The 142,301-nt window shown below is 43.8% G+C and overlaps 5 protein-coding genes across 18 annotated transcripts; 4 read left to right on the top strand and 1 right to left on the bottom strand.

Annotated features, from left to right (window-relative positions):
• Window positions 1–24,258: 24,258 nt before the first annotated feature.
• Window positions 24,259–33,908, bottom strand: DYDC2 (DPY30 domain containing 2). 6 transcript variants are annotated; one of them, XM_061405492.1, is made up of 7 exons: window positions 33,818–33,908; window positions 33,118–33,228; window positions 31,639–31,807; window positions 29,088–29,224; window positions 28,415–28,570; window positions 28,097–28,267; window positions 24,259–24,792 (listed from the first exon to the last, which is right to left on the bottom strand). In XM_061405492.1, exons 5-7 carry the CDS (start codon window positions 28,559–28,561, stop codon window positions 24,526–24,528), a joined length of 585 nt encoding a protein of 194 aa, XP_061261476.1. In that variant the 5' UTR covers window positions 28,562–28,570; window positions 29,088–29,224; window positions 31,639–31,807; window positions 33,118–33,228; window positions 33,818–33,908; the 3' UTR covers window positions 24,259–24,525. The 6 variants fall into 6 exon arrangements, with proteins under 6 accessions (XP_061261476.1, XP_061261475.1, XP_061261472.1 ...); XM_061405491.1 differs by having other exon boundaries at window positions 33,118–33,236; window positions 33,818–33,907; XM_061405488.1 differs by lacking the exon at window positions 33,118–33,228 and having other exon boundaries at window positions 33,818–33,896.
• A 99-nt stretch (window positions 33,909–34,007) lies between these two features.
• On the top strand, window positions 34,008–98,848 carry DYDC1 (DPY30 domain containing 1). Of its 8 annotated transcripts, none has more exons than XM_061405498.1 (10): window positions 34,008–34,121; window positions 36,747–37,221; window positions 37,315–37,452; window positions 37,541–37,710; window positions 41,545–41,646; window positions 49,276–49,368; window positions 53,135–53,188; window positions 54,014–54,115; window positions 67,558–67,650; window positions 98,771–98,848. In XM_061405498.1, exons 4-9 carry the CDS (start codon window positions 37,564–37,566, stop codon window positions 67,642–67,644), a joined length of 585 nt encoding a protein of 194 aa, XP_061261482.1. In that variant the 5' UTR covers window positions 34,008–34,121; window positions 36,747–37,221; window positions 37,315–37,452; window positions 37,541–37,563; the 3' UTR covers window positions 67,645–67,650; window positions 98,771–98,848. The 8 variants fall into 8 exon arrangements, with proteins under 8 accessions (XP_061261482.1, XP_061261479.1, XP_061261484.1 ...); XM_061405497.1 differs by lacking the exon at window positions 34,008–34,121 and adding an exon at window positions 35,323–35,487; XM_061405495.1 differs by lacking the exon at window positions 36,747–37,221.
• On the top strand, window positions 93,756–111,785 carry MAT1A (methionine adenosyltransferase 1A). Its single transcript, XM_061405487.1, has 9 exons — window positions 93,756–95,118; window positions 98,771–98,848; window positions 99,663–99,785; window positions 102,582–102,694; window positions 103,033–103,176; window positions 107,157–107,375; window positions 108,407–108,589; window positions 108,924–109,057; window positions 109,696–111,785. The coding sequence occupies exons 1-9, from the start codon at window positions 95,025–95,027 to the stop codon at window positions 109,796–109,798; spliced, it is 1,191 nt and encodes a 396-aa protein (XP_061261471.1). The 5' UTR covers window positions 93,756–95,024; the 3' UTR covers window positions 109,799–111,785.
• A 15,733-nt stretch (window positions 111,786–127,518) lies between these two features.
• LOC133240519 (pulmonary surfactant-associated protein A) lies at window positions 127,519–131,723 on the top strand. Its single transcript, XM_061405486.1, has 5 exons — window positions 127,519–127,643; window positions 128,455–128,649; window positions 128,900–129,019; window positions 129,756–129,833; window positions 130,283–131,723. Exons 1-5 carry the CDS (start codon window positions 127,556–127,558, stop codon window positions 130,657–130,659), a joined length of 858 nt encoding a protein of 285 aa, XP_061261470.1. The 5' UTR covers window positions 127,519–127,555; the 3' UTR covers window positions 130,660–131,723.
• Window positions 131,724–136,203: 4,480 nt separating this feature from the next.
• LOC133240518 (mannose-binding protein A-like) lies at window positions 136,204–141,564 on the top strand. Of its 2 annotated transcripts, XM_061405484.1 has the most exons (6): window positions 136,204–136,468; window positions 138,255–138,338; window positions 138,776–138,965; window positions 139,353–139,469; window positions 140,415–140,489; window positions 141,120–141,564. In XM_061405484.1, exons 3-6 carry the CDS (start codon window positions 138,785–138,787, stop codon window positions 141,491–141,493), a joined length of 747 nt encoding a protein of 248 aa, XP_061261468.1. In that variant the 5' UTR covers window positions 136,204–136,468; window positions 138,255–138,338; window positions 138,776–138,784; the 3' UTR covers window positions 141,494–141,564. The 2 variants fall into 2 exon arrangements, with proteins under 2 accessions (XP_061261468.1, XP_061261467.1); XM_061405483.1 differs by lacking the exon at window positions 138,255–138,338 and having other exon boundaries at window positions 136,207–136,468.
• The last annotated feature ends 737 nt before the right edge of the window (window positions 141,565–142,301 follow it).

Below are 142,301 nucleotides of genomic sequence, written 5' to 3'. Positions count from 1 at the left end.
AAGAAGAGAGTGAAAAAGTTGGCTTAAAGCTCAACATTCAGAAAACTAAGACCATGCCATCCAGCCCCATCACTTTATGGCAAATAGATGAGGAAACAATGGAAACAGTGACAGACTTTATTTTCTTGGGCTTCAAAATCATTGCAGATGGTGACTGCAGCCATGAAATTAAAAGACACTTGCTACTTGGAAGAAAAGCTATGATAAGTCTAGACAGCATATTAAAAAGCAGAGACATCACTTTGCCAACAAAGGTCCATATAGTCAAAGTTATGGCTTTTTCAGTAGTCATGTACAGATGTGAGAGCTGGACGATAAAGAAAGCTGAGTGCCTAAGAATTGATGCTTTTGAACTGTAGTGTTGGAGAAAACTCTTGAGAGTCCCTTAGATGGTGAGGAGCTCAAACCAGTCAATCCTAAAGGAAATCAATCCTGAATATTCATTGGAAGGACTTATGATGAAGCTGAAACTCCAATACTTTGGTCATCTGATGTGAAAATCTGACTCATTAGGAAAGACCCTGATGCTGGGGAAGACTGAAGGCAGGAGAAGGGGTTGACAGAGGATAAGATGGTTGGATGGTATCACCGACTCAATGGACATGAGTTTGAGCAAGCTCTGGGAGAAGGTTGAAGGACAGGGAAGCCTGGCATGCTGCAATCCATGGAGTTGCAGAGTCGGACCTGACTGAGCGACTGAGCAACAACTATGTATCAGCAGGTCCATGATCATAATTCTTCTGAAATTAACCACCAGCCACTTCAGATGAACTTTTGTGAGGTGCTGGTGACACCATGTGGCTGTGAGATGAAACACAGTCTGGGCTTTTGTCAAGGTAGAAAAGAAATTGTGGAGGTGGTGCGGAGGTGGGGGAAACCATCAACAGTAACACAACTGCAAGTTTAGAATTACGTGGTTCTAGCACAACCACAACCATAGTGACAACAACATCACCAACTGATGTTATTGAGGATTTCCTGTGTTCCAGGCAAACCACTCTAAGAGCTCATTTAAGAGTCACAGGGGATACAGAGTCACAGGTGGATGTTCACAGGTGGAATAACCAGAGGCTGACTTTGTTTTAAAAATGCATTTCACTGAATTATAGTTGATTTGCAATGTTGTGTTAGTTTCTGGTGCACAGCAAAGTGATTCGGTTATATATATATGGATATACATATATTTATCCTTTTTCGTATTCTTTTCCATTATGGTTTATTACAGGCTACTGGATATAGTTGCCTGCTATGCAGTAGGACTTTGTTGTTTATCCACCCTATATGTATTGGTTTGTGTTTGCTAACACCGAAATCCCAAGCCATTCCTCCCCAGTGCTTCTCTTTCTTGCAACCACAACTCTGTTCTCTATGTCTGTGAGCCTGTTTCTGCTTCATAGATATGTTTATTTGTGTTGTACTTTAGATTCCACTTATAAGTGATATCTTATGATATTTGTCTTTGTCTTACTTACTTCACTTAGTATTATAATCTTCTCTAGTTCATCCATGTTGCTGGCAAATGGCATTGTTTTATTCTTTCTTATGACTGAGTAGTATTCCATTATCTATGGATATATATTGATATATATATACCATGTCGGCTTTATCTATTCATCTGTGGGTGGACAGTTAGGGTGTTTCCGTGGCTTGATTATTGTAAATAGTGCTGCTATGAACATTGGGGTGTCTGCATCTTTTCGAATTAGAGTTTTCTCTGTATATATGCCCAGAAATGGGATTTCTGGATCGTATGGCAACTTCATTTTTACTTTTTCTTAAGGAACCTCCATACTGTTTTCCATAGTGGCTGCGCCAACTTACTTTCCCACCAATGGTATAGAAGAGTTCCCTTTTCTCCATACCCTCTCCAGCATGTGTTATCTGTAGACCTTCTAATGAAGGCCATTTTGACCAACGTGATGTGATATCTCATTATCATTTTGATTTTCATTTCTCTAATAATTAGCAATGTTGAGCATTTTTCATGTGCCTAGTGGCCATCTTCATATCTTCTTTGGAGAAATGTTGATTTCACAAAGACTGACTTCTTGAACGTGAGACTCTGAAGGACTATGCCTGGTAGGAAAGAGTTAGAAGCAGTTAGCTAATCATGGTTATATTAGTGATCTTTATACTAGCCATGAGCAATGAATAATAGCAACTGCAAAGGTCATAATAATAGTGATAATCTGAAGGGCAGCATTATGACAAGAGAACAGTTTCAGTGGGTTCTCCTTGCGTTTCAGTGGAGCAATAGATTCCTTAAGATTGTGTTCAGAGAGACAGGAGAGCAGCTAAGTGAAGTGGCAGTGTCTCACATCTGCCTCCGCAAGTCTAATTTTCCCACCAAATTGTAGGTACAGAAGCTGAAACCAAGAGTGTGAAGATGTGCTGAGCCCCTGATAAGTACCCAGCAGATTCGAGAAAGAAAAATCCCAAGTAGTGTGACATTTAATACATTGCCTCAGCCTAGCAGAGAAATGCAAAACCATGACTAGCAGACCCTAACAACCTCTACAAACAGAGAGGTCAGTTCTCCACGAGAGACAGGACTGGTGGAGCAAGTAACCAGAACTCACTCCATTACTGGCCCATCTGGAGGCTGATCTAGAAGAATTCTGTGGCAACACAAAGACTGGGAAGTAAGCATCCCATCTCACAGAGAAAGATCGTGTTTAAGTGTGCAGTTCATACTTTTAAAAGCTGAGCTTCTTGGGTTCATATTGATAAATTTTACTTTAAAAAACAACATTTATTCCTCCAATGGAGAGAATAGCTTTATTTCATTTTAACTTTATAAAAGATTTATGATCATTATAAAGAAGCTTAAGTGCAGAAAAGTAATACAAAATATAAATTCAGCAGTGTTCCTGTCACTTGACCATCATCCCGTGTATTTCTCTATGCATAGACATACACGCATGGTCTAAGAAAATACATTTATTGTGTTAAAACATATCTTTCTACATTATTGTTTTTAGTGGCTGTCTAATAATCATAGTCATAAGCTGAAATCAAGATTGCTGGGAGAAATATCAATAACCTCAGATATGCAGATGACACCATGCTAATGGCAGAAAGTGAAGAAGAACTAAAAAGCCTCTTGATGAAAGTGAAAGAGGAGAGTGGAGAAGTTGGCTTAAAACTCGACATTCAGAAAACTAAGACCATGGCGTCCGGTCCCATCACTTTATGGCAAACAGATGGGGAAACAATGGAAACAGTGACAGACTTTATTTTTTTGGACTCCAAAATCACTGCAAATGGTGACCGCAGCCATGAAATTAAGGCACTTGCTTCTTGGAAGAAAAGCTATGACCAATCTAGACAGCATATTAAAAAGCAGAGACGTTACTTTACCAACAAAGGTCCATCTAGTCAAGGCTATGGTTTTTCCAGTAGTCATGTATGGATGTGAGAGTTGGACTATAAAGAAGGCTGAGCGCCAAAGAATTGTTGCTTTTGAACTGTGGTGTTGGAGAAGACTCTTGAGAGTCCTTTGGACTGCAGGGAGATCCAACCAGTCCATCCTAAAGGAAATCAGTCCTGAATATTCTTTGGAAGGACTGATGCTGAAGCTGAAACTCCAATACTTTGGCCACCTGATGTGAAGAATTGACTCATTGGAAAAGACCCTGATGCTGGGAAAGATTGAAGGTGGGAGAAGAAGGGGACGACAGAGGATGAGATGGTTGGATGGCATCACCAACTGGATGGACATGAGTTTGAGTAGGCTCCGGGAGTTGGTGATTGACAGGGAAGCCTGGCGTGCTGCAGTCCATGGGGTCGCAAAGAGTCGGATGCAACTGAGCGACTGAAATGAACTGAACTGAATAGTCATAGGGGGTTTCCCTGATGCCTCAGCAGTAAAGAATCCACCTGCAATTCAGGAGCCACAGTAGACACGGATTCAGTCCCTGGGTCAGGAAGATTCCCTGAAGGATGGCATGGCAAACCATTCCAGTGTTCTTGCCTGGAGCTGGGAAGCTACATTCCATAGGGTTGCAACGAGACATGACTGAAGTGACTGAGCACACACACATGCAGCAGTAGTCATAGGGGAATGTTTTCACAATGAATTCCAGAAATGTCTTTTGTCCTGCCTATCTATCTATCTCTGAAGTATTTGAGAAATTAAATATTGGATCAAAGTACCCTTTTTGTAGCTGGCTCTTAAAATTGTCAGCCTATGCTTGTGTGTTATTGCTTTCGTACTGTGAAGTTCTTTGAGAAATGTTCAAATCTTTGTTTTAAGGAAAGGTTAGATGCTAAGCAGATTGGAACATGGGATAGAATAACACAAGATTTTGGAGTTCATTTGGCCACTTAAGTAAATACACGGAAAGGTAGGCATGCTGCTGCTGCTGCTGCTAAGTCGCTTCAGTCGTGTCCAGCTCTGTGCGACCCCATAGACGGCAGCCCACCAGGCTCCCCCGTCCCTGGGACTCTCCAGGCAAGAACACTGGAGTGGGTTGCCATTTCCTGCTCCAATGCATGAAAGTGAAAGTGAAAGTGAAGTCGCTCAGTCGTGTTCGACTCTAGGGACCCCATGGACTACAGCCTACCAGGTTCCTCCGTCCATGGGATTTTCTAGGCAAAAGTACTGGAGTGGGGTGCCATTGCCTTCTCCGAAAGGTAGGCATACCGCACTTGAAATCAAGTTCGGAAACCTGTAGCTGCTCCCAGGCCCACCTGCGCTTGTCTCTCTGGTGCTGCCCTCTGGTGGTGGTGAGCTGTCAAGGTTGCACCCTGCCCCCTGTAGTCTTGTCTACCTTTTCCTTTTCCCCTTCCCTTGGGTTCTTTAAGGGCATTACTAAAGCAGGAGGAAGAAATATTAAAAGGGAGAGAAGCCTTCTTTTTAGTCATGTAGATTCTGAGTCTAATAAAATAGTTTTTAATAAGGAGAAGAAATCCACCCCTTTTTACAGCATCCTTTCAAACCCCTCTTCTTTTTCCCACATCTCTCTCTCTCTCTCCCCATGCCCCACCGCACACCGCCCCCCGCAACACACATTCGCACATACATACCAAAATCATATCATTAGTTGTAGCACATTCTCCCTGTTGGTGACATTCTGATTGCTCCGAGTTTTTCATTTTTATGAACTTATTTTGATGAACAACTCTGTATGTATATCTTTACATAGCTTGCTAAATTTAAAAGCTCTTTTTTACTTTGTTGAGAGCAGAGAGGCTGCTATTAGAAGCTGGAAGAGCTATTCCCAAGGAGAATTCGTCCAGACTGAGGGCAACAATAACCTGCTCTCATGACTAGGTGAAGACAGGGTCGCACAAAGTGGCAAAAGGTTCACTCCTGCCAGAATGCCCGCAGCCCAGGGCTCTGCCTCTGGGGGCACGGTGCCCCTTTAGCCCTTTGAGGGTGAGCAGTGTGGCAGAGGGCCATGGCACTGGGAGACGAGAGCACCTGCTTGGCGGCCGAAACCTTCAGAATACTCCTCAGAGAGCAGAGGCACGGGGAGCAAACTCACTGAGTGGGAGACACATTACATGGTACTGTGTGAGAGCTCTCATGGTGGACCCACTAGGGATGACAAAAATAATCTAGGGAAGAATCTGAATAGGTGGAATTCTTGTTCGGTCACTAAGTCATGTCCAGCTCTTTGCAACCCCATGGATTGCAGCATGCCAAGCTTCCCTGTCCTTTACTATCTCCTGAAGTTTGCTCAAACTCATGTCCATTGAATCAATCATACTATCTAACCATCTCATCCTCTGCTACCCCCTTCTCTTTTGTCCTCAATCTTTCCCAGCATCAGGGTCTTTTCCAATGAGTTGGCTCTTTGCATCAGGTGGTCAAAGTACTGGAGCTTCAGCTTCAGCATCAGTCCTTCCAGTGAATATTCAGGGTTGGTTTCCTTTAGAATTGACTTGTTCGGTCTCCTTACTGTCCACCACTGAAATAAAATATGCATAATCACTTTTAATGTAATGGTTTTCAGAAGTCAGTGTTTAGCTACAGAAACATGGCCCGTAGCTATTGTTTATTATATATACTGCCTCATGGAAACCCCAAAACAACGTTACATAGTGAAGCATATTAGTATTTTAATCCTAGGGAGGACAGGCATGTGGGGCATGGAACAGTTAAGTAACCTGTTCATAGCCAAACAGCTAGTAAGTGCCAGGGTGTGGATTTGCAACTAGTCTTGTGGAGGTCAAAATTCTTGCTCTTATCTTTAGGTTATACTGCTTGCTTTCCAGTTAAATAACAATTCACTTGAGGTGAAAATCAAGTAGAAATTGATCAATTTTATCATCAGTTCTTTTTTTTTTTCTAATTTTATTTTATTTTTAAACTTTACATAATTGTATTAGTTTTGCCAAATATCAAAATGAATCCGCCACAGGTATACATGTGTTCCCCATCCCGAACCTTTATTTTTTTTGGTTTGTTTTATCTCTGTTATTCGTTGAGTGAAGAGGATATACTGTTTTCGTTTATACATTAGGTACCCATACAGTCATTTGCTTTTTCTTCTTGAGTTTCTGAAATATTTGATGAATCTTTAGACCTGATATTTTGTTATATTTTTAGTTAATAATCTCTTAAGAAATAGCTTCTTAGATAATTTCGCCATCATCTTTCATCTCTAAGGAATAACACTGAACCCTAGTGGGAAAGTTACAGTTACCCATAAAATAACACTTTCAAGAAGAAATTTGACTCAGATTGGTGGCTATCAGGAGCAATTCAGTTCTGATGAACAGCCTCCAGGGTACTCATCTCTTGTGATGAAACTTCCTCGTGAAGTACAGCTGGATTCTTTCATCTCTTCTCCATGGTGTCCGTTCACCATTCACCAGTATCCACCTCGCCCTAGTGGCAATTTGGTAAATACCTCCTCTCAGTTGCTGTCTTGTCTCTGAAGGAAGAAACACTGGGGAATTTCAAGGAAAGTCTTTGGAAATTATTCCTTGGGTAACTTCATCCTGACTGAACTCATTCTCTGATGCTGTGGCTTTCAATTCTGTTTGCTGAAATCTATCATCTTTGTTAACTTTAGTCTGGAGTTATCATTCATGAAAACTTCTGAAAAGATTCTTTAATTTTTTTAGCCAAGTAGCATGTGGGATCCTAGTTCCTCAACCAGGGATTGAATCCATTTCCCTTGCATTGGAAGTGCAGAGTCTCAACCACTGGATGACCAGGGAAGCCCCTGAAAAGATTTTTTTGAATCACTGAAGGCAAGCAAATTAAACTTGAAGTGGTGAAAATCTTCATGCTTTCGTGGCTAACTAAATGTGGGTCACAGAATACAGAAAGAAGACCTAAAGTTTAGTTTGGGTGGCACTGACTACAGGGCTTGCGCCACAAGATGACATCTGTGGGACTACTTGGCCTGGATTTAGTTTACGGTGGCTATCTGTTTTTCCTGAAAAGAAATGAATTGAGATAATGGAGTTTACCTCAGGCGAGAATGTGCAGAGCACATCTTTCTGATGGGCTACAGATATTACGACATCACGAGCTGTCAGGTCAAGTTTGCTCCAAATGGCTCACGATTCCTAAGACCTTTTGTCTTGGCTAGCTTTTTCTAAAGATGTTCTTTGAATAGTGTTTGCCACAGAGCCACACTGAGCTGGATCCTCTCCATAGATTTCCTGACAACATTCACGGAGTAGAATTTCATGGCTCAGAGTATGCATTACTTGTTCCTCTCCTAGAGAACTGTTTGCAAGACTTTTATCCTGACTAATCGAATGCTTGAAACTTTTTATTTCCAGATGGCATTATTTAACTAGACTTACCTACTATTATTTGTGATGACATTTCCTGAGAAATTTGTTATTTGTTTAAAGTTCCTTATTCGGTTTGGGAGCTTTAGCCATGACAATGACAGTTGCTTTTGGTATTTTGAAGGGATCTAGTGACAAATGCTAATGTGCCCCAAGGCATGTTCTCCAGGAATACTACCCTGCAGAAACTCTTCAGTAAATCTGACTACTCATGAGAAATACACCTAACAACCTCTGCCCTAGAGCTTGCCATTATGCAATGGTTATATTTTCCAGATATGAAGATTTGCTTAGTTTTATCATTTCTCATTGAGTCAATAAACTACTCTTTGGATTCTGCCTCTTTTGGGAGTTTTCCTCTAAACATCTTGACCTTTGGGCATTATTTTTCTAAATGAACTCTCTGAACATCTCTTCTCTGGCCAATCCCATTGATGGAAGCTTCCCTTTCTAAGGCTTTCTCTTGGTAACTATTGCTGCTGCTGCTGCTGCTATTAAGTTGCTTCAGTCGTGTCCAACTCTGTGTGACCCCATAGATGGAAGCCCACCAGGCTCCCCTGTCCCTGGGATTCTCCAGGCAAGAACACTGGAGTGGGTTTCCATTTCCTTCTCCAATGCATGAAAGTGAAAAGTGAAAGGGAAGTCGCTCCGTTGTGTCTGACTCTAGCGACTCCATGGACTGCAGCCTGCAGGGAGCTGCCCGTGAGAACGGGGTCCTTTGTCCAAAGGACACAACTCTGGGAGCTGCCTCAGTCCTTGAGGGTTTGCTTGCAAACATAGCTTTCTGTCCCGCCACCTCAGAGATTAGGCGCTTATTTACTGCAGACACCTGGAGTTCTGTGTAAACTTCTCACGCACAGAGAAATGTTATCTGGTGTAAAAAATAATAACAGGGTGCCATTCCCATGCTCTCAAGATTTCTTGTGACTGTTTGTAAGATGTATAGGCCAACCAAGAAAAAATGTCTACTGTCTTGTCTTTCTCACGCTTTTCTGTATAAATAGAAGATGCTGAATAAAGTTGGTGTCAGACTGCGTCCCTTCGTGGAGACATGTCTGAACCTCTCGACCCCACCTTTGTTGTAGTCTCTTGCTTTAATTTCTTTCTTAGCCCCGCCGTGCACGTTCTCGGGACCTGATCGACTTTGCCGGCTGGCACCGGCAGCAGCCTACCAGGCTCCTCCGTCCATGGGATTCTCCAGGCAAGAACACTGGAGTGGGTTTCCATTTCCTTCTCCAATGCATGAAAGTGAAAAGTGAAAGGGAAGTCGCTCAGTTGTGTCTGACTCTAGCGACCCCATGGACTGCAGCCTACCAGGCTCCTCTGTCCATGGGATTTTCCAGGCAAAATTACTGGAGTGGGGTGCCATTGCCTCTAAATGTATCATTGGAAGTACTTCTTTCAGATCAAAGCTATTTGGGAATTTCCCTCTTGATTTCTGTCAATTTGACTCTGATGCTCCTTAATAGACTTGAGGAATAATGTCTTGGTCAACCTCTTTTCTACATGGTAATCCCCCTGAAGGAGCTGCCTGGGAAATTGGGCCCCATTTACATTTGTTTGTTGATGAAATATCTATTGATATCACTTGAGGAAATGTGTCTTAATTATTCTTTATAAAATCATATATATATTAATTAAATTAAATCTATTATATGTACATATTTTAAGCATTGCTTTTTGAAGACCAATTTCATAAATAGCCTTACCTGAGGATCTCAGAGCTCTTGGCCTAATTATTTTGTGGCTAATTTTATTCATAGAATCTTTCAAGTCAGCAACTGATTTTTGAGGCATCTCATAAACACCAGTTTTATGCACTGATTGTGACAGTGATGAATATTGAGGAATTTTTTTCCCCCTGGCTAACTTTTCTCATGAAATTGCTTTCTATTGGCCATTACTCATGAGCATTTTCCCTAGCCAGGCTCATCTGCAGAATTTATCTCCCCAGTGATAATTCTTGCATAGTCTCTCCTCAGCTAGTTGCATCCATGTAGTTCATTTTTCAGATAAATGACCTGGAGGTAATTCATTCTGGCCCATTATGGTCTTGGAAAAGTCCAGTGGTGACTTTTTTGGGGTAGTAGGGAATAATTGCAGTCTGACTGAAAACAGACATGTGTTTCATCACAGGGGCAATGATTTCTGATCAGCTTCTCCCTTCTTGGCATTATGTATGCAAACTTTTCTTTTACGGTACCTCTTGTGGGGCAATTTTTGCCCCAATAACTGGTATCTGGGAACTATATTTCCTCATGAAATATTTGATTATTCCATTTCACTTAGGCTAAACTTATCTACAAGTGTAATATTTTTTATACATTATCTTTGGATGCTATCATTTTCATCAGGGAGGTCATCCTTTTTGACGATGGCAACCAGAAAAAATTTTTTTTTCCTTTCTAATAATTTATTTGAGGAGGAAAGACCTAAGAAATTCCATCCAGTGTCAGGATAACTTCTGACCATATCTTCCAAAAGTCCACTTTCTGGGAACACTTAATAGGATTTTCTTTCATCTGTGACATCCAGACTTGCCTTTTGTTGAAAGTTATCAGAAGGAGTTTCTTCTTGTCAAATAGAACTTGAACATGGACATAGAAAGACCCAGAGAACCTCCCCTGCGCCAACATCAGACATGCAACAGGGCTCAACTGTGAGCCATCCTTGGGGAACTGTTGGCGCATGCATTGAACTCTCTGCATACAAATCATAACTTTAATCCTGCCCAGAAAAGTCACTCACTGGTGTTTCTTTGCCGACAGGAATCCTCTTATAGCCACATTATTAGCTGATTTAAGCCATTTCATTCTCATATTCTGAAAATATGTGGTTGTGACATCACAGCTGTTGCATTTGTTCCCCCAAAGTCATTCTTCATGTTGTCTTTCCAAAGATAGAAAAGGGGGATCTATTCTGCCCTACAGAATACTATTCAACCTTTTGAAAAATATTTACAATCTACATAAAAATATAACAATGATGTTACTAGGTACTGATTATTCAAAAGAATATTTTCACTGGAAAATGTTACTCTGTCACTAAGAAGAGCTTTAGTGATGGACTTTATCACTTATATCACTTATAACAGTGTCTCTAAAGGATCTAACATGAATTTTTGAAGTATCCTGTTTGGATTGTAAATGCCTAGAGTGTCAATTAATTTTGGTTGATAATCAAGACAATAAAATATGCATGAGTGAGCTTAAATGCTTCTGTATAACAATGATCACTGGAAAGCTCTTTGAAGATTTCATTTCCTATCTGAGAGGTAAGAAAAAGACTGCAATTGATTTGGAACAAAATATCCAAAGACTAATGGCACCCCACTCCAGTACTCTCACCTGGAAACTCCCACAGATGGAGGAGCCTGGTGGGCTGTAGTCCATGGGGTCGGTAAGAGTCGGACATGACTGAGCGACTTTCCTTTCACTTTTCACTTTCATGCTTTGGAGAAGGAAATGGCAACCCACTCCAGTGTTCTTGCCTGGAGAATCCCAGGGATGGGGGAGCCTGGTGGGCTTCCATCTATGGGGTCTCACAAAGTCGGATATGACTGAAGCGACTTAGCAGCAGCAGCAGCAGCAGCAGCAGAGATCTTTTCAAGAAAATTAGAGATACCAAGGCAACACTTCTTGCAAAGATAGGTGCAATTAAGGACAGAAATGGTATGGACCTAACAGAAGCAGAAGATATTAAGAAGAGGTGGCAAGAATACACTGAAGAACTATACAAAAAAGCTATTAATGACCCAGATAACCAGTATAGTATGATCACTCACCTAGAGCCAGACATCCTGGAGTGTGAAGTCAAGTGAGCCTTAGGAAGCATCACTGTGAGCAAAGCTAGTGGAGGTGATGGAATTCCAGCTGAGCTATTTCAAATCCTAAAAGATGATTCTGTGAAAGTACTGCACTCAATATGCCAGAAAATTTAGAAAACTCAGCAGTGGCCACAGGACTGGATAAGGTCAGTTTCCACTCCAATCCTAAAGAAAGGCAATGCCAAAGAGTGCTCAAAGTACCGCACAGTTGCACTCATCTCACACACTAGCTAAGTAATGCTCAAAATTCTCAAGCCAGTCTTCAGCAGTATGTGAATCATGAACTTCCAGTTGTTCAAGCTGGATTTTGAAAAGGCAGAGGAACCAGAGATCAAATTGCCAACATCCATTGGATCATATAAAGAGTGAGAGAGTTCCAGAAAAACATCTACTTCTGCTTTATTGACTACACAAAAGCCTTTGACTGTGTGGATCACAACAAACTGTGGAAAATTCTTCCAGAGATGGGAATACCAGACTGCTTTACCTGCCTCCTGAGAAATCTGTATGCAGGTCAAGAAGCAACAGTTAAAACTGGACATGGAACAACAGACTGGTTCCAAATCAGGAAAGGAGTACGTCAAGGTTGTATATTGTCACCCTGCTTATTTAACTTATATGTAGAGTATATCATGTAAAATGGACTGGAATGAGCAAATTTAACTCAGTTGACCATTATATCTACTACTGTGGGCAAGAATCCCTCAGAACAAATGGAGTAGCCATCATAGTCAACAACAGAGTCCGAAATGCAGTTCAGTTCAGTTCAGTTCATTCCCTCAGTTGTGTTTGACTGTTTGTGACCCCATGGACTGCAACACACCAGGCCTCCCTGTCCATCACCAACTCCCACAGTTTACTCAAACTCATGTCCATTGAGTCGGTTATGCCATCCAACCATTTAATCTTCTGTCGTCACCTTCTCCTCCTGTCTTCAATCTTTCCCAGGATCAAGATATTTTCCAATGAGTCAGTTCTTTGCATGAGGTGGCCAAAGTATTGGAGTTTCAGCTTGAGCATCAGTCCTTCCAATGAATATTCAGGACTGATTTCCTTTGGGATAGACCAGTTGGATCTCCTTGCAGTCCAAGGGACTCTCAAGAGTCTTCTCTAACACTACAGTTCATAAGCATCAATTCTTTGGCACTCAGCTTTCTTTATGGTCCAACTCTCACATCCATACATGACTACTGGAAAAACCATAGCCTTGACTAGATGAACCTTTTTTGGCAAAGTAATGTCTCTGCTTTTTAATATGCTGTCTAGGTTGGTCATAACTTTTCTTCCAAGGTGCAAGTGTCTTTTAATTTCATGGCTGCAATCACCATCTGCAGTGATTTTGGAGCCCCCAAAATAAAGTCTGTCACTGTTTCCATTATTTCCCCATCTATTTGCCATGAAGTGATGGGACCAAATGCCATGATCTTAGTATTCTGAATGCTGAATTTTAAGCCAACATTTTCACTCTCCTCTTTCACTTTCATTATGAGACTCTTTAGCTCTTCTTCACTTTCTGCCATAAGGGTGGTGTCATCTGCATATCTGAGGTTATTGATATTTCTCCTGGCATTCTTGATCCCAGCTTGTGCTTCATCCAGCCCAGTGTTTCTCGTGATGTACTCTGCATATAAGTTAAATAAGCAGGGTGACAATATACAGTCTTGAAATGCAGTACTTGCATGCAATCTCAAAAATGACAGAATGATCTCTGTTAGTTTCCAAGGCAAACCATTGAATATCACAGTAATCCAAGTCTATGCCCCGACCAGTAATGCTGAAGAAGCTGAAGTTGAACAGTTCTATGAAGACCTACAAGACCTTTTACAACTAACACACAAAAAAGATGTCCTTTTCATTATATGGGACTGAAATGCAAAAGTAGGAAGTCAAGAGACACCTGGAGTAATAGGCAAATTTAGCCTTGGAGTACAAAACAAAGCAGGTCAAAGGCTAACAGAGTTTTGCCAAGAGAACTCACTGGTCATAGCAAACTCCCTCTTTCAACAACACAAGAGCAGACTAAACATGGACATCACCAAGTGGTCAATATTGAAATCAGATTGATTATATTCTTTGCAGCCAAAGATGTAGAAGCTCTATAGTTATCAAAAACAAGACCAGGAGCTGACTGTGGCTCAGATCGTGAACTCCTTATTGCCAAGTTCAGACTTAAATTGAAGAAAGTAGGGAAAACCACTAGACCGTTCAGGTATGACCTAAATCAAATCCCTTACAATTGTACAGTGGAAGTGAGAAATAGATTCAAGGGATTAGATTGAGAGACAGAGTGCCTGAAGAACTATGGCTAGAGGTTTGTGACATTGTACAGGAGGCAGTGATGAAGACCATCCCCAAGAAAAAGAAATGCCAAAAGGCAAAATGGTTGTCCGAGGAGGCCTTACAAATAGCTGAGAAAAGAAAAGACATGAAAGGCAAAGGCGAAAAGGAAAGATATGCAGGGTATATCATGCAAAATGCCAGGCTGGATAAAACACAAGCTGGAAATCAAGATTTCTGGGAGAAATACCGATAACCTCAGATAAGCAGATGACACCACCCTTATGGCAGAAAGTGAAGAACTAAGAGCCTCTTGATGAAAGTGAAAGAGGAGAGTGAAAAAGTTGGCTTAAAGCTCAACATTCAGAAAATGAAGATCATGGTATCCAGTCCCATCACTTCATGGCAAATAGATGGGGAAACAATGGAAACAGTGACAGACTTTATTTTCTTGGGCTTCAAAATCACTGCAGATGGTGACTGCAGCCATGAAATTAAAAGATGTTTGCTCCTTGGAAGAAAAGCTATGACAAATCTAGACAGCATATTAAAAAGCAGGTATGTTACTTTGCCAAAAAAGATCCATCTAGTCAAGGCTATGGTTTTTCCAGTAGTCATGTATAAATGTGAGAGTTGGACTGTAAAGAAAGCTGAGCGCCAAATAATTAATGCTTTTGAAATGTGGTGTTGGAGAAGACTCTTGAGAGTCCCTTGGACTGCAAGGAGATCCAGCCAGTCCACCCTAAAGGAAATCAGTTCTGAATATTCATTGGAAGGACTGATGCTGAAGCTAAAGCTCCAAATCTTCGGCCACCTGATGCGAAGAACTGACTCATTGGAAAAGACCCTCATGCTGGGAAAGATTGAAGTCGAGAGGAGAAGGGGGTGACAGACGAGGAGATGGTTGGATGGCATCACCAATTCAATGGACATGAGTTTAAGCAAGCTCCAGGAGTTGGTGATGGACAGGGAAGCCTAGAGTGCTGCAGATCATGGGGTCACAAAGAGTCGGACATGACTAAGCGACTGAACTGAACTGATCCACAGAGAGGAGAACCGAACTTTCTTTATTGGACAGCATCAGGCAGCGCTGCCTGGCAGGCGTGTGGGTTCCTGACAGACAGACTCGAGCGCCACCTCCTGGCCCTCTGACCTTGGGACAGTCATCAACTTCTGAACCTTAGTCGTTTTCTCATCCACAACATGGCAATTGTTTAAATCTCCATCTCATGGAGTGTTGTAAGAAATAAATGAGATAATGCAGTTAAGCACTTAGCATAGGGCCTGGCTCATAGTCAACATCCAACAATAGAAGTCAGATACTATTCTTGACAATGATGATCATGCTTTTAAAGTATGTCCTTTTAAACATGTGTGGAGGAATGAACTCGAGTGGGAAGTGGGAATTTCCGTGTTCCCATTCGAAAGGTATGAGAAATTTGATGACCATATACCCTTTGAGTGTGAGTAAGCTCCGGGCATTGGTGAGGGACAGGGAAGTCTGATGTGCTACAGTCCATGGGGTTGCAAAGAGTGGGACATGGTAAAACAACTCAGCATGCGTGCACGTGCTCCATCCTAGATTTTAGCTCTTTGGGAGAGGTCCTGATTTTAAAGTCCCTTCAAAAGTATGCATAATATTTTGGGGTGAATTTGCTCAACCTCTTAATTTCTCGTGAACAAATAAAAGTTGGAAGCCGTATTAGATTTCTCTGTTCCATTCACTGTGGCTCCCTCCCAGATCTAGCCCTTCCCCTGCACCCTGAGCCCCTCTGGCAGCATCTCACACACATCTCCTTTGTTTCAGAAGTTTTCACTCCTGTCTCCGTGCCGTTCCACAGGCCCCTTTGTCTGAAATGCTCTCTATAGTGTCATTCAGCTGCCTTTGTTTATGTTGACATCTCTCCCTGCACTGGACCCTTCTGTGGTCACTGAACACCTCCTGTGCACTTGATGCTGAATTCCTTACTGTTCTTGTCCAACAAGCAGCCCTTTATCAGTAAACAGGACAGGTGAAGAGAGCTGCCAACCACAAGAACCAAAGGGTAAGGAAAATAAGAGTCTGTCTCCAGTTGCTTGTCAGCTGTTCAGGACGAGTAAAGCAAGCCTGGTCAGAGGTGAGACACACAATCTTAGAGAGGTGAGAAAGACTATAAGCTGAGTGAAGGCATTCAGCTCCATTTAGAAAGAATGTGTTTGTCTGAAGGGGGGCAGCATGAGCACTGTCTGTGACTTCTAGGCACTCTCTCAGTGGGAGAAGACATTTCACTTAGCCATCCATCTTCAATCCCTGGCCAAGGCTAGCTGCAGAAAAGCTTATGCATATGGGAACCAGTCACAGCTTGGTCTGTCCTGGACTGCAGCATAAAGCCTTCTCAGCTGGGAGAGGGATGGGGCTTCTGAGCTGAGTGCCCTTAGCCCTATGCTTCCAAGGCTGCTCCTCTGAGGACAGTGCTGGTGAGTAAGTTCAAGCCCTCCCATTGGGATTTGAGCACTGGCTCTCCCTCTTCTAGCTCCATGGGCTCAGGCAGGCTACCTAATGTCCTTGTGTCTCAGTTTCTTCACTGCTAAACTGGGGAAAAAACAGTATGTATTTGCAAAACATGTATCTGTGGGTTTAGTATCCATACATAAAGGGGCTTCCCAGGTGGCGCTAGTGGTAAAGAACCCACCTGTCAATGCAGGAGACACAAGTTTGATCCTTGGGTCTGGAAGATCCCCTGGGCAAAGGTATGGCAACCCACTCCAGTGTTCTTGCCTGGAGAATCCCATGGACAGAGGAGCCTAGTGGGCTACAGTCCGTAGGGTTACACAGTTGGCCACAACTAAAGCGACTTAGCATGCACATCTACATAAGGAACTTTACTATTTTTCATGCATGATTGGAAGAAAATAAAAGTAAAATAATTCAGTGTAGCAAGAGTATAAAGAAATGACCATTTTCATGTAGGAGTGTAAATTAGTCTATACTTTGCAGGTGACAGCTTGGCAAAATTGATTGCAATTAAAATCAATGTTTATTTTTAAAATAATAAATAAACAAAAGTTAAAATATAAGGACACTGAGGAGGTTTAAAACTGGACTATAGATAAGGTAAGAATTTTACAACTTTAACATTTTAAAACTTTTAATAACTAATTTTGAGATAGTTGTAGATTTACACGCAGTTCTATGAAATACTATAGAGAGATCCCATGTACAAATGGTAACATTTTGTACAATTATGGGCTTCCCAAGAGGTGCTAAGTGATTCTTTACCACTCCCAAGTGGTAAAGAACCCACTTGCTAGTACAGGAGACATAAGGAACACAAGTTCGATCCCTGGGTTGGGAAGATCCCCTGGGGTAGGGCATGGCAACCCATTCCAGTATTCTTGCCTGGAGAATCCCATGGACAGAGGAGCCTGGAAGGCTACAGTCCATGGGGTCTCATAGAATTGAACACAACTGAAGCAACTTGGCATGCATACTGTATAATATTGACATTGGTACAATCTACCAATCTGGTTCAGACTTCTTCAGTCAACTTGTACTTATTTGTATATGAGTATGGGTGCATGTGTGTGTTTAATTCTAAGCAATTTCTTTCATATGTGTGGCTTTGTGTATCCACCACCACAATTGAAATATGTAACAGTTCTATCACCACAAAAATTCTTCTTCTTGTCCTTTTATAACCACATCCACCTGCCACTTTCCCTAACCCCTGACCTAAGCCTTGGCAATCACTAACCTAGTCTGTGTCTCTGTAATTTTGTCATTTCAAGAATGTTATATAAGTGGGCTGATTTAGCATGTATAAACACTTGGCCTAATTTCCTTCAGATTCATCTAAGTGTTCGTGTATCAACTGTTCATTCCTCTTTATTTTTTTTTTGTTCATTCCTCTTTATTGCTGAGTAATATTCTATGACATTCTACCACAGTTTATTCACCCACTGAAGAATAAGTAACTGGGTTATTTTCAATTTTTCCTATTATGAATAAAACTTTTATAAACATTCACATAAGATTTGTGTGTGAACATAAGTGTTAATTTTTCTGGAATATGTGCCCAAGAGTACACTTGTTGGGTTGTATAGCAGTTAATTATATGCTTGGTTTCATAAGAAACTACTCAACTGTTTCCCAGAGTAACTGTACCACTTTACATTCCCACCAGCATTAAGCCATTTTCAAACCAGCTTGGGAAGACTGAAACCTTCATTATGTGAGTAATAAATCTTTTCATACCTCCTTGCTATGTGGCCGCAACACCCTGAAGTTCTAAGTCCATGCCTGAGGCCCTTTTCCTATAACCCATAACTGAGATCTATTCCTATAACCCATCCTTGACCTAGGACTTAATACTTTTTCACTAGGAGCTAATATGTCCAATCTTTAAAAAAAAAATCTTAAATAATATGTTTTTGCTTCTCAGGTAGAAAACAAAATAAATTGCCTTTTCATTACCATGGGGACTACCTGAAGTAAATGAGGAGTTGATTACACAAATCACAATATTTCACATTTCTTTGCCCACAAATGGTTTGTTTCTCCCAACCCCACCCCACCACTTTCTATAAAAGGAAATGGCCACCTTAACCTATGTTAGAAAAATTTCACTTTCATCTAGAATAGTGCTTCTCAAACAGAGGCGATGTTGTCTCCCTGGTGGGGTGACCAGTAGTTCAAATTTGCCCAGGTCTTTCCTGATTTTGAGCTTCCCAGTTGACACAAAGTTAAAGAATCCACCTGCCAATGCAGGAAATGCAAGAGACATCTTCCTGGGTCAGGAAGATCCTCTGGAGTAGGAAATGCTACTCTACTCCAGTATTCTTGCCTGGAAAATTCCATGGACAGAGGACCCTGGTGTCTACAGTCCATGGGGTCACAAAGAGTGACCTGACCGGACATGACTGAGCACACACACACATATTTCCTGATTTTAGCACTGAAATTCTGTGTCCTAGGTAACTTTTCAAAGTAAACTAGGACCATGGGTCACCCTTCCCCCAGGGGACATTTGACAGTGTATAGCAGACATTTGGGAGAAGGCAATGGCACCCCACTCCAGTACTCTTGCCTGGCAAATCCCATGGATGGAGGAGCCTGGTAGGCTGCAGTCCAAGGGGTCGCTAGGAGTCGGACATGACTGAACGACTTCACTTTCATTTTTCACTTTCATTCATTGGAAGAGGAAATGGCAACCCACTCCAATGTTCTTGCCTGGAGAATCCCAGGGACGGGGGAGCCTGGTGAGCTGCCGTCTATGGGGTTGCACAGAGTCGGACACGACTGAAGCGACTTAGCAGCAGCAGCAGCAGACATTTGACATCTGGAAACATTTTTGATTTTTAAACTAGGGTATATGGGTGTGTATTACTGACATCTATTTTTTTCATTGAAGTATAGTTGATTTACAATCTTGTGTTAGTTTCTGATGCAAAGTGGTTCAGATATATACATACATCTGAATCTTCTTCATTTTAGATTATTACACAATATTGAATTTAGTTCCCTGTGCTATACAGTAGGACCTTGTTATTTGTCTGTTTTATGTATAGTAGTGTGTATCTGTTAATCCCAAACTCCTAATTTATCCCTCCCCTCACCTTTCCCTTTTGGTAACCATATGTTTGTTTTCTATGTCTGTGAGTCTATTTCTGTTTTGTAAATAAGCTCATTTGTATCATTTTCTAGATTTCACATTTAACTGATACTGTATGATATTTTTCTCTATCTGACTTACTTCACTTTGTGTGATAATTTCTAGATCCATCCGTGTTGCTGCAACCGTCATTATTCCATTCTTTTTTTTTTTATTTTTTTTAAATTTTATTTTTAAACTTTACAGTATTGTTTTGGTTTTGCCAAATATCAAAATGAATCCACCACAGGTATACATGTGTTCCCCATCCTGAACCCTCCTCCCCCACCATACCATCCCTCTGGGTCGTCCCAGTGCACCAGCCCCAAGCATCCAGTATTGTGCATCGAACCTGAACTGGCGACTCGTTTCATACATGATATTCTACATGTTTCAATGCCATTCTCCCAAATCATCCCACCCTCTCCCTCTCCCACAGAGTCCATAAGACTGTTCTATACATCAGTGTCTCTTTTGCTGTCTCGTATACAGGGTTATTGTTACCATCTTTCTAAATTCCATATATATGTGTTAGTATACTGTATTGGTGTTTTTCTTTCTGGCTTACTTCACTCTTTATAATAGGCTCCAGTTTCATCCACCTCATTAGAACTGATTCAAATGTATTCTTTTTAATGGCTGAGTAATACTCCATTGTGTATATGTACCACTGCTTTCTTATCCATTCATCTGCTGATGGACATCTAGGTTGCTTCCATGTCCTGGCTATTATAAACAGTGCTGCGATGAACATTGGGGTACATGTGTCTCTTTCCCTTTTGGTTTCCTCAGTGTGTATGCCCAGCAGTGGGATTGCTGGGTAATAAGGCAGTTCTATTTCCAGTTTTTTAAGGAATCTCCACTCTGTTCTCCATAGTGCTGTACTAGTTTGCATTCCCACCAAGAGTGTAAGAGGGTTCCCTTTTCTCCACACTCTCTCCAGCATTTATTGCTTGTAGACTTTTGGATCGCAGCCATTCTCACTGGTCATTCTTTATGACTGAGTAAGGCTATGGTTTTTCCAGTAGTCATGTATGGATGTAAGAGTTGGACTGTGAAGAAAGATGAGTGCTTTCATCATAGATGTTCAATGTAGGCGGAAGCTCTGGCTTCAGCAGGGATGACTTCATGAGAGTGCAACCTGTACAGTTACACAGGACCAAATTTGGAAAGGCTGCACACTTGGTTTAATGCTCTGCTGTTGTCATCTTGAAGTACATAACTTTGATCAAGGCAGCCCTTATTTTCCTTTTGCACTAGGTTCTGCATATTATGTAGCCAATTCGGGGCCTAGAGGAAGGGGTCGACAATCTGAAATTGCAACCTAATCCTTGTACCAGTCAAAACTGGCTAGCTTGCCCTTTTCACATGTCTGCCATGAGTTGCCAGCCCTTATGTACTTTGATTCATTTACTTATTCAGCATATATTTACTGGCCACTTTTTGCACATTGGGCACTCTTTTAGGTGATGGATATATCAAAGTACACTTGATCTTAGCCAAAAGGCCGAGAAGCAATGGAAATATCAAAGTAAACAGACAAAATCCATGCTTTCTTGGAGCTCACACTCTCTTGAGGGAGACTCACAGAGGAGACTGTGTGAAATGTTGTGGGTGGTAGTATAAACAGGATGTAGCTATAGGAAGCATGGACTTTCCTGGTGGATCAGTGATAAAGAATCTGCCTGCAATGCAGGGGATGCAGGAGACCATGAGTTCAGTCCCTGGGTTGGGAAGATCTCCTGGAGGAGGGCATGTCAATCCACTCCAGTATTCTTGCCTGGAGAATCCCATGGACAGAGGAGCCTGGCGGGCTACAGTCTATAGGGTTGCACAGAGTTGGACACGACTGAACACACAACAAACTGTGGAAGATTCTGAAAGAGATGGGAATACCAGACCACCTGACCTGCCTCTTGAGAAACCTGTATGCGGGTCAGGAAGCAAAGTTAGAACTGGACATGGAACAACAGACTGGTTCCAAATAGGACAAGGAGTATGTCAAGGCTGCATATTGTCATCCTGCTTATTTAACTTCTATGCAGAGTACATCATGAGAAATGCTGGGCTAGAAGAAACACAAGCTGGAATCAAGATTGCCGGGAGAAATATCAATAACCTCAGATATGCAGATGACACCACCGTTATGGCAGAAAGTGAAGAGGAACTCAAAAGCCTCTTGATGAAAGTGAAAGAGGAGAGTGAGAAAGTTGGCTTAAAGCTCAACATTCAGAAAACGAAGATCATGGCATCTGGTTCCATCACTTCATGGCAAATAGATGGGGAAACAGTGGAAACAGTGTCAGACTTTATTTTGGGGGGCTCCCAAATCACTGCAGATGGTGATTGCAGCCATGAAATTAAAAGACACTTACTCCTTGGAAGGAAAGTTATGACCAACCTAGATAGCATATTGAAAAGCAGAGACATTACTTTGCCAACAAAGGTCTGTCTAGTCAAGGCTATGGTTTTTCCAGTGGTCATGTATGGATGTGAGAGTTGGACTGTGAAGACAGCTGAGTGCTGAAGAATTGATGCTTTTGAACTGTGGTGTTGGAGAAGCCTCTTGAGAGTCCCTTGGACTGCAAGGATATCCAACCAGTCCATTCTAAAGGAGATCAGTCCTGGGTGTTCTTTGGAAGGAATAATACTAAAGCTGAAACTCCAGTCCTTTGGCCACCTCATGCGAAGAGTTGACTCATTGGAAAAGACTCTGATGCTGGGAGGGATTGGGGACAGGAGGAGAAGGGGACGACAGAGGATGAGATGGCTGGATGGCATCACCGACTCGATGGATGTGAGTTTGAGTGAACTCTGGGTGTTGGTGATGGACAGGGAGGCCTGGTGTGCTGCGATTCATGGGGTCGCAAAGAGTCGGACACGACTGAGTGACTGAACTGAACTGAACTGAAGAGATTGAGCACGCACACATGCACGCACATAGGAAGCATTGATAGGATGGCTGAAAAGACCTCATTGCAAAGGCAACTTTTGAATGAAGATGTAAAGGAAGAGAGTGTCCACTTTAATAACAGAATAGCCAATTATTTTACCAGCTACAGTGTTTATTAGGGAAGAGCAGAGGAATTTCAATTCAGACCATAAGCAAATCCAGAGAAGGAGGAAAAGGAACTTGCTTTTATAGAGAAAAGGGGGGAATTGGGAGGGGCTGCAGTAATCAAAGAGCTTACTGGAAGAAGCTGGGAGCCCCAACTATGGATGCTTCTTATTGGTTGTTCTACTACAGTCTCTTACTGGCTGGAACCCGGGGTGGAGGGAATTTTATTCCTTATGTGTGTGTGTGTGTGTACACTTGGCGCTCAATCATATCTTAACTCTTTGCAACCCCATGGACTGTAGCCTGCAAGGATCCTCTGTCCATGGAATTTTCTGTCCGTGGAGTGGGTTGCCATTTCCTACTCCAGGGGATCTTCCCGACTCAGGGATCAAACTTGCATCCCTTGTACCTCCTGCATTGGCATGTGAATTCTTTTCCACTGTGCCACCTGGGAAGCCCTTTATTCTCTGTGCTGGATGCTAAAGTAGAGGCACCTTCAGGTGGAGAATTAGGCAAGTATCTTTTCCTATTTGGAGCAACTGAGGATGTGTGGAGGGGCATGAGAATTCTCCCTACTGGCCTGTCCCAACTCCAACTTTGACTGAAGTTTTTTTTTTTTTTAATTCTATAAGAGAATCTGCAGAAATCCAGGGGTGTGGGGAGGTGAGAGCTTTTCAAGTGGAGGGGAAGAGAATGTAAAAGTTCTGAAACTAAAGCATGCTAGTGCTGTTTGAAGGACAGAAAGTTGGCATGGCTGGTGTGGAAAGAACAAAATGGAGAATAAACAAGGTGATGCAGAATCACTCATATAGAGTCGGGCAGGTCATGGTGCCGGCCTTAAATGTTTCTGTGACTGAGATGGGAAGCTACTCGTTAGACATGATCAGACGTAATGTTTTACCAACATCATCCTGCTTTAATGTTGAGGTTAGACTAGACAAGGTCAAGGGCAAAAGAAGGGAGATCAGTTAGCAGTCTGTTGTAACAATCAGGGCAAAAGATGATGGTGACTTATGCTTTTAGGTGGCTGAATTTTGTCTTTATTTTAAATGGAAAGTCAACAGACCAATTTAGGGCTAACAAAAATAGGAGAGCCCAGGATGACACCAAGAGTTCTGACCTGAGCAAATTAAAAAAAAAAAAAATAGTAGAAACCAATTCAGGGAGAATATCAGGGATTCCATTTGGATTACAGTTGTTCCTTGAACAACATGAGTTTGAACTGCACAGATTCACTTACATGTAGTTATTTTCCAAGAGTAAATACACTGACTTCACAGTCAGTGGTCTGTTGAATCCAAGGATGTGCAGGAACCTCAGATATGGATAGCCAACTCAACGTAACTTACGTGTGGATAAACCCCTGCATTGTTCAAGAGTCAACCATGGTTAGGTTAGAGATATCCATTGTTTATCCAAGTGGAGGTAGCAAACTGGGAGTCATGTTCAAGGAAATCTTGATTAAAGATATAAATATCAGATCATCAGCATATAGATATTTGAATGAATACAGATGGAAAATGATGGAAAAAATTTCAAACCTTTGAGTTTTACTGTCACTGGAGTTGTTTCAAAAATAAAGACATGTAAACACCCTGAAGAGCCTAATTGCAAAATTCAGCTAAAGCTGAGGTACAAACATTTGAAACGGATGTGTCTTCACTGTCTAGTTTCCAAAAAATGATAAAGCAAGAGGAAAAAAATTCTCATCAGTTTAGTTACTTATTTTAAATCTTTATTATGAGTTTATTTTACCCTATACATAGTTCAAATCTTCACACAATTAAGGGGTTTTCATGGTTATCAGGATGAGACTTGGGTTGGAGAGTCCCTGTAGACACCTCTTTCCACAACCTCTCATATCTTGGTTTAATCCACATAGCTAATTATCTTCAAGTAAGAGCTCTTTGAGTTGGCCACTTTCTCAACTTGCAGCTTTGAGAAAAGCATCATTAGAATCATCTGCCTCCTACAACCTAGGGAGGAGACTCAGAGCCAGGATGAATTTCAAGAGCAATTTCATGCTGAATAGCCTGGTAATTTATTTCTTGTGGAGTTCCAGTGTTCAAGTCAACCTGGCTGGAGACAGATGGCTCTGAAGAAGGGCTCTGTTGAGGCATTCCTGGAATCATATCTGAAGTTCCTGGCAGGGATTCCTGCTTCAAGGGTTCCTTCTCAAAGGCTTCTGTGTTCTCCTGCATGAATTTAGTCTTCTCCAAGGAACTTGCTACAGATATCAGTGGCTAAATAAAAAGCAGAAGAGCAAACAAAGTCATTCACAGAGACTAAACATTCTCGGCATAGCAGGAATACAATATTGCCATTTTCAAGCTCAAGCCTGAGCAAAACTGAAAAAGACATTATCCAGAAAAGCATAAAACAAATCTGACAGTTTCAAGATAATTCACCAATAATTTAACTGCCAGACAGAGCAAAATTCAACATGTTTTAAAGAAAAACTACACAGTCTAGATGGCCTATACAGTTTCACATACAAAGTTCAGCACACAGGTAAATAATTACTAGACATGTGAAAAAGTAGGAAAATGTGAACCATAATCTGGATAAAAAATATTACTAGAAAGAGACCTCAAAATGACAAAGATGATGAGATTGGCAGACAAGAACTTAAAAGTGATTACAGATTTAAAGGAGAAAAATGGCCATAATGAGTGAAAATATAGGGTATATCAGCAGAGAAGATAGGAGCCAGAATGGAATTCTAGAACTGAAAAATAAACTATCCAAAATGAAAAAAAAATCATTAAATACCTAAATAGGATATTGGACATTGCAGGAGAAAGGATCAGTAAACCTGAAGACAGATCAATAGAAATTATCCAAATTGAAGCACAGAGAAAAAAAGATGGAAAAAATGAGTACAGTCTCAGTGACCTATGAGACTCAAAGAGACATCAAGCATCCACGTAATTGCAGTCCCTGGTGAGCTAGGAAACCTTGGAGCTTAAGTTCTATCCTCAACTTCGCCCATTGTCCAATCAACAGTGGACCCTGTGAGGCACTGCAGAGAGGTCTGTGAAGCACTTGCCCACATGATCTCTAAGACCCTTCTAACTCCAAAGTGCTATGAATGAATCTGTGCAGCACATCTACATATTGTTTCCCATAAAAACATATTCCTGAAACATAAAGATCTGAAACATGGCTCAGATCTTTATAACAATGGGGTTTTCAGACTTAGAAACAGAATAATGACTTACTTAACTAAAAGATGCCTCTGCTTAATGAAGAGAAACCAATACAAGGACAACTTTTGCCCGTTTTCTTCTAGGTCTGACTCAAATGCTATCTTCTCTGTGAGTCTCTTCTTGATTCCCGTAATTTGATGTGATCTCTACCACACAGAGTGCTCTGTTTCTACTTCTCTTTGACCCACGCACTAGACCAACAGTATTCAATCTGGGGCACTAAAAGCAATGATGGTTTAAGATATTTAGGAAAATCTTGCAAAACTTTGAGTACAGGCATTAAAATCCATCAGTTAAATCAGCAGGCCTTCTGAAACCCAATGCCACCCATTCTGGGCCTATTTCAGGTAAGTTTTACAGTTCTAGTGATGAAATCTAAAGGTGACAGCAGCAAGGAACAGTTTGCAATTCACTTGGAGCCAACAAGAAACCAGAACTTAGACTGTTATTCTATTTGATGTACCTCCATAGCTTCCCTTGTGGCTCAGCTGGTAAAGAATCCATCTGCAATGTGGGAGACCTGGGTTTGATCCCTGGGTTGGGAAGATCCCCTGGAGAAGGGAAAGGCTACCCACTCCAGTATTCTGGCCTGGAGAATTCCATGGAGTGTATAGTCCAAGGTGTCACAAAGAGTTGGACACGACTGAGTGACTTTCACGTCACCACCTCCTCACCCTTTATCTAGCTTTTTCAATTTGTACCAGGATGTGGCTCTCCCTTGCCCTGTAAGCATTAAGCTTTTTTTTAGACTCCTGTTGGGTTCCCTTTGCTTCCTTCTAACAAAGGGAATAAATTTCCATAATTACAATTTGCTCGTGAACTCTTTCCTAAAACTGAGAACTTGCTCCCAATCCAGGCATAAGGCTGGCTCTCATTTCCCTGACAATTGCCAATTGTCTCACACTTGGCAAAAGAACAGCAAACCTTTTGTCCATCCAAATCTTGCTAAGGAGTACACTACAGGGTGTGAAATCTGAGTGCAACGCAGAGGGACAATTCAAAATACTGATGTGAGCAAAGTTTTCCATCATAAAACCAGGGTACAGTTTTGGGACTCTTTCCTTGCCTTGTATATTTACATTTCCATTAACAGTGAAGCAAGGTGTTAGAAAAGGATTAGCGTGGGCAACCGAGGTGATGACAACTTTTGCTTAATGATCACACCTCTACCATCTCCCAACAACTGCTCAAATGATGAACTGTTCCTGAGGGAGGGTTCCTTCAATTACTGCTTTAAGACTGTAGTAGGAAACGATCTTTCTTTTGATCTACATGTAAAATATCCAGACTTTAAAATAAATCTATTAATTTTGAGGAAAGCTGAGCATGTTGATATAAATGTACACAAAGCTTAATATTTTCATCAAAATTGGCTTTGGAAACTAGCCAAAGCTAATACATTATATAAGACTACATTAAAGATTTTCATGCACAGGAATACAGAGATCGTTACAAAGATGTCAGATATCAAGTTCAAGAAGTCAATCTGCTCTCCAGGTGTCATGTACTTTGCAGAAAGCACAAAATGACAGATGGTGTTTTTCAGAAGACTGTGGCAAAAATTGTGGGAGATAAAAGATAAGCTTGTCAGACTAATAAACACAGAGTTGTTGCTAACTATTCTAATAATTCATGACCACTATTAGAGCATCACAGGAGATATCTTGTGGTTTGATACATAAATGCTGCTGCTAAGCTGCTAAGTCGCTTCAGTCGTGTCCGACTCTGTGTGACCCCACAGATGGCAGCCCACCAGGCTCCCCCGTCCCTGGGATTCTCCAGGCAAGAACACTGGAGTGGGTTGCCATTTCCTTCTCCAATGCATGAAAGTGAAAAGTGAAAGGGAAGTCACTCAGTCGTGTCCGACTCTTCGTGACCCCATGGACTGCAGCCTTCCAGGCTCCTCCGTCCATGGGATTTTCCAGGCAAGAGTACTGGAGTGCGGTGCCATTGCCTTCTCCAGATACATAAATAGTATATATTAAATTAGTTAAGTAAACAGTATATAACATAAAATAATATATCTGAAGTATATACTGGAAACCATATGTGGTTTCTGAAAAATATTTAGTAATTTTTTAAAAGAATTCAAAGAATCTTGTATGAAAATACATTTGTTCCAAGTGATGCTTTAGATTTTTCTAAACTCTGGTTTTTTAAACCAGTAACATGCAAGGTATTTCCTGAAATCTAAAATGCCTTTAAGCATTTTGTTCATTGACAAGGATTTTATTGACAAGGATTGTCAGTAAGATTGACTTACATACAAACATATGACTGTGGAGGGAAAGTAGGTTTGGGGAACCTCAGTGCACTCCGTGCATTTCCTGGTACCCACCACGGGATGTGGGTGTGTGCCCACTGTCGAGTTTCTCCTCCCTAGCTGGTGGTGACACTTTTCACACTGCTCTTGAATCGCACGTTCTTCTTGCTTCAGCATTTCTGCCATTCTGGTTTCTCTGAGGCTATTTTCATATTCTCTCTGCAGCTGGATCTTCTCTTGTCTATCCTGGGGTGATATGACAGAGTAGAGTCTGGTCAGTCCCCGGAGGCATGGACCCTCCCCAGGGCATCTCTAGAGTCCTGCTTTGGGTTTCAGGTTACTATGAGAAAGCTCACAGCCCTCCCCAGACTGACCTAGCTCTCATGCACCCACCTTTTCTTTTGCTTTCACCGTTTTCCTGTAATGATAAAGCCAGTGAGCCAGGTACTCTATGGGGTCACTGGGCTGAACCATCGCCACTTCTGCCAGAGCCTGGGCCAGGCGATTTCCAAAGCACCTCTTCAGGTAATTGGTTTCCATCCTGGCAGGCTTGGGAAACATCAAAACAGGGTCACAATCTAATTGGACTTAAAACAAAACAAAAAAATAGACACATTCTAACCAATGGAGATTCATTTGGGGACAAAAGTGAGATGTTTCTGGGAGCCCATCCTTCCCTCAGATTATCAATAAATATATATGCACTTGCCAATAGCTCTTACATTCAAATGAACTTTTTTCTCAAGCTTTCCAGCTGTCCTAGGTCACAAAATAGGTCCTGGGGTTCATCTGGCCAGGAGCTTGGTGGATGGGTATTTAAGAGTGGCTGAGGCCTCCACTTATCCACACATCTCTACTCTTGGGTAGGAAGGAAATAGCTGAGCAGGCAGGAGGGTATAAGAGGGTCTCTGGGCACCTAGCAAGCCACACTATTGTGAGGTTAAAAGCTACAGTCATCTATGACATAGATAAGACAGGCTTATATATTTCACCACGGACCACTGAGAAGCCCTGAGGCAGAGAGGGAGGGAAAATGCCTGGCACTGTAGCTACTGCCCAGGGCTACCTGAGCAGAGGTGTATGCAGCAGGAGGAACACAGGCTCCAAGATCAAACAGACCAAGTTCCAGCCCTGGGTCTCCTGTTTATTAGCTGTGTGATCTTCAGCAAGTTACCAAGTCTCTCTGAGCCTCAGCTTTCTGATCTAGGAACAGAATAACAAAAATATGTATTTCATAATTGTGAGGATTAGAAGAGATACTAAATACATGTGAAGCACATAGCTTGGCGAGTAATAAATATTTACTATTAGCTGTTACAGTGGAAGATTGTGACATGAAATCGCCTGGCACCCAGCCTCTTCCTGACTATCTTCATATTTCTGAAGCTGACACATTTTAACTCCAAAAGAGCAAATAATAAAGTGAATAATAGGCTTAGATCAAGTCCTAACATTTTCTGGAGGCACTTTTCAGTTTAAGGAGGGAAAGGTAAGTAGATTGATAGATATGAATATGGAAAAAAATTCCTAGCTCTTTCCACTGCAAAGGCCTAGAACCCAAAACACCTCAGTAGCAATGAACACACAGAGTCTGCTTTTTTTTTTTAAATTGAAGTATAGTTGATTAGTAATGTTGTTTTAATTTCTGCTGTACAGCAAAATGATTCAGTTATACACATACATTAAAATACGTATTCTTTTTATATTCTTTTCGATTATGGTTTACCACAGAATATTGAATATAGTTCCCTGTGCTATACAATAGGACTTGTTGTTTATCCATTTTATATATAATAGTTTGCATCTGCTAACCCCAAGCTCCCAGCTCATTTCCACCCACTACCCACCCCACCCACCTAGCCTCAGATAGAATTTGCTTTTAAATAGCCTTAACAATTTAAAAGGAATCAGGGTTCCTTGGAGAAAGGACCAAGATCAAGGCAGGAAAAGTCTAATAAACCTGGAATATTTTGCTGTCCCCCCAAAATAAGAAAATGCTAAAAAATAAAATGGTTGGGGACAGAGGAGTCAGCTTGAAGGGGCTGCTGCTGCTGCTGCTGCTAAGTCACTTCAGTCGTGTCTGACTCTGTATGACCCCACAGACGGCAGTCCACCAGGCTCCCCTGTTCCTGGGATTTTCCAGGCAAGAACCCTGGAGTGGGTTGCCATTGCCTTCTCCAATGCATGAAAGTGAAAAGTGAAAGTGAAGTCGCTCAGTCTTGTCCGACTCTTAGCGACCCCATAGACTGCAGCCCACCAGACTTCTCCATCCATGGGATTTTCCAGGCAAGAGTACTGGAGTGGGGTGCCACTGCCTTCTCCATTGAAGGGGCTATTGCTAGCCAAATCTGAAGTAATTTGGCCACCAAAATTAGTAATGACTGTTGTTATTGTTCAGTTGCTAAGTCGTGTCTGACTCTGCAACCCCATGGACTGCAGCACACCAGGCTTCTCTGTCCTTCACTAGCTCCTGGAGTTGGCTCAAACTTATGTCCATTGAGCTGGTGATGCCATCCAACCATCTCATCCTCTGTTGCTCCTTTCTTTACTTGCCCTCAATCTTTCCAAGCATCAGAGTCTTTTCCAATGAGTTGGCTCTTTGCATCAAGTGGCCAAAGTATTGGAGTTTTAGCTTCAACAATAATGACTGTAATGGATTATAATCAACTGAATAAAGTAAGAATCCATGAGTCCATATAAGAATAAATTACTGAAAGGGAGAGCAGGCAAATTCTTTCATAAAGAAGAATGCCAACTAATAAATGTGGAAAGAAAAATGAAATTTTAAAATATTTTGTGATGATCATAGTATAACTGAAGCAATCATCAGTGAACACTAAAACTTACTGAATATTTGACAAGGAGTAGGATATTCATATGGAGAAGGAAATGGCAACCCACTTCAGTGTTCTTGCCTGGAGAATCCCATGGACAGAGAAGCCTGGTAGGCTGCAGTCCATGGGGTCGCACAGAGTCGGACACGACTGAAGTGACTTGGCAGCAGCAGCAGGATATTCATATAGTCCCAAAGTTTCTCTCCACAAATTATGGATTAACTCCAAAAAGAAATTCAGAAACTTCACAGTGGTAAAACCTGAATGTTAACCAAATGATCAAAGCAAACATCACCCATAAAGGGACAAAATAACATTATGTGTCTCCTGATATGATGCACTTTGTCCTGGGACACAATACATTTCTGTAGGATCTTGCCCCAAATGCAAAACTGGAATCTGACATCAAACAAAGCCAAGTTGAGAGAAAGTCTGTAACTGGGGTATACTCTTAAAATGTCAACATCAGGAAAGACAAAAAAGATGAGGCACTGGTCCAGATCAAAGGAGCCTAAACAGCCATCCCAACTAAATTCAATATATGATCCTTAGGTGGATGTAGACCAGAAGATAGAATTCTGTAAAGGACATTGTTGGAAAAACTGAATGTGAACTATAAGTTCCATAATAGAATTGTATCAAGGTTAAACTTCCTGGTTGTGGTAATTCAAATATGAGTAAGAAAATGTCCTTGTCCCTACGAAATATACAGTGTGTCAGGGCAGAATAATAGCTCCCAAAGGTGTTCACAAAGTAATACCTGGAATCTATGAACTACGTTACCTTATATGACAAAGAGGAGTTTGCAGATGTGATTAAATTAAGCATTTTTTGTTTTGGGGAAATTATACTGGATTATCCAGGTATGCAGGCTTTCCAGGTGGCTCAGTGGTAAAGAATCTGCCTGTCAGTGCAGGAGACGTGGCTTCAATCCCTGGATCTGGAAGATTACCTAGAGAATGAAATGGTAACCCACTTCAGTATTCTTGCCTGGGAAATCCTGTGGACAGAGGATCCTGGTGGGTTATAGACCATGGAGTCGAAAAGAGTCAGACACAATTTAGCCACTAAAATAACAACAAATCTAGGTAGGCACAATGTAATCACAAGAGTCTTTATAAGAGGGACACAGTAAAGTCAGACAGGGTAGAAGGAGGTGTGGTGATGGCAGCAGAGGGAGAAAAGGAGATGTGATTCAGGACCATGAGCCAAGGAGGGTGGGTGACCTCTGGAAGCTGGAAAAGGCAAGGAAAGGGATCTTTCCTAGGGCATCCAGGAGGAAGCAGCCCTGCTGAAACACTCTGATGTTAACCCTGTACGGTTCATCTTGGATCTCAAACTTCAAAAACTGTAAGATAATAAATGTGTGTTTAAAGTCACTACGTTTGGGGTAGTGGTGAAGGGCGGGATGGGAATATGTGATGGCTCCTTCTGCCAATCTGTGACTAATGCACCTGAACCAAAGCACCCAAATAAACTACTTTCTACACCCCATCTCATCAAAGTATGGTCCACAGTCAGCAGCATTGCATCACCTGGGAGCTGTTGAAATGCAGATTCTCAGGTCCCACCTCAGACTTACAGAATGAGAGTCTGCATTTTAACAGAATCCCCAGGTGATACACAGTCACAGCTCTCCTTTGCCTTAATCCCAGTACACCTACCCTTTCCAGGGGGCAGAATCACCAAGTTTGGAGCAGATAGTTCATCCAGTTTGCCACACTTACTGCAGTGTGGCAGCCACTGAGGACCAAACGTTGCTGAGCCTTCCATCTGTCAGCGCTCATGCTGGCACTTACTATCTCAACCAACATTTAGTGAAGCATCTCGCGCCCAGCACTGCCCCACATAAACTGAAACAAGACATGGGAGAGGCTAGTCAAGAACTGTGCAAAGCAACTAGCCCAGGGAAGGCTGCAGATGGTGGGGGAGATGAAAAAGGTTGGAAGACTTCCTGGAGGTGGGGGCACCTGCGCTCGTTCTGAAAGGAGTGCCAACTAGAGAATGTTTCCAGCCAGCTGGCTCCACAAGGACTGAGTCATTAGCAGTTGTTCACTGAGTCACTAACATGGCCTGAAAAGAGTTCAGGGTGGAAGTCAGGGATGAGATACTCTACTCTCTGGGAAAACTGACAGAATAAACCTTCAGATAGAAATTTTCAGGAGAAAAATTTATAAACCCAATTTCTTGCATCTTACATACTTAGAAAAGCAATAAAATAATTAAACTGTGTGTGCTTGATAACTAGCAGTAAACTTTTACCTAGATATGTGTTTGACTGCAGGTACCCCTTCTCCAAATCTTCTATACGCTGACCTCTGCCCTCACCTCTTCCATGCTGAAGCAGTTTCTCAGAGTTGTCTGAGAGGCTGTCTGTAGGGCTATAATCCTCAGTTAAGTCCCCAAATAAAACTGAATTTACAGCTCTTAGATGTGCTATTTCCCCCACTCCCCACCCCCACCCCGCCCCCCCCTACCCACCGCCCAGTGGACAGGATCCAAGCAGAAGTCACCAGCAGGTGCAAAAGCGCTAGGTTTAGAAAATACCAGGATGTTAGATTGCTACACTCTTCTCTGGCCTTAAGCCGTGCGGGCTTCACCTACAGGTAGCCTTAGCGCACCTCCATTCCCGGCCCCGCCCCGCCCCGCCCAGGTCAGCCTCTGTCCTTGCTCTCTCCGTGTGCACTGTGCTTGCCAGTCTCGCTTTGTCGATTCCTCCTTTTGGCTGGCCCCTCCTCACAGCCTCTAAATTGAACATCCTGTCTCTGCTCACCTACCCTGGTGCTTCCGGCTCTCCATCCAGCACCCTGCACACCTCGGGCGCAGCTTCCTCTCAGCTGCCCATCCTATCTCGCCCCACTCCTCCAGCTTCTCTCTGCAGCATCTACTCCTCCGTACGCTCCCCTCCCCCCTCAACCCCCACCATCGCTCACGCCCCGGCCCGCGCGCCCCCTCGTCTGACCTCGGCTCAGCGTTGTCAGCTTAGCTCTCAGCGCGCACTCTTCTTTCTTTGACCCAGGCAGTCTCCAGCCCAGGGGCGCTCGGGCTCGTTGCCTAGCAACGGGACGCTCTCTGCGGGTAGGTAGGCGCATGCGTCAGGCGCCAGCCTCTAGAATGCCTTTTGGGAAGAACAGCTTCCGTTGCTGGGCTGGGTTCCAGCGGGCAGAGGCAGCTTTGGCCCTTGGACCTTACCAGTGGTGCGAGAGAGGAATAGCTCAGCGCAGGGCGGCACCTCTGTGGCTGAGTCCTCCTCCTCCTCCTCACTGGTGAGCAGCGCCGCGCCTTTTGGAGGGGCAGGGGAGGCGGGTCTGGGATAGAAAAGCTACCGAAGCTCTCGGAATCCAGGTCAGGTAAAATTCGGGGTACCCAGTTAAATTTGAATTTCAGAGAAATAAGAAATCACTGTTTAGCACAAGTATAGTAAAGTGTATAATGCAAAATCGTTTCTTGTTTATCCGAAATTTTAAATTTAACTGGCCACCGTATTCCATCCCTTCCTCTCCCACTCGGCCGGCTTTATCCCAAACGTGAGCGAGGAACCTCTGTTTCTTCGGACAGCTTCGCCAGGCTTAAGGCAGCTGTTTCTGTGGAAATGGGCTTTCTTATGTTGAGCCAAGATGCCTGTTGGTGTGTCTGAAAAATATGCCTTACAACAGGCTGCGTATTTTTGCTGTTTCGTGGAGAGGAAGCAAGCCAAACGAAGTAACTTTGGGTTCTGTTGAGACGATGCAGCCGATTCTCCTTACCGAGACTATGGTCGTCTTCTCTTGTGTTAGCTTTCTGGAGTTGCAGCAGGAATTTGTTCCAGATTTCCTGCACTGCAGGCAGATTCTTCACTGCCTGAGCCACCAGGAAAAAGTCCTTTAAATTGCTAGTGTGTTTCAAATGGAATTGAGATGTCAGTGTAGTTATTTTTGTCTTTAGAGTATTATCCCATTGAAGAAGTGCAATTAGGATACTGTGTTCCATACTCAGTTATAATCATTCTTTTCTCTGTGTGGGTAAGATGCCAGTGCCAGCTAGGTAGGGCATTAAATTTGTGCCGGGTTTTGGTTTGTCCTTATGACAATGTGGATACACAAGCACACATTCTTTTCCCCATAGCAGTTGTTAATACCAAAGAGGGCATACTAGATGCAATTTCTGCATATTGCATCCCTACCTCCCCCCCCCCGCCCACCACGCCACGCCTTCACAGTATGTCCTCACTCCTGGTTTTGGAGACCTTCCTCATTCTCTTTTTATTTGCACAATAACTCATTGTGTGGCTGTACCTTAACGATGGATTCCCAATTTGGTTATTGTTAGTGATAGTGCAAAACAACTCTGTGTATGTATTGTAACAGAGCGTAGGGAGCTCAGCCCTTAGAATGCAGCAGTTGCTCTGGACACCCCTTAGCAGGCATTGGTTCGGCTCAGCCATTAGTCAGTACAGGCAGTGGGCCCGCCCATAACCAACCAACCAACCATCAGTGAGTGACCGTTAGTGGTCCTGCTTAACCATTGGTTGTTGCTGCAGTGGGCTTCACCCACAAGCAGCCAACTGTCAGCTACCGTTACTCTGGAGCACAGCCGAGGATCTGTTGGTGGAGTAGAGCTCTGTGGAGTGGTGGTCCTCAGGTGCAGAGTGCGGTAAGAGGCGGATCCAGGCTTTCTCCATGGAGCCCTCCAGTTTACCTGGCCTCGGGCCAATGGGCGGGCTGGAGGGCCCAGGGAACAGGCCGGGGGCTCTGTCCTGCAAAGTTTCAGAGCCCTTGCCAGGGCCACCCCTTGGCCTTAGCCCTGGGTTGAGGCAGCGGTGAACCTCTCCCCCATTCCTACTAGCGGTGGCTGCCTGTGGAACCTGTTCCTCCCCACACCCTGCAACTTTTGGGCAGAACATTTACAGGAACACCGTTACCTGACCATGATCTGATACCAAGAAGTTTGCAACAACTAACTCCACTCCTCTCTCATCTTTCCTAGAAAAGGGCTTGGCTGAGAGCTTTTGGGGACTTTGGGGTTTTTAAGGCATGAGCCACCCAGTTCCTTGCATGGCCCTGCAATAAACCTTTCTCTGTTCCAAACTCTGACGCTTTGGTATTGTTTTGGCCTCACTGTGTGACAGGCATATGGACTTGGATCTCAGTAATAATATCACTTCATATTTTTGTAAGATAGGATCCCACATGTGAAATTGATGAGTCCAATGGTAAATACATATGTAATTTTCAAGATATTTACAAATCCTTCTCCATGGTGTTATGCCATTTTGTACTCCTATCAATGAGAGAGAGAGTAGGTTTGAGATCTATGAATGGAAATCAAGGGGTCATTGTTTCTACAATTTTGTGCAGAATGTTAGGTGCAGTTGTTTAGGGACAGGTCTAGACATGCATTCTGTCCCCTGAAATTGCTCATGTCTGAATATAACAGATACTCAGTGTGTATTTTTTGAATAATGAATACATTTCATCAGATTCTCAGAGGAATCTGAATTCCATATGGGTAATTCAAAGGTGATCACTGTTTTCAAAGCACCTGAGACAGAATGGTTACTGCATTCCTCCCACCCTCCCTCTTTCTTTTATTCTTCCTTCCTTTCTTGTCTAAGATTATTCTTGTCCAGATTCATTAGTAAATTGGGACATTACTGAGAGAGTGGAGAAACTCATTCACTTGCCCATGGAGGGCCAGCTGTGTCCACAGTGTGAGTGAGCCATACTTTTTGAGGAGCTAGAGAAACTTGTCCTCTTGTGGGAGGACAGACACATGCATACACAGAGAGTGCTCAGGTAGTGTGACAAATGCTGTGTGAGCTGCTTGGGGAAGGAGGACCGTCTTTGCATTGCCTGGGAGACAGTTATATGAGCCACAGCAGGGAGAAATGAGAGGGGATTGATGTCTTTCAGGTGAGGAAGTATTTTCCAAACTGAGGGGGATTGAGGGTGCCATCACATGCAAAAGTCATGGAGATGGGAACATGCAAGACATGAGCAGCAGGATGGCAAGATCTTCTGTGCAGTGAAAGCCCAGGAGCCAGAACTGATATCTGGAAGTGAGCCTGGAAATAAAAGTGGAGCCAAAGCACAAGGAACTTCATATGCTATTCTTGGAAGGTTGGATTTTTTTTTTTTTAATTCTTTGGCCTTGAGATATTTGGAGTTTTAAAAAATTTGAGGTGGACGATTGTGATATTTTCAAGAAATAACTCTCATGGCTTGCAATGAACATCTTAAGTCATGTAGGATAACAGTTCTGGAATCAAGAGTTGGCTATAATTCCCTCTCCATCATGCACAACCTGTGTGATCCTGGGCTGTTTGCTTACACTCTTTGTGCCTGGTCATCCTCATCTGCACAGTGGGGCTAAGGATACCACGTTCAGGTATGCTGTGAGGATTTAGTAAGACATGCATCTCTTGTCATATGGACATCTCACAATAATGAAAGTAACCCTTCTCTGACCCTTGGACTCCAGGGTCCTTCAGGATTTGGAAACTATTCTAGTTGTGGCAACTTTTGTGGAGCCATTTTGGAAACTGCTAGAAGCATCCTGGAGCCAGCTTGCTTGTGCCCTAATGTGCTGATGGCAGGTGCCCATGGCTGGTGACAGAAGGTAAGGCCTTGTTGGCCTCACTGGACTCTGCCTTGACTGTGCCTTCATTGAAAATTTCCTGCACTAATGCAAAACGTTTATCTTTTAGAAGTTTTTATTTAGCAATTAGAAATGGAGTCAGCGTATCTTCATAAGTTTCTTGGGACATGTCTAACTGAAGGTCTTGCAGAAGTGGCAAGGATGCGTCCAGTGGATCCAATAGAATATTTAGCACTGTGGATTTATAAGTATAAGAAAAATGTGACCATGGAGAAACAGGTAAATATGGATATAGTTTTAAAAAGTTATTATTTATGAAAGAATAGTTGGTTTACAATATTAGTTTTAGGTGTACAGTAAAGTGACTCAGATCCATGTATGTATTATATACATAAATATTTTTTAGATTATTTTTCCATATAGATTATTACTAAATAGTCAGTCTAGTTCTCTGCGCTGTACAGTAGGTCCTTCTTTACTAATACATAGTAGGATGTATACATTACTTCCAGATTCCTAATTTATCCCTCCCCTCTCCCCGAACCTTTCCCTTTTGGTAACCATAGCTTTGTTTTCTATGTCTTTGTGTCTGTTCCTATTTTGTAAATAAGTTTGTGTGTATCATTTTTTAGATTTCGCATGTAAGTGATATTGTATAACACTTGTCTTTGTGTGACTTACTTAGTATTATAATCTCTAGGTCCATCCATGTTGCTGCAAATGGCATTCTTTTTTTGTGGCTGAGTAGTATGCCTTTGTCTAAGAAGGTGATGGCACCCCACTACAGTACTCTTGCCTGGAAAAATCCCATGGACGGAGGAGCCTAGTAGGCTGCAGTCCATGGGGTCGTGAAGAGTCGGACACGACTGAGCGACTTCACTTTCACTTTTCACTTTCATGCATTGGAGAAGACAATGGCAACCCACTCCAGTGTTCTTGCCTGGAGAATCCCAGGGACGGGGGAGCCTGGTGGGCTGCCATCTATGGGGTCAATATGCCAGCACTCAATATGCCAGCAAATTTGGAAAACTCAGCAGTGGCCACAGGACTGGAAAAGGTCAGTTTTTATTCCAATCCCAAAGAAAGGTAATGCCAAAGAATGCTCAAACTACCGCACAATTGCACTCATCTCACACACTAGTAAAGTAATGCTCAAAATTCTCCAAGCCAGGCTTCAGCAATACGTGAACCATTAACTTCCAGATGTTCAAGCTGGTTTTAGAAAAGGCAGAGGAACCAGAGATGAAATTGCCAACATCTGCTGGATCATGGAAAAAGCAAGAGAGGTCCAGAAAAACATCTATTTATGCTTTATTGACTATGCCAAAGCCTTTGTGTGGATCACAATAAACTGTGGAAAATCCTGAAAGACATGGGAATACCAGACCACCTGACCTGCCTCTTGAGAAATCTGTATGCAGGTCAGGAAGCAACAGTTAGAACTGGACATGGAACAACAGACTGGTTCCAAATAGGAAAAGGAGTACGTCAAGGCTGTATATTGTCACCCTGCTTATTTAACTTCTATGCAGAGTACATCATGGGAAATGCTGGGCTGGAGGAAGCATAAGCTGGAATCAAGATTGCTGGGAGAAATATCACTAACCTCAGATATGCAGAGGACACCACCCTTATTGCAGAAAGTGAAGAGGAACTAAAAAGCCTCTTGATGAAGGTGAAAGAGGAGAGTGAAAAAGTTGGCTTAAAACTCAACATTCAGAAAACGAAGATCATGGCATCTGGTCCCATCACTTCATGGGAAATAGATGGGGAAACAGTGGAAACAGTGTCAGACTTTATTGTTTTGGGCTCAAAAATCAATGCAGATGGTGACTGCAGCCATGAAATTAAAAGACGCTTACTCCTTGGAAGGAAAGTTATGACCAACCTAGATAGCATATTGAAAAGCAGAGACATTACTTTGCCAACAAAGGTCCGTCCAGTCAAGGCCATGGTTTTTCCTGTGGTCATGTATGGATGTGAGAGTTGGACTGTGAAGAAAGCTGAGCACCGAAGAATTGATGCTTTTGAACTGTGGTGTTGGAGAGTCCCTTGGACTGCAAGGAGATCCAACCAGTCCATCCTAAAGGAGATCAGTCCTGGGATTTCTTTGGAAGGAATGATGCTAAAGCTGAAACTCCAGTACTTTGGCCACCTCATGCAAAGAGTTGACTCATTGGAAAAGACTCTGATGCTGGGAGGGATTGGGTGCAGGAGGAGAAGGGGATGACAGAGGATGAGATGGCTGGATGGCATCACTGACTCGATGGACATGAGTCTCAGTGAACTCTGGGAGTCGGTGATGGACAGGGAGGCCTGGCATGCTGTGATTCATGGGGTCGCAGAGTCAGACACTACTGAGCAACTGAACTGAACTGAGTATGCCTTTGTCTGAGAAGGCGATGGCACCCCCTCTGGTACTCTTGCCTGGAAAAATCCCATGGATGTAGGAGCCTGGTAGGCTGCAGTCCATGGGGTCGCTAAGAGTCAGACACAACTGAGCGACTTCACTTTCACTTTTCAGTTTCATGCATTGGAGAAGGCAATGGCAACCCACTCCAGTGTTCTTGCCTGGAGAATCCCAGGGATTGGGGAGCCTGGTGGGCTGCTGTCTATGGGGTCGCACAGAGTCGGACACGACTGAAGCGACTTAGCAACAGCAGCAGCAGCAGCAGCATGCCTTTGTATATATGTACCACATTTTTTTTTACCCATTTAACTATCACTGGACTGTTAGGTTGCTTCCATGTCTTGACTATTGTAAATAGTGCTTAAGTGAACATTGGGATGCATGTGTCTTTTTGAATTAGAGTTTTCTCCAGATATATGTCCAGGAGTGAAATTGAAGGATCATGTGGGTTCTATTTTTCATGTTTTAAGGAACCTCCATACTTTTCTCCATGGTGATTGTACCAATTTACATTCCCACCAACAGTGTAGGGAAGGGTTCCTTTTACTCCATATCACCTCCAGCATTTATTATTTGTAAACTTTTTGATGCTGGCCATTCAAACTGGTGTGAGGTGATAGCTCATTGTAGTTTTGTTTTGCATTTCTCTAATAGTGATGTTTAGCATCTTTTCATATATATTTTGGCCATCTCTATGTCTTCTTTGAAGATAAGTCTATTTAGAATTTCTGCCCATTTTTTGATTGAGTTGTTTGTTTGTTTTGATATTCAGCTATATGAGCTGCTTGTATATTTTCGAGATTAATTTCCTTGTTGGCTGCATCATCTGCAAATATTTTTTCCCATTCTGTAGGTTGTCTTTTAATTTTGTTTATGGTTTCCTTTGCTGTGCAAAAGCTTTTAAGTTTAATTAGGTCCCATTTGTTTATTTTTATTTCCATTACTCTAGGAGATGGGTCAAAAAAGATATCACTGCAATTTAGGTCAAAAAGTGTCCTGCCTATGTTTTGTTCTAGGAGTTTTATAGTATCCAGTCTTACATTTAGGGCTTTAATCCATTTGGGGTTTATTTTTGTGTAGGGTACTAGAGAATGTTCTGATTTCATCCTTTTACATATAATTGTCCGGTTTTCACATCATCATTTATTGAAGAGACTGTTTTTTCTCCATTGTATATTCTTTCTTCTTTTGTCATAGATTAATTGACCAAAGATGTTTGGGTTTATTAATAGGCTTTTTATCCTGTTCCATTTTGGATCGTCTGTTATAAAATTATATGAGTGAAATAATTGGCCCACTGTCTTTGCTTTTTAAAAGAAGTTCAATATTATCATTTCTTTTTATTATAAAAATAGTATGTTTATTATACAAAACTGGGCAACATGAAAAAGTAGAAGAAAACAAAGACCTCTATTTAGATTTTTAGGTATTTTTAGGTAGTCTAATCTTTTTTCTACATACTGTCTGGAGTTGTTTTTTTTTTTTTTTTTTACACAATTGTGAACAACATTCAATGTGTAACTTTAATTTTATGCTCTTTGTTGAAATAATACATTTTCCCCAATTATATAGTTTCCTAATGGATAGACTATAATTTGCTTTCCTTTCCCTATTGGTGGCAGTTAAGATGCTTTCAAAATTGTGTTTTACAAATTGTTTTATCTGTAATTAGTAATGTGATGCTTTTCTTTAAATCATGCGAGAGACAAGAGGAAATGGCCCAACTGGAGCATGAAAGAGAAGTAGCTTTGATGGAGCAGGAGATGATGGAGAGACTTAGAGCAGAGGAGCTTCTCTTCCAGCAGGTGAGACCAGAGTTCAGTGGTGCCAGGAGCCCCAGCGGTGGCGCCCTTGGTGTGGTGCCCCCACACGAAGGTGCAGAAAACTCCTCACCTCTGGTTGCTTAGATGTGCCTTTCTTATATCTTCAGTGTTATGTTACGTGGTTTCTTTTGTTTAATACTTATTTGTATTTATTTTACTTGGCTGCACCAGGTCTTAGTTGCTGGCATGGGGGATCTTCGTTGGAGACATGCAGACTCTTGGTTGTGACATGCGGGATCTAGTTCTTGTATGGGGAGCATGGAGTCTTAGCTACTGGACCACCAGGGAAGTCCCTGTATGTGGCTTCCTTACTGGGGAAGAAGCAGTGTGAAGTAGGGGGAAAACCCAGAGTCTGCTTTCACAGATGCCAAGGGGACAGCATCTCAGTGAGACCTGAGTGGTCAGTCATGTCTGTGGTTGGTCAGGTGAGAACAGAATTGCCAAGTGCTCACTTAAGGCCACTGGTGATCTAGGTGGGAGCAGCTGTGTGGGCTGGGGAAAGCAGGGGACATGGAGATGGTGAGTAGGTGTAGTGCTTTCAAGGAGATTTTCAGGGAAGGGGTTTTCTTTTGTTTGTTTGCTTTAAGGAACAGAGTGGAAGGGGAGTGGTTGATATAAAGAAATGAAGGGGATGGTTACTGGGGTCAGCTTTTCTTGGAGACCAGAGGAAACTGTCTCTGGAAAGAAGATTAGGCAGGTGAAAGTGTCCTTTGATTCAAGGGAAGAGGAGAAAATGGCATTAAGTACATGTGTGTAGGTTTTGTGGAGCAAAGATGAAAGCAGTTTCTGTGTGACCGTTTCTTTTTTATAAAGCAGGGACCATGATCATCTTGGCACCCCACTCCAGTACTCTTGCCTGGAAAATCCCATGGACGAAGGAGCCTGGTAGGCTGCAGTCCATGGGGTTGCTAAGAGTCAAACATGACTGAGTGACTTCACTTTCACTTTTCACTTTCATGCGTTGGAGAAGGAAATGGCAAGCCACTCCAGTGTTCTTGCCTGGAGAATCCCAGGGACGGGGGAGCCTGGTGGGCTGCCGTCTATGGGGTTGCACAGAGTCGGACACGACTGAAGCGACTTTGCAGCAGCAGCAGCAGCAGCATGATCATCTACCCAGAATGAGGTGGTAAGGTAGGAGGTGACGGGAGAGTGGTGAAGGTTTGAAATGGTGACTTTGGAGAACTCGAGTTGACCAAGGAAACTTAGTGTTCCTTGGTTGCACTGAATTCCCTGAGTCCAACCAGTCATAATGGGGCCTTTTGGTTTGATTTTGTTATTATGTGATTTTCTCCACTTAGACCTAGGTATACTGGTAAAGATGTGGAGGAGACAGACAGACTGAAGTGAGTTTGGGTTAGTAGGATTGGGGAGCTAAGGATGCTGGTATGAGAACGGTTGAAGAGGTGGGTTATGGACTATAAACCAGATAGGGGAAAGTCCTAGAGTGACTTCTGGACTAATTTAATTTATGGTGCACTTGTAAACCAAATTTGAGTCACCCTTATACTTCTACCATATAGTACCTAACTCTAGAGACTCAACTCCAGTTTACCTATTTTAAGAAGGGATTATTTGGGTGTGTGGATAAAAAGGAAAATGTAGACATGGAAAATAGCTTCTCTATCTTGTCTCCCATCCTTAATATTGGGTAAAACATTCTAGGCACCTTAGATGGATATGGCTGTAGAGGCCTTTAATGCTTCTGAGTCTTCATTTTTCAGTCATTGGCTTATTTTTTGTGGGGAGGTTGCAAAGTGTTAGATGTCAAATGCGCATCCAAATGGGCAAGTGTCTCCTGCAGTCTCCCCAACTTTGAGTGGGGATCTGCCCTGCATCTTCCAGCTCCTGGAGCTGCATCTGTCCCCTGTCTATCTGAATAAAGGGAACTTCTTAGCAGTTCTCCTTCCCCAAGACAATTAGACCACAGCTGTGGACATACCCCAACTTTCATTGATTTATCTTCTTTACATTCAATAAAGTTTGACAATACTAGAAACTTTGCTCTGGCTGTATCAGTATGAAGCCACCCACTGTGCATCAAACCCTAAGCACTGTATTGGGTGGAAGATACAGTGATATCCTGCAGAAGGCACGGTGGCTGGTTAAAGAAATGGATTGATGGGCAGAGAGATGAGAGGAGGAGGGATGTGTGGAGAGATGGACCAGCAGAGAAGCACTTAAAACAGAGTGAGGCTAAGGTGAAGAAAAATCAGAGATGCTCTCTCTGCCCTTTGAGTCAAATGAACTGGAGGTCAGGACTCTGGTCACCTGCCTTTTGGTTGCAAAAGCAAGTGTCCTCATAGTATAGCTGACTTGAAATTCTTTGAAATTTTAGACACTCTTCAGCAAGCCCAGGTCCTTGTGAACAGGGAAACATTTTTATTGGTGTTTTTTACTTAAGAGCTTATTTTAGAAGTGATAGCTTTTACATTTGTTTGAATGTTTTTCTAATGGTTTTGGTCACATGTGAAGAAAGCAGTTGAGTTTCAAACATTTCCTTAAAATGTTAAGAAACTGTCCAGGTTCAATGCACGATACTGGATGCTTGGGGCTGGTGCACTGGGACGACTCAGAGGGATGGTACAGGGAGGGAGGAGGGAGGAGGGTTCAGGATGGGGAACATGTGTATACCTGTGGCGGATTCATGTTGATATATGGCAAAACCAATACAATATTGTAAAGTTAAAAAAAAAAAAAGAAACTGGTTATGTTGACCAGTGTGGTTGGTATTTAACAACTGCATTTTGCATTATTATTGACCGATTAGAGTTATTTCACTTTCTGTACTGATGTCTGAAATGATTGAATGATAACATTCTTGCATTTCAGCTAGCTAGCCTATCACTTTTATTTTAGTGGGGATGACATAAGAATACGAAGAAATTAATTAATTGACCTTTGTGAATAACTATTAATCACTGTTTATTATCTGTTTGTAGAAAATGTATTTTTAAAAATCCTTAATATAGTTTTAAAATTCTCTAAATGGAATGAGCTTCTATTATCCTGTTTATGGGGTGGCACTGGACTGATGGTAAGAAATTATTTTCTAGTGAGGTTAATAAACTCTTCCTGTAAGGATGGCTATTTTCAGGCCAAGAGGCAAAACTGAGGATACTGTGTGGGGATTACGGTATATTATGTAGCCATAGCAAGAGAGAAATGTCTACAAATGTTTTATCAATGAAATAAAAAAAATTTTAAAATACAATTTTTTTTCTGTAATGTAGGCTTACTATTGAGAAGAATTACACTCCCCCTTTAAAGATAAAGAGTTCACCTAGTTGGACTTCAAAGATAATGTTCCCTCTCATCAAAATGGATGGAAATGTTTCTGTTAATACTGATCTGTAATGAGATTTTATGTATTTCATCTATGAAAATATCTTTTCACTCATAGGTCCTACCAACTATTGATAATTAGTCCCTGTGCCTATAATATTCAGTGTATCGATCTCTTGGAAGGCACTTGTAGAAGTCTGCTCAATTTTTCTCTTGATATTTGTCTTTTAGCTTGTCTCTACCTGGTAAATTAATCCCTTCCAGTTGAAGGTTGGTGAAAGCTTCTCAGTTACAGTTTGAAATCCACTGAAAATGGATTTTGAAATGTGGGAATTTCCTTTGCACTTACATCAGGCCTAAACACACTCGGAAACTATAGTTTGAACTTGGAAAATGTATTTGGCACAAATTTGTATGGGAATGGAAATCTCGTTTCTGATAGCACTGGGAGTGTATACAGCAGCTTGACGTAGTTCAGACGGTATTAGCTGTTGCTGAAATGATTTTACTGAAGTGTTAAGTTTTACATATAAGTGCTATTTTGCCTTATACTTTTAGATTGAATTGATTAAACATTGTTTAGTCTACAGCAGAAGCTAATTTCCAAAGTTATTTAATGTTTGATAATTGTGGTTGAAAATGGCCTTCTCATTCAGACATACCTCAGTCTTGTCCCTGAGCTCAAAAATTCACAACAAAGCTATTAGGCATGAAACTATCGAGTGGTAGAGCATGTAAGGATATGTTCAACTTCTATTTCTTTTTTTTTTAAATATATGGTCTTTGTAAACATTTTATTCATGTATTCGGCTGCGCTGGGTCTTAATTGTGGCGTGCAGGACCTTTAGCTGAGGCTTGTGAGTTGTGTCAGTTGTGGCGTGTGACCTGGAGTTCCCTGACCCGGAATTGAATCCAGGCCCTGTATTGGGAGCATGGAGTCTTAGCCACTGAACCACCGGGGAAGTCCCCAGCTTCTATTTCTTACGATAATTCATAGAACAGATGATGGTTGAATTCATAAGGGTAAATGAAGGTCACTGTGGACACTGTTACTGAACCACACTCAAATCTGGTCATCCAATGCACAGTAAAGCAGAATCTGTTGACACTGGCTTGTGTTGAAGGCAGGTACAGAGTTTACTGCAGGGTAACAAGCAAGGGAGTAGGAGACAAACTGCATATCCACTCTCACTTAGTGTTTGAGTGAGTGATTTTCTTAAAGGGGAAAAGTAAAGAGGCTGGGATTAATCTGGTGACATTTCTATTTTTTAAATTGAAGTATAGTTGATTTACAATACTGTGTTAGTTTCATGTATATAACAAAGTGATTTGGTTATACATATATTGATAGATACTTTTTCTATTTCATTATAGTTTCATTATAGTTTATTACAAGATATTAAATATAGTTCTCTGTGGCATACAGTATCCTTGTTTATTTTATATATGGCAGTGTGCATCTGTTAACCCCTACTCCAATTCCCCCTACCTTTGGTAATCATAAGTTTGTTTTCTATCTCTGTGGGCTTGTTTCTGTTTTTTATGTTAAGTTCATTTGTACTATTTTTCAGTTTCCATGTACAAGTGTGATATATTTGTCTTCCTCTGACTTATACTTAGTATGATAATCTCTAGGACTATCCATGTTGCTTCAGTACTTCTGTGATATTTCTTAATCATTGCTTTTTTTCAGTCAGCGATTGATTTTTCAGTCGTTTTGAACTCAGCATTGACTCCTTTGGAAGTCAGGGTGTCACCCATTTACAGTTCTCTGCCCAGGTGGTCCATGGCTCAGTGGGTCAGTTAGCTCATCTTGTCCTAGAGAAATGATCTGAATTTGTACATTAATGATAAAATAGCAATTTTAGAGCATTAACGATGTTACCGACAATAGCAATTTTAGTTGTCTGACTCTGGTTGATTATAGTGTTCAGTTAGCACAGAATTGAGGTCAGAGAGGACAAAAAAGGGAATAAAGTTTTGGATAGAGAGAGTAATCATAAACTCAGTACAGGAACTCAACTTTAGGGGGTCTCAGTTTCAACACTGCTGGCTCAATAACACATGATCAGTTCAGTTCAGTTGCTCAGTCGTGTCCGACTCTTTGCGACCCCATGGACTGCAGAACACCAGGCTTCCCTGTCCATCCACCAACTCCCAGAGCTTGTTCAAACTCCCATCCATCCAATTGGATGATGCCATCCAACCATCTCATCCTCTGTCGTCCCCTTCTCCTCCCGCCTTCAATCTTTCCCAGCATCAGGGTCTTTTCCAATAAGTCAGTTCTTCACATTAGGTGGCCAAAGTATTGGAGCTTCAGCTTCAGCATCAGTCCTTCCAATGAATATTCAGGACTGATTTCCTTTAAGATTGACTGGTTTGATCTCCTTGCTATCCAAGAGACTCTCAAGAGTCTTCTCCAACACCACAGTTCAAAAGCATCAATTCTTTGGTGCTCTTTAAGAATTTTCCATAGTTTTTTGTGATCTACACAGTCAAAGGTTTTGGCATAATAAAGCAGAAGTAGATGTTTTTCTGGAACTGTCTTGCTTTTTCGATGATCCAACGGATTTGGCAGTTTGGTTCTTCTGCCTTTTCTTAATACAGCTTGAATATCTGGAAGTTCATCTGGAACTCTAACACATGATAGAGTCAAATATTTCCTGAAGAGTAGCTGCTATTGAATCATATGGTGAATACTCATAGGCTTTAAACACTATGTTTTCACAAACTTTGTAAATTTGTCCAATTAGGCCTTTTTCTGTTCCACACACACTTTTTTTTGGCAGGTTGTTACACATCTTAGCAGATTTCATATCTGGTTGTACTGAATTAATGTTCCTCAATGTCTGAAGATGTTCTTGCCTATAGTAGTACTGTCCCAGGAAGATTGCTCATGGTGGTTGATTTTTCAGTCACTGCAAACTCAGCATCAACTCCTTTGATAAACAGTAGCTAAGCAGTGCTGAGAGCATTTGTCTGCTCATCAAGGGCAAGGAAGATCAATATTTCCCTTGTCTTTAATTGGCCTTTGAAGTTGCTCCTCATGTCATCCACTCTGAGCAACTGTTCTCACCAAAAGGCTAATAACCTTATTTTTTTTTTTTTTAGACCCTGAAATCAAACTTGTTTTGATTAAATCACCATTGATCAATGCGTTTCTTTGCTTGGCTAACAGAGGAGCCACTTGGGAGCTCACTTTCATTGCAGCCTCCTTTTCAGTTTTAATTTTTGTGAAGAAATTCTGTTCTGGTGAAATAATTTTGTTTTAAATTATCTAATATTTCCAACCTTTGTGTTCATGCGAGTTGACACCATTGTGATGAGTGCTTACTCTGATAATATTGACATTTAGTGTATTCTTTTAGTACAGTGTCATTGAATGAGAAACATCCTTTGCTGTTGAATAATTTGATAGTAAAATAACCCACATTCTTCTTTGTCTTAAAAGAGCAGCATTCAAAATTCGCTTCTTTTCTTGATGGATAATGCACTGGTTAAAAAAATAGCCTGGTGATACTATGGCAGTCCAAGCACTGTGAGTTCTGATGTATCAGTGAGCTTGTATGTACTGTACTGAGCAGAAGTGCAAGGCAGTGAGAGCACCACCTGCCACCTCTGTTGCACATACGTGGCTCTGCTGTCATGGGGCAGAAGCAGTCACAGTGAATGAGTGAGTGAGCGTGAGCATGGCAGTGTGTCAAGAAAGTTTTATTTATAGACACTGACATTTGGACTTCATATAATTTTTATGTGATAAAATATTATTCATTTGGTATTATTCAACCATAAAAATGTATAAAAACCTTTTTTCACTTGTGGACTATAAAAAAACAGGAGTTGGGTCAGGCTTGGCCAGAGGAATTTAGTCTGTGGACTTCTGTTCTCCTGGAGCTAGGATATATGTTGAGATGGGACCAAATATGTTGTTGATCATCTCTGGGTTCAGGTGATATACTTAAAATGTTCTCCTCTATTATTTTACAACCAGATTTTGACTATCTGAAGATCTATCTGTTCTTAAAGAAATTTTATCTGAGAAAAATCACTGCAGTCTCATTTGTAGCTTCTAGAAGAATAGGGAAAATGATTTAATTTTGTACAAATACTTCTTTTCTAAAATTAGCATTTAAGGAAGCTTCCTTTTAAATTTTGTACATCAGGAAATATTTGTAAAAGCTAAAGTACTGGGAGCCTGTGACCATTTATTCTCTTATGTTTCTGAAATTTAGGTGGGTGTAACCTTAATTATCCTGGGATACTTCAGAGTAATCGAGTGAATTCCTTGCAGTAAACTCTAATATGACTTATTTACATCTTAATATTCAGCAACAGCTGGAATTCCAGCTGGAGTTGGAAGAGCAAGAAAAAGAGAGACAGAGAATAGAAGAACTGGAGAGAGCTCAAGAACAATTTGAGAAGGTAAATTACAGTTTTATAAATGTTTGTTTTATTGAAAACCTCTTAGAATCCTGACTGTTACTTGCGGTTGTTATGGCAGGGGAGTCACAGTCTACAGGCCTGCCGTGTATTATTTGTGTGACTTAAGCAAGTCCTATAGCCCTTTTCAGCTTCAGTTTACCTTTTAGAAAAATAGGGATAACAGTATAATGTTATTGGCAATATCTCACTGGGCGGTTGTAAGGATCAAATAAGATTATGTATGTGCAACTGCTTTGTGAGCAGTGGCATCCTCTAATATTGACATGGTCAACATTTTAGTCAAGAGATAGTGGCTCCTAATTATGGTAGCTGATACTGAAGGCAAAGTTCTTTGTAGTATTGGGGGTATTCTGATCTCTGAGACAATAGTGTGTCTCTTTTCTTCACACTGGCTGTATTGTCAACAATAACTTACATTTTAAAATATGTTCTTATTTGGATTTTTCATGTCTTTAAAATTTTCAGTAACTTAAGCCAAAAAAGTCCATCTCCCTTGACTGTGTCTGTTTTATGTCAAGCCTCCTGCTTGGTCAATGTTTCCTTGTATCCAAAAAGTATATGTTGTATAGACTAAACTTTTGCATGACTGAGTTATACTTTTCAACTGGATATTTCATATTGTATGCTTACAAGTCTCAGTCGTGTCCGACTCTTAGCGACCCCCTGGACTGCAGCCCACCAGGCTCCTCCGTCCATGGGATTTTCCAGACAAGAGTACTGGAGTGGGGTGCCATCGCCTTCTCCTACAACTATCAATTGTTACTCAAATGTTATTCCTCTACTTATTCCATGATTTAAATGGAAAAAAATTTAAAATAGAAGCAGATTTTGTAGAATAGATTTATTAATGGCTTAGATGAGAGTATTATTGTTTAAAGCAATTTTAAAAAGTAAGTTAAAGGGTAAACTAAATTAAAAAAAAAATGAGATTTCATTAATTTACTATTTTCTCCCATCAATGTACAATGCTTATCATTCTAAAAGAGATGAATAAGAATTGTTCTTTACAAAGTGAAATCATTTAGTCCTATTGTAGTCCAAGTGTTGGAAGACTACTTTTGTGACTCAAAAAGATGAGATTTTAAAAGGATAAAATCAAATACCCATACAGAGTTTTAAAAACACAGATGCTGATGTTATCTTTGTCTGAATGAGGGTAGGATACATGGATATCCATGCATACACACACACATATAAATACGCACACCCTTCCACTTCAGTTAAGATTCAGTGATCGCAAATAAAAGAAGAAAACTCAGAATACATCAAGAAGATAGTGATCAAAATGATAAAATAATTGAAAGTGTGTTTTATTGAGATGCCCTGATAGTTATAGCTGAATGATATAGAAAGTCTGTGATTTATAAGAGGGATTGGCTCCAAAGGGTCCCAGTTCATGTTACTTACTTTCTGGGCATTATCAGACTGAGTGTCCAGAGCTGCAGTAACATTAATAATCCATATTCCTACTGGCTTATCACCCCTTTCTTCCCTGCAACATACTGCCTTGCTCAGAGGCAGATTCATCCAAGTCTTTTTGTCTGGCCTTCTTGTGGCTTCAGAGACATGACTCAAACTATCATTTGCAAAAGGAAATTTATTGGAACAATCCTGGGTTGAAGCAAGTGTTTTACAGCTAAGCTGTGAAGGGCTTTGGTTGAGCTGGGTCTTCCAGACCTCTGGGAGCAAGAGAGTCAGTGCTGCCAGGGCTCACACCTCTGCTGTTGTCTCTCACTGTGGCCTGGTTTGCTGCACATGGGTAGGGATCATCATGGTCCTTAATGGTTCCTGGGTCTTATAATGCTGTGGCTCCTACCATCTGAAAGGAATGGATTCCTTTCTTTTAGGTTTCAGTTAAGAAAAGAATCTTGGGAAGGATTCTGACTGGATGAATTTGTGTCAAGTATCCATCCCTTGGTTGGGGAACAGAGTCCTATGAGAACATGGATTTTTCCATCAGAACCACGAAGTTGTGGGAAAAGATGTGTGCAGGAGAAGGGAGTGATCTGGAGAAAAGCATATGGTGCTAAGTTGCTTCAGTTGTGTCTGACTCCTTGCAACCCTATGGACTGTAGCCCACGAGGCTCCTCTGTCCATGGGATTATCCCAGCAAGAATACTGAAGTGGGTCGCCATGCCTTCCTCCAGGCGATCTTCCCAACCCAGGGATCACACGTGTCTCTTATGTCTCCTGCATTGGCAGGTTGGGTTTTTTACCACTGGCACCACCTGGGAAGCCCATGTGTACCATTTAGTTCAGTCCAGTCGCTCAGTCGTGTCCGACTCTTTGCAACCCCATGGACTGCAGCACGCCAGGCTTCCGTGTCCATCACCAACTACCAGAGCTTGCTCAAACTCACGTCCATCAAGTCGGTGATGCCATCTAATCATCTGATCCTCTGTCGTCCTCTTCTCCTCCTGCCTTCAATCTTTCCCAGCATCAGGGTCTTTTCCAGTGAGTCAGTTCTTCGCATCAGGTGGCCAGAATATTGGAGTTTCAGCTTTAGCATCAGTCCTTCCAATGAATATTCAGGCCTGATTTCCTTTAGGATTGACTAGTTGGATCTCCTTGTAGTCCAAGGGACTCTCATGTACCACTTGTCCCTAATCATCAGGGCCATTATATAAATGGTCACGAGATGATGACTCACCTTTGGACAGCTGAAGTGAATCAGCTCAAGAGCAGTTAAGTTAGCTTGCTGCCTTAGAATGAAAAGATAGAGGCCACAGGAAGGTTTGGTTTGATTAGAAGATTGTGTTTTCACATTCAGAAAGCAGTGTCCTATGTGTTCAGAGTGCTTTATAGAGGGCATTGCCCAGGTGCTGTGGCGAGGTCACATGTATTAGGTAGTGCCTTGGGCCAGACTAATTGCTTTAGAAATATTTGCTTCTTTTCTACTATGTATAAAATTCTATTTAACTGAAAGTTCTTTCAAAATCTCTTATTCTAAGCGTTTATTAAAATTTTTATTTTGTCACTTTTCACTTTTGTTAGTAATTTAGCTTCAGGGTTAGTGTTTCAGCCTATTTCATTTTTTAAAACATTCTGCTGCTGCTGTTGCTAAGTCACTTCAGTCGTGTCCGACTCTGTGTGACCCCATAGACGGCCTCCTACCAGGCTCCTCTGTCCCTGGGATTCTCCAGGCAAGAACACTGGAGTGGGTTGCCATTTCCTTCTCCAATGCATGAAAGTGAAAAGTGAAAGTGAAGTCACTCAGTTGTGTCTGACTCTTCACAACCCCATGGACTGCAGCCTACCAGGCTCCTCTGTCCATGAGATTTGCCACACAGGAGTACTGGAGTGGGTTGCCATTGCCTTCTCCTTGAAGTGAAGTCGCTCAGTCATGTCCGACTCTTTGCGACCCCATGGACTGTAGCCTACTACGGTCCTCCGTCCATGGGATTTTCCAGGCAAGAGTACTGGAGTGGGTTGCCATTTCCTTCTCCAGAGGATCTTCCTGACCCAGTGATTGCATCCAGGTCTCCTGCACTGTAGGCAAATGCTTTACCATCTGAGCCACCAGGTAACATTCTATTTAATTATAAACAAAATATGGTAGTCACATATATTAGAGTATTAAATGAGACTGTATCTATAGTTTTGTATTCAGATTTCTCCTTTAAGAAGGTCAGCATTTTTGCTGTTAAATGGGTCATAATGTAAAAATAAAAGCCTTAAAAATTAAACATGGAATCAAAATGAAAAGCATATTCAAAGTATTTTTCTCCATTTTTATATATTATAGGAGTTGAGAATGAGCATGGAAAATATGGCTAAGGAAGATACTTTACATGGAGAGGTGAGAACAAAAAGTTACTCTGTTATGGGATACGAATAAGTATCCTGGAGTGTGACGCTAAATTTTGATGCATTAGTAGATATGTTTTAAAAACAATTTTATGTACCTGTGTTTGGCTGTGTTGGGTCTTCTTGCTGCACAAGGCTTTCCTCTAGGTGCAGTGAGTGGGTGCTATTCTCTAGTTGAGGTACCCGGGCTTCTCACTGTGGCGGCTTCTCCTGTTGTGGAGCACAAGCTCTAGGGCACGTGGGCTCAGTAGCTGCGGCTCCCAGACTCGAGCCCAGGCTCGATGGTTGTGGCACACAGGCTTAACTGCTCCTGCAGCGTGTTGGATCCTCCCGAGCCCATGTCTCTGGCTTTGATAGGCAACTTCTTTAACACTGAGCCACCAGGGAAGCCCCATAGCTAAAGTTTTAATATGGAGATTATCAAAACTGATAGTTCAAATACATAATCTAGTAATAACAAGTCACAAATAGGGTGTACTTTAAAGCCAAATCTCAAAGTGGGTAAAACTGGAATATTCAGTTTGTTTTTATATTTTTAGAAACCAGAATATTATGAGATTATTGACCATATGATTACATGCAGTGATACGTTTTAATTTTCTGATGTATTTTTTTAAAAACACATTTTAGCATTTGTTTTTAGAATTCTCTTGTCATTAACAGGTATTGATTCATTCCCTTAACTGACAGTGTTGAATTTTGATGTTATAATTCAGAAATGCCTTAGTAGAACTGAAAGCAAATTAATGTATTAATCTCAATGTCATTTGAAAGTGAAAATGAATTATATGATTCATTTATGATCATATGATTATAGGATGGAGCCGACTCAGGCAAAACGCTGGCTGAAATTAGTGATCGATATGGGGCACCAAACTTGAGCAGAGTGGAAGAACTTGACGAACCAATGCTCTCTGACGTGAGTATCCTTAGGAAAGTGTTTTGTGAAAAGCAGAGTTTCTTGTTTTACTTGGGAAAGCCCAGTGTCTCTCAGGCCAGGGTTGGATGGCAAAATCGGTCTTTTGCTTCACAGAAAGAAATCCGTTTTCTGAGTGCCAACTTTTTTCTAATTGGCGTTCTGTGCAGTGTGCTGCTGGCCTGAGAGTGAGGGCAGGCACTGGTCTGGCTCCCCGCAGAAGTGTGGGCGCCAGTGGGGAGGTAGCTGGGTGTTAATGTGGAGTGAGCAGTGTGCCCTCCTGTGCAGAGGGTGATACGGTTGTTCGGAAGTGAGGCTTTGAAAATTTCAAAATCTTTTCAAAACCTATATTTAAAATGGATGCTTGGGGCTAGAGCACTGGGATGACCCAGAGGGATGGTTGGTATGGGGAGGGAGGAGGGTTCAGGATGGGGAACACATGTATACCGGTGGCGGATTCATTTTGATATTTGGCAAAACTAATACAATTATGTAAAGTTTAAAAATAAAATAAAATTAAAGAAAATTCTAAAAAAAAATAAAATAAAATCATGTGGTAAAGTACATAATCTTTAAATTTTGGGGGCCAGTAGTAAACCATGGAGCCAAGTGGATAACCTGATGAGAGTGCATGTTTTTACAGTATTTATGTACCTTGGCTTATTTAATAATCATACCGTGTTTCCTGTGCACACGTATTGTGCCCAGTGCTTTTATGGCCAAAACAGGTCATTCTGACCTTATCTAGGAAAGAAACAAACAACCGGACAAGCAAGTAATTGTCAGTGTTAGAGTGGCCTGGTAATTTCTCCTCCAAAGCAGCATGCTTTGAGAGCGAGAGGAGGAGCTGTTGATATCTGATGCCATCAGCAGCTATAACCCAGGACTGCCCTGAAAGAGGCTGCACTGAGTCACCTGCATCAGTGGGCACTGACAAAGTAGAACAGCTGCCTGGCTGAAGACCCTGGATCAGGGAAAGCTTCATGGAGAAAGTCAGCCTTGTCACTCAGTGGTGGGGTGGGAGTCTGGGAGCACAGAAAGTATCAAAACCCAACTCAGGGTGAAGAGAGAGGGAATGGGAGGCAGGGAGAGATCAGAGCTAGGACAGTGGAGAAATCAGGGGCCAGACCACTAAAGGACCTGAATTTGTGCTCAGACATATATATTTTATCCTAAAGGCAGTGGAGGTCAACATGCTCAGAGCTGCACCTTAGGAAGGCCATCTGGCTATAGCGTGTAGAAGAAAATGGAGTGATAGATTTGAGAAGACCCACCAGAGGGCTGTTGTAATCTACGGAGAGATAGCACTGATGACCAAAAGTAGTATATGGTGTTTTAAGAGCTGTTCAGAAAGTGGAGCTGAGTGGATTTGGTTCTAATCAGTGGCTACATTTTTATTAAATGGCTGCTCTGGTTCAGTACTATGCAGGGAGCTAAAAAATACCAGAGAGCAAAACAGATTGGGTTTCTGGCCTTTGGGATCCATGGACTGGTGGGGAAAGTTCACTGAGAGGACAGAGCAGGGACACCTGACCTAGCCTGGGAGAGTCTTATGCAGGAAATGACATTTAAAGAATTAGCCTGAGATAAGTCTAGCAGATAGAGCAAGATGCTTTCAAGGAACTGGAATAGTCCAATATTTTGGTTTGAGTTGCATGGAGCTAGGAGAAGGAAGTGATTTGAAGGTTGGAGAGGTGGGTACAGGCAAGATCATACTGGGCTCTGTGTGTCATGTTAGGGATTTTGGGCTTAGGTGCAGTAGAAGTCATCCAAAGGGTATATGTGAGGATTAAATATGTGTTTTTAGAAGGTGGAGAGAAGATCTGAGTGGGTGGGAGTGGGAACAGCAGACAACTTAGGAAATTATCATAGTCATTCAGGTGCAAAGTGAATAGGACCAGGATGCACACAGCACAGATGGGGACAGCTGAGTGGATTCGCTATTAGCTGGGAGGATAAGGGAGAGAAAGAAATCAGGGATGAAGCCCAGATTTCTGCCTTGGGCAACTAGACTCGTCACCATTTTTTGAACTTTACCATTGGTTGAATTGAGGAACATATGAAAAGAAAGGTTTTGTGAAAACAATGGCTTCTATTGTGGACATGTTGAGTTCCAGGCCACTCTGAGATATGCAGGTGGGTCTGGAGGACAGGAGAGAAGTCCAGGCAGGAGAGAGGAATTTAGTCATATATACTAAGTGAAGCTAGGAGAGTGAGTCAGATGCTCAAGAGAGAATGCAGAATGTGAAGGAGGGGTCTCAGGGTGAAGTGTGTGTGTGTGTATGTGTGTGTGTGTGTGTATGTGTGTGTGTGTATTTAGTTGCTAAGTCATGTCCAATTCTTTTTTGACTTCATGGACCATAGCCCACCAGGTTCCTCTGTCCAGGGGATTTCCCAGGCAAGAATACTGGAGTGGGTTGCCATTTCCTTCTCCAGGGGGTCTTCCCAACCCAGAAATCAAACCTGTATCTCTTGCATTGGCAGTTGGATTTTTTACATTGAACCACCTGGGAAACCCTTTCAGGGTGAAACCATGAGAAATTTCAACATCTAAGGGATAGGTACAGGATCTGCAAGAAGGATACAGACAACAATAAGAGAGAATAGCAAGAGAAGTAGAAGAAAGGATGGGTTAATAAATACATTGAGAATACAATTAAATTATTATTATGTTGAATTTGGGTTTTATGTGAAATAATCCAAAACTATCAAAAAACTTCATTTACATAGTCACATAGACATTACCTAAGCTCTAATTTTGTGTAGCTTGTACATTTCACAGTTCTAATTGTATTTAGTTAGTTCACTTACTCAGTTGTGTCTGACTCTTTGTGATCCCATGGACAGCAGCACACCAGGCTTCTGTGTCCATCACCAACTCCCAGAGCTTGCTCAAACTCATGTCCATCGAGTCAGTGATGCCATCCAATCATCTCATCCTCTGTCGTCCCCTTCTCCTCCTGCTTTCAATCTTTCCCAGCTTCAGGGTCTTTTCTAATGAGTCAATTCTTCGCATCAGGTGGCCAGAGTATTGGAGTTTCAGTTTCAGCATCAGTCCTTCCAATGAATATTCAGGACTGATTTTCTTTAGGATTGACTGGTTGGATCTCCTTGCAGTCCAAGGGACTCTCAAGAGTCTTCTCCAACACCACAGTTCAAAAGCATCAATTCTTCAGCACTCAGCTTTCTTTATAGTCCCACTCTCACATCCATACATGACTACTGGAAAAACCATAGCTTTGACTAGATGGACCTTTTTTGGCAAAGTAATGTCTCTGTTTTTTAATATGCTCTCTAGGTTGGTCATGGAGATGGCAATGGCACCCCATTCCAGTACTCTTGCCTGGAAACTCCCATGGACGGAGGAGCCTGGTAGGCTGCAGTCCATGGGGTCGCTAAGAGTCGGACACAACTGAGCGACTTCACTTTCACTTTTCACTTTCATGCATTGGAGAAGGAAATGGCAACCCACTCCAGTGTTCTTGCCTGGAGAATCCCAGGGATGGGGGAGCCTGATGGGCTGTCGTCTATGAGGTCGCAGAGTCGGACACGACTGAAGTGACTTAGCAGCAGCAGCAGGTTGGTCATAGCTTTTCTTCCAAGGAAAATTGTATTTCTAATTGTATTAATTAAAATTTCTAATTGATGCAGGATACAGGATGCTTGGGGCTGGTGCACTGGGATGACTCAGAGGGATGGTACAGGGAGGGAGGTGGGAGGGGGTTCAGGATTGGGAACACGTGTACACCCGTGGCAGATTCATGTTGATGTACGGCCAAACCAATACAATATTGTAAAATAAAAAAAAAAAATTTAAAGTAAAAATAAAATAATAAAATTTCTAATTGTATTAAAGCATATTTTAATATAATATGATACAATTAATTTTAATACAAAAGCATATAATTAATAATTAATTAAAATTTATAATTGTATTAAAGCATATTTACTTTTCATTTTGTTTCTAGGTTGCATTAAACATTGATCAAGATTTGTAGACTCAACGAACCTAAGAACAATACATTTTTCTTCTTGTTTCAAGTTTCAAAATAGGAGGTCCCCGGTTGTATTTTTTTCCCTCCAAACTTGTACTCTGCTTTTCCTCCCTCTAACCACAGCTTTATAAATGAGTTTCAAGTGTGGCCTTAAAATATTGCTTTTTTAATGTAACTGGCTACGTGTATGACGTCATTGAGAGAATAGGAGAGAACTTTTCCCAAAGCAACCAAAAGGAGCAAGTGGGAGACCAGCTGAAAAGAGTGTAACAAGATTGCCTGAGGTGAAAGTTACTGGTCTGTGGGAAGTGAAAGAGGCTGCCACTCTGTAGGGCTCAGGAACATTCCACATGCTTTAGATATGATGATGTCCTCCTGGGAGTGCACTGCAAAGACGTCCCCAGTTTGCTGGGAAATGATGCTTTGCAGTTCCACTTAAGCCATGCTTATTGATGCGGCTGGGGTGGGGAGGGATGCCGAGTCCCCGCACAGGGAGGCTTTGTCTCTTTTGGAACAATCTTTGGGCAAAGGGATGATGTGCTGCTGTTGAAGGGAAGATCTCTCTTCCTTCAGTGGGTGCTGGGCGGTCTGTGGACCCTGACTGCACTCTTGGCCTCTTAAGTTTCAGGGCTAGCTTTGAACTTTAGGGAGAAATTTGCTTTTATAAGACATTTTTCCAGATCTATGTTTATGCCAAGAAGAGGCTTCTTCTAAAAAAAGAAAAATTCTAGTTTTAATTATAATATACCTTTTCTGACACAATGAGAAGAGAACAACCTAATTGCTTAAATGGGGAAAGAAAAAGGGAAAAAAATTATGGGAAAGAATACAGATTTCATTGAAGAGAAACGTTATATCAGTCCTATACTTTTTAAAAAAACTTAAAGACTTTGGGGCTGCGCTGGGTGTTCACTGCTGCCACGGGCGGCTTTCTGTTGTAGTGAGCGGGGCCACTTTCCATCGTGGTGTGCGGGCTTCTCACTGCCGTGGTTTCTCCCGTGGAGGAGTGCAGGTTCTGAGTGAACGGGCTTCAGTAGTTGTGCAGGGCTTAGCTGCCCCGTAGCATGTGGAATCTTCCTGGACCAGAGATCAAACCTGTGTCCTTTGCATCTGCAGGTGAATTCTCAGCCACTGTACCACCAGGGAAGTCCAGTTCTGTACTATTTTTTCTTTGAGAAAAAAGTTCCAGGTGCCCCAGAGCCATCGATAACTTCTCTGTCAATCAGGCTGCCAGGTACTCTGCCCCCACATATGGATGACCTGTGTTCACTGCACCCAGGCAGAAGTGTTGAAGGCAGCAGGAGAGTGTCCTTCAAGCCTCGGCCTCAACCAATGTGGCCCCATCAAGGAGGGCTGGGTGTGGAAAGACAGGCTCAGAGGGCACCCTGGATTCACTCAGCCCATGTCACTCCCCAAAGAGTGCAGTCTGGCCCTGGGATTTGGCAGCAAGACTTTCTGAGTGTTAGTCAGCTCTCCAGAGTGTTAGTCACAAGGCGAAGCTTTGTGGCTCTGGGCTAGGGGGTGGTCTTGTGTGAAGAGTCCCCAGCCAGAGCTTGGCATAAGAGGAAGAAGGTAGAATGGGATAAGAAAGGAGATGAAAGGTGTTCAACCTTTGTCTGGGGAGAGATTCCTCAGGAGGATTCAGCTGGTGATCAGGGTGCAAGGGAAGAGTCTTCCATCTCCACCAGGAGATGACTCACAGATACAGCAAATGCCCACTGGGACTAGGGCAAGGCTGTCATCCTTGGGCAGACACTTATGCTAAGTTTGAATCTGAGTCTTAGAGTTGCTTGCTAATGGCAGCAAGACTTATTTTAGACCCATCCAAAGGATGGGGTCCTCTGTCCATTAGATTTCCCAGGCAAGAATACTGGAGTGGGTTGTCATTTCTTCAGGGATCTTCCCAACCCAGGAATGAAGCCTGCATCTTCTGCATCGACAGAGAAGCCTGGTGTGGGCCTCACAGTCCATTGGGTAGCAAAGGCTAAACAGTGACAAGAAAGGGTGGGGTGGGGACGCCTCCTGTTCTGGTGTACTTTTAAGTAGCTAGATAAGATCCTGTTTTGGTTGAAGTATTCTAGGTTTTCCTCCTGATCTGGTTCTTAGTGGAAGGCAAAGAGAAGGAAGAAATGAAAGAAAGGAGAGACATAAAGGATCTAAACATAAATAAACTCTAGGTTTCTGCTTCTTTTTGCTTCACTCACTAGTTTGTTGTAGTTTTTTAGATTCCATGTAAGTGGCATCATGCAGTTAAATAGACGTCTTGGCTGAATCTTGAATAGCCAAGTATGAAGTTCACTGTTCAGCTGAAGTTAAGGCTGAAGTTACAGGTTAACTTCTGGGACATAGCAATTTTTAAAACTACACTTTTATTAGAATTTTGGTTTAATATTATGCTGGAACAGTGATTTTTCAACATTTTTAAATTCTTGGAACTTTTGTGGTCACTGTGCCACACAATTTTGGTACTATGTAAGTGTTTATTTTCAGCTAAAATAGAGAAAGAAGGTACTTTTTAGTACTTTTTTCCCCCAATGTGTTTTTTCTTTAAGCTCTCTATTGTTCATTTGTGTTTGATACTTCTGGATACCTAATTTTTCTCCAATTCAGTTTTCTGCTCTGTAGATGCTATATTTTTAAATTTTGTTTGGATTGAAGATGACTTATCCAGCTGTATATATTTTTGGGACATAACAGCTTTATTGAGATAAAATTCACAATCACCCATGTAAAATTTACAGTTCATTGGTTCTTAGTACATTCACTGGTTTGTACAACCATCACCACAATCAGTTTTAGAACATTTTCATCACCCCAAGAAGAAACTGTCTGATTTAGTGCTCATGACACCCAGATCCTTCCCCCCGCAACTCTAGGCAACTACTAATCTCTTGAGAATCCCTTGGACTGCAAGGAGATCCAACCAGTCCATCCTAAAGGAGATTAGGCCTGGGTGTTCATTGGAAGGACTGATGCTGAAGCTGAAACTCCAATACTTTGGCCACCTCATGCAAAGTGTTGACTCATTGGAAAAGACCCTGATGCTGGGAGGGATTGGGGGCAGGAGGAGAAGGGGACGACAGAGGAAGAGATGGCTGGATGGCATCACTGACTCGATGGAGTCTGAGTGAACTCCAGGAGTTGGTGATGGACAGGGAGGCCTAGTATGCTGCGATTCATGGGGTCGCAAAGAGTCGGACACGACTGAGCGTGTTTTGTTATTTTTTGTTATTTTTCTGTATAACATCAGAAAACACAGCATCTGATCCACCATCAGTATAGTTAAGAGTAACTGTTGGGTTAGGGTGATGATAGTCTGTGCCTCCTTCTGTGGCCTACTTCTGTGGCCACTCTTGCAACTCTGAAGTAATTTGTATGGTTACAATATGACCATCCAATCCTAATCATTTTAATATTAGTTGCTAATTTTTATCCAAATCAAACTTTGCATTGGAGTTTGTGAAATTCATTGTTAATTCTATTTTCCTTTTACATTTATGTCCAGCATTCTTCTGAAAAGTTTTTCATAATCACTGAGAATCATTCGGTTACCCCCAAAAGTAATTCTTCTGAAAAAGAGATCAATGTTTCTTTTCCCTTAATTACTAACCTTAAAAGCAAGGAATTCAAGTAGCTATGAATAGTGGCATTTTCCCCTGCATTTCTTTTAATTGATTATCATTATGGGCTCATGGTACTTCTTTGATTTAGCAGTGTCTTTCAACCCATTAGTTATTTTTCATTATCATCACCTGGGTAAGTGAGTAAGCTCCTTTATTCCTTATGTATGGTATTGCCACTACTCAGGACCCTGCATAATTGATATTATTCACTAGTCTGCAGATGAAGGAACTGAGGCACGAAGAGAGGGGCTTTGCCTCATTTTAAACAGTTGGTAAGTGACAGAGCTGACTTGGACTGGGCCTTTGTTGGGCCTAAAAGTCAGTGCTGCTGATGTGCTCACTCGTGGCCGACTCTCTGCGACCCCATGGACTGTAAGCCCGCCAGGTTCCTCTGTCCATGGAATTTTCCAGGCAAGAATACTGCCGTGGTTGCCATTTCCTTCTCCATCAAAGTCAGTATTTTCTGTCAATTCACTATTTGGATTCTGGATAGGGATGAGAAAATTGAAAGTAATTTTTTTTTTAAAAAAAGATCTGAAACAATTGTTTGTATAGCTCAATGTTCATAAAGAATTAGACTTTTTAAGTATATGTTTTAGTTTTTATTGTGGTAAGATGCACATAACATGAAATTTACCATTTTACCATTTTAAAGTGTACAGTTCAGTGGCAGTAAATAAAATCAGCCGTCACTGTACTTGATATCATGCTGCCATCCTCACTGTCTGGTTCCAGGATGTCTTTATCAAAGCTGGAGACTACACACCCATTAAGTAATCATTCCCCATTCCTCCCCCCTCCCAACCCCTCCCAACCCCTGAGTAGGTTTCTATGAATTTACCGGTTCTGGAAACTTCAAATAAATGGAATACATGGCCTGGCTTCTGTCACCTCCATAATGTCTTCAAAGTTCATCTAAGTTGTACCATATATCAGAACATTTTTTGTCACCGAATGATAACTTACTGCTTTGATATGTACCACACTTATCCATTTGTCAATCCATGGTCACTAGGGTGATTTCTGCCTTTGGGCTATTGTGCATAATGTTGCTATCAACTTGTGTATTCAGACTTTTATGTGGACATGGGTTTTCAGTTCTTTTGAGTCTATACCTCGGAGTGAGTCATACAGTAATTCTATGTTGAAGTTTTTGAGGAACCTCCAAGTTACTTTCCACTGCAGCTACACCATTTTACATTCCTACCAAAAATATATCATCCCCATTTACACTTGATATTTACCATTTTCTTTTTGTGTGTGTGGCTATCCTAATGGACGTGAAGTCGTATGTCATTGTGGTTTGTATTTCCCTAATTACTTAATAACTAAGCATCTTTACATGTGCTTGTTGGTCATATTTATGTTTTTGGAGAGATGTTCATTCAAGTCCTTTGGCTGTTTTTATTTTTTTATTATTTTTTTTTTTTGTAGTTTTAAGCTTTTTTTTTTTTTTTTTAGAAAAATACATTTTTTGGATCCTAGACCCTTATTGGTTGTATAATTTGCAAATATTTTCTCCCATTCTCTCACTCTCCTGATAGTGTCTTTTAATCCTCCAAAGATTTCATTTTCAAAAAGTCCAGTTCATCTATTTTTTCTTCTGTTACTTGTGCTTTTCATGTCATATCTAAGAAATTATTGCCAAATCCAAGGTCATAAAGGTTTACACCCATGGTTTCTTTGAAAAGTTTCATAATTTTAACTTTTATTTGGATCTTTAATCCATTTCAAGTTAATTTTATATATAATATGAAATAAAGGTCCAACTTCCTTCTTTTGCATTTGCCTATTCCGTTATCCCAGAACCGTTCATTGAAGAGACCGTTCTTTCTCCATTGAAAGGTCTTGGCACTCTGTTGAAATCAATTAAGATAATGTATATGTATGGGTTTACATACATTGTGGACTCTCCATACATACATTATGGACTCTCCATGCTATTCAATCAATCTATATTACTGTTTTTGTCCCAGTAATACCCTCTTTTGACTATTGTAGCTTTGTAATTTTTATGAGTTTTGAAATTGAAAAGTGTGAGCCCTCCAACTTTGTTCTTTTTCAATGTTTTGGCTATTAGGCCCCCTTGACATTGCATATGAATTTGAGGATTGTCTTTTTCATTTTTGTAAGGAAGGACACTGGGATTTTGATGGGGATTTCATTGAATCCTTAGAAAGGTTTGGGATATATGGCCATCTTAACAGTGTTAAGTCTTCCAATTCACAAACACAAGATGTTTATCTATTTAAGTTTTCCTCATTTCTGTCAAAAATGTTTTGTATTTTTCAGCACACAGGCCTTCTTGGTTATATTTATTCCTAAGTATTATTAATGCTATTATAAATGAAATTATTTTATTGATCTCTCTTTTACATTGTTCATTACTTATGTACTGAAATGCAATTGGTTTTGTTTATTGGTCTTATATCCTGAAATTTTGTTGAATTTATGTATTAGCTCTAGTAGTTTTTTTCTTTTTGTGATTGCTTAGAATTTTTTATGCACAAGATCATGTCATTTACAAAGAGAGATAATTTTACTTCTTCCTTTCCAATTTGTGCCTTTTTATTCTTTTTCTATTCTCTCAATTGCTCTGGCCAGAATTTTCAGTATAACATTGAATAGAAGTATTGAAAGCAGGCATCCTTGTTTTGTTCCTGATTTTAGGGGAAAAGCTTTCCATCTTTCATAAGTAAGTATTATGTGACTGTGGTGTTTTATAGTTTTTTTTTTATCAATTGAAAACTCCATGTATTCATGATGTGTTAAATGTTTTTATCATGATATGATCCTTTTTATGTTTTTCTAGGGCCAATTTACTGGGAATTAGTTAAGGATATTTGTATCCATATTCAAAACAGATACTGGTCTATAGTTTTCTTGTTTTGTCCTTCGCTTTGGTATCAGTTTAATACTGGTTTCATAGAATAAGTAAGGAAGCATTCCTTTTTCTTTTGTTCTCGGAAGAGTTTATGAAGGATTAGTATTAATTATTCTTTAATTGATAGAATTTTTTTAATTGATAGAATTCACCTATAAAGCCTTCTAGATCTATACTTTTTTTGTTGGAAGCTAATGATTACTAATTCATTCTCTTTACTTCCAGTATTTCTGTTTCTTTTTGAGTCAGTTTTTGTAGTTTATGTCTTTCTAGGAGTTTGTTCATTTCACCTAAGTTATTTAATTTGGCATAGAGTTAACATACAATCCTTATAATCCTTTATGGGGTGCATATATATTTTTGAGTTAGTGTATTAATTTTCTTTGATAAATACCCAGAAGTGGAATTTCTGGATCATATAGTTTTACTTTATTTTTTTGAGGAACCCTGTACTATTTTTCATAGTGGCTACACCAATATACAATTCCCAAAAGAGTGTACTGGGGACTCATTTTCTTTACATCCTCCCCAATACTTGCTATTTCTTGTGTTTTTTGATAGCGTCATTCTAGTGGGTATGAAGTGCTATCTCTTTGTGGTTTTTATTTGCATTCCATGATGATTAGTAATGTTGAGCACCTTTTCATGTTAGCCATCTGTGCGTCTTTGAAAAAATGTCTATTTGGATCCTCTGCCTATTTTTAAATTTTTTTTTGATATTGAATTGTATGAATTCTTAGCAGATATATGATTTTTCAAATATTCTTTCCCATTTGGTAGGTTGCCTTTTCCTTTTGTTGGTGGTCTCTTTTGCCATGCAGAAGCTTTTTAGTTTGACATAGTCTCACTTGTTTATTTCTGGTTTTGTTGTCTTTGGTTTGATGTCAAATTTAAAAAATAATCACCTAGAATGATGTCAAAGAGCTTACCACCTATGTTCTCTTCTAGGAGTTTTATGATTTAGGGTCTTTAATAATTTTGAGTTAATTTTTGTAAGTGGTGTAAGATAGTGGTTTCATTCTTTTGCATGTGGCTATCCAGTTTTTCCAACACCATTTATTGAAGACACTGTCCTTTAAAAGAAATATGTAAATAAATAATACTCTGGTTTAGAATAATGCCTACTTAATTTTATTTATTTACAGAAACTGCTTCTACATAGCTCTATTTTCTCCCTCTTTTGTGCTATCATTGTCATAGAAATAACACTTTCAAATTTGTATGCCCATTAACACAGATTTTTAATTGTTGCTTTTAAATAATATAGGAGAAAAAGTTACAAACAAAAATACATAATTATGGGTATAAATGTTCATTATTTCTTCATGGGAATTCAAATTACTGTCCAGTTTCATTTCTGCCTGAAGAATTCTCTTTAGTATTTCTTGCAGAGCAAGTCTGCTAGCAATGAATTCTGTTAGCTTTGTTTTAATTTCTCATTGATTACTGAAGGATGGTTTTGTTGAATATAGAGTTATTATCAGTGTTTTCTTTTAGCACTTTGAATACGTAATCCCACTGCCTTCTAGCCTCCAAGGTTTCTGATGAGGAATTAGCTGTTAATTTCATTGAGCATCCCTTGTATGTGATAAGTTGCTTCTCTGTTGCTGCTCCCAAGATTCAGTCCTTATCTTTGGATAGATTGCTTATGATTTCCCTCAATATGCATCTCTTTGAGTTTATCCTACCTGGAGTACACTGGGGCTTCTTGGATTTGTGGTTTAATATCTTTCTATAAAATTTGGGAAGTTTGGGACCATTATTTCTTCAAATATTATTTTAGCTTCTTTTTCTTTCTGTAATTCCTTTATGCACATGTTGGTATAATTGATGGTGTTCTATTTGTCTTTCAGGCTTTGTTATTTTATACTTTTTTTCTTTCTTTGTCTCAGAGTGAATAATGTCAACTGGCCTATCTCCATAATATTGATTTATTCTTCTGCCAGCTCAATTCTGCTATTGCATTCCTCATATGAATTTTTCATTCTAGTCACTATTTTTCAACTCCAGAATTTCTATATTTTCTTTAGTTTTTATGGTTTATTTTAGCTCTTTGAACATATTTAAAATAGTTGATTTAAGGTTTTGTCTAGTAAATCCTATGCTTGACTTTTCCTTAGAGACAATTTCTAATAATCCTTTCTTTTTCTGAATATGGGCCATACTTTCTTGTTTCTTTTAATACCTTGCAATTTTTTGAAAATTGGGTATTTCAAAACATATGTATTGACAATTCTGGAAAACAGATTCTACCCTTTCCCCAGAATTTATTATTGCTGTTTGTTCTTCTTGTTGGTTTTTTTGTTGTTGTTGTTTGGTAACTTTTCTGAATTTATTTTATAATATCTGTATGTTTTGTCATATGTGGTCATTGAAGTCTGGTAGGGTTGCTTAGTCAGCCTTTGATTTGACAGAGGTTTCTTTAGATGTTTGAAACCAATAAAGCTTTCAGACTTTGTTGTGGTGTACATTCAATGCTTAGGTATCTAGTTTACAGCTCTGCTTTAACCTTCACTTTCTGATTGTGTTGAGCCTCCTCCAGTTCAGCCAGAGATGAGAGCTTAGGGTCTTCTTGGGTCTTTCTTAACTGTATATATAGCCTTAGGCATGCAACCCAGCAAACATGTAGCCTTCTCAATTTCTAGCAATATCCCAGAACTCTTAATAGTCCCTACAGAATCTCTTTCTTAAGCTTTTTGACTCAAGTTTTTGATCATCTTGTTCTTTGTCCCAGTCATTATCACTGTATCAGTCAGCCACGATGTTAAAAAAAAGTTGGTGCTGATTTTTTGTTTGCAATAGGTGAACTTTGAGTCATGTCAAATATAGTTTTTCAAGTGGGATTTTCCATGGAACTTCCAAGCAAGTCAAATAATGACTATTTTCTGGGAATTGGCCTTTAGATAAGTTCCATCCTGATTCTGCCTTTTTTTTGGCTAATAGGTCATTGATTTTCACCATGGTTTCAACATGAAAGCTCTGTTGGTTTTCAAGACTACCATGGACTTGGGAGTAGGGGAATGGGAATAGAGAAAGGTAAGTAGCCACAAGGGTCATGCTATTCTTGAGATTCAGCTATTTTTCTTGAATGAACATTCCCTGAATTTTTGCCAGTCTTTGGTTAATTTTAAGAGTTCTGAAAAGTTGGTTTTGACAATTTATACCAGTATTGTTACTGTTTTTATGGAGAAGAGGATTTTTGGAGATCTTTATTTTTAGAGATCTTTATTTTTGGAGATCATTATTTTACCTTTATTTTAAAATTGTTTATTTTTGTTCTTAGGCATCCTAGTGAGATAAGGCCAAAATGGTACATTTCTTTCTAACATTAAGTGAAATCTATAATCATCTATCATGTAAATGATATGAGATGTAAGCCTTTGAATTTTGTATATAAATGTTTTCTGGATTTTAACATTTGTCTTTGAAACAGTTTTCCACTGCTTATAAAATTGTTAGTTGACAGTTTTTTCTCTTTCAGTATTTTAAGGATGATTTCTTGCTCTTTTCTCATTTGCTTTGTTTTTGATAAGAGATCTAATATCACCCTTAGCTGTTCTTATGTAATATGTCTATTTTCTCTGATTTTAATATTTTATCTTTATTACTGGTTTTGAACAATTTGATTTTGATGTGCCTTGGTGTACTTCCTTCATGTTTTGTATGCCTTAGGTTTATTTGAGTTTCTTGGCTTAGGTTTTTATTAAATTTGAAAAAAGTTTTAGTCTTTATTTCTTAAGTATTCTTTCACTATCTTCTAAGGGTGAACTGAGCTCACTGATGTTGTAATTCCCTTCTTTTTGTTTTTTTGCCTCTCCATGTTTCAGTTATGAAAGTTTCTGTTGCTAAAGATTTTTTTTTTTTCTCTGCAATATCTACTGTTAATCCTGTCTGGTATATTTAGCATTTATATTTATTATTTTTATAATATCATCCATCCTCTACTTAATATGTTCATTCTTTCCTCTAGCTTCTAAAATGTATAGGAGACAATTAGAACGATTGCATTAATGTTTCTGGTTACTAATTCTGTCATTGCATTGGGGCAATTTTGATTTATTTTTTCCTTATATAGGTTATTTTTCTTCTTTGCTTGGTAACTTTTTATGTGAATTTTGTCTTCTTGAATGTTGAGCATTTTTATTCCTACAGTAAATATTTTCGAGCTTTTTACCTAGGTGCAATTAAGTTACTTGGAAATAGTTTGATATCTTTTCAGGTCTTAGTTTTAAGAAGCTTTGTGAATTGGGACCAAGGGAGCATTCAGTCTTGGGCTAATTTTGCCCTGCAGCTAAGGCAATAGTCTAGAATGTATGCTACCCAATGCTAGTGAGTTATGAGGAGTCCCACTTTGGCTGTGGGAAGATCAATTATTTTATTGTATTTTTGAAACCACTTTATTTTTTCCAATGCAAATCTATTATTTTAAAAATTTATTTATTTTATTTTTAAATTTTATTGGAGTATAGTTGATTTACAATTTGTGTTAGTTTTAGGTGTACAGTCAAGTGATTCAGTTTTACATACACATATATTCATTCTTTTTCACATTCTTTTTGCATATAGTAAAACCACTTTATTGATGTGTGATTGACAGGAAGAGAACTTTTTCCTGAGTCTTTTTGAGCCATGTTGTCTAAGCATTTCAGGGGGTTCCTTCTTTAGCTTTGTGTCATTTCCTCTTACACAGGCATTTATTACCCAGCTGAAGACCCGAAGAGGACCCTCTGTAGGTTCCCCTGTGCTTTCAGTTCCTTTTCCTTCAGTCAAGGAGATACCAGGCTTCATATACATCCCCTTCCCTCACTGTAGTAGAGAATACTTTTTCCTCATTTCTCAGTGATTACTGTCCCTTGCTGCTCAGCCATCGCTGTCTTGAAATGTATTGTTTCAGGTATTTTGTCCTGGTTTTGTTTCACGTGCAAGACCTGTCCCTTTTACACCAGTCTGGCTTGAAGCCAAAGATCAAACCCTATAGACTTTTTCTCATGAAAAACTCTTCCTTTGCTATACTCATCTTTCTTAATTTTATGAAGTTTAGTGTGATGATTTTCTGAGGACTTTAGGGGTCCTGAATGTACCTAATGACTTATTTCTCTTATCCTGTTTGAAACCAGGCATAAGGGGCCAAATGCCCCTTATGAGTCAAAGAATCGACTTCACAGATGTTAATTTCATCAGAGTGCCCTCTGGACACTGGGCCAAAATAGAGTGTTTCATTCCTCCTGGTTAGTCTCAAGAGAAGCAGCCGGGGAGCTGCAGTTCTGTCTGTGTCAGGTGGAGAGCCTGGTCTGTTGGCTTCTCAGGGGGAGATGAAAGCACAGAGGGTCTTTGGTTGGTTTGGATGGCTGAGACATTGAGGAGCAAGAGCTGTAAGTCCCAGGTGGGCCTGCGGGCTTTACACCAGACCCACTCATCCTCCTCTTGGAAGAAGCAAGAGAGGAGGGTGGTGCAGAGGTAACCTGGCTATTCTGCCACACACATCACTCCATCCTGGGAAATGATACCATATTAGTCTTGTTTTGGCTGAAATAACTTAAAACCCCAATTCAGCTGGCTTCAAGGATCGGATAACTAATCATCTCCACAAGAAGTGCAGGCCCCAAGTATGACCGATCAGGGCTCTACATCCCTCTGTCATTCTCTTCTATTGACTTCATCCTCAGATTTCTCACAGCTTGACTGCAGTATATAAATCTGGGTGTTATATTCAGATACAGCAGCATCTTATTTATGTAAGAATTAGGGAGCCTCTATCTGCCTGGGTGTTATTATATTGCTAGAAACTGTTTGGCAAACTTCTTTTCCTGTCTCACGTGATTGCACTATATATATATCATCTCCAATCTCATTTCCAACAAAGATGAATAGTTATCACCCAAAGTACTTACACACCATTGATTCATTCATTGATTCATCAGTTTAGATTCTTTTATTCTCAATGTGTTTCAAAGAGACATCACTAGCTACAGGGCAGGGCCAGGGTGAGGCAAATGTGATAAAAGTTTAAGTGCAAACTCTGTAATTACAGGAACCTGAGAATGCCTGGCTCTTAAATTTTGCCCCTTAGGCACTCTGTTCGGAGGAGGCAGTGGCACCCCACTCCAGTACTCCTGCCTGGAAAGTCCCATGGATGGAGGTACCTGGAAGGCCGCAGTCCATGGGGTCGCTGAGGGTTGGACACTACTGAGCGACTTCACTTTCACTTTTCACTTTCATGCATTGGAGGAGGAAATGGCAACCCACTCCAGTGTTCTTGCCTGGAGAATCCCAGGGACGGGGGAGCCTGGTGGGCTGCTGTCTATGGGGTCGCACAGAGTCGGACACGACTGAAGCGACGCAGCAGCAGCAGCAGCAGTCCTCCCCTGCTAGGTACTGTGGGAAATAAAAATAAAGTATTACTTTTTCCCTGACAGAGCTTTTGTGTCACTGAAAAGCATAACCGTGTGCACATATTTGGGGCAGTTTGTTTGAAGCAATTAATTGAAACAAATAGGACCAAAGAAATTAGAGGAGGAAGTTATTTTTTAAATTTAATTTATTTTTTAATTAAAGGATAATTGCTTTACAGAACTTTGTTTTTTTCTGTCAAATCTCAACATGAATCAGCCATAGATATACATATGTCCCCTCCCTCTTGAACCTGAGGAGGGAGTTATTTGAGCAAGCTTTATGAAAGGGAGAACCTTGAAAAGAACCTTAAGGGAAAGGTAAGTTTTGAACATGTGAAACCCATGGGGATGTGAAGTGAAGTGAAGTGAAAGTCGCTTAGTCGTATCCGACTCTTTGCATCCCCGTGAACTGTACAGTCCATGGAATTTTCCATGTCAGAATACTGGAGTGGGTAGCCTTCCCCTTCTCCAGGGTATCCTCCCAACCCAGGGATTGAACCCAGGTCTCCTGCATTGCAGGTGGATTCTTTACCAACTGAGCCGCAAGGGAAGCCCATGGGGATGTGAAGGAACTAGTCAAAGAAGGGGCTAGAGGGACTATTAGGAGCCAGATCATGGAGGCCATGGATGCCTCCATGGTCTAGACTTGAGATACTGGAGTGATGTATGGAAAGACGCATGATGGTTCTTGAGGGCTTTTTACAGTTTTCATGAAGTATGTGGATGTGAAATTCAGATCATATGGTTAAGGTATGAATTTTGGTAGAGAAGGGAAAGATATTGTAAAGCTATTCTTTGGAGAAATTTTGTGATGAAGAGAAAGTGCTTGAGAATTTTGCAAGGTTGAGAAGGGATTCTCCTTTGGGTAGAAAAAAATTTCATGTTTTTGTCAGTAGGCAAGAGGCAGTTGAGTCAACTTGTTGGCAAGCTGAGAGGCAGAGGCTGGAAGTGTGGTTCAGGAGACTTAGAACAGGGTTCCTGGAGAAGGAGAATTAGGCGTGGAACAAAATTACAGGGGAATGAAAGCACTTTGGGAATTACTCTTTTGCTTTCATCCAGGGGTGAGAAGTAGATATTCTGAGTGAAGGGGAAGAACATTTGGGATAGTGGTGCATTCTAGAATTTGCAGGAAGGACTTCTAGTCCTCTTGGTAAAGAAGGAAAGGAGGGCAGAGTTTGGTTACGTACTTGAGTGAGGATGAATTTTAAAATATCTGCTGGGGGAATGGATGAATAAAATGATTGTTGGGTGACTCTGTGCACCCACTTTAAATTTATTCATTCTGAAAACACTTTATGGATACCTTCTCTGCCTCACTTCCCTTATCTGTGTAATAAGTTATGATGCCTGCTTCTTACGGTTGTAAAGATTAAATGACTTAATTCATATAAAGCTTTTGTAGCATTGCCTAGCATTTAGTAGGCTCTCAAGTAGTGAAATTGTTACCACTACCATGTTATTTCATTCCCTGGTGGCTCAGACGGTAAAGTGTCTGTCTACAATGGAGAAGACCCGGGTTCAATCCCTGGTTTGGGAATCTCCCCTGGATAAGGAAATGGCAATCCACTCTAGTACTATTGCCTGGAAAACCCCATGGACAGAGGAGCCTGGTAGGCTACAGTCCATGGGGTCGCAAAGAGTCGGACACGACTGAGCAACTTCACTTTCACTTTCACTCTGCTAGGTAAGAAGAGACCTCATCAGCATTCTTAAATCATATGCTCCAATAGCCCATTACAAACTCAGAGGTAGGGCAGTCAGGGGGTAATTGAGGTGCCCTAGAGGTGATAGTTGGTGGATATCACAAGACCATGGGGTCTAGAGTTCATCAAGAACCGCAGTGGGGTGTGTGGCTCCCAGGCTCCCTGTCATCTGGGTGGAGGTGAGTAGCCTTGTGGCTCTAGGGGAGGAGGTGAGTAGCCTTGTTCAAAGCAATGATAGGAGAGGGATGGGGAGACAAGAGCAAATAGCATAGCTCATGGTAGAGGATTTTGCAAACATTTGGCCCAGCCAAGGAGTCAGTGTTAAGGAAGGATTCTGACCCTACCAGGGAGCTTGACTGTAAATCAGAAGCAGGACCAGCGCCCATTGTCCAGCCTAAACACACACTCTAAGGATGGGGGCAAGACAGAAGTGGGTTTGTGAGTGGGTGCGAAGGGGTGAGGTGCGAAGTTAGTGAAGGAGAGGAAGTGCACTGAGTGCTTCTTAATGTTGAAGGCTCTACTCTGAGTTTACAGGATTGTTGATGTGAGCCTATGTTTGAAAGCAAGTTTCAGAAAGTGAGTTCAGAGCTGTTCACCTAACGTGTTGGAGCTGGCCTTGTTGTCCAGTTCTGTGTGACATGTTTAAACTACTGAATGTACTTACCTGTGCTGAGAGCTTTACAAAAAGCTACATCTGAAACAGACTTGACTTTATTTTCCTAGAAGCTCGTTCTCCTCCTCACCTTTTGTCCATCACTCAGTCATGTCTGACTCTTTGTGACTGCATGGACTGCAACACGCCAGGCTTCCCTGTCCTTCACCATCTCCTGGAGCTTGCTCAAACTCATGTCTATTGAGTCGGGAATGCCATCCAACTACCTTATCACCTGTTGTCCCCTTCTCCTCCTGCTTTCAATCTTTCCCAGCATCAGAGTCTTTTCTAATGAGTCGAGTCAGCTCTTTGTATCAGGTGGCCAAAGTACTGGAGCTTCAGCCTCAGCACCAATCCCTCCAACGAATATTCAGGATTGATTTCCTTTAGGATTGATTGATCTCCTTTCAGTCCAAGGGGCTTTCAAGAGTCTTCTCCAACACCACAGTTCAAAGGCATCAGTTTTTGGTGCCCAGACTTCTTTATGGTCCAATTCTCACATCCATACATGACTATACATACTCACCTCTGCAGTATCAGAAATGGCTTCATTACTGTTCAGGTGCCAAATTTATGATGGAAGAGTCCTCCCTGACCCTCTTGTGGTTATCCTTCATCCAGTACAGGGAGCCTGATACTCCTCTTTCTCTCATGTTCCAAAGCCATGTGATAGGTTTCGTAGCTTGTCACCTTTCTGCTGTCACTGTCATCAGTCTTTCATCAAATTATAAAACATTGCTTGTTTAACACACTATTCAGAATCATGTGCCAGCTCCCTTCAGATAAAAAATGGTAACAGCCTATCCCAACTGTGATCAATGGCCTCCCTCCCTTTACCTAATTTTCCTTATTTCAACAAGTTCCTTGCCGGGAGCCGGCATATTGCATATTGAGTGCAGCACTTTCCAGGATCTGGAATAGCTCAACTAGAATTCTATCACTGCCAGGAGCCAGCGTGAGGAGCTCCACCCATGACAAAAGTCATGAGGAAGGAGGCTCGGCATACGCAAAGGGGGGATCGAGCCTCAGGAGTCCCCCTGGAAATTCTCGAGCATCTCTGCCTACTTTCTGCTTTGTGCTCTCACCTACACCTCTGACTTTACGGGGGGCTGTCCGCCACTACCTCTCTGTGAAAAAAGAGTTAGCTTACAGCTCCAGTTAATAATTTCTGGGTGTGACAGTGTTTCAACCTACAAACTCCTTTGGAAGTCCTCTAGCCTGCCTGAATAGGTTTTTCCAGCCACATGTGATTGCTCAGAGCCTCCCAACTGTGAGAGGCATGAGATGTTCTAAACTGTCTAAATACAGATTCCTTTGAGCAGTTAAAAGATTGATTAGAAATTGTATTGGTGAAGGGATTTTCACTTGTTGGGCCAATGTTTGCTGCTAAGTCTCCATATCCCTTACCTGCTGTGTCCCTGGCAGTGTATTGATTAATATAATTGGTGTAAATAGTAGCTTTCATGTTTGTAACCTGGGACCCTTGAGTTAATTCTTTTTCTTGTTATAGCCCACCACACCTTTGCTCTGTAGGAATGCAACTTTATCTAATGCTTTTGGAGGTTGGCGCTTGACTTATCACCTTTAGAGAAAAATAAGTTTTCTGAAGAAAGGGTCTTAAAATGTTAACAGGCCTCCAGGCCAGAAGATGATGCAAATCACCTAAGCTTTTGCATATGATAAGTTTGCAGGAAGAAAGCCTGGCTTGCTGCATGACTCTACCCTTTCCCCCATTATCCTCTATGCATAACTTAAGGTATAAAAACTACTTTGGAAAATAAAGTGCAGGCCTTGTTCACCGAAACTTGGTCTCCCCATGTCATTCTTTCTCTTACCTTCTGGCTGAATTATTCAGCCTCTTTTCTTCACTGAATTTTCCTACTGAGCTATCATTTCAGCCTCTTTTCTCCACTGAATTTCCCCACTGAGCTATCCTCATTCTATTACTTTTTATATCCTTAATTAATGTTTAATTAAGCAGTTGTTTCCTGATCCTCGATGACGCCGTCCCCGCTTCGAATTCCCTGGATCCACCGGGGCTGGACCCCGGCAGTTCCTCTTGTTGGCTCCCCTCTGAGGACTTAGCAAATCCTACCATAGACTTTTGTGAGAGATTCTCAGAGCCTTGCAAAGCCCTCTGCACGTGGTGAGAAAGAGCATGGACTAGAAAGTAAATAATGATGGAACTGCAGACAACCAGTTGGGTAGTTAGTGCTCTGAACTGTTTACATGGATAGAAGTCACTTAGAGATTCACGGAATTGAGAGATCAAAACAAAACAAGACACACAAAAAAATAAACAAAAAGGTACAGAACTGATTGTGGAAGAGCAGTAGAAATGTGAGCAGAGAAATGAAGGTGAGAATGCTGCAGGATGCCTGAGAAATAGTAAATCTGTTCAGTGATGAGGTAGGAGGGAAGTTCAGGAAAGCTGATCTGGACCAGTTTGTGAAGCTTTTTAAAGTCAAAGCTAAGACATTTAGGGTGAGAGTGGGAATGGATATGAGACATGTACATTGAAAACTTTATTGGGAATGGGGGATGAGAAAGTGGTGCTATTTTGCAAAGAGATGTTTTTGAGAGGCTTAATTTAAGTTGTAGTTAGCATGGTTTGGGCTTAGAATGCTGTTGTCTTAGTCTAGGCTTCAGGTAATGAAGGCTGGAATCTGGGTTGTGGTAGTGGAAATTCATCAGTGAATGTTCTTTGGTAAAGAACCCCCTGCCAATGCAGGAAACTTAAGAGATGTGGGTTCAATTCCTGGATCAGGAAGATCCATGGAGGAAGGTATGGTGACCTACTCCACTATTATTGCCTGGAGAATCCCACTGACAGAGGAGCTCAGCGGGCTACAGTCTAAGGGGTCATGAAGAATCGGACATGTCTGAAGTGACTTAGCATGCATGCATGCACTTTGTGCTAAGAACTGTTCTAGATTCTCAAGAGAAAGGTATGTATCAGACGTGATTCCTACTCTCAAGTCACCCACAGTTTAGTGGGGGAATGTGAAAAAACCAAGTGTTAGCTATGACAAATTCCATAAGCAAACTTGGAAGCTGACTGTAGGAAGAACCTTGGACTAGAATAATGGTGGGGACATTGAGGGTTTAGAGGGATTATGCAGGAGGAGCAGATCAGGGGCAGGAAGGGATGCCTGGCAGTTGGGTGTGTAGCAGGGTATAAGGGAGAAGCTCAAAGCCTCTCTGCTGCTGCTCTCACTGACCCAGAGAATGGGATGGCAGGGGTCCCCTTGTTTGGGGATACTGGAACTAACATTACTGAGACATTTTTCACAAGACCAGTGACTGAGATATATAGTTAATAAATATGAGATGATAACCTTATTCCAAAGTGCCATCTCCATTAAAAATATTCAAGTGTAGATCATTTGGGCAAACTCTGGGAGATAGTAAGGAACAGGGAGGCCTGGCATGCTGCAGTCCGTGGGGTTGCAAAGAGGCGAACACAACTTATCAACTGAACAACAATAGACCACTGAAAACAGAAATAAAAAGCACAAATTTTAAAAATTTTGTGAGATTTATTTAAACCCAGAAATCAGGTACATTGAATCAGATTTGTTTCTAATTGTGTATTGTTAGTAGCTCAGTCCTGTCCAGCTCTTTGCAACCCCATGGACTGTAGCCCACCAGGCTTCCCTTAAATTGTAACTATTACTACTACCACTAGATGTCACAAAGATTCAGTTTTTAAAGGTCCTACACCTCTTGTGGCTGTGGCTTTGAAACATTCCTTTTTTTGTACAGAAATAAGATTTTCTAGTATTACCGAGTATAATGAAATACTACTTTAAAATTTTTTAATTATTACAAAATACCCCAAATATACACAAGAGTACACAGAATAATTGGAAAAGGAAATTGCAACCCACCCCAGTACTCTTGATGGGAAAATCCCATGGACAGAGAACCCTGGTGGGCTGCAGTTCATGGGGTCGCAAAGAGTCGGACAAGACTGAAGTGACTTAGCACGCACAGCACGCAGGATAATACAAGCAGTATCTTTCACCCCAACCCAGACCTAACAAATATTAACTTCTCATCATATGTGTGATATTTCTCTCATTTCTTGCCCACAGATAGCCATTCCCTTGAGATGAGTAAATGCACTGCCCAGGCATGCATCCTTGATGTTTTCATGCAAATGCTTATTGATTTATTCAAAAGTAGCATCGATATTTTGGGGTGAGATTGAAAATGTTAAATGGTATAATAGGTGTCATTATGCATATTGCTTTTTTCATTCCTGCTATATTTTCAAGATTTATTTCTGCTAATTCATGGATACACTTCATTTATTTTAACTGTTGTACAATGTACCATTGTACCCATTCTTCTATTGGCAGCTGTTCAGACTGTTTTAAATGCTTTATTTGTCATATACATCTTTGAATGTATCTCTGTGGAAATGTGTGCACTTGAGGAAATCTGATTGTCTGCATACCATCCCTTGACACTTAGTGACTCTCTATCCTACATCCCTTTCCAGAGAATCTATCAACCAGGGACCATGTCCCTAGTATTCTGACACTATGTCCTATTGAATGACATCATGTCCTGTGAAACAGGTGAAAACTAATATGTGAGAGCTTCTCTGGTGCAGTGAATCTGAAACTCAAGCATGCATCAGAATATTTGTGAAGTCTTTGAATGCACCCCTAGTAAGGCAGTAAGTCTGGGCTGGGGCTGGAGAATTTGCATTTCTATTAAGCTACCAGGTGTGGTGTTGCTCCGGCTCAGCGATCACCATGTTGGAAAACTGATCTGAGAGATGTGAGGACCCCCGTGTGTGATCCTGGTCCCTATATTCAAGCTTCTAGATGATGGGAAATTGATTCCCACGGCAGTTGTGCGAGTGTTCTGTATAGTCCTGCTGGCAGGATATGGGGTTCCTGGTGTGTCATTCCCTTCCAGTACTTGGTAATGTCACGCTTCAATATTTTTGCCCATGACAGAACTGTAATGTGCTAGCTTCTTTGTCAGTCTGAATTTTTCCTGATGCTTAGTGAGGTTACAAATCTTTTCATGTTTACTGAACAATGGGTTTGGTCTTCTGAGAATTGCTTGTTCATATTATTTATTTATATTTTTTATTGATTTGTTTGTCTTTTTCTTATTGACTTTCTTAGTTGTATGTATTGGGAAATCTCTCAGTTGGTGTGTTGCCTTTTAACTTGGTTTATGGTATTTCTTGTTTAGTAGAAATGTTTTATTTTAGTTAACTGTACCATTTTTTCCATTCATGTTTTATAGTTTTTTGTCTTTTAACAAATTGATGAAGCATTAAGTCTGAAAAATTTATATCCAATCTGATTTAAAAATTATCTTTATAAATTATTTCCATGTATTTTAATTTAAATTTTTTAAATTAATTTTCTTCAAGTATAGTAAATTGACAATTTAAAAATCAGGCTAAAGCATGATTTTACCAGTTACATTGAATAATAAAATGACTCTTCAGTTCAGTTCAGTCACTCAGTCGTGTCCGACTCTTTGCGACCCCATGGACCTCAGCACGCCAGGCCTTCCTGTCCATCACCAACTCCTGGAGTCAACCCAAACCCATGTCCATTGAGTCGGTGATGCCATCCAATCATCTCATCCTCTGTCATCCCCTTCTCCTCCTGCCCTCAATCTTTCCCAGCATCAGGGTCTTTTCAAATGAGTCGGCTCTTCACATCAGGTGGCCAAAGTATTGGGGTTTCAGCTTCAACAGCAGTCCTTCCAATGAACACCCAGGACTGATCTCCTTTAGGATAGACTGATTGGATCTCTTTGCAGTCCAAGGGACTCTCAAGAGTCTTCTCCAACACCACAGTTCAAAAGCATCAATTCTTAAGTGCTCAGCTTTCTTTATAGTTCGACTCTCACATCCACACATGACCACTGGAAAAACCATAGCCTTGACTAGACAGACCTTTGCTGACAAGGTATGTTTCTGCTTTTTAATATGCTGCCTAGGTTGGTCATAATTTTCCTTCCAAAGAGTAAGCGTCTTTTAATTTCATGGCTGAAGTCACCATCTGCAGTGATTTTGGAGCCCCCCACAATAAACTCTGACACTGATTCCAGTGTTTCCCCATCTATTCCCCATGAAATGATGGGACTGGATGCCATGATCTTAGTTTTCTGAATGTTGAACTTTAAGCCAACTTTTCAACTCTCCTCTTTCACTTTCTTCAAGAGGCTCTTTAGTTCTTCTCTTTCTGCCATAAGGGTGGTGTCATCTGCATATCGGAGGTTATTGATATTTCTCCTGGCATTCTTGATTCCAGCTTGTGCTTCTTCCAGCCCAGCGTTTCTCATGATGTACTCTGCATATAAGTTAAATAAGCAGGGTGACAGTATACAGCCTTGACGTACTCTTTTTCTGATTCTAGTTAATAACTTGTCCATTGATGATGTTGCTGAAATGATACTTTAAGTGCTAAAAATGAGCCTATTGTAGTATAAATACCTCAGCCTATTTCCACCACTGCTAATATTTTTTGCCTTTTACTTTGATGATTAGGCACTTTCTTCAAGGAGAGAAGAAAAAGAGCTTTTGAATCAGATGACTCTGAAGCATAATTTGGCATAGGAGAGTTTACCAGGTGGGGGGTGTGCAGTGTGTGACTTTCAGGCTGGTAATGGTGTATTTTTCAAGTCATAAGAAGTGCTGACCTACTTCAGGATGTCTCCTATGTGGCTCCACTGGTTGGAGCAGCACCTCCTAGATGTTTATTTGCATCCACACTGTTTTGAAATTCAGTTATCTCTGACGTTGTTGGCTCATTTATTCAAAAGGAGGAGAAGGCTTACTGTGTGCCAGGCATGGTGTGCAAGGTACTTTGCAGTAGTATGTGTACTCCCTCTGCAAGGTAGGGATTTCCCTTGTTTCATGGAGGCAGAAATGGAAGTTCAGGGAGCTTTTTAAGCTTCTGAGACTCTCACTGCTAATCACTGACAGAGCTGAGATATAAACCCAGATTTCTCTGACTTTAGAACTTTCTTGCTACCACTGTGTTCTCTCAGTAACATTCTATCAGAGAATGTTTGTAGGCATTAATAGCTATTAATACTTTAGTGAGACTATTTGCTAAACATTAAGTTATTTTGCTAAACTGTGAAACCTAGCTGAATTGGATATACTAGATGAATTGGATACACCAGCTGAATTGGTTACACTAGGGGAATACATGAACAGGTGGGCTGTTGCTGGAGGGTTTGAACTTGGCTGTAACACCTTCTGAGAGCCTGAAATACTGGTGCCCAAAGACTGCATGGGGTGGCAGCTAGACAGGAGGAGTTTCACACCCTTTGACCTTTTTCCTAAGGTAGTGCTTCTCAAATTTTAATTTCTTTTTAAAAATTTTATTTTTTTACACTTTTGGACTTCTAAATTTTTACTGGAGTATAGCCAGTTAACAATATTGTGATAGCCTCAGGTGGACAGGAAAGAGTCTCAGCCACACTGGCGGGATTTTGTTAAAGCATAGATTCTAATTTCTGAGTCTAGGATGGAGCCCTAACATTTTGGATTTCTAACAAGTGGGCAGGTGATACTGAGGCTGCTCATTAGGGAACTACACTGAATAACAAAGGTCCAAAGTATACTCAGAAGGTGTGTGTGGAGGGTAATGCACTGGAGAGGAAAAAAACCGTTTGGTAGACACGTGGGTGGCTGGAGGAGTTTGAGGGCTGAGCAGTAGTGCAGCAGTTTTAGGAAGGTGGTGGAGGCTGAGTGGTGGCGATGGGGGAGGTGGGTGGTAGGCTTTCTGCTGTAGGTTCAGAGCCCGGGCTGAGCAGCCTCACTTGTCCATTATGGTGTCTGATGAGTCACTGGACATGGTGCTGCAGTACAGGTGATCCTCATGGCTCAGAAGCCAGTGAAAGCAGATCATGCTGAGCAGTGGAATTAGAGATGTGTTTGCTTCATCATCCAAGGACCCTTTGGGTATAATTCTGGAACATTCAATGGCAAGCTTTCTACAACTGAGGCTATGAGAGGCTTTTTTTTTTTTTCATAAGCTCTGGTAGCAGAAAGGATCAGAGTAGCTGGCAGCAGATAAATAAGCAACCACAACTTTGTGGGTATTTACTTTTTTATTATCTTGAATTAGGGAAAAGTTGAAGCACTTTTAATAGGCAACACAGTGTGGGTAAAGGAGAGAATACTTATAGCTGGAAGGACTGAGTTTGAGTGTGGTGTCACTTACCAGTTGTGTGGCCCAAACTAAGTCATGGAATCTCCCTGGACGTCCTCCTCTGTTAAATGGGGACGGTAGCCTGCTCAGTTACTGTGAGAGCTGACACTCTCAGGAGTGCTTTGTAAACTGCAAGACTTTCTGTGTACATTTATTAATATGGAATATTAACATCAGAGACAGTAGGAATGGGAGGCTGCTTCCACATAGCTGTGTGTTGCTTTCCAAAATAGGTATTCAAAATCTGTTCTCAGCCTCCCAAAATGAGACAGTTTTGTAGACATTCCCAAACATGAAATACTTCTGACCCAACTTTATTTACTTTTGGATGGGAGGCCTAAATTAACTAAATAATTATTTTAATTTCTTATTTCATTTAAAATATTTAGATCTCAACAATACTATTCAGTTATATAAAAATATTTTCTAGAGTAAATAAGGGCTTTCCTTGTAGCTCAGTCGGTACAGAATCTGCCTGCCTATGCAGGAGACCCAGATTTGATCCCTGGGTCGGGAAGATCCCCTGGAAAAGGAAATGGCAACCCACTCCAGTATCCTTGCCTGGAAAATCCCATGGACAGAGGAGCCTGGTGCGCTGCAGTTTATGGAGTTGCAAAGAGTTGGGCACAACTGAGTGACTAACACTTCACTTCAGAGTAAATAAAGGAAAGACAGAATATCGAGAGAAACTAAAGCCAGATGACTTAATGACTGTGATTTTCTTTTTCTACAATTTTTGCCTCTAAAGTGTTTAGGTTTGGGGGATGGAGATTTGTTTAGCAAAGAAACTGTATTCTGGGGGAAGGTGACAACTTCAGTCTTTTCCATACCCTTTGGCTGTATTGTGAAACTGTAGGTCAGCGATTTAACCCCATTAAGTAAATTGAGGACTGAGGTCAGGTCACTGTCAATCCATACACCTTCCGGATTTCCTACCAGTACTGATGACTTTAGAGGGCAGGACATGATATTTTAAATTTCTAGGGTCAGTTGGGATAACCTTCAATTTTTAAAATAGAATTTATTTATAATGACTGACTATAGCCATGCTGATTTTAATCAAAATGGAAGTTATATGTGTACATGTAGTCCTTAGGGTCCTTAGCCTGCGCTGACAGATGTCTAGATACATCCTAGCTAACTTCTCAGCTTAGAGTTGAGAGGTGATGGCTAATTTCTTGAAATCATGTATAGTATATTTAACATTCACATTGATTGCTGTGAATTGATTCATAGATTTGACTCATTGTTTTTCTACTTTAAAAACGCTAAATCATCTACAGCAAAGCTATTTTTAGCTGAGTAGAGGACTCCATAGGAGCGCACGGGATTTGTGATTCCCTGTCTAACAACGGGGCCTCTGTGACCCGCCCCTTCCTTCCCTCCAGCGAGGCGTCACTATGCTGGGAGATCAGTGGGCCAATCCCATGCTGCTCTTCCGACCCACCCATCTTCCTGCTTTTTCCTCCAAAATTACTGGCTGACGTTAAACACACCCATGCTGGCTCCATTTTTACTTCAGTTATATATTTACCCTGGCAAGTGTGCTTGCTTATGTAAAATGAGTAGTGTTTATTTCATGATAACAGTAACCTTCAGAATATTAGTTTTTAAATATAGAATCGCATATTTATAGAAATTCTTGTAGAAATGGCTTTATTGATCAGAGTATGGGATTATTTTCATACTTTATGTCTGTAAAGACTTTCTGTTTTCTGGAGGCTCATTTAACACAACCTGACCTGTTGAGTAAGACATGGGGAATGCGCGTAACAGGCAATGCTGGTATTTGCAGGGTAGGAGATGGCGCAAGTCCCTGAGAGCACCCAGTCCTCCCCAGAGCGTCAGTACTCACCCACCTCCTGGCAGGGTCTAATTCATCCTGAGAACACACGGTGCTTGTATTTATTGTCATTATTACTCTACTGCGGCATCCCATGTGTTCACCCAGGTCAGTCACTTGGAAGTGATCCCTGAATCCTCCCACCTTTTTGCTTCCTACGTCCAATGAGGTATCAAATCCCACTTCTGCTTTCCATCTATGCCAAGTAATCTCTCTGCCTCCAGGACACACAGCTCTAGTTCAGTCAGTTCAGTCGCTCAGTCGTGTCCGACTCTTTGCGACCCCATGAACTGCAGCACGCCAGGCCTCCCCGTCCATCACCAACTTCCAGAGGTTACCTAAACTCATGTCCGTTGAGTCAGTGACGCCATCCAACCATCTCATCCTCTGTCGTGCCCTTGGGTGGGCATAAAACAGTAGCAGCAGCTGGCAAAATGGTTTCCATGAAATGTCTCATCCATGCACATCTTTTTTTTTTTTAATTTAAATGTATTTATTTTTAACTGAAAGATAATTGCTTTACAATATTGTGTTGGTTTCTGCCATTTATCAACAAGAATCTGTCATAGGCATAAGAATGTCGGCTCCCTCTTGAACCTCCCTCCCACCTCCTACCCCATTCCACCCCTGTAGGTTGCCACAGAGCAGTGGAGTTGAGCTCTCTGTTTCATACAGCAAATTTCCACTGGCTATCTAATTTACATGTAGTAATAATGTATATGTTTCAGTGTTACTTTCTCAGTTCCAGGCACATGCTTGAAACCCTTCATCAACTTCCCTTTGTAATTAGGAAAAAGTCTAGACTCCTTACAGGAACAACAGAGCTCTTCATGATCTAGCCTCTGCCACCACCTCCAGTCTTCTTTCTGGCAGTTCCCCAGCCCACACCCCAGCCTCACCAAATAACTTGAAATATCAAAAAGGCCTCATACTCTCTGTAGCTGTGGGTCTCTGTAAACAATCTTCCCAGTGCCTGGAACATTTTCTCCCAGTGTTGGCTGGAATATTCAGTGGGGCCTGCTCTACTCCTGATATAGAGTAGGCATTTAGTTCACATTCACAGAATGAACACCTAGCATTCATATGTGAACAGGGAAAGATGGTAGATGCGTGGGTCCCTGGGCAGCCTGGGGGAGCCTGTCCTGGCATGCTGCCCTGCTCCCTTCCTACCGCTGCTGAGATGGCACCCCAGCAGGGCATGCAGCTTCCTATCCACATCTTGTCCCTCAGTACAGACTGGCTTACGGAGAGATGACAGCTAGCCTGATCTGCCGGTGTAAACTTAAACTCGGAGGAATTGTTCCTGCTAAGGCCAGGGACTGGGCCTCCTGCTAGAGATTTAGCTCCAGAGCACCTTCTTCCTCTTCTTGGGAATTCCTGCTCCTTGGCTGTCAATTGTCAGATTGTATGGTCTTCAGTTTGTGCCTTTAACTTCTCCAAGATTTTTCTTCCTCTTGTGTTTTTTAAATAATTTTATTCAGTTAGTTATTTTTGGCTGTGCTGGGTTTTCGTCGCTGTATGTGGGTCCTCTCTGGTTGTGGCCAGCGGGGGCTATACTCTAGCTGTAGTGCGTACGCTGCTTCTTGTGGTGGCTTCTCTTGCTGCAGAGCACAGGCTGTAGAGTGTGCAGGCTCAATAGCTGTGGCACATGGGCTGAGCTGCCCCGAGGCATGTGAGACCTTCCTGGACAAGGGATTGAACCCATGTCCCCTGCATTGTGCGGCGGACTCAACCACTGGACCACCAGGGAAGCCCTCAAAGGTTTTTCTCAAGAAGATAATTTTTAATTTTGAAAGTGGTGACACTTTTTTCTGTGACTTGACAATGCCTTCGTGTTATTTCTTTTGTTTTCTGCTGCACTGTCAGCTCCTTGATGTCAGGAGTCATGCTGGGTTTTGTTTTGCTGTTTGTATTTCCAGAGACTAGAGCAGTATCTGGAGCATGACATAGTAGGTGCTCGGTAAATAATTCAGTGAGTCATGGGAATGAATATAGGGGTGAAGGAGCTGAGATAAATTCTCAATTTTTAAAAAAGTTTAGAACTCTTCTTGATTTACAAAATTATTGCAGAGTTAGTACAGAGTTTCTGTATACACTGAATCCCCATTTCCTCTATTATTAGCATCTTACAGTGTTGTTGGATCTCTTTCTCGAGCTCTTCCCTCTGTGATCTTTCCAGTTTTTTCCCCACTCTGGGCCTGCCCTTTTTATCTGTTGTCCAGAAAACTGGCTTTTAGTTACCCTGCTCTGCTGTTCACTTTGTGTGGCTAAGCCCGCACCTGAGACTTAGCCAGGTGCCCAAGAAGAAACAACAGGGGTTGGTTCCGCTTTCTTGGGATTACAGCTCCTCCATTTGGAGAGAAATTTCTCCTCCCTCAGGATTTTAGGCGTCTACAGGCCCAGCTGCCAATTTTGTCACCCTGGAATTGTCTAGGGGCAGGGGCTCCAGAGAACGGAAAAAGGAAAAGAAGTACAAATGATTTCCCTCCACTGTTTCAACTTAGGAATCCCTTTTCCTGCTCTTGTGTCAATAAAAGGGCCTCTTCCAGAGCTTTCTCTGTGTGTACCCCGACACCCACTCCTGAGTTTTGCACTGCCTTGGGACCAAGCTACAGGAGGGGGGAAAAAGGGGAACCTCCCTGCCTTTTCCGTGATACTTTGAATTTTGTCTCTTCCCCTGTTTGTCTACTACTGTTTACTTTGCAGAATCCTCAAATAGCTACTTCATGCATTCTGTGAAGATGTTATAGCTGCATTCAGTGGGAGAGACAGGGTAGAGCCTGCTTATTGTCCTGCCCCCTCTCATCTGGAACTAGGACTCAGAAGGTGTAATTAACTCTCAGATTTTTAATCTAAGTAACACATACAGGGGACTATACTATAGAGATACATGGATATATTTCCTTCAGGAGAAAATATGCCAACATATTAATCATGCTCATCAATCTGTGAATGGAAGGATATAATATATTATTTTTCTTTTCTGTATTTTCTGAAACTTTCCCGCAGCTACCATAAATTACACCAGAATAAAACTCAACTTTTATTTATTTATTTATTTTTTAGAAGGCCTACTATGGTTGAGTGCTATAATTAGAACCCCACAGCACCATTTAATCTGGAATGTTTTATTTTTATTTCTCTATGAGAAATGAGCCTGAGACAGCCCAGAGGTTTGGGAATGATGTATTGCTTTCTAGTTTTGTAAACATTTTGTTTATGTCAGTATCGGACACTGTTTTGATTACTGTAGCTTTTGTTAGTAAATTTTGAAATTGGAAAATGTGTGTGTTCTCCAACCTCATTTTTCTTTTTCAAGATTGTTTGGCTATTTTAGATCTTTTTCAATTCCATATTAATTTTAATATAAGCTTTTATAATTCTGCAATAGATGCCTCTGGGATTTTGATAGAGATTGCATTGAATCTATAGATTGCTTTGGGTTCTATTGCCATCTTAACAATTTGTTTTTGAACTCATATATGTGGGATGTCTTTCCATTTACTTGGGATTTTTTAAAACTTATTTCAGAAATCTTTAGTAGTTTTCCACTGTCAAACCTTGAACGCTGTTAAATTTTTATTTTATTCTTTCTGATGCTATTGTAAATGGAATCATTTTCTTAATTTCCTTTTCATGTTATTCATTGATAGTATATAGAAATAACTGATTTTTGTGTGCTTATTATATACCCCAAAGTTTTGCTGAATTAGTTTATAACCTCTAATAGTTTACTTTTGTGTGGATTCTTTAAGATTTTCTATATGCAAGATTATGTTATCTGTAAATAGGTGTAGTTTTACTTCTTCCTCTGCAGTTTCAATGCCTTTTTTTTTTTTTTTCCTTGCCCATTTTCTCTGGCTAGAATTTCCAGTACATTGTTGAATAGAAGTGGTGAAAATGGATATCCTTCTCTTGTTTCTGATCTTGGGGGGGAAAGCTTTCAGTTATTTACCATTGAGTATAATGTGAGCTGTAGGTTTTCCAAAAATGCTATTTATCATGTTGAGGAAGTTCCTTATACTCCAAATTTGTTGAATGTTTTTATCATTTTGATTTTTAAGTCCTTTTTCTGCACCAAATGAGACGATTATGTGTTTTTTTCCCTTAGTTCTATCACTATAGTGTATTACACTGATTTTCTTTTTTTTTTTTTTACACTGATTTTCATATTTAACCACCCTTGCATTTCTAGGATAAATCAACTTTGGTAATGATGTATATTTCTCTTAATATGTTGCTGAAACATGTTTGCTAATGTTTTGCTAAGACTCTTTCATCCATATTCATAAGGGACATTGGTCTATGGTTTTCTTCTCTTCTGATATCTTAGTTTGCCTTGGTATCAGTGTAATGCTGGCCAAATAGAATGAGTTAGGAAGTATTGCCTCCTCTTTTATTTTTTGGAAGAATTTGAGAAGGATTAGTGTTAATTATCCTTTAAGTATTTGGGGAACTTCACCAGTGAAATCATCTAGATCTGGGGTTTTCTTTATTGGAAGGTTTTTGACTGGCAATCCAATCTCTTGTTAAATTTTTTTTTTTCCTTCAGATTTTCTATTTCTTTTTAAGTCAATTTTTTGTTGTTTGTGTTTCTAGAAATTTGCTCATTTCTTCCGGTTATCTAATTTGCTTACAGTTCACGTATGCTCTTATAGTCCTTTTTACTTTCATAAGGTCTGTATTAATGTCACCAACTTTATTTCTGCTTTTAATAACTCCAGTCTTCTCTCTTTGGTGTCTTTTGGCCCATTGAGCTAAATGTTTATCAATTTTGATTTTTTTGAACCAACTTTTTGTTGATTCTATTTTGTGTTCCTGTTCTCTCTTTCATTTATCTCTGTTCTAATCCCTGTTATGTTGTTCCTCTGTTAGATTTGGGTCTAACATGCTCTTTTCCCCTAGATTTTCAATAAAATTAAGTTATTGGTTTGGGATCTTTTAAAATATATATATAAGCATTTACAATTATACATTTCACTCTGAGCACTGCTTTTGGCTGTATAACAAATTCTGTAATGTTCATTTTCCTTCACATCAGAGTATTTTTTAATTTCATTTGCAATTTCTTTTTGATTCATTTTTATTCAAGATTGTGCAGGTTAATTTTCATGTTTTTGTGAATTTTCTAGTTTCCTTCTGTTATTGATGTCTGTATTCATTCCACTGTAGTCAAAAAAGATACCTTGTATGATTTCAGTCTTTTCAGATGCATTGAAAGTTTTGTACCTAGCATATGGTCTACTCCGGAGAATATTCCATGTGCACTTGAGAATAATCTATATTCTATTTTCAAATCGACTTTTCTATATACATTAGTTAGGTCTAGTTGGTCTACAGTGTTCTTCAAGTCTTCTCTTTCTGTATTGATCTTCTGTTTATTCTACATATTATTAAAAATGAATACTTCAAATAGTTGAAATCTCCAACTATTTCTACCTTCTACCTTTAATTATGTCAGTTTTGCTCTGTATATTTTGGAAAGGCAATGCCAAAGAATGCTCAAACTACTGCACAATTGCACTCATCTCACATGCTAGTAAAGTAATGCTCAAAATTCTCCAAGCCAGGCTGCAGCAATACATGAATTGTGAACTTCCAGATGTTCAAGCTGGTTTTAGAAAAGGCAGAGGAACCAGAGATCAAATCGCCAGCATCCGCTAGATCATCAAAAAAGCAGGAGAGTTCCAGAAAAACATCTATTTCTGCTTTATTGACTCTACCAAAGCCTTTGACTATGTGGACCACAATAAACTGTGGAGAATTCTGAAAGAGATGGGAATACCAGAGCACCTGACCTGCCTCTTGAGAAACCTATATGCAGGTCAGGAAGCAACAGTTAGAACTGGACATGGAACAGCAGACTGGTTCCAAATAGGAAAAGGAGCATGTCAAGGCCTCTTGAGAAACCTATATGCAGGTCAGGAAGCAACAGTTAGAACTGGACATGGAACAGCAGACTGGTTCTAAATAGGAAAAGGAGTATCTCAAGTATATTGTCACCCTGCTTATTTAACTTATATGCAGAGTACATAATGAGAATCACTGGGCTGAAAGAAGCACAAGCTGGAATCAAGATTGCCAGGAGAAATATCAATAACCTCAGAGATGCAGATGACACCTCCCTTATGGCAGAAAGTGAAGAGGAACTAAAAAGCCTCTTGATGAAAGTGAAAGTGGAGAGTGAAAAAGTTGGCTTAAAGCTCAACATTCAGAAAACGAAGATCATGGCATCTGGTCCCATCATTTCATGGGAAATAGATGGGGAAACAGTGGAAACAGTGTCAAACTTAATTTTTGGGGACTCCAAAATCACTGCAAATGGTGACTACAGCCATGAAATTAAAAGACGCTTACTCCTTGGAAGGAAAGTTATGACCAACCTAGATAGCATATTCAAAAGCAGAGACATTACTTTGCCAACAAAGGTCCGTTTAGTCAAGGCTATAGTTTTTCCAGTAGTCATGTATGGATGTGAGAGTTGGACTGTGAAGAAAGCTGAGCACTGAAGAATTGATGCTTTTGAACTGTAGTGTTGGAGAAGACTCTTGAGAGTCCCTTGGACTGCAAGGAGATCCAACCAGTCCATCCTAAAGGAGATCAGTCCTGGGTGTTCTTTGGAAGGATTGATGCTGAAGCTGCAACTCCAGTACTTTGGCCACCTCATGCGAAGAGTTGACTCAATGGAAAAGATCCTTATGCTGGGAAGGATTGGGGGGAGGAGGAGAAGGGGACTACAGAGGATGAGATGGCTGGAGGCATCACCGGCTCGATGGACACGAGTTCGGTAAACTCTGGGAATTGGTGATGGACAGGGAGGCCTGGCATGCTGCAATTCATGGGGTTGCAAAGAGTCAGACACAACTGAGTGACTGAACTGAATTGAACTGAATTGGCTTATCTTCATATTCACTGACCCTTTTGTCTGCCTAAATGTGCTGCTGAACCTCTGTAATGAATTTTTGATTTCTGTTATTATACTTTCTAGGAGTCGGACACGACTAAGCTACTTCACTTTCACTTTTCTCTTTCATGCACTGGAGAAGGAAATGGCAACCCACTCCAGTGTTCTTGCCTGGAGAATCCCAGGGACAGGGGAGCCTGGTAGGCTGCCGTCTATAGGGTCGCACAGAGTCGGACATGACCGAATTGAGTTAGCATAGCATAGCATTATACTTTTGAGCTCCAAAATTCCTAGTTGGTTTATTTTTATAATTTTGTCACTTTATTGATAGTCTCTATTTGGTGAGACACTATGCTGACTTCCTTTAATTTTTTTCATTCGTGGTTTCTTTGTATCTTTGAGAATATATAAGACAGTTGATTTTAAGTCTTTGTTCCAGTAAGTACAATGCATGTGCTTCCTCAAAGGCAGTTTCTATTAGTTTCTTTTTTCCCCCCTTGCACAAGGGCTATACTTTTTTGTTTCTTTGTGTGCCTGGTAATTTTTTGCTGGAAAATGGACATTTTTTAATGTTATAATGTGGCAACTCTGGAAAAAGATATTCTCCTCTCCCTGCATTTGCTGTTGCCATTTGTTGGGTCACTGTTTCTTTTATGTTTTCCTGAACCATTTTGTATTCTGTACTTTTGTCCTGTGTGGCCAATGAAGTCTGTGTTTCATTAGCTTAGTAGCTGGCCATTGTTTTGACAGAGTTTCCTTATATACCTGGATCCTAGAAAATAGAAAAGATACCCTCCCAGTTTTTGTGGATTGTCTCTGTCTTAGGGCATTCTGACCAACCTAGATAGCATATTCAAAAGCAGAGACATTACTTTGCCAACAAAGGTTCGTCTAGTCAAGGCTATGGTTTTTCCTGTGGTCATGTATGCATGTGAGAGTTGGACCGTGAAGAAGGCTGAGAGCGGAAGAATTGATGCTTTTAAACTGTGGTGTTGGAGAACACTCTTGAGAGTCCCTTGGACTGCAAGGAGATCCAACCAATTCATTCTGAAGGAGATCAGCCCTGGGATTTCTTTGGAAGGAATTATGCTGAAGCTGAAACTCCAGTACTTTGGCCACCTCATGCGAAGAGTTCACTCATTGGAAAAGACTCTGATGCTGAGAGGGATTGGGGGCAGGAGGAGAAGGGGACGACAGAGGATGAGATGGCTGGATGGCATCACTGACTAGATGGACGTGAGTCTGGGTGAACTCTGGGAGTTGGTGATGGACAAGGAGGCCTGGCGTGCTACGATTCATGGGGTTGCAAAGAGTCAGACACGACTGAGCGACTGAACTGAACTGAGGGCATCTATAACTCTGCCTTATCCTTAACTTCCTGTTTTGAGAAGCTTGAAGTTCAGCCACAGATGATAAACATGGTCTGCCACTTGTTATTTTTGACATTTAGAGATTCCTCAGGGGTAAATCTAACTGAAAGTGGTATTTTCAAAGCCAAGTTTCTTCAGAAGTTTGTCAGCAAAGCTTTAGAGTTGAGGGTTTTTGCATGGAAATGAGATCAACTTTGGGCCTTCGACACACTGTATTGGGGAATAGGTAATCAGTGGGGCTGGTTAGGGGACATTAGGACAATTCATGTGTAAGGGAGAATGGGACAGTCTGTGCATAAGGGAGGCTTTAATTTGAGTTTATGATGGTAGATTAGGGCTATGTAGTTCTCCTAGCTTCAGCTTTCTAGATAATTACATTGTTGCTAATATCTGCCAGTTCCATCTGAAAAGAACAGATTGATGCTGCTATTTTGACTCTTGGTTGGAGTGCTGTTTCTGTTTTCTAACTGGGTAAAATTTATTGCAAAAGGGAAATCTTTGATCTAGTTCAGGGTTACCAGGGCCTTGCATTTTGTCTTGTTTTTAAAAGCATGCCAATGATTAGTATTTTCTCTGCAGCATCATGTTGACATTAAATAATTAGAGAAGTTGAAAATATCCAGCCACTGGGAGCTGACTGGTTAAATAAAGTATTTTATATCCCCATGTGGGATACTAGTCAAGTGCTAAAAATGAGATGTAAAAAGAGGACAAAAGTATATTGTCAGGAAAAAAACCAAGATGCATATAACATACATATAGATATCTACTTTTTTTCCAGGAGAAAATCATGTACATAAACGTATAAAGTGCTTGTGTGCTTACTCTGTCACTCTGCAGCGCCATGAACTGTACTCCACCAGGCTCCTCTGTCCATGGGATTTCCCAGACAAGAATACTAGAGTGGGTTGCCACTTCCAACTCCAGGCGTTCTTTCTGACCCAGGGGTTGAACCTGCTAATGCCTCCTGGGAAGCCCCTGTAAGGTGATTAGGTAATATTTTATTAAATCCTTATTATGTGCTAGCAGTATGCTTAGTAATTAACATACCCATGTGATTTCATATAGTTCTGACAACAATGCTATGAGGTAGTTAATTATTTAACCCCCTTTAAAAGATGAGGAAACAGCACCCTTAAGAGGGTAAGAAACCCACCCTAGGGTGCTAGAGGATTAGAGGCAAAACAGGACCCCAGCCCTGAAGCCTGCACTCCTAACCACTGTGTTCTGTGCACTTTTTGTTAACATTCATCTGCTGAAAGAGTATATGGTGGCCTAGTCTTTAGTAGGAATGTCATACGAGGCTCATATAAAGTGGATTCTCAACTAGGTGCCTTCCAGATCCCTCCCTCCCTCTGAATATGTGTCCAGGCTGCAGAACCCTCCTGCATATGTTTCTGAAGTGCCACTTCTCTGGACAGGACATTGTCCCTTCCACTTCCATTCACTCCCCCTCACCCACCCCCTGCCTCTTTACCCCATGATGCTATTATTAATTTTGGAATTCAGAGGGCAATTAGACTGCTTTGTTTTATGACTTCTTGCTAGCTCTAGGAATCTGGATGCACATCTTGTTCTTAAAGCATATTTAGAGCATAATGACTATAGTTGTTAACTGCTAGTGTAATCCAGGTCTACAGTTCACATTAAACATTAGCTCATATTGCCTCCAGGTTTGAAACCAATGTACCCAGAAGAAATTTACAAAGGGACAATGATGTTGAAATATTTTAAGTGCAAACAGGATTCCTGTGTGTTGACAGGGACAAGGCCATGTTGTCTAAAGTCCCTATTTTGATTCCTAATTTTCCATTCCTTTCCAGTGGCCTTTTCCTCTTTGGACATTCTACAATCTTGTGACTAAGCATTCCAGCTCCCTCTTTGTGAAATGCCTCTGATTGAATGTGTATATATAAAATCTCTTACTTTATCCCAGCAGAGGTGACTTTAATATGGAGGGATGGTACTGCCACTGTTGACCAGTTGGAAAATTCAGTGTTTGGAGCACTGGAAAATTTTTTTAAATGTTCATCTTCTAAGTAAAGAGGGAATTTGGTTGCCAGAATTATTAGTTCATACAACCGTGTTATACTTTTTGCTTCCCACAGAGCACTGTTTGGTGCATGAGGTTTTGGTTGATTACGTTTTATTGCATTCTAGTCTGAACCAGTTTCTCCACCCATTCTCACTCTCTGTGCTTTCAATTCCCTTTTGTTCCTTGGGCCAAAGGATGCAGCTAGATCTGAGAGCTGGAGAGAGTGAAGTAAAAGATGCTGGCATTAAATGCAAGAGTTGGTTCAGTATATAATCCTGTCTACTTCTTTTCTTGGTCAAAGCAAAAATAATGCAGGCATCTTGCAAGAAGGATGTTTATCAAGTGTATAGGAACTAATGTGTAGATGCTTAGTTTATCATATGTAAGCTTTGGGAAACTGGAGTCTGATGATTTCCCTATAACGAATCTGCCTCTCAGGATTTTTTTTCCCCCAAAATCATTGTTCTCCATAGCCTATCCAGATATTTTTTAACATCTTGCTTGTTAATGTCACTGCCAGCATCTTAGAGAAGTTGACAGTTTATGTGATTTCTATTAGCAGAAAAAAGTGGGCTCAAAAGCTTTTTCTCTAAATGAATCTATTGTTGAATGTCTAAACTGACTCAGAATACAGGTGCATGCTCTGAGAAGGTAGAAGGGGAAGAGCCCAATCCAGACAAGGTATGTGGGGGGGAGGCAGGGAACCCAGAAGCAACGGCCAGCCACCCTGTGCTGTGATCTCAGCCTAAACCATATCCCTGGGAAGGAGTTTTTTACTTCCTATTTGTATCCCTGGGCAACCACAGACCCCCACCTCCTACGTGGGATGTTAGCCTTGGAGCACTGAGGAGATGAGCTGCAGAGCTAAAGCAAAGTCCCAGAGGAGCTTCAGTTCTGCAGAATCTATGCAGCCTTCTTTGCCATACATTGATCACACGCTTAGGGCTTGGGAGATGAGAGCTGAGGGCTGAAATTCCTCAAGGTAAGAAGACCTCCTCTCCCAGAAAATGGACTCCTCCAGTTTTTTCACATGATTATTCAAGTACTTTCACTTTCCCATATATAGGAGTCCCTCAGGAGCAAGCTCTGACCAGTCAGCGGGAGTGACACATCGCTCTCCAGTCCCTCCTCCTCGCCCGTCCGCACCTTTACTCACGTGCTGGCGGACACTTAGGCAGAAGTGAGCCCCGTGGCTCTGCCAAAGACGAGCCTGTTGGCTTTAAAGGAGGAAAATTTAAAAAACCTTAGGCCAGGTCCCAGCATTAAAATTGTTACCTTGAAGAAGCTGAGTGGAGAAGTGTGAAGAGATGAATGGACCAGTGGATGGCTTGTGTGATCATTCTCTAAGTGAGGAAGGAGCATTCATGTTCACATCGGAATCTGTAGGAGAGGGGCACCCGGGTAAGTAGGTGGTCCTGGACGATGGCAACGTATACGGGGTAGGGGGCTGTTACTGGAGGCCTGGAAAACAGTGTGCGTAAATTACTACAAAGGATCTCAAGAAGAACAATATGCAATCTTTTTTATTTTATTAATTTGCAGTTTTGTAAAACATTCACTTGTTATGCAAATAATAGACTGTAAGTTAATGAAGCCAAGGGTCTATGCAGCTGCCCACCACCAGCGTTTCCTTGGGGCTACAATAGAGAATATATGTTAGTTGGATAAGCATATCGTATGTGTAGAATATATCATCAGGTATTCACTTTATACAGAGTTTTGTTTTGTTTTTTTGGTAAAGCTTTTTTTTTTTTTTATCAATGAGCAGCTTAAGTCAACAGAGAATGTTCCCACAAACAAGACCACGGGTCACTAAGTTTCGAATGTAAAGCATGTAGAGTTTAGAAATGAACAGCAGTGCATTCTAATAGGGGCTGAGACAGATCTCAAGGTCCTGAAAGAAAATTCCAGCATTTATTTTTTTTGATCTCTGCTCTGAGAAGTGCGATGTGGAGGAATGAGAGAGGCTTCCGTGAAGACCATGATGGGAGCCTGCAGTTTCTGGGACAGTGGTTCTCAGACTTCAGGGTGCATCACCATCACCCAGTGGGCTTGTTAGAACACAGAGTGCTGGGCCCCACCCCCAGAGTTCCTGATTTAATACGTCTTGGGTGAGGCTCAAGAATTTGTGTTCTGAAGAAGTTCCCAGGCAATGCTGATACTGCTGATGTGGGAGCCACACTCCGCGAACCACTGATCTAGGAGAACCCTGGGGGTTCATGGATTTATGTATTTAAGCACCTCTTCGAAATTCACCAGAGTATTTGAAGTTTTTGGTGACTTTTCATCACCGAGTTTAACTTTTTTTCATCTTCCTCATCCTGGCTATTTCTCAAAGAGCTTTAGTTTTCATACCCTGTAGCTCAGCTTTAGATGTCTCGGTGCACTGCCCCTTCCATATGCTTTAGCCACTGGTTCTCAACTGGGGAAAGTTTTGCAACCCTTTTCCCCTAAGGGCATTTTGTAAGATCTGGAAACATTTTTTGGTTGTTACAGCTATTCCAGGGGGTCGAGGCATGGCCTGATACCAGCAGTCTGGAGAGAGGCCAGGTGTGCTTCTAAACACAAGACCATCCCCCACAACAAAGAAATTTTCCAGCCCCAACTGTCAATCGTGCTGCTGAGAAATCTTGGCTTAAACTGAATGTTGTTTGTAGCTTAGCTCATTTCAATGTAAACAGCATCTTTCATTCTGCATGACTTTATAAAGTTTCTAGGCTTATTTACTCATAGTCTCAGGTTCACTGCTATGTCTGATGTATTTTGGACAGCGCCATGACTTATGAAGGCCATCTACAGGTCAGAAAATGGCCATATATAGAATGTGCTCCACGTGGAGGAAGTGGGTGCTTCTTCAGACAGCTGCCAGTGGTCCCACTGTACACACAGCTATGTGCTCAGTGGACAGAGAATGAAAATTGCAGTCAGTTGACTATTCTGTCTGCTTAGTGGCAGCCCTTCAATTTGTCTGATTTAGCTTACCACTGTACATTAGCTGTCCGTGTAAAACAGTTTTCTTGGTGGTTTTCTTCTTGTCATTCCAGTGCTGAATTCGTCTCCATCAGAAAGATAGAATTAATGCTTCCTTTTCAACTTCCAAGAAAACTATTAGCTATCTTAAGGCTACTAAGTGATATTGATAGAAAATTGGAAAGCCTTAAACAGTTGAGAAAGGACCTCCTAAGGCATTATCTTAATCTATGCAGCTATCTCAGTACCCTTGCTCAACTCCAGCTTATCCCTAATATCCCTATCCCATTTCCCTGTATGTACTGGAAACATGTGACCTGTGTCCTCTGAGCGAGCAGAGTCATCCATGGTCAGCATGTGAGTGGCTCCTAGGAGTCCTGGTGGCTGGGTCTAAAGTGATATTTGAGCAGCAGGTGGCCTTTACTGGTAGGTGGTTGCAGGGGCATGAACTCAGGCAAACCTTGATTTATAACCAGGATCAGCAGGGAGATGGAAAAACTCAAATATATATTTAGTAGCAGCTTCTGAAGGACAGATTAGAGAATTAACCTTCAGATTAACATTTTAACCACAGAATTTCATATGCACTTTCAAAATCAGAAGTGCTTGATTCTGGGCCTGCATTCTTAATTTAAAAACCTAGAAAATGACAAAAGGGACACAAGGAAATTTGAGAGGTGATGGATGTTTATTAAATCTTGATTGCGATGATGGTAACACAAGTATGTACATATGACCAAACTTGCCAAATTTACATACATTAATTATATGCAAATTTTTGTATACCAATTATACTCCAACAAGTCTGGGGAAAATCTTATTAACTTGCTAAGAGTGGACTCTGTGGGTATTTTGAACACTAAACAAGATGTAATATGTGCAAATAGACGTCACTTTTATTTCTGAGTTTGTAAACATTGGCAGTACACATAACTCCAGAGCAGGAGTGGATTTCTCCACAGCGTCTACATGCTTGACCACGAGGAGTCTTTTTTAAATTATTTATTTTGGCTGCACTGGGTCTTCGTTGCTGTGCACGGGCTTCGTCTAGGTGCAGTGAGGGGGGCTGCTCTCTAGTTGCCGTGTGCGGACTTCTCACTGTGGTGATTTCTCTCGTGGAGCACGGGCTCTAGGCACAGGGGCTCAGCAGTTGCCACACCTGGCTTGCTCCAGCATGTGAGATCTTCCTGGACCAGGGATTGAAGCTACGTCCCCTGCATCAACAGGCGGATTCTTAACTACTGGATCACTAGGGAAATCCCATTGATCATGGGGAATATTTAAGGCAAATCATAGAAGAATAAGATGAAGTACCAGCCCGTGTTGAGCTTTTCTCAGTCCCGCCTTGATGAGGAGGTCAGACCCAGCTGCTGGGACATCTGGCCTTCAGGAGGCTGAATGATGGGGAGGATCTCCGAGCGGCTTGTGGAAGTGCTCAGCAAAACAGCAGGGGCAGTGATGTGTGGAGGTTCTCTTGCAGGAGTCTTACAGGTGGAGTCATGGAAGTGGGCGTGGCTTTATGCACCGTGCACTGTGGCTGCTGGGACCAGCGGTACTGTGCATCTACCGGATCTGTCCTCTTCTACCTGCTGCACCTAATCTCACGGACGTCATTAGTGTTTTACATTCTGTTTCTAGGACTTTCCTTGATGTTAGAATTTAAGGAAATATGCTGAGGAATGAGATATTTCTGTGTGTATATCTTAGTTCCTTGTACATCTATATCTATTATTTATTTAGATATAGTTAGATATTCCTATAAATCTAGTTTTCTATGAATAGATACTTTTTAATTGGAAGACTATACGTGTATGTATATGTGAATTACTATAGACTCTTGTAACTGCCTTTGGAATATACTTTTCTTTTAGGGAATTCTATGACTTTATATAATATACATCATCCAAAATTAAGGCAAAAGTGGGAAGAAATAAAAATTCCAAAAATTTGCAATTTCTTATACTTTAAAGTGTCCTCTTGGGTAGACTTAATGTGTAAATTGACAAAATATCTAATTATTTTAACATTTCAGTTTTTAGGCTTAACATGTCTATGAATTTTACTCATGTTCATTCTTGTCCAGATAAGATCTGTGACCAGATCAGTGATGCAGTGCTGGATGCCCATCTCAAGCAGGACCCCAATGCCAAGGTGGCCTGTGGTAAGAAATGCCTGACCCTTCCTACTGGGGACCTGAGTGGGCTCAAATTGAAACCTGTGCCCATGTTGAAGCCCTCGGCACAGCAGAGAACTGGGGACTTCAGGGCCTACAGGGCCCCGGGGTGATAGGACTAGTCTCTTCAACTTTACAGAGGGATCTTGGGTATCCCTTGGCCAAGGTCAAGGGGTAAGGGTCCTGGTGTGAAGACCAGAGCCCCAGTCTCCTCACAGTCAGCACCTTGTTTTGTCCAATGCTCAGACCCACCCTTCCCTCTCCAGCACCACCCTAGTTCTCAGAGTGAGCACTGTAGGGACCCGTGTCCCTCTAAGGGTCAACTTCACCCTGACATGTTTATAAATAACTTGCCTTGATTCTGTGCTCAGGACCCCATACCCTAAAGCCTGCAGTGGAGCTTTAGCAGTAAGGGGGCAAAAGAGGCCTCATGTATGTTGGCTGCATTCTTTATGACTGCATACAGCCATTGTCTCATTGTAATGCACACAGCAGTCTTATGATTATTTCTGTCCAACAGCCGAGGCTGAACAAGCAGTTCAAGATCGGGTAAGTAGTAAGTGCTTGGTATAAAAACTTGGAATTCGTGTGACCAGTTCTTTCCAAAGTGCAGTTCTCTGAGCAGCCTGTGAAGATGGTCAGAACTTGTGCTGGGCTTCACTGTCTGTTATCACCATGACTGTCCTTCTGGAGCCCGTTCCCGGAGTGGCCTCTTGTGTGGGTCTGTGTCAGCACCGTGAGAGGTCCAGGTGTGGAGCCCCTTCGCCGGCACGTGGCCACTAGCCTGCCTCTTTGCCTTCAGAGACGGTGTGTAAGACGGGCATGGTGCTTCTGTGCGGGGAGATCACCTCCATGGCCATGGTGGATTACCAGCGTGTGGTGCGGGAGACCATCCAGCACATCGGCTACGACGACTCCGCCAAGGGTGAGGCCAGGGTCCCTGGGATGGAGCCCACCTAAGGCTCTCCATCTTCTGGAAGAGCAAATGCCTCTACCTCTAGGCCCGCTTGCCAGGGTCCAGGTCCAGGGCTCGCAAGCTCTGGCAACAGTATGGCAGCCCAGGCAGACTGGCCCTTGTCCATCTGTTGCTGACTCTGGTCTTGTTTACGGTCCTAACTTCTTAGAAGAGGAAGAAGCTCTGGGTCCAAGGGGCTGCCCTGTCTTGGGGGCGTGTTGTCTGCCAGGTGCTGGGGCAGGTCTGTGTGCGTGTGTGTGTGTGTGTGTGTGTGTGTGTCTTCCTACCTAATTGTTGAAGGAACTCTGCTCCACTCCCTATGATGCAAATAAGGAAATTGAGGCTTAGAGATGTCAATAACCCATATAAGGTGGTACAATCAATAAGTGGCTATCCCCAGTTGGGACTCCTGTGCTTTCTGCTAAGCTAGGCTACTCTTCCCCACATACAGAAGGTGACTCAGTCCAGTACAGGTGTCAAAAGCAGGTGGAGGAGACAGGCTGGTCCAGGGTGGCTCCAGTGCCAGGCAGTGTGGGAGCCTGCAACCCCAGGAAAAGGCCCAGGCACTGGCTGGAGTTGAGGAGGAGCCCTGTGATGAGGTGGGGGTGAGAGAACTGATGGCCCTGAAGCAGATGCCTGCACGGCAGGAACAGGCAGGCCAGGAAGGAGCCCAGCCTGGAGGGTGTCAAAGGACAGGGCACAAGGGCCCGATTCTAGGGCTGGGGTACACTGGTCTGCTTATTGGTTGTTTGGGATGTATTGTGGCATCTTCCAGCTGCAGTGACATGCACGTGTCTTTTATGTGAGAGAGGCCCTCTCTGTGTGAGGGCATAGACACATAGAAGCTCGGTGCAGCCACCTACCTGCTGGCTTGCCCAAAGGACTCACTTGAGCATACGGAAATTTTGCGGATGTATCAGGAACCTCTGGGAAGAAGAAACCAGTGAGTACAGGCTGCTTCTCGCAGCCAGCACAAAGGGTGTTCACAGAGCAGGCACGTTGTCTCAGGACAGCAGCTCCCTGCCACGTTACCTTGCAAGCCTTCACCCTGTTCTGCCAAGAATAGCCAACTTATTATTTACTTATTCAAGAGCAAACTTTGTTCCGCGTTAGGTAGCAGGAAAGTCATTCCCCCAGGGGTGTCACATCCCCTAGAAGAGAGAAGCAGGAGTGGGCCCAGCTCTTCTTGTCAGCACGCCTGCACCAAGGGGACTGGCAGGCTGCAGGCTGGGCTGCAGTCACAGGGCCCCCGGGCTGGAGGCCCCCACTGCTCTTTGCTGCGGAGTTGACCTTTCTAAGCCCTCCTCCTCTCCCCTTAGTGCCCTGAACTGTTTTCCCAAGTGACTTGGAGCCTTTCATTACATCTCAGCACTGAGATTTATTATTTAGACAGGAAGTGTAAGGTAAAATGGGGATTTGGTGAGTCCTTGGTGGCTGAAGGCTGTTCCCTGGTTTGTGTATTCAGAAGCCTTCACTAGGAATGGGGGCTGCAGAGGACAAGGTGGCCTGGCACTCCTGAGTAGAGGCACTGCCTGGCATTAAGTGGGATGCGGTACGAGACGCTCGGCAGCGAGTCCGCGGCAGAGTGTGCACTGAAGAGCTGGGGTGGGGGCCATTCAGGGGTGTTTACTGAGAGCTGGATGGGCTTGTGGAGGGGACGGGGGTCAGAGGAGGAGCTTTCTAGGCAGAGGGTCCTCGTGGAGGTGGAAAAGGAGGTTGTGTTTAAGCTGAACCTGAGTTCACTTTGGTTGAGGGCTCAGCTGGGAAAGCCTGGCTGGAGCTGAGCAGGTTCCAATTTACTGCCTTTGGTGATAGGTCTTTACTTGAAGCTTGTAGGTAAATAGTAGGTTGAACCTAGGGGTATTTTTGTGGTTTTATTTGTTTTAATAAGCCCATTCTGGCCACATGGGTGGGAGAACAGATTGGGAGAGGGTGGCAGTCACTGTGTCACTGATACTTGACTTTGTGGTGCATTTTGACTCCTCATTCATATCCATCCTGTAGCTGAGCCCAGCAAGATGGGGAAAACCACTTTGGGAAGAGTGTGCAGTCTGCCTAGTGGCTCCCTTGTGGGGCTTCTTGGCCTGAGCTGCTGCTACCCAGGATGTTTGTGTCCCAGGCCCCCGCCCACTGTCCCCAGCCTGGGCCAGGCAGGAGGAAGGGACTTACCTCCATCTCTGTGCTTGAGCTTTGGGTATAGGCTGGCAGGGGCCTCAGCCTCCAGAGGTGTGGTTTTTCCATTTTGCTCCAGGCCCTGTGCATACCTCGGGCTCAGAGCACTCTGACTCGGGAGTGTCTCTGGATGGTCCACACGCACCTATTGTTCAATATATTTGATACTTGGGTTTGGTGTATATTTTCGATACCTGGGCTCTGACAGGCAGTGTTGGAAGGGCCCTTGATGTTCACTTAGTGCAGTGATTTTCAACCTCAGGGAGAGCCTAAGGGGGCAGGCCCTTGGTCATCCACCACCCTTCTACCAGAGCAGCCATAACTGTTATCTGGTTTTCATACTGCCGTTCTGTGTAGGGTATATATTTTTAATTGAGATGTAGTTTAATACACTGTGGAGGGTTTTTGTTTTGACTAAAGAGTTCCATGTGACAGGATGAGAAGGATACTGACATTCCCCATCCTAGGCCTCAGTTCTGAGCCCAGACTGATGGTAGAAACCACCCACCCCAACACTAAATGCCCTCTTGGGTGCCAAGCAGCCCCCAGGAGCTCCAGCCTCCCTCTGCTTAGGCCCGCTCTCCTTGTGCCCAGGCTTTGACTTTAAGACCTGCAACGTGCTGGTGGCTTTGGAGCAGCAGTCCCCGGATATCGCCCAGTGTGTCCACCTGGACAGAAATGAAGAGGATGTCGGTGCCGGAGATCAGGTCACTAAATACTAAGCGTGGGCACCACATCAGAACAGCAGTGCAGTGTGCTCTGTGTCACAGGGCTGGCTGGTCATGTGTGATGGTCTGAGTGCGCTGTGGGGTGGAGCTCCCCCGCCCCCGTGTCTGGAGTCACACAGCCCAGCTGGAGGGCAGGATGGCTTGGGAATGCCCGGTGTGGCCTGTCTCCCTACCTAGAGTGTTGGGTTTGGGGACCCTGTCTTCCCCTCCACAAGTACCCAGTATAAAAGTCATATGCCTGGGAGGGTGGAGGGCCAGCAGGGCTTTAGATTTGAAGAGAGTTGTCACCTGTAGTCTGAAATGGGTGTCTGCTACAGGGGCTGATGTTTGGCTATGCCACGGATGAGACGGAAGAGTGCATGCCCCTCACCATCATGCTGGCGCACAGACTCAACGCCCGCATGGCAGAGCTGCGACGCTCAGGGCAGCTCCCCTGGCTGCGGCCTGACTCCAAGACACAGGTGAGCCCCTGCTCTCTGACCCCCTGCAGGGCTCCAGAAATGCACCTCAAACAAACCGCTTTCTCTTGATTCTGGTCATATGTTAAGATCAAAATGTTCTGTCTGGGCACTCAAAGAATTGTTGAATCTGAAAAGAACTATTTATTTGAAAAATCTTCTGCTCCAGATAAATCTTTTCTTTTCTCCCCTGATCTGCCAACATTTTAGTATGAAAAAGTTTTAAATACAGAAAAATGAACAGTTCTAGATTTTTGGGAGGCGGGACTTAGCATATGTTTACTCTAGTAATATGATTCCCCAGTTCCTACCACAAACCTTCGTAACTGGTTTCAGACTTTTGGCCACTGCCTGTCAGGCCTCCATGTCTTGCGCAAAGCTTGAATACCCCATGAACAAGTGCTGTGTGTAGCTTGCTGCAGCCCTTTTGCTTTGCTTCTCACAGAAAGGATTTACCTTTGCTGATCCTGATGCTCTGTTGCCAGTGGCCCTGACCCCGTGTTCCCTGCAGTGATGAAATGCGCACTGAATCCGGATTTGAGAGCTGGCAGTAATGCAAATGCTGGCACATGCCAAGGCCTCTGCCTGCCTTCACTCTCCACATCCTGACAACCCTGATGTCCCCTTTCCTCGGAGCTCCTTTCCCAACTCTACTTCCGCACTCCAGTGGGGTCTGGACACTTCCTTCTACATTCTCTTTCCTCCTACCCACACTTGTGGGTTATTTTCACATCTGCACACTTGGTTTCCAAATCTTCCACCTGCAGGCCTATCTGAATCACCAGCCCTCATTTCTCACTCATCCTGCAAACACATGGGCCCCAGGAGTGCTCCTCAGCTGAAGGGGTTTCATGGAGCCCACCTTTCCCCGGCCCTCTCTGTCTCCACTCTATCTGGGTTACTCTTGTCCCTATGGAACATCCCTTCTACTCTGGCCTCTTTTCCCAGGCCAGGCTTGGCTATGTCCTCCTAAAGGCTCTCTCTGCCTGGAAACTTCAGTTAATTTGCTTTGGACTTCACTTTTAATTTCATTATATCTGCTCAGAACCATCTACAACTTTCTACTTCCTACTTGAGGCGAGAGGAGTACCCATTTGTTATTCTGGCATTTGGCAGGCATTTACAGGTCTTCTAGCTTTTCCTTCCTCAATCCCCACCCTAGTCTTTGCTCAGTCCATATGCTTTCACTCACATTCCCTTCGTTGCCCAGTGCTTTGCACCTGTGCGCTCACCCCTCACTTTCCTTGGAATCTTTCTCTGGTCCCCACCTGTCCTTCAGTGGCCAGCCTGGTTCCTGCCTCCTTCTGGTCTCCCCTGATCACTCTCAAACGGGACGTCTTCTTATCCTGCACTTGGAATTTGGCTCTTGTTCAGCACGGTGCTTGTGACTCTGCAACATTACTCCCCAGGTGTCAGGCTGCCCATGATGGAGGTTGCATATTGGCTGTACCTGGAGCAACAGAGTGTCTCTGTGGCCTAAAGGAAGCCCTTGGGACTTCAGGTGTTATCCACATGACCCCCACACTGGGAAGTGGGATCACTCAGGTGATCTTCAAGGTGGTGGGCAGAAGAGCTGAAATATGTAGGTTGTGATGGTACCAAAAGAAAGGAGCCTGCCCTGCCTGCTCCGTTCTGTGCCAGAGCTATGTGGGGATGGGGAAGAAGGGTGGAGATATCCTAGAACACAGATGAGAAGAAGTAAGTGGAGTGGCTCAGATTTCCTTCTCTCTCCATGAGGGTGAGCACTGGAGGGTTCACACATCAGATTCCCTGATATAGCAAAGGCCTCCTGTGTCTGCTTAGTAATAGGAGGTTTCAGAGTCCAGAGGGCAGTGAGGGAGGGAGGGGAAGATGGGCCCTTCCAGGCCTTCCCTTCTTGCAAGGAGACACTGAATTCTCTTATAAATGTCCCCCGCCGACCTCCACAAGGCTGCTGCCCTGGGAGGGGTGCCGTGCCGGAAACGATGTCTGGGCCTTCTCGTCTACTGGTAAAGGATTTTAGTCACCTGCCCCTGGTGTTCACTGTGAACAGAATGAGCCTTTCCACCTGAACAAATTTTTGCTGCTGATAACTAAGAGCGGAGTGGCAGTACAAATGGCTATTTTTGTACCTGGCCAGGGTTGTGTTTTCCGCGGCGTACTTTTCTCCCCATCTTGCTGACATGATGGGATAAGCACAATGCTTGGGGCCCTTCGCTCAGCCACAGCTCTGCTTGGGGTTTGCGGCAGAGTTGGGGAGCCCAGGAGCAGTGGAGATGGACTTCAGCAGCAACTCAGGAAGCGAGCCTTCTCTGAAGGCCTCCCCTCTGGAGCTCCCAACCCCCTAACTCCAGCTCCTCTCCCAGGTCCGGGAGTGCACGCAGCCCAGCAGGAAAGGTTCTGTGCTCAGGACACAGCTGGTGCGCATGTGCCCATCGCCCTAGGATCAAGCCTTGTGCAGCCAGGGCTCTGTCTCTTCCTTTTTCTGGACCCCACCCTATTGTTCTTTGGACCAGGCAGGACATCGAGTTTGATGGATATCGAAGGGGTCTTTGCCTTAGGCAGAGCCCCAGGGAGACCCCGTTTGCTGCCTGCAGTCCTATCAAGGCCCGTGGGGTGGGAGCAGCCTGTGCCTGCTGGCCAACATCCCTGCCAGGGCCATCTGGCGTAGCTGCACTCCTGCAGGCCCCATAGCCCCTCTGGGCACTGTTCTTGTGGGTCCACACTGCCTTGGGTAGCAGTAGGGCCTGGGGCTCCAGTACTGAGGATCTTGGGTGACAGCCTTCTGCTGGGAGGAGCCCAGTTACCAGGCTGCACAGTTCCAGGTTACAGCCCACCTTTGCTGGCTGTGTGATCTTGACCGAAGTATTTACATTCTGGAAGCCCATTTTCTCTCGTCTTTGAAATGGGGCTGGTAGCAACCTCTCATGGCGTCTGGCATGCCTTGTAGCACAGAGTACACACCCAGTCAGTGCCAGCTTCTTCTTCTTTTTCCAGCCTCATCTGCCTTCCTCACCACCTCCTTCCCTCACTCTGTGTGCAGTCCAAGGTGCGCAGGCTGGGGCATGGGCTCTTGTCCTCCCTGGTGTGTTGGGAGTGGACAGGGTGCAGAAGCATTCTGTCTGTGCCGCTGTGGCAGTGACACAAGCTGTGGGAGCAGGCAGAACAGCTATTGGCTCTTGGGCTTTTCACTAACTGGCCTGTGACTTCAAGGAAGTTGTTATTCTTCGCAGAGCCTGACTTTTCTCGTTTGCAAAGTGGTGACAGTATTGCCCATCTTGCTGGGCTGGCTTCAGTATTCATCAATAATGCATGAAACAGGCACAGAACTGACCTACGCTGCGGGGAGAGAATCCCAGCTCTGTCCTGTGGCCAGCCCTGCAGGGGAGCTGCAGACAGGATCCTGCTCTCCTTGTGCCCTCGGCTCTTCCTTGCTTTTGCCCAAATACCCAGAGGCTGGCAACCCAGGCCTTGCTGCTGCCTCTTAGCTCGATCACCCTGGCTCAGGTCCCTCCACCAGACAAGGTCCCTGGGCACATATGTTTCCAGAGACCCTTCGTTGAGGAGCTGAGGCAGTGGGCATGTGGCCTGTGGACTCCTGTGTTCCTTAGCAGAAGCCTGGGTGTCTTGCCTAGAGCCATGGAGGGTCAAGACAGGGATTTAGTGGAGGGACATTTGCTGGCACACAGGACCCTCTGAGACAGAGGGAGTCATCTGCTGAGTCACAGAGGAAACTCTGCAACACCTGGGTCTCCAAAGTGGCACTGATTGTGGTCACGTGGGAATAGCTTGTGCCTCGTGCCTGATCAGCTCATGGCACCAGGCAGTTATTTGCTATAAGAATGTGATGAGCTTCCCTGAAGGCCCTTTGAGGACAGGAGGCCGCCCCCCACCCCCTCCGGCTTTTGGGAGCCCTGTCCACCTCCTGGGCACCTGTGCCCGGCAGTGGAGTGTCCTGAGGTCAGGGCAGGAGCTCATATTTCCTCCCACCCTGCCTCCCCCAGGTGACAGTGCAGTACACGCAGGACAACGGTGCGGTCATCCCTATGCGCGTCCATACCGTCGTCATCTCCGTGCAGCACAACGAAGACATAACGCTGGAGGACATGCGCAGAGCCCTGAAGGAGCAGGTGATCAGGGCTGTTGTGCCAGCACGGTACCTGGACGAGGACACCATCTACCACCTGCAGCCCAGTGGGCGCTTTGTCATCGGAGGCCCCCAGGTGCATCCCTGTCTCCGAATGAGCCCTGATTTTGCTTACGTCCCCAGCACGAAGCCTGCAGGACCGACTTGGCCCTGAGTGAGATGTAAAGTCGGCTCGCTCTGTGCAGCCTGCTATGTGCCCTCAGTATAGGAGGGTGGGGGACATGTCCTGGGAGGTTCCTGGCCAAGGGACTAGCTAACTTTCCATCACAGACGCTGAGCTTGCCCTGGTGGGCTTGCCCTGGTGGCATTTCCCGGGTCTTGGCCACATGTGACCTGCAGCTCTTGTGGGCACCAAGGTGGGGACACAGAGTGGCCCCTTTCTCCTGTGCCACAGGCATGAGCAAGCAGAGAGTGGCCTAGCCCCTTGGAGAGGCCGCTGACCACTGCCAGGCATCTCTGCTGTGGACATGTTGCCACGTAACAGCTCTCGGGCGGGGTCCTAGGCCAGAGTGGCACAGAAACGCAGGGTGAATGGAAGTCCTGTGTTTTCCTGCAGAACTTCTCAGGGCCTTGGCATGCTCAGGGCCTTGGCATGCTGCTTAGAACTGTGGATTTCTAAGCGGGGCGGGTTTTGTGGTGCTATAATATGCAGACTTTCCCCACGTCATTTAATATAGAGCCCCCTCAAACATCTTCTGTGGACTGGCATTGCACGGAATAGACACCTGAGCAAATGGGGGACGATGTTTGCCAGGTGGCACCAGCCGGGGCTCCGCCCAGGGTGTATTGGTCCCAGCACAGGTCCCTGCTGAACTCGGGTTTCTCCAGTATGATGGACTCCTACAACAAAGGCTTGGTGAGTGGGCTGAGACCCCCATGGCCCATCTGATGAGGGGCCAGCTGGTGACCTGACTTCAGTGACTACTCAGTGACTGAACTGGGATTAGAGCCCAGGGTTTCTGGCTGACTCTCAGCCAAGGGGGTCTTCGGAACACGCGCTCCTAGAAGCTTCAGAGACTGTCTCCAAGCCGTGGTCTAGTGTCCAGCCAGTGTTTCGGCCACCCTTCCCCCAACATCCGCCCTCCGTGTCTTCCTTTTCCTCCGCAGGGGGATGCCGGTGTCACTGGCCGAAAGATCATCGTGGACACCTATGGTGGCTGGGGGGCACACGGCGGAGGCGCCTTCTCTGGGAAGGACTACACCAAGGTGGACCGCTCGGCGGCGTACGCTGCCCGCTGGGTGGCCAAGTCCCTGGTGAAAGCAGGGCTCTGCCGGAGGGTGCTTGTGCAGGTGGGTGAAACCCCACCCCGCTCACACCCCCACACCTGCCCTCGTAGGGACGCGCTGGCCTGGCGGAAGGCCCAAATGCCGGAGGACGTGACTCTGTGCCATGTTGGGTTTTGTGGCCACTGTCCTGCAAACCGGGAGTGGGACAGCAGAAGCCTTCAGGCAGCAGGGCACGTATGGAAACTGCAGCTGTGAAGTGGTGGGTGTTTCTAGGGAGATGAGGGCTGGGGCTAGGGAGAGTGCATTTGGCAGGGCCTGTGTGGTTTCAGCGGCCTCTCCCTGAGGACATCAAGGTCTCCGTGAGGGGCCTGTCCCTGACCCTGGGCTCTTCTGACAGGTGTCCTATGCCATTGGTGTGGCTGAGCCACTGTCTATTTCCATCTTTACCTATGGAACCTCCCAGAAGACAGAGAGAGAGCTGCTGGATGTGGTCAATAAGAACTTTGACCTTCGGCCTGGTGTCATCGTCAGGTAAAAGGGCCGCCCCTGCAGTTGGGCAAAGCCCTCTTTCCCCACCTGGTGCTTGCTTATTGGAAAGAGAATCAGAAGGAAGGATGTTCAGCCTCCCAGAAGCAGGAGAGGCTTCAAGTTCTTGGCGCAGCACAGTGTAAACCCCAAATGCAGAATGTCTAGTTTTCAGGTTGAAGGAGCCCAGCATTGACTTCAGGGGGCCCATCTTTGAGCAGGTGGGGGATCTTAGGAAGATAACTGCAAGACCGGATGCGGGGGAATTGAGTCAGCAAGTCTGGCCCCAACTGCTCTCGCTTCTAATGCCACCCCTGCTTCCTGGAGCTTGCGGTGTCGATGTTGGGCTGTGCCAGGTCAGTGGAGCAGAGTGTAGGCCAGAGTTCAAATCCTGATTCCTGGTGCATCTGTCTGTCTGGTTGATCAGGCTGTCCCAGAACTCTGAGACTGTTTCTTAAGCGCCAGTGGCAGTCACCTTGTAAGGTGTGGCATAGCAGAGATAGGAAATTTAGGGAGAATTGCTCTTGAGTGGTTAACACCCTACACATTCATAGTCTGTTAATTACTCCTGTGCCCCAAATTCAGGGAAAGACATTCCACTCCTTTTCCATTAAAACTGACCCTTTGTTCTACTGAACGTGCAGGGACTTGGACTTGAAGAAGCCCATCTACCAGAAGACAGCATGCTACGGCCACTTCGGGAGGAGCGAGTTCCCTTGGGAAGTTCCCAAAAAGCTTGTGTTTTAGTGCTGGTGGGGGCCACTCCAGCTGGTGAGCCCTGGAGGCTTCAGGTGGGACAGAGCCATGCTCTTCTCCTCCAGGACCCTGACTCTCAGATCACCCACTGCCCCCTTCCTGGGCAGAGCCAGGCCCCTCTGACTTAGCAGGAGGAGGGGGGCCTTCTGGTGCCAGGGCTCAGATCTCCTCATGAGGCCAGTCACTGTGTTTCCCTGCCTCTCCCCCAGACCAAGGTGATGTGAATTTAGTGGAAATAGCATCCCTGTCAGAGGAAACCTGCTCACTCCCCTGCCGCCACAGCCTGGACCCTGGGTGGCCCCTCCCTCCCTGGTGTGTGCTGGGAAGATCTTAGGGCTCCATGAGGGTCTGGGTGTGCCAGGCCACCCTTCACGTCTGCAGCCATTTGGTCACCGTCCTGAGCCTGAGCCTTCCCATGGGCCCTCCCAGGCCATGCTTGTGGCAGGGATGACAGCAGCTAGCGTGTGAGAGACCGAGCTCATCACTGATTTCATTTCTTCTTCACTGCAATACGATGAGGTGACACCTTGTGTTATGAGCATTTAAGGTGAGGAGGCTGAGCTAACTTTCACAGGGCCCACAGCTGCATGGGTCAGGGCCTAAACATGCGTCTGGGATCTTTGAATTGTGAGCCCATACACCTTGACCCCTCACCCTCAGCACCGCCCCCCACCCCGATCTCATGCTAGAAACAGGTCTGAGTGAAGAGATGAGGCTGTGACCTCTGTCCTGAAGACCTGAGGTTGCTGGGAGTTAGGGGATCGACCCCCTTGGCGACCCCTGAGCAGTGATCTACAGAGCCAAGACAGAACCAAAGGGATGTTTCCTTTGCCTCTGTAATTTCAGAAGATAGATCAGGGTGTGCTGGATATCCTGGCCCCTGGGGCTGTGCTGGAGTTTGAAATTAAGAGGCACCTGTGTTATCCCAGCCCCTGACTACTCAGGGACATGCAGGGTTGGGCCCATGGACTCCTCCGATGAGGGTCCAAGGCCAGTCCTGTCCTGTATAGGGCTTCCTAGAGCAGAAGCAGCAGCTTGTCCCTTAAACCAGGGATGGAACCCTGTGTCCTCTGCATGCTTCTCTCTCTCTGACCCCTTTCTCTCATTTCTCTCTCTCTTGTAACCCCTGCAATCTGAGTGCTGTTGGGATAAGTGGGTGAGCCTCTCAGATCCCCCTTCCAGAGAGGACAGCCCAAAGGCCTGAATTCAAATGTTAAATGGTGACTGAAGTGGCAAGTCTTGACTCCTAGAGGGAGCTAAGTTGGCTGAGATGTCATGAGGAGATTTCTGCCTTTGCCAGGTGGCCTCTGGGGCCAGGGCTACCCCTGAGGTCTTGGGTGATTCTTGGCACATTAAGGTCTTAGAAGCTATGCATTCTCTTGCTTTCCTTTCCATGGCCAGCACCTCCCTGTACTCCTTCCCCAACCTGGGCCTCTGACTGCTGCACCGCTACCTTATCCCCAGCTCCGCAGACCACAGGTTCAGGTAGGAGCCTCCACAGGTCCCCGGAGAATACTGGGGTCTGGCTTCTTCCTGTGGCACTCGGTGCCAGCTCCAGCTGAGATGCACAGCTCAGGAAGCCTCATTTGGGCAGCAGACAGCCTGCACTGAACTGTAGGCCTGAAGCACAATAAACCTTTGGCTTTCTCTTTCCATCAGGGGAAAGGCAGCAGTTCAGGGCAGCAAAAGAAGCCCAGATGACCGTAAACACCTAAAGCTGATGTGTGCTATAGAAGCTCAGGAGTCTCACAGGGCTCTGGTCACTTGGGAAGTCTCACGTTCCTTTCCCTTTAGGTTTGCAGGTGGCTGAGTTCCTCTAACTTGGGCCACATTTGAAGTGAAAATGCAAATTTTTATACTTTCTGCACCCCCTGGGAGAAACAAGGTTTTCTTGGGTCAACACTGTTATATGAAACTCGAGTCTTTATTTGTTAATAGTGCCTGCTAAGCCAGTGAATAAAAACTCGAGAAGCAACTACTCTATGCTTAGTTTCTGTCTGCAACCGCCCTAGACACCTCACCTCCAAGTAGCGTTACCTCATCCACCCCCCAGCGAAGCGGCTGTCCTGCCCTCGGGTTACCCAGCGAAGCCTCTGCCATCCTGTCCGCATGGGCTCTGGTGCCTCACTCCAGCTTGTGTGTTATCACTGCCTCACCTATTCATTCCACACCACACTGCGTGGAGGCGGGCGGACCCAGGAAACCCCCGTTACTCGTGGACACCTTGAGGCAAACCGAAATGGGTTAGGACCCAGAGTGGCTGACAGGTGGCTTCCCCAGCCTTCAGGGTGTGCCCCTCGTCCTCGCCTGATTTCTTCTGCTTCCCCTTCCTACGTGTTGTCTACAATGCGCTTGGCACAAAGCAAGTGTTCAGGCAGTATTTGTCCATCGGTTCAGTGACTGAAGTCAGGTGAGGTGAGTGAGCCAAGGGGGTTGGTCAGCAGAGTTGGGAGTTTGGTCTGGGAGGTGGTGGTGGATGGAGGAGTTGGGGAATGAGAGGGGACTGGAAGAAAGAGCAACCCAGCAGTGGGTGGCTGGGGTTAAAGACTTGAATGGGGGACTTTAAGAGAAATTTTCACCTGGGACAAATTCCCCAGAGCTGATATGACTGGAGCACAGTATCAGAAACAATGACACAATAGCCAAGATATGGAAACAACCTGAGTCTGCCAATGGATGGATAAAGATGACGTGTTGTATGTGTGCAGTGGAGGGTCATTTGTGAACAAGAAGGAAATCCTGCCATTTGCAGCAACATGGATGAAACTTTAGGGCATTAGGCTACATGAGGTAAGTCGAAGACAGACAAACGGTATGATGTCACTTATGTGTGGAATCTACAAAAGCCGACCGAGAGTAGAATGGTGCTTATGAGGGGGTGAGATGGTGGGTAGATGGAATGGGGACATGTTAGCTAAAGGGTACACACTTCCAGTTAAAAGTTCTGGGGAGCTGATATATAACAGTGATATAGCTAATAGCACTGTTCAGTTCAGTTCAGTTGCTCAGTCGTGTCCGACTCTTTGCGACCCCATGAATCGCAGCACGCCAGGCCTCCCTGTCCATCACCAACTCCCGGAGTTCACTCAGACTCACATCCATCGAGTCAGTGATACCATCCAGCCATCTCATCCTCTGTTGTCCCCTTCTCCTCCTGCCCCCAATCCCTCTCAGCATCAGAGTCTTTTCCAATGAGTCAACTCTTCACATGAGGTGGCCAAAGTACTGGAGTTTCAGCTTTAGCATCATTCCCTCCAAAGAAATCCCAGGGCTGATCGCCTTCAGAATGGAGTGGTTGGATCTCCTTGCAGTCCAAGGGACTCTCAAGAGCCTTCTCCAACACCACAATTCAAAAGCATCAATTCTTCGGCGCTCAGCCTTCTTCACAGTCCAACTCTCACATCCATACATGACCACTGGGAAAACCATAACCTTGACTAGACGGACCTTTGTTGGCAAAGTAATGTCTCTGCTTTTGAAATGCTATCTAGGTTGGTCATAACTTTCCTTCCAAGGAGTAAGCGTCTTTTAATTTCATGGCTGCAATCACCATCTGCGGTGATTTTGGAGCCCAAAAAACAAAGTCCGACACTGTTTCCACTGTTTCCCCATCTATTTCCCATGAAGTGATGGGACCAGGAGCACTGTACTATATACTTAAAAATTGCTATGCGTGTAGATCTTAAATATTCCCACCACAAAAAAGAAATGATAATTGCATGACATGATGGAAGTGTTAGCTAATGCTCTGGTGGTAATCATTTTGCAGTGTATTAAGTGTATTAAATCAGCTCTTTGTACACCTTAAACGTATCTATGTTATAGGTCAACGATACCTCAGTAAGTCTGTGGGGAAAAGCAGTGGGACCGGCGCCTGGTTCCTGGACTCTGAGGTCTACTGCCTTCTTACCGTGGCATCTTCATGAAAGAGGTTTTAGGGAAATAAGAGAGGCTGTGCTCTGCGTTTGGCTCCTATCAGCGTTGGATGCCGAGAAATGTGGGTAGGAAAATAACTCCATGTAAGAGGAAACTAGCCAGAGGGAACCAGGAGAGTGGACAGCCCCAGAAATCTGCATCAAAGGTGCCACTGGACCTCCCCTTACGATACAGGAGTTCTACAGACCCATTTGCTGTAACTGTCGCCAGACAATGTGAGCCTCAAACGTCATAAGGGAAATCATTCACTATATCTCATTTCATAAAAAATTTTTGTGCATTGGAAAAACACAAAGATATAACATAAGTGACAAATGGAAAATATTTGCAATGTCAAATTTAATGAACCAGAGATCAATAAGAAAGCATCCAAAACCCCAGAGGTAAATGAACAAAATACAAGAACAGGAATAAACAGATGTCATTAAAGTAATGGAACAAACCACCAGAAATGAGTGTTGCTCAGCTGTACACATTTCAAGAAAGAACTTTTAAAAAATGCAATATTAGATCTTGGCAAAGAAATGGCTGGCGGGTGGGGTGGGGAAATAGTCTTAAAATTCAGAGCTGGCCAAGTATAAGGAAGTACACATTTCCAAATACAGTCCGTGTGACTTGTTTACAAACTTACAAGAGGGTACTTGGTTCTTTTGTTCGTAAAATTTAAATGCCATGTTTGTCTGGTTTGACCTTTGGGTCAGAGGTGCCATCAAAACAGGGAGGGAGTGCTTTGCTCCCTGAACTGTGGGTCAGGTGGCCATGCCCCATCCTGAGGACGACAGGAAGGCAAGGTTGGTGTGTGCTGAATGGATCATGGCGGTGGTGGTAGGGTGGGCATGTGACTCTCTTGGGAAACCCACGTCTAGGCTACCTGAGAGCAGAGCCCTCTCGTATTGCCAAGGTTGAAGGAACTACCTCTAGGGTGTTTTGTGGAGTCCCAACAGGGTGGCCCTGGGACACTGGGGGCTAGAAGGAGCCCCTGTCCTCTACAAGCCAAGGCTGTAACTGCTGAGGCATTTGTGTAGCCTTAGAGGACTATTCGCAATGGCACCCCACTCCAGTACTCTTGCCTGGAAAATCCCATGGAGGGAGGAGCCTCGTAGGCTGCAGTCCATGGGATCGCTGAGGGTCGGACATGACTGAGCGACTTCACTTTCACTTTTCACTTTCATGCATTGGAGAAGGAAATGGCAACCCACTCCAGTGTTCTTACCTGGAGAATCCCAGGGACGGGGGAGCCTGGTGGGCTGCCGTCTATGGGGTCACACAGAGTTGGACACGACTGAAGTGACTTAGCAGCAGCAGCAGAGGACTATTCAGATCCCCAGGTTACAGAGGAGGAAACTGAGGCTCAGGAGGGTGGGGCCTCTGAGAACCTCTGAGGATCCTCACTCCATAAAGGGCTGACCCTGTCCCCAGGCAGGATGGGAACCACAGGTGTGGTGGCCGAGTCCCCTTCACTTCATTGCAAGAAGCGGCTGGATCCTGTCCCACCCAGCACTGGGCCTCGCCCTGCTGCTCTGGAGGGTATGAGGACCCTCCAAGCTGTGTGTACTCTCCGGTAAGAGGGACAGCCCTGGGCCCCTGGGGAGGAGTAGGGAACCCCCTTTCACTTACCCCTGGACCCTGAGGGGCCCCCCCACCTCCAGGGTCCCTGACCCCAACCACCGGCACACACCTCCCTCCTCCTGACAGGAGGTTGGGTGCAGTGGGGTGGGGGCCTCTTGGTATTTGTGGGTGACGTAAAGCTGGTTGGCTGTTCTGTTGGGCTGAGGGTCTCCTAGCCTGGCCAGGGCTGTTGGGCAGCCCTGGCCAGGCTGACAGTGCTGGCTCCCCATCGCCTCCTCCAGGGCTGCTCCCCCTCCACCTCCCTCCATGCAGCTCTGAAGAGAAGTGCCCCACTCCTGTGGCCAAGATTGAGGGTCCTACCTAGGAACTTTCTCCTAAAAAAAAAAAGAAATGTGGTGCGGGGAGAAGGAAAGAAGGGTCACCTTTAATAACCTCTGGTTTTGGCACCAAATATCCCAAGGTCACGAGTTCCATGGTATCTCACTTGTTTCTATCTTACTTCTGTTTCTCTGCTTTTCTTACATTTCAGTTTCCATTTCTAACTTTCTGAGCTCCAGATAGATTCCAGTGGTTTCTAGATCCAAAATTTACCCCAGAGATAGTTCTACAATTTCCACATGGTTTTCCGCTTCAACTTTTTCACTTGTTTCTAGTTTCCCTGACAGGCAATTACAGAAAATAATCTCTGTTACTTCTATTTTTCAAAAAATTTTGAGGTTTTTGTTGTAGTCCAAAATGGTGAATTTTAATCTTATGTGATGACCTGATGTCATTAGCATGTAGATTTGCATCTATTTCAATTTGTTGTTTAAAATTATACAAGATGCATTTATATTTTAAATTATGTAAATCAGATACTCCAATGGACAGTAATTTTAAGCTTTCCTGAGGGAAAGCTATGGATGAGAGAGAACAGTAATATGTGAATGTTCAGGCATGGCAAATGGTGGTTTCCGCCCTCCCCTTCTCTTCCGTCCCTCCTGCCTCACACCCTCTCTCTGCCTCCTAACCATCCCTCCTTTTTTCTATCTTTTTTTTCCTTCCCTCCCTCCTATCCACAGAGGGTCTCAAACAAGATGAACCCAAACAGACTTACACCAAGATATAACAAGATATCTAAATTTAAAAAGTTAAAGAAAATTTTGAAGGCAGCAAGAGAATAACCAATTCACATATAAGGAAACCTTCTTAAGACTGTCAGCCGATTTTTCTGCAGAAAGTTTGCAGGCCAGACAGAAGCTCTTGTAACAATATGAAAACAAACAAACAAATAATGAAGAAATGGGCAGAAGACCTGAATAGATATTTTTTTCTAAAGAAGACATTCAGGTGGCCAACAGTCACGTGAAAAGATGCTCAACATCACTAAACATTAGGAGATGTAATCATAACTCCAATGAGATATTACCTCAAACCTGTCATAATGGCTGTAATCAAAAAGAGAATAAATAGGGAGTTACCTGGTGGTCTAGTGGTTAGGACTGTTCTTCCCATCTCTTAAGAATTTCCACAATTTGTTGTGATCCACAGAGTCAAAGTTTTTAGTCAGTGAAGCAGAAGTAGATGTTTTTCTGGAATTCCCTTGTTTTCTCCATGATCCATGTTGACAATTTAATCTCTGGTTCTTCTGCCTCTTGGAAACCAGCTTGTATGTCTAGAAGTTCTCAGTTCATGCTGCTGAAGCCTAGCTTGAAGGATTTGAGCATAACCTTGCTAACATGTGAAATGAGCACAATTGCATGGTAGTTTTAACATTCTTTGACATCGGAATGAAAACTGACTGTGCAGAAAAGGTCTTAATGACCCGGATAACCATGATGGTGTGGTCACTCACTTAGAGCCAGACATCCTTGAATGTGAAGGCAAGTGGGTCTTAGGAAGCCTTACTATGAAAAAAGCTAGTGGAGGTGACAGAATTCCAGCTGAGCTATTTCAAATCCTAACAGATGTTGTTAAAGTGCAGCACTCAATATGTCAGCAAATTTGGAAAACTCAGCAGTGGCCACAGAACCAGAAAAGGTCAGTTTTCATTCCAATCCCAAAGCAAGGCAGTACCAAAGAACTACCATATGATCCAGCAATTCCACTCCTGGGTATTTACCTGAAGAAAATAAAAACACTAATTCAAAAAGATACATGCACCTTAATGTTCAGAGCTAGGGCTTCCCAGGTGGTGCTAGTGGTAAATAACACTCCTGCCAATGCAGGAGACATAAAAGACGAGGTTCAACCCCTGGGTCTGGAAGATCCCTGGGAGGAGGAAATGGCGACCCACTCCAGTATTCCTGCCTGGAGAATCCTGGTGGGCTACAGTCCTCAGGGTCACAAAGAGTCGAGCATGACTGAAGCAACTTAGCACGCTAGCATGCACGTTCACAGCTGCATTATTTACAATAGCGAAGATACGGGGCAAACTAAGTGTCCATCAACAGATGAATGGACAAAGAAGATGAATACACTTTATGACATGTGAAGTGAAGTGTTAGTCAGTTGTGCCCGCCTCTTTGCGACCCCATGGCCTGCAGCCCACCAGACTCCTCTGTCCATGGGATTTTCCAGGTAAGAATACTGGAGTGGGTTGCCATTTCCTTCTCCAGGGGATCTTCCCAACCTAAGGATCGAACCTGGCTCTGCTGCACTGCAGGCAGATTCTTTACTGACCTTGGTTATTCAATCATAAAAAGAACGGAATTCTGCCATTTGCAACAACAGGGATGGACCTGAAGAGTATTAAGCTTAGTGAAACAAAGACAAATACTGTACGTCATCACTCCTATTTGAAATCTAATAAAATGTTGTATAACAAGAAGGAAACAGCCTTATAGAGAACAAACTAGTGGTTATCAGAGAAGTGGGGAGGGGCGAGAGATTAAGAGGTAAAAACTATGTTTCAACAGGTGACAAGGGAATATAGCACAGCACAGGGAATATAGCCAATATTTATATTAACTTCAAATGGGGTATAATCTATAAAATATTGAATCACTGTTATATACCTGAAGCTAGTATTATAAACCAACTCTAGTTTAATTAAAAAACCACAGAGATTCTAGATTTGGGTCACACATCTAATGAGCCAGATGGAATATTTGTCAGGGAGGACATGTTCACTGAGCCCTGGACACATTTCTTCTCCCTTCCTTGCCTGCCAGGCATTCTCTGCTTCTCATCCTCCACACCATCCTGTGAATGCACATGTGAAGTTCATGGCAGCAGGATGTTCCCTTCTTTTCCTCCAGGAAGCCAGGGTGGGCCCTTGATCTAGCTTCTCACCAAGGGGTCATTGTTCTCCAGGTCCTCCCTTGGGGGGCTGGGTCTTCCCTGCATTCCCTCAAACAGAAAGTAGAAATGGATTACCTCTTGGCTTTGTGACTCTGCGTGGGCTTGCTAATCCAAATCCCCAAATGACCCCAAGGCCCAATGTAGAAACTCACCTTGTCCAAATGTATTTTTGAACTAGCTATATTTGTTTTTAGTTTAAAGAATTGTTTTTACGTAAGTCTTTTTTTTTTTCTTCTCATATTGCATCTCCGTAGTATTATAAACAAAGTTATGGATAGTATTTAGCAGGTAGTGGTTTTTAAAATGATTCCCATTATATTTTAATCTCTAGAAAATGTAACGAGTTAAATTTAAGTTGATGATGTAATTCACTATTTCTTAACTATTATCTGGGAAAAGTTCAACCACCAAAGACATTAGACATATCACAACACTGTTTCTCTGTCGAGGCTTCTGTGTGGCTGGGCAGTAAAGAGAACAGCGGAGGTTATGCCATGGCATCAGGGGCTCCTGGTGGTCTGTCTGGGCCTGGCAGGGCTGCTGCCCTCTGGTCACCAGGGCTGGACTGAGTTCAGTTACTTAGGGCTGCACACAGTGCATGCAGGTGGGGATTCTCACCTGTCCAGGGCTTCTGGGCCAGGGAGGCCTTCAGCCTTTTCATCGAGAGTGAAGAGCCATCTCTGATGGCACCGCTGGCTGTGCGCCTGCTGAAGGCCTAGGAGCAGCCTGAGCCAAGATCTGGAGCAGCAGCCTTTGGACTGGAGGCTGGGGCATGAGTTGCTGTGCCCAGTAGTCTAGCTGATCCAGGATCAAATATGCTCGGGGTGGATGTGGATTCTAGGCAAATAGCAAGGCTGGAGCTTCTGGCTGATACAGCAAGCAGTCCTGGGACCTGAGGCTTGGATAAGGTCTACCTTGCAGAGTGACTGTCCAAGAGGAGTCCATCCAGAGCTTAAGCCAAGGCTGTGGGCAAAGGATGCACTGGATCGTCAGGGAAATTTTGCCCAAGATTCTGTCAGATCAGATGGGAAGAAGTTCAAACCTGACTCTAGAACCTGCAGACTGTGCTACTTCTGGTAAGTTATGGAGCCTCACTGAGCCTCGGTTCCTCTATTATTTAAGGGAGTAAAGATGGGCCCTGTGAAGGATATGGTGGATGTAAAGAAACCTAACAGGTGCTCAGGAGTGGACACTGGTTCACATCCGCTTCTCCAGGGCACAGCATTGAGCCAGCCTCTGTGGAAACAGGGATGGAACGTCCAAGGGTGAAGACTCTATCAGGCTAGGTCAGGGGGAAAGAAGATCCTCGTGGTAGAGCCAGGAGAGTGAGAGGATTATGTCAGGACTTATCAAGACCCCTGATATAAAACTTCCCTGGTGGTTCAGAGGTTAGTGCGTCTGCCTGCAATGTGGGAAACCTGGGTTCGATCCCTGGGTCAGGAAGATTCCGCTGGAGAAGGAAATGGCAACCCACTCCAGTATTCTTGCCTGGAGAATCCCATGGACGGAGGAGCCTGGTGGGCTACAGTCCACGGGGTCGTAAAGAGTCGGACACTGAGCGAATTCACTTTCACTTTCGTGAAGGTGGAATGACTAAACAGAGAGAGTGTGATGTGTGACGTTTGTTTTCAGATCGGCTCATTTGACTGCAATTTTTCCTGCAGCCACCAGAGGGCAGAGCTGACCCATATATTTCCTATGGGAGAGCCGTGGGCTGTATGTTGTCACCCTGATTATTTAACTTATATGCAGAGTACATCATGAGAAATGCAGGACTGGATGAAGCACAAGCTGGAATCAAGATTTCCGGGAGAAATACCAATAACCTCAGATATGCACGTAACACCACACTTATGGCAGAAAGTGAAGAACTGAAGAGCTTCTTGATAAAAGTGAAAGAGAAGAGTGAAAAAGTTGGCTTAAAACTCAACATTCAGAAAACTAAGATTATGGCATCTGGTCCCATCACTTCATGGCAAATAGATGGAGAAACAGTGGAAACAGTGAGAGACTTTATTTTGGGGGGCTCCAAAATCACTGCAAATGGTGACTGCAGCCATGAAATTAAAAGACACATACTCCTTGGAAGAAAAGTTATGACCAACCTAGACAGAATATTAAAAAGCAAAGACATTACTTTGCCAACAAAGTCCATCTAGTCAAAGCTATGGTTTTTCCAATAGTCATGTATGGATATGAGAGTTGGACCATAAAGAAAGCTGAGCACTGAAGAATTGATGCTTTTAATCTGTGGTGTTGGAGAAGTCTCTTGAGAGTCCCTTGGACTGCAAGGAGATCCAACCAGTCCATCCTAAAGGAGATCAGTCCTGAATATTCATTGGAAGGACTGATGCTGAAGCGGAAACCCCAATACTTTGGCCACCTGATGGGAAGAGCTGACTCATTTGAAAAGACCCTGATGCTGGGAAAGATTGAAGGCAGGAGGAGAAGGGGACGACAGAGGATGAGATGGTTGGATGGCATCACTGTCCCGATGGACATGAGTTTTAGTAAGCTCCGGGAGTTGATGATGGACAGGGAAGTCTGGCTATAGTCCAGGGGGTCGCAAAGAGTTGGACACGACTGAGCGTCTGAACTGAACTGAGCTGTGGGCTCCCTCTTGTGAATTCTATTGGAAACGATGAGCCTTAAGGCTGGAGAAGACTCTTGAGAGTCCCATGGACTGCAAGGAGATCCAACCACTCCATTCTAAAGGAGATCAGTCCTGGGTGTTCTTTGGAAGGAATGATGCTAAAGCTGAAACTCCAGTACTTTGGCCACCTCATGCGAAGAGTTGACTCATTGGAAAAGACTCTGATGCTGGGAGGGATTGGGGGCAGGAGGAGAAGGGGACGACAGAGGATGAGATGGCTGGATGGCATCACTGACTCAATGGACGTGAGTCTGAGTGAACTCCGGGAGTTGATGATGCACAGGGAGGCCTGGCGTGCTGCAATTCATGGGGTCGCAAAGAGTCAGACACGACTGAACGACTGAACTGAACTGAACTGAACTGAAGGCTCAGGGGTTACCTTCCGCCTCTGTAGGTACAGAAGCCATTCACAGACCCTGAGAAGTCAGAACCCTTTTCTTAACATTCCATCTCTAGAGCAAGCGCTTTTCCCCAGGGTGAGGGATTATGCACGTGAGAGACTGACCCTTAGGTTCCTCACGAATCCTTATGGAACACACATACCATCCAACTTTCGCGTCTGCTCTTCAGTGCACTTTAGAAGGCAAAGGGAATGCCTGATGAAGGACACTGAAGGCCCTGCCCCAGGCACCATCGTCCCCCACCCTGCAGCAAGCCCGGCCTCAGGGGCACAGCTGGGAACCAGGGCTTCCTGAGTAAGGGTCTCTCCAGGGTTGTGAGACTCAGGCACAAGCAGGAGGGTTTGCGGCACTGTGTCCTACCACCCCCTGACCTTTCACTGCGTGCACCAGCCTGGGTCTCCCTCCCGCCTTGGGCCCCTCTGTTCCTCTCATGTGTGTCTCCCAATCCAGCCAACTCTCCTCAGTTCTCTGGGGCTGTGGAGCAACGCTCTGCTGGCCACTCGGTTTCCTCTACACCCATGGTGTGGCTTGCATCCTTGTGGGACTCTGTTCCCTTCCCTGGTTCGTGTTTATCCGAGACACTTATCCTCAGCCTGCTCTTACGCACTTCTTGGGTGCAGGCTCTTTCTCCTCCTCCCTATTGGTCTTTGGGCCAACTGGGATCTCATGAAGAATCTTTGTTTGTCCCATGGATGTCTGTAGAGCTGTGGGAATACAGAGCCATGGCAGACGGCACAGCCCCAGGACAGGACTGCTGGTTGCCGAGACAAGGCTTTTTTATGGAAGCAGACATAGCTGGTGGCCAGTAGCCCTGCAGGGGTCACCTGCCATAGTTGAATTCCTGAAGGCCCTGCTTCTCTGAATGTCCCTGCAGACCTGGCTCCTGGTCTTGGGCATGTGGGGGCCATGGCCAGTGTGTGCCCTCTGGTCTTGAGTCGGGGCTTAGCCATGTACCTATCCACTCTAGCCATTCCAGTATTCTTGCCTGGAGATTCCCATGAACAGAGGAGCCAGACGGGCTACAGTCCATGGGGTTGCAAAAGAGTCTGACACGACTGAGCGACTAATAGAAATAATTTCACTTTCATGTCGCTTAAGGGGAGTCCCAGCTCTGGCAAGGATGGGCTGTGCTCAATTTGTAGCAGGCTGAGCTCCTCTGGCTCAGGTCGTATATGAAGCACAAATTCAGTTTTTTACATTTATGCTTGTAGTCATAATTTTCATATTAACACCATCTCCCAGTAAACCAAAATGTGTTTGGTTGAAGCTGTTTCAGAGACATATTTATTGGAATCTGGAGTCTTTACTTGTTCCTAGTCAGTTTCTCCTGGGGCAGTGAATAACAACCCAGCAGATCCTCCGGTACATGGGATGGAGGGATTGGAGGCAGCAGCAACATAGCAGAGAGCAGTTTCAGAAGACGGTAGAGTTAGGAGTGATGTAGAGACCAGGGAATCCCTGCTTGCCCCTCAGAGGGCGGACACTGGGCTAGTGTGTGAGGGGCTGGCCCTGCTCCCTACAGATGTGGGACACTCCATCAAAGATGAGATTTCCCCCATATCCGTCCCCCTGCCAGGACCACTACCTGAATTGTCTCATCATCTTTTCAGTGAGGTGGGGTAGCCTGTGGTCTGACTGCCTGCCAGGGTGCTGTGAGAGAGCAGGGTGGGAGGTGCCGAGACCTCCTTCTCAGCCCCATTCTTGAGCTACTTTAAGTTGAAAGATCCAGAGAACATCCCCTCTTGAACATTAACCCAGACCATAGCCAATCTTAGGCCCACATCTTGGCCTGAGGAGACATTGTTCCAACATCCCGGGTCACTGGGACAAGCGTTGCAGAACATTCGTGCCCAGAGGCTTTGGGCCCTTCTGAAATGTTTTCTAAAGTCTAGGATGGATGTATTGAGATATTCTTGCTGTAATCTGAGGTTAATTAAGTACAGGAGGGCTCGCAGAAGGGCACTGCATAGGGGAGAGTAGACCATGTGGAAGGACCCAAAAGAACGAGCCTCTTTAGAGAGCTCTGTGCAGACTCACGCTATTGACTTCATGGTGTTCTGGGGCCAGGCTCCCAGGTGGAGGCCAAGGCTGACACAGGAGGGTTACTTGTGTATCAGCATGTGGGCTCCGAGGTTCTCTGAGGCCCAGTGGAAGGCCTGGATGAATGTAATAAATGAATATAATAAATGTGGGGGAGGCATGGGGAGATACATGATGGGAAAGTCCCTTCGACTCCAGTACAGGCGTGAGGCTGGAATCAGCCAGATTGGAAGCTGGTGGTTCCACGAATCAGGGGGAAGAGAGAGTTCCATGTTGTCCTGAGTGTGGGATTCCTCCCAGAACCCTGTAACTGTTCAGAGCACAGGCTAATGTGCGTGTTTGATTCTGATGACTAGGGCCTCCTTGATCCTGGGATAAACTAGGGCATTGTTTGTGAAGAAGCTTGCAGGCTGTTGAAAGTCCTCTCCCTGTCACAGTGTAGGTGGCAGACAGTCTCTCTAACTCCCTGAGGCTGGGATCCAGAGGCGGCCCATCCTGCATCCTTCCCGGGGATGTGAACCCCAACCTGCTCGCTAGTCCCTCCGTCCACCTGTCCTACCCCATAGGCTGCATTCAGCTTTGCCTCCAGCAGGCAGTCACATGTAAATAAGCACCAGAATCTGAGCCCTGGCTGCTGCCTCCTCTCTGGGCTGAGCATGTGTGTTTTGCAAGGTGTCTGAAGCCCACTGCCCCAGAGAAACAGACTCTTTGACTCTGTGAGAAACCTCTGCACATGGTCAACATCTATGCTTTGATGGACACTTGTCTCCCGGAAGGCTGGTCAGGCACTCTGGCCACACGGTCCTTTCCTTTTCTCTCTCCTACCATATCTTACTTCCCTGCCTGGCCTCCCGATGTAGCCATGGGAACTCCCTCGGGAGAGTCACTCTTGTCCAGGTGGAGGCAGGGTATGAAGCAAGCCCTGAGCATTCTCACCCCTGGCTTCTGGGTATCCCTTGCTACTTCAGGAGAACTGGGGCTTGTTTTATTTTTTATTTTTTGACCACACTCCACAGCAGGTGGGATCTTAGTTCCCTGACCAGGGATCAGACCCACGCTCCCTGCATTGGAAGCATGGGGTCTTAAGCACTAGTCCACTGGGCAAGCCCTGGAGTTTGTTTTAAATCGCAGCCTCATTTGTACCCACACACTCTCCTGCTCACCAGCCACATAGAAGTCAGAGCCCAAGATGATTCACTTGGACCACGTGGTCCCAAATTAGACCCATGAGGTGACAGCAAAGCCAAAGGAGATCTCTGTTCAACCTCTGCAGGACCAGGTCCCTGCAGGTAGGGCTGCCAGATAAAATATAAGATGCCCAACTGCATCTGAACTTCGGATAACCAATGAGTAATAATATTGCATACTTACAGTAAAAAGATTATTTGTTCCTTTGTGTACTGTTGGTGGGATTGTAAACTGGTAAACAGGTCTAGTCACTATGGGAACCAGTATGGTGGTTCCTCAAAAATTTAAAAATAGAACTACCAGATGATCCAGCCATCTCAGTATATATTCAAAGTATATATCTGAGTATATATTCAAAGGAAATGAAAACAGGTTATCAAGAGATATCTGTATTCATGTGTTCATTGCAGCATTACTCACAATAGCCAAGCATGGAAATAACCTAAATGTCCATTGATACATGAGTGGATAAATAAGATGTGGTATATACATACCATGAAATATTTTTCAGCCATGAGAAAAAGGAAATCCTGCCATTTGCAACAATATGGATAGACCTTGAGGACATTATGCTAAGTGAGATAAGTATTAGTCACTCAGTTGTGTCCAACTCTTTGTGACCCCAAGGACTGTAGCCTGCCAGGCTCCTCTATCCATGGGATTTCCCTGGCAAGAATACTGGAGTGGGTTGCCATTTCCTTCTCCAGGGGATCTTCCTGACCCAGGGGTTGAACCCAGGTTTCCCGCTTTGCAGGCAGACTCTTTACCATCTGAGTCACCAGGGAAGCCAAGTGAGATAAGTCAGAGACAAATATTGTATGATATCTACTTTTTTTGTGGCAGAAAATACAATCAGAACACTCCAGACAAGAGAAGAATCGTGATCAAAGAAAATCATGATCAAAGACACGGAAAGCAGCACTCAGTTCTGTGAACTTGGAGCATCATCCTCTGAGAAGCTGCAGAAGGGAGAATTGATGGAACAAGAGTTAAAGAAAGAGGTAAGGCCAGGTAAATAAATAATTTGTGATTTTATTAGAATTTTTATGACACACTTTTATATATTGGCATTAAGCTATGTGAGTAACTTGTTAAACAGATGACCTAAATGATTAAATAAAATACCCCATGATACTCTGTCACTGTTTAATGAAAGTAATATCTGAACCAGTGCTAATTTCTTCATTTTGATGGCTATGTGGAAAAATATTTTTGTATAAAATATAAATTAAAGTACTAGGGTGATAGAATATCATAGTTTCAGGAAAAAATTTGTACTTCCTCTGCATCTTTCCTATAGGCTTGATAGGAAATTTAATTTTGATTCAAATTTTTAAAAGGCTCAAGAAGTTATATAACCTGATCAAAACCACATGGATAAAGAGTGGCAGTTCCAAATCACAACTTGAGTATTTCTGACTCCTAAGTCCACCCCCTCCCCCACCAACCACATGGCCCCGACCTCCAGGCTGCCTTCCCCAGGGCCCTTCAAAATCTGCCCAAGAAGATCTTCCCTGTTCTTGTTCCTTCACCCCAAGAACCTCACTCCCTCCAAGCCAAGTTGAAGTCCTTAAGCTGGACCTGCTCCCCACTTGCCCCAGTCCAGTACCGGCCCTGGCTCCCCATCCCATGCCAGCGGAGTCACAGGACTGTGACAGGTGGCAGCAGGGCAGCTGGAAGCACTTAGAGCTCCAGATCAGCTCTGACAGGCCTCCTGCTCCCAGGAGAGTAGTTCCATTAGCTAGGCTCCCACTCTCCCTGCGGACCTCAAGATTTTCAGACCACTCCCAGGTAAGCATGGCAATCTTTTCCTGTCTTGGTTCTCCATTGTTACCATCCTACGTTAGAGATTCCCTCCTAATTAAGTGGCTTGAAGAGGGAACCTCTTCCATTGTCTTCACAAGTCATCCTACCACTTAAAGATATCACCACTGCAGGTCATTAGACATCACCATGGTCAAGACAGAAACCATGGCTTCCTGCCCTGTCTCCCTACCACTGAGCCTGCCGAGGCAAAAGAGTGGGGACCCGGCCAAGTGTTCACCTGTGCCAGTGAACCATGTACCCATCAACTCAGCCACAGACCCCAGAAGCAGGAGTTGGGAGGCTCAGTAGTGAGCCATGCCCCTTGACAGACAGATTGTTCCAGCTCAATCTGATGATCCTTTGGCTTGAGACAGACCTCTGCATGGTTTAGAGCCACAAGGATGCTTCCAAGAGCCAAAGAGGCTCTGGAACTGAAATGGCCCCAGTGGACAGCCCTTTACACCACTGATCTGTCTCTCTGCTCCCCTGGGAAAAGAGTCCAGCCCTGGTATGTTCTCTCCCACTGGTGGGCTTTTTGAGGGTAGTGATCCCAGGAGTGTGAACATGTCACTAGCCAGGACCAGCGGGCTGAGACCCAGGAGGGAGAAGACTTCCTTTGCCACATGCCTCCCTGTAAGTGCTCTCGTCATCTACTGAGTGGTAAACTGGATGGATGGAAGGAGAGTGGGTGACCTCCGGTCCATGGGAAATTTCCCTTCTTACCAACCTGGGGTTTCTCGTTAGATTTTCTAAGTGCCTCTCCAGCCTGAGTGCCTGTGAGGAAATGTTGCTGAGTAAACAAGATGGCAGCTTCCTGCCTGGCCCTTCTGGTGTAGAGGCCCTTGTGACAGGAGCCTCTATAGGGTGGAGGGGATGCCTGGGGGCCTACATCAGTATAAATGGCACCATCCACCTGGCCACACTGCTCTGGAGGCAGGGAGCACGGGCTGTGTTCGTGCAGGTGAGTTTAGCCCCGTTCTCTGGGTCTTCCCCAGGGTGAACCAGCCCAGCAGGCACAGGCTTCACCACGGGTCAGGTGGAAAGGAGGGTCCTCCTCTGTACTACTGGGAGCTATTCCATAGAGTCCTAACTGTGGGTGCAGGATGATGGGCTTGCAGATATCCTCCTTCTTCACTGTGCTCCTAGGCCAGGTCCCTTCTCCCCAAGGACTCAGCAGGGCCAGCAGGGTTCGGGCAGGGGGAGACACAGCCTGCCAAGGAGAAAGGGACACCAGAGCAGGGAGAAGGGGACTCCCTATCATTGACCAACTGGGAATGGCCAAGCCATGGGCCCTGGTCATTTCTCCTCATCCTCAGGATTGTGATCCCTTAACTCAAAAGGAGGGCATCTGAGAGACAGACAGAATGAGTGAGTGAGTGACCACTTCCTTCCTCCCAGCAGCCTGGGAGGTACACGCCAGGACTGCCTCCAGGGCAGACATGTTAGGGGAAGCCAAGGGAGTTCCCTGTGGTCACACAGCGAGGAACAAACAGAGACTCTATTAGAACCCAGGTCCTCTGACTCTCCAGAGCTCTTTACAACCCCTCACCTGCCCAGGTACCATACCACCTCCAGCCAAGGGGATGGGGCATAAGACTGTGTTAGGTACCAAATGATGCTGGCAGTTTCCAAGAATAGTTTGGGTCTTTCCAGAGTTACTGTTTATACCAACCCAGCCCTCAGACCCCAGCATGTGCTGAATCTTGACAAAGCAGAGCAAGGGGAAACCCTGATAAATGCTTCAGAGGGGCCATGGCCCTTCCCTTCTGCAGGAGGAGCTGCTGGAGCAGGCGCCATGCTGCTGTGCTCTTTGACCCTTACCCTCCTCTGGATGGTGGCTTCTGGCCTCGAGTGCGATGTCAAGGAAGTTTGTCTTGGAAGCCCTGGCATTCCTGGCACTCCTGGATCCCATGGCCTGCCAGGAAGAGATGGGAGAGATGGTATCAAAGGAGACCCTGGGCCTCCAGGTACTGAGTGGGAGCTTGGGGACAGTGGCCTGATTTCAAGGGGACCACCTGCCCACATGGGTCCAAGGGTCAGCTGGATGGTGGGTATTTCCTGGGACCCTTAGACTGGAACAGCCCTGGATGGTCTATCCTCACAGTGCTCATGGAGGGCCAGGCAAGTCAGCCTGGCTGAAATGGAGGTCCAGTCACATCAGCCCCAACTCACTGTGGGTGACAGATACCACACATCCTCCTCCCCCTCTCTCTACAGGCCCCATGGGCCCCCCTGGAGGAATGCCAGGCCTCCCTGGGCGTGATGGGATGACTGGAGCCCCTGGCCTCCCTGGAGAGCGTGGAGAAAAGGGAGAGCCTGGCGAGAGAGGTCCTCCAGGTAAGCTGGATGGGGCCAATGGGCAGAGGCGACTGGACACCGTGCCCATGTGTTCAGTTACATGAGGAATGACGGGGGTCAGACAAAACTGTGCAAGTTCCCAAAGGACATCCCAGAGGTGTCTGGGGTGTGGGTCATAAGTGCAGAGTCCGGTGGGAATTGAAAGTTTTCTGTGCATTACAACTGCTGACAGGAAGATACAGAACATCAGGTGTGGGAAATGGAATAGCAATGGGAGGAGGGGAGGCCCTTCCTGGGGCTGAGGTATATGGGCTCACATGGACCACGGAGCAGACAGATGATGAAATTGGGGGCCCTGCTTGCTCAGGGGACCTCCGGAGCTCTAGGTTCCTTACTATGCCTTATGGCAGCAATCAGGGTTCATCAGAGTACAGAAAGAACCACATTTGCTCTTAATGGAGGGTGGGAAAGGGCCCCTGCCCAGGAACTAGAAAACTCCACAGATATGGACAGACAGAGCCATGAGAGGACATGGAAGGAAAGAAGAGCAGGGAAGGGGCGAGCAGGTGCAAGGCTGCACTAAGGGATAAGCGTGTAGGGAACATGGAAACACACTCCGGCCTTGTGGACCCTTATGACCTGGGGCCTGGGTGGTGGCTGTAGACAAGTGAAGGGAAGAATTCCAGGCTTGCAGTTGATCTCAAATCTGCTTGGCAGCAAGTGGGGTTGTTATTGACCTGTTGATCCTCTCATCTTGCCGGGGATCTCTCTACAGGGTTTCCAGCATATCTAGATGAAGAGCTCCAGGGCACACTCCATGAGATCAGACATCAAGTCCTGCAGTCACAGGGCGGTAAGGGGTCCCCCTTGGGGCTCTATATGGTAGGGGGTCTCCCATTAGTTCTCCTTATCCTCAGAACCAGGCTCCAGAATCTAGAGACTTGATGAACAAGTGTAGATGTGGAAGTCATTTTTTTAGATGTTCTTAAATGGCCAGAAGTGAGAGAAATAGACACTAATTAGCTCCCTATGTCCTGGGGAAGCAAGGTCCCTACCAATATTGCTTTCTTTGATTCCCAGGAAATCGCACAGTTTATGACACATAATAAGTAATTGCTAAATGGGTGAATGAATAAATAGAATCATGAGAGCATAGCAGAGAATCCAGAAAGACTGGGGTTGGAAGAAGGAGGGATGACAGAGACAGGCAAAGATAAAGAGATTGGGGAGAACACAAAGGTGGAGAGCCTGAAGGGAAGAAGGCAAAGAGATCTGTGGCCTGACCTGGATTCTTGCTGTTAGTCCTCCGTTTGCAGGGGTCCGTGCTGGCGGTGGGAGAGAAGGTCTTCTCTACCAATGGGCAGTCAGTCAATTTTGATGCCATCAAAGAGTTATGTGCCAGAGTAGGTGGACACATTGCTGCCCCGAGGAGTCCAGAGGAGAATGAAGCCATTGTGAGCATCGTGAAGAAGTACAACACTTATGCTTACCTGGGCCTGGTCGAAGGCCCCACCGCTGGAGACTTCTATTACCTGGATGGAGCCCCTGTGAATTATACCAATTGGTACCCAGGGGAGCCCAGGGGCCGGGGTAAAGAGAAGTGTGTAGAGATATACACAGATGGTCAGTGGAATGACAAGAACTGCCTGCAGTACCGACTGGCCATCTGTGAGTTCTGAGCAGGCACCAAAGCCACAGGATGGACACAGTCCTATCTTTCCTTTTAGCCTCCATCCTGGGGATCCACCTGGTCTATGAATCAGGTGCTATAATTCCGTTGTGGCTATCAGAATTGAAGGCACTCTTGAGCACTCCACTCCTGGGTGGATCCTGACTCCTCCCCAATGATCACTAATCAGTCTGACTCCCCCAGAACCCCTTCTCAGCATTGCACTCTTGGCAGCCACTCTAACTTTGCCCTTCTGCAAGAGACAGAGGTTTCTTTCCTCCTTTTCTTGTCCAGTTCCTTTATTTATAGATGGCAACAGTAAGGTCCTGAGATGAAGGTTCCCTCCACAGCACCACACAGAGTGCCTACTTCCTGGCCCCCCTCTACTCTGTCTTTGCAGCTCACTGCTTGCCCAGCCTCATCAAGATTTAGCAGTTCTGCTCAAGCACAATGATAGATGTACTTCTGGGAAATTTCACACGTGTGGAGCTAAGGATACATTTGGGTTTATCTATCAACCTGAGATCTGTGGGGAGGCATCTTGTTAGGCTCTCCATGAAGTCAGAGGGCCAGGTGGTGCTCCAGCATGATGGAAGCCAACTTATTCCTAGTGATTGGCAGGTATTATCCACTTCCTTGAGTCTTAGGGTGTCAGCCAACACCTCTAAGGAAGATGTCACCCCCACCATAGACATTACCCAAGTACCTGCCTGCTGATGAACACATTCCCCACCTCTTCAGAAATCAGTGAGGAGTTCACGCCCCTTGTCACACCACCGTTTATTGAGCACATACTATATACCAAGCACCGTGACATGCACTTCTAAGACATATGATTTAATCTTCACACAGTGTCATGGGACTAGCATCATTTTCCCCAATCTTTTATACAAGGACACTGAAATTTAGAGAAGTTAAATGTTTTGCGTTTTTTTTTTTTTTTTTTTAACATGAAGCAATTGGCAGAGGCTGGTTTCAAACCCATCTACCTGGACCTAAAGCTTGTGCTCATAATTACCTCTCCTTCTCATTGAACAGAGATGATTCACGTGTAATAAATCATGAATGTGTTAACACGAGTTTCCACTGTTTTGGTTTCAAGAAACATTTCTGTATTTTTAGAAATCAAGTTAACTCTGGCTCTGAACCCCCACTTACCTGAGAAGTGGGAAGTTCAATCTCAGGTTAAATTTTCTTTGTTGGGCGATAGGGGCCACTTGGTTCCATCCTGGAAGCACATTGGGCACCATTATTCTCTCTACCACCCACACATGCAAAAAAAAATAAGAGAAAAAGTTACTGCCTACCTTTCATTTTAAGAAGCCACCACTGTATGGCCAGGGTGATGATGAATCAGAAATTAAACAGATTTTAATGACAAAGCTAGGGGCAATAATCATTGGGACTATATTTTAAATCAACTCCATAAAGTTTGCATTCTAAGGAAAAATATATGTAAATAATTATGAGACTGTGTATTAGTTTGAGGAAAACAGTGAGCTTCAAGGCTTCAAGACTGTACCTATCTATAAGATTATTAAGATTCTTGAACTTGTTATAAAATTAGTGAGTTACATGGATGCACTTCTTAATGTTGAACAATTGCATTCCTGGAATATACTCAACTTGGTCTAATGGCTCATATTCTCATAGCACTTACTATGTGCCATATATTATACTTGTACTAACTCATATAATCCTCATTAACCCTAATATGTAGATGCTATCATTATACCCAATTTAAAAATGAATCAATTCAGTCACTCAGTTGTGTCTGACTCTTTGCAACCCCATGAACTGCAATACACCAGGCTTCCCTGTCCATCACGAACTCCCGGAGCTTACTCAAACTCATGTCCACTGAGTCGGTGATCCCATCCAACCATCTCATCCTCTGTCATCTCCTTTTCCTCCCGCCTTCAAATCATTCCCAACACCAGGGTCTTTAAAAATGAATCAGATCAGATCAGTCGCTCAGTCCTGTCCGACTCTTTGCGACCCCATGAGTCGCAGCACGCCAGGCCTCCCTGTCCATCACCAACTCCCGGAGTTCACTGAGACTCACGTCCATCGAGTCAGTGATGCCATCCAGCCATCTCATCCTGTGTCGTCCCCCTTCTCCTCCTGCCCCCAATCCCTCCCACCATCAGAGTCTTTCCCAATGAGTCAACTCTTCGCATGAGGTAGCCAAAGTGAATACTGAGGCACATATAGGTTAAAATGATTTTCCGAAGATCATGCAGCCAGTTCATGGCAGAAGTGGGCTGTAAATACAGGAAGTCAGAGTCCAGGGACTGGGCTATTAACCACTGATGCATGACTAGATTTTAATAACTATTTTTTACTTCAAGCTTCCTCGGGGGCTTCATATTTTCTCCACATCATTTAATTATCCTGATATTAGTGGCTACTAGGGACATATTCTCCTCACATTTAAAGCTGCTGTTCCCTGAGTGTCTGCTCATGGTCACACAGCCAAGTCAAATACCAGAGGGTCTAGGGTGTTTACTCCACACACTCTAGTGGGAGGTGCTACAAAGTACCATGGTAAAGGGCATGGCTATGTATTTCTATGAAAAGAAGACATGAAAAACCAGGAGCAATCATTCAAGCCACTGTGGACCTATCTGCCAAATATATTTGATTTTCCAAAGAACAAGGTTTTTGAAATTTTATTAATAGCTCTATAGTTTTTTCCTTATACTAGTTCATTAGTTCCACTGCTAAATTTTTTTAATATCTGTATTATTCCTTACTTATTCCTTATACTTTTTACTTTTATTTTAAAATTTATTTACTTATTTGGCTGTGCTGAGTCTTAGTTGTGGCATATGAAATGTTCAACTTTCATTGCGGTGTGTGAATCCTTAATTCTGGCATGTGGGATCTAGTTCCCTGATCAGGGACGGAACCTGCGCCCTCCGTGTTGGGAGTGCAGAGTCTTAGCCACTGGACAAACAATGAAGTTCCACTTACACTGTCTTTTAAAACTGTCTGTTTATCTGTTGTCCAGAGCAACAGTCTTCAGAGGCCTATTTTTGAGTCTTGTATCAGTCAGATTTCACTCTGCTTACTTCTCACTGTGTTTGGTAGTTTTTACAAGGTAGATTCAAAGTGACCTGACCTCATCTGAGAAAATTCTGAGTGCCTGGGTTAAGGCTAAGGTCCCTGATTGTTTTTACGTCCCCACAGTACGCTAGATTGTGATGAACTGGGACACTTGAGAAAGAGTTTTTCATCTCGGCATAAAGGGAAAATTTCAGTAATAATAATCATAGGAAAATAATACTAATAAGCATAAATTCAAATGCCAGGTCTGTGAGAGGACAGGCTTATGGCATCCTCAAGGGAGGATCTTTATTCCTGCCAGAGTCAAGTGTTTCTTATTGTCCCTCGCTTACAGTGCACACCCCTCCCTCCTCCTGTTCCAAGCTCTCCCCTCCTTCTATAGCCACCTTTCCTCTAAATCTGTAGCACATATAGGGGCCTGAAAGTGAAAGTGTTAGTCACACAGTTGTGTCCAGCTCTTACAGCCCCATGGACTGTAGCCCGCCAGGCTCCTCTGTCCTTGGGATTCTCCAGGCAAGAAGATTGGAGTGGGTTGCCATTCCCTTCTCCAGAGGATCTTCCCAACCCAGGGATTGAACCCAGGTCTCCTGCGTTGCAGGCAGATTCTTTACCATCTGAGCCACCAGGGAAGCCCACATATCATGTCCTGCTGCTAAGTCACTTCAGTCGTGTCCGACTCTGTGTGACCCATAGACGGCAGCCCACGAGGCTCCCCCGTCCCTGGGATTCTCCAGGCAAGAACACTGGAGTGGGTTGCCATTTCCTTCTCCAATGCATGAAAGTGAAAAGTGAAAGTGAAGTCGCTCAGTCGTGTCTGACTCTTAGCAACCCCATGGACTGCGGCCCACCAGGCTCCTCTGTCTGTGGGATTTTCCAGGCAAGAGTACTGGAGTGGGGGACCACTAGTTGTATGTAAATCTCTCCGTTCAGATTTCCACCTTTCTGGGAGGTCTGCTCATTTGCTGTAAGGTTTGAGTGTTCTTTGTCCTCTGAGCCTAAGGGCCCTTCAGAGTTACGTCAATGGCATCAGGAAACACAATCCTGGTGTGTTGGCGGGAGGCAGTGATCTTCTCTACAGTGGGCTCCTCTCAGGACCTGGCAGGCTCCTTGATGACAGGAATCTGGGAGGCTTGCTGAACAGGGCACGGCGACTTGAGTACACAAGGGCCAATGACCCTTGAGGAGCCAAATCACCAATCACGAAATAGAGTCAATGGGAAGTGGCCTCAGCCCCTGGGACAAAGCAAACCTCTAGAGTTGCTTTAGTTGTTAGAATAAGTGTTTCAAAGAGTGGGTGTAAGTTTGGGGGAAGGCAGGAATTCAAAGTTGCATCAGGGACTTGAAAAAGGCCATTTGATCAGGCTCTGGAGATAAGAACTGGATGCTTCTGGAAATCCAGGCACGGAGGAGCCATGGACTGATCTGGTATCTGCCCTGCTCAGGGTCTCTGCTTCCCTCCTCACTCTGTCAATGGATCCTCACTGTGTGCCCAGCCCTGAGTTACACCCTGGAGACAAGGAGGTGAATCAAAGGCAGCTCCTGCCCTAGAAAAGAGAGCACAGATATCAGCTCTGGGTGGAGGGAAGTCAAGAGAGCCACTTTGAGGACACAGTGCTGGAGGATTCCTTTGTTTCATAATGTTTATTGAGCACTGATTCTGTTCCAGGCCCTCTTCTAGGTGGGGATGTAAGATCCCTGTTCTGATGAACTTCCTGTTCTAAAGGAGTGGGCTGGTCAGTACATATGGCAACCAAAGAATTAAGAAAATTTTACATAGAGATGGACTATAAGCAGATAATTAAAACAGAGAACTATAATTTTGTGATAGGGCTTTCTCCAGTGATATCACTTAAGCTGAAATCTGAATGACAACAAGTAATTGTGCAAAGATGGAGAGACATGTTCTCGGCTAGAACGCCTAGCACAAATGCCCATGTTCAACTCCAAATTTGAGTTATTTACAAATACTTCCTCTCCTTGTGCCTAGGCCTGTGATGCACCCAGAGAGGACAGATAAGGGATGTTTTGAATGAGAAGAAAGGGATGAGGTGACTTCCTGTTGTAGGTCTTTAACCCTTCCCTCCTACCCCCAGTAAACTAAATATGGATAAAGGGGTGAACTAGGCAAAACAACTGATACAGAGGTGTGCACCTGTGTGTGTGTGTGTGCCTGTATGTGTGTGTACCTGTGTGTGTGTATGTGCCTGTATGTGTGTGTGTGTGTGTGTACCTGTACGTGTGTGTGTGCCTGCCTGTATGTGTATGTATGCATGAACATGTGTTTGTTTGGTAGGATGTATATGCATGCCTCTTCCAGAAATAAATATTGGGAAAGAACTATCCTCTGTGATTCTGATCCATGATCTGAGAATCTGTGATTATAGATGGTCAGATCGCTGAGTGGTAGAGAGGGATGTGTGGGAGGGAGCAGTAGGAGGTGTCTGGGTGCTGCAGTACAGAGCTGCCCAGTGCTAAGGTGGAGAACCCACCAGCAGCCCTGGAGAACTGCCCAGGATATGGCAATTCTCAGGATGGTTGTTCATTAATCTGGGGTTGAAGGCCAGTCTACCACTGTCTCTGCTCACTAGACTAGTTGGGGCTGATGTTGCTGAGGCATCCGCCAAAGGCCCAGGCTGGAGGACCAGCTTCCCGGCCACAGCCTCTGTGCTCTGAGGAGGCCCTAGTAGGTCATTCGTGGAGGAGAGAAGTGGAGGCCTGGGCCAAGAGTCTGGCCATTTGACTTGATCCTGGTGAGTTCCAGGCAGGGGCTATGGTGGGGTCATCAGGTTCCCTGAGGGCCTCTGTCTCTGTCTGACCTGGGGCCTTGTGCCCTTCCTGGATCCAGTTGACCATCTGCAAACTAAAGGTAGTCTTTTCAGCCAAATAGAAGGATGGAAATGGGGTGTATATGCTAGCAACATGTTTAGCTCTGGCTTTCGTCTCTAGCATAATCAGGGGAGGTAAAGAAAAGAGAAAGGTGAAGATCTGCTCAAGAAAACTCCCTTCCTGGATTTTCCCAGCAGTCCAGGGTTTACCCACCAGTGGTTCCATCTCTGGTCCAGGAGCTAGCATTCCACATGCTGTGTGGTACAGCCAAAAAAAGAGATCAATTAATCCCCAAATTCAAAATCTTAAAAAAGAAAGATATTTCCCTTCCAACTCATTGCTTCTCACTGAGTCCTGGAGGAAAGAAAGGGTTAAGAGAGCTGACAGGCCAGGGGAGGCAAGGACAGATGCAGTAGTGTGAAGCAGCTCCAGGGACACCGGGGTTAGAGGCCAGAGATAAGCAGAGGGGGAGGCCCACAGCGGCTGGGCTCTGAAGGCTTCCTGGGAGGGGGCAAGCTCAGGCAAAGACTGGATGGGGATCTGATGGCTGGATGGGGCGCAGAGCCAGAGAGGCATCTGGGAAGCTTGCAGCGAATCCTGCCAGGAGGAGGAACATGAGCTCACCCCACCGGGCCCAGAGTGAACAGAAATTTTAGAAGCCTGGGTTCTGGCTGGACAAATGGCCTCTCTGTGGAAAATTCAAATGAAGGGAAGGAGGTAAATCTAAGTCTCAGTTGGCTGGGATCAATGACCAAGAAGCCTCCATTCTCAGGGTCAGAATACGGCTCCATACCTCAGGGCAATCTGGGTCCCCAGTCCCAGCAAGTGCCTGTCACAAAATAGAGACTTTATTAAACAAGATGATTGACAGGCTGTTGGGAAGCAGCTGTGGTTCTGAGGGTGGTTGGGACCCTGGGGTGTAAAACAGATTTTTATGTGAAATGAGACAATGGATGTTGTAAAAACAGGTGCCATCAAGCAATGGGCCTTGTGGGACCTTGGGTCACCTGCAACAGTTTTGCTTTAGGGTCCATAGGAGGGGATGGAAGAGGGAAATTTAGGCTATGTAGACCTTCAAGAAAGGGAGTTAAGAGAGCAGCCAAAGCTCATGCCAGCAATGAGCTCTGTTTGCTGGGCCATCACCTGTTCTAAAAGGAACAGGGCTTGCATGTCATGCGCAGACCCCATGGGCTCTCATGCTTTAGGGCTGCCTAAACTACCAAGCCTTGAACTCACAGGGCAAAAGAGCCCCAGGGAAAATGGGCCCCTATTAGATTACTCTTGCATCTAAATTTGTGTTAGCACTAATCTAACTCTAATACAGTTTACTTATCCCAGTAGTAGTTTTCCTAGTAGCTTAAGGAGTAACTCAGAGCCAAGAGTTGTGATATTTCCCTGTGTCAACTGCCCTGAGCACAGTGCCCAACACATCAGTTGTTCAGTAGCTCAGTCGTGTCCAACTCTTTGCGACCCCATGGACTGCAGCATGCCAGACTTCCCTGTCCTTCACTATTTCCTGGAGCCTGTTCAGACTCATGTCCATTGAGTCAGTGCTACCATCCAATCATCTCATATTTTGTCACCCTCTTCTCCTCCTGCCTTCACTCTTTGCCAGCATCAGGGTCTTTTCCAATGAGTTGGTTCTTCGCATCAGAATTGGAACTTCAGCATCAGTCCTTCCAATAAATATTCAGGGTTGATTTCTTTTAGGATTGACTGGCTTGATCCCCTTGAAGTCCAAGGGACTCTCAAGAGTCTTCTCCAGCACTGCAATTCAAAAGCATCAGTTCTTCGGTACTCAACCTTCTTTATGGTCCAACTCTCACATCCATACAGGACTACTGGGAAAAACATAGCTTTGACTATATGGACCTTTTTAAGCAAAGTGATATCTATGCTTTTCAATATGCTGTCTAGGTTTGTCATAACTTTCCTCCCAAGGAGCAAGTGTCTTTTAATTTCATTTGCAGTCACCGTCAACAGTGATTTTGGAGCCCAAGAAAATAAAATCAGTCACTGCTTCTACTTTTTCCCCTTCTATTTGCCATGATATAATAGGACCAGATGCTATGATCTTAGTTTTTTGAATGTTGAGTTTTAAGCCAGGTTTTCACACTCTCCTTTTTCACCCTCATCAAGAGGCTTTTTAGTTCCTCTTTGCAGAGGTGGTGGCAAATGTTGGCTAAACAAAATAAGATGAAACTATTTTCCTCAACTCTCTTCATTCTAAGGTAAGGATCATGTTCCTGTTTTCATCACTTCCTGTCCTCCTGTGTGTGGTGACAGTATCCTTCTCAAATACAAAAGCCGTTGAGGATGCTCAGAAGACCTGCCCAGTGGTGGCCTGTGCCATCCCAGTCACTAACGGCACCCCAGGAAGAGACGGGCGAGATGGACCCAAGGGAGAAAAGGGAGAGCCAGGTAGAGGACAGGCCACTCTTCTTAAACCTTTACCCCAACAGGAGAGTGTCCTCTCTAAGGGGTCTAGCATAGAGACAGGGGGAGGCTCACCTTTCATTAAGGTGCGTGCCTGTGAAAGGGCATTCTCTCTAAAGATGCTTCTCTGGCTCTCAGGATCCCTCACGGCCACCCTGGAATTGGTGACACATGGTTGTACTTAGAGAAGGGGTATCTTGACTGCTCAGGGAGCTGCCTTAGGACAGGCCATCCCCAGGATGCAGGAGGATCTTTCTTCCTTGGGTCACCACAAGTTGAGTGGCAGTTTCTTGGGGCCAATCAACTATCGAGCTTTCGGAGAAAGAGAATGAGTGACAGCTACTTCTTCATATTTCCTTCATCTTCCAACAGGGCAAGGGCTCAGAGGCTCGCAGGGCCCTCCAGGGAAAATAGGGCCTCCAGGAAACATAGGGAATCCTGGGCTTCCAGGACCCAGAGGCTACAAAGGAGATCGTGGAGATAGCTCGGGTAAGGAGCTCACCCCAGCATGTAGTAGGGGCTGAGGGGATGCAGGCCCTGGGAACTCCAGGCCAGGTGGGAGGTGCCCCGTCTCCTGCTGCCCCACTGGAAGATGCTCAGCTCTGCTTCCTGACCCAGCACTCTCATTCCTCTCAGCTCCTTGGGGCCTGAGGGGATTTCCACAGCTGCCTGGGTACAGACTTCCAAACTCCACTGGCTGCTCCCTGAGCAGGCCACTGTAGGCCACGTGCCCTGGCCTTTCTTCAGCTGCACAGTCCAGTGCGTGGTTGCAGGCTGCAAGGATGGAGGCAGCTCTTCTCTGCTCTTCCTTTATGCCTCTTGTCACGAGAGTGGCATGAAAAGTGTTGGCCTCATAGAATGCCTGGGTAATGGGCGACATCATAGCAACTTAGTTCAGAGTAAAATAAATTTAGTAACAACAAAACCAAAATGATGACCTCTTACTAATATTTTATCCACTGGCCTATCAAAATAATAAATGTATTCAAGAGTCTGCCTACAATAAGAAATTAAAATAGGATTAGGAACATGATTCAAAAAGGAGAATAATTTATTGGGCCTTTCTTATGAATAATTATAATATTTAAGAAATATATGAAGACAAGGACCCAGAACTATAGTTTATGGTATTATTACTACTATTACTATTATTATTTCCAGAGTTGTAGTTTATAATAGTTACTAAGTATACTTGGGAAGGCAGGAATTCATTTTATTTTCCTTTGGCTTCTTTTTTTTTTTTCTGGAATAATTTTTACTACGCTAATATATACATGTATTTTCAAAATACTCTGCTTTCCAATTTAAGGTCTTCTTCATGGACGGAGGAGCGTAGTAGGCTACAGTCCATGGGGTCGCAAAGAGTCGGGCATGACTGAACGACTTCACTTCACTTCACTTCTCAATAAATATCCTCTCCCTATTGCTTTATAGTTGCCGAGGCTAAGCTGGCTAGCTTGGAGAGACAGATAAGGGACCTGCGATCAGAACTGGATCACGTCAAAAAGTGTAAGCTTTTTTTTTCTGTCGCCAATGTGTTCTGGATTCTTTTATTTCCAGCGAACTCTAAGTTTTGGGGGAAGGGTGGAAAAGAACTTACATGCATGACCACTTACTATATACCAGGGCTAGGTTGGTTGTCATTTTCTTAATAATATGATTTCATTCAATCCTCTTGCCATCCCTATGTGTGGGTATTATACCCATTTTAATGACAGGTGAGAAAAAATTAGGTCCAAGCAGTGTGGATAATTAATTCAGCAGCATGCAGTTAGGAAGATGGAGGAGGATGGAGTGGAGGTCTGCTGACTCTGGGATCTTTGCTCCTTCCTCAGCACCCATGGGTCTCAGATGGGTATCCATGCCTCTTTCTCACCCTGGTGCCTACACCTAGCAGTGAGGCTCTAGCATGTTTCCCTCGGTTCACCAGTACAGGGACAATTTTTCCAGATATTTGTCCTAAGGATGGGATATCCCTGGCCTGCTGCCAGGGACTTGCCTTCGCCTTCTTACCAGGATCTCACCAGAGGTGGTGAAGAATGGGGCTCAACCCCAGATTCCCAGAGCAGGGCTTTTTCATCTGCTGTCCAGGGCAGGGCTCTAAGCCAAATCAACCCCACCTACCCTTTGTGATTTCAGTGCAAACCTTCTCCTTGGGCAAAAAGTCTGGGAAGAAGCTGTACGTGACCAGTCGTGAAAAGATGCCTTTTTCCAGCGTGAAGGCTCTGTGCACTGCACTTGGGGCTACCGTGGCCACACCCAAGAATGCAGAGGAGAACAAAGCCATCCAGGACATGGCCTCTGATACCGCCTTCCTGGGCATCACAGATGAGGTGACCGAAGGGCAGTTTATGTATGTAACTGGAGGAAGGCTAGGCTACAGCAACTGGAAGAAGAATGAACCCAATAACTATGGCTCAGGGGAGGACTGTGTGAGCCTCTTACCAGACGGGCTCTGGAATGACATCTCCTGTTCTTCCTCCTTCTTGGCCATCTGTGAATTTCCAGCCTGAAGAGGCAAGTTCCTCTGCCCCCTCAGTGTCTCCCTGCTGCTCTGGAAGAGAATTCAGTGCTTATTTTCCCATATCCAGTGTTGACTCATTCCTTCTCGGGGATGGGAGGAAAGTGAAGGGGTGTGTTGGATTGAGGGAGGAGGAAGAGAAAAGAGGCTGATAGTGGAGCATGAGGGTTTCTGGTCCAGTCCATGGCAAAGGACACCGTCTGTCCTGCCTAAGAGCACAGCATTGGGTCAGAGTCAATTACACAAAAAGCAAACAAACTCTCTCCTTTTTTAGTGAGGACACTGCAGCCCAGCTGATGGATCAGTGGAGGACCACGTCTGTGTCCAAGCAAGCATTAGTCTCAGCCTCCAAGAAATCCAATTCCCATTTTTCCAAATTGCCAGTACTTGGTGTCAAAGACTCCTTCCTTCTGATGGTTAACCCAGCCCTGTCTACAACATAAGTGTTGTTTTAGTTATTCATGAGCTACCCCTGAAGATCTCTCACTGCCAGACTATAACTCCTGGCATGGGTAACAATGAATAGTCCTAGGAATCCCTTCGCCTGCTCAAGTGGCTGTGGTCTCCCTATAGCCACTGTGTGATCCTGAGGACAAAGGGTAGCCTTTCCTTCTTGCATACTTTTAGGAAACTGATTTGATAGTGCAGCATATGCCAGCATCATAGAAGCTAATGGTCAGACAGGCTGTGTCGTTCCCCACAGCATCACTGGTCTTAGTCCCTCCATGTTCAGCATCCCCTCCCTTCTGTGACATCCTTATCCCATTATAGGTCAATAGGTCCATTATTAGTAGAAACAA

Source organism: Bos javanicus, chromosome 28 (genome assembly GCF_032452875.1).
Source record: "Bos javanicus breed banteng chromosome 28, ARS-OSU_banteng_1.0, whole genome shotgun sequence".
NCBI classification, from domain to species: Eukaryota; Metazoa; Chordata; class Mammalia; order Artiodactyla; family Bovidae; genus Bos; species Bos javanicus.
Note: the sequence above shows the minus strand (reverse complement) of the source record. Positions and strands in the feature narration are given on the sequence as shown.

Coding starts and splice junctions, on each gene's coding strand:
- DYDC2 (XM_061405492.1), bottom strand. CDS start 28,561: ATGGAAACCAATTACCTGAAGAGGTGCTTTGGAAATCGCCTGGCCCAG. Junction 28,268..28,414: donor CGGTGAAAGCAAAAGAAAAG/GTGGGTGCATGA, acceptor ATATCACCCCAG/GATAGACAAGAGAAGATCCA. Junction 24,793..28,096: donor GCACACACCCACATCCCGTG/GTGGGTACCAGG, acceptor CTTTTTATTTAG/CCACTGATATCTGTAGCAAG.
- LOC133240519 (XM_061405486.1), top strand. CDS start 127,556: ATGCCTGGGGGCCTACATCAGTATAAATGGCACCATCCACCTGGCCAC. Junction 128,650..128,899: donor AGGAGACCCTGGGCCTCCAG/GTACTGAGTGGG, acceptor CTCTCTCTACAG/GCCCCATGGGCCCCCCTGGA. Junction 129,834..130,282: donor AGTCCTGCAGTCACAGGGCG/GTAAGGGGTCCC, acceptor TCTTGCTGTTAG/TCCTCCGTTTGCAGGGGTCC.
- MAT1A (XM_061405487.1), top strand. CDS start 95,025: ATGAATGGACCAGTGGATGGCTTGTGTGATCATTCTCTAAGTGAGGAA. Junction 95,119..98,770: donor TGTAGGAGAGGGGCACCCGG/GTAAGTAGGTGG, acceptor ATTCTTGTCCAG/ATAAGATCTGTGACCAGATC. Junction 102,695..103,032: donor ATGTCGGTGCCGGAGATCAG/GTCACTAAATAC, acceptor TGTCTGCTACAG/GGGCTGATGTTTGGCTATGC.
- LOC133240518 (XM_061405484.1), top strand. CDS start 138,785: ATGTTCCTGTTTTCATCACTTCCTGTCCTCCTGTGTGTGGTGACAGTA. Junction 138,966..139,352: donor GGGAGAAAAGGGAGAGCCAG/GTAGAGGACAGG, acceptor ATCTTCCAACAG/GGCAAGGGCTCAGAGGCTCG. Junction 140,490..141,119: donor ACTGGATCACGTCAAAAAGT/GTAAGCTTTTTT, acceptor TTGTGATTTCAG/TGCAAACCTTCTCCTTGGGC.
- DYDC1 (XM_061405495.1), top strand. CDS start 37,564: ATGGAGTCAGCGTATCTTCATAAGTTTCTTGGGACATGTCTAACTGAA. Junction 41,647..49,275: donor AGGAGCTTCTCTTCCAGCAG/GTGAGACCAGAG, acceptor CTTAATATTCAG/CAACAGCTGGAATTCCAGCT. Junction 49,369..53,134: donor CTCAAGAACAATTTGAGAAG/GTAAATTACAGT, acceptor TATATATTATAG/GAGTTGAGAATGAGCATGGA.